At 47.2% G+C, this 121,896-nt stretch overlaps 3 protein-coding genes across 5 annotated transcripts; 1 reads left to right on the top strand and 2 right to left on the bottom strand.

The window, feature by feature from the left end:
• Positions 1–4,619: 4,619 nt before the first annotated feature.
• Positions 4,620–88,527, bottom strand: FYCO1 (FYVE and coiled-coil domain autophagy adaptor 1). Of its 2 annotated transcripts, none has more exons than XM_014852424.3 (18): positions 88,390–88,527; positions 77,598–77,720; positions 74,150–74,256; positions 72,217–72,342; positions 67,989–68,095; positions 66,347–66,490; positions 63,510–63,600; positions 59,656–62,082; positions 58,180–58,272; positions 57,331–57,449; positions 54,901–55,068; positions 52,044–52,193; positions 51,150–51,361; positions 48,232–48,376; positions 21,026–21,121; positions 17,518–17,728; positions 10,555–10,664; positions 4,620–8,530 (listed from the first exon to the last, which is right to left on the bottom strand). In XM_014852424.3, exons 2-18 carry the CDS (start codon positions 77,650–77,652, stop codon positions 8,455–8,457), a joined length of 4,437 nt encoding a protein of 1,478 aa, XP_014707910.1. In that variant the 5' UTR covers positions 77,653–77,720; positions 88,390–88,527; the 3' UTR covers positions 4,620–8,454. The 2 variants fall into 2 exon arrangements, with proteins under 2 accessions (XP_014707910.1, XP_014707911.1); XM_014852425.3 differs by lacking the exon at positions 88,390–88,527 and adding an exon at positions 78,243–78,382.
• Positions 27,751–33,076, top strand: CXCR6 (C-X-C motif chemokine receptor 6). Its single transcript, XM_014852427.3, has 2 exons — positions 27,751–27,879; positions 31,174–33,076. Exon 2 carries the CDS (start codon positions 31,194–31,196, stop codon positions 32,214–32,216), a length of 1,023 nt encoding a protein of 340 aa, XP_014707913.1. The 5' UTR covers positions 27,751–27,879; positions 31,174–31,193; the 3' UTR covers positions 32,217–33,076.
• A 10,997-nt stretch (positions 88,528–99,524) lies between the features above and the next one.
• On the bottom strand, positions 99,525–109,934 carry XCR1 (X-C motif chemokine receptor 1). 2 transcript variants are annotated; one of them, XM_014852423.3, is made up of 2 exons: positions 109,743–109,934; positions 99,525–104,542 (listed from the first exon to the last, which is right to left on the bottom strand). In XM_014852423.3, the coding sequence occupies exon 2, from the start codon at positions 104,523–104,525 to the stop codon at positions 103,524–103,526; it is 1,002 nt and encodes a 333-aa protein (XP_014707909.3). In that variant the 5' UTR covers positions 104,526–104,542; positions 109,743–109,934; the 3' UTR covers positions 99,525–103,523. The 2 variants fall into 2 exon arrangements, with proteins under 2 accessions (XP_014707909.3, XP_070348873.1); XM_070492772.1 differs by lacking the exon at positions 109,743–109,934 and adding an exon at positions 109,286–109,394.
• Positions 109,935–121,896: the final 11,962 nt, after the last annotated feature.

Here is a 121,896-nt window from a genome sequence, read left to right as displayed (position 1 = left end):
CCTCAGCCATGCAAGAGAGGACAGCCAAGATCAGCAGATACATCAGTGAGCCCAGCGTGAGTGAGTCCAGAAGAGGCCCCTAGTCAGCCTGCAGGTCTGTGAGCTACATAAATGCTTACTGGTTTAAGCCACTGGTTTTGAGGCTGTTTGTTACACAGTGTTATTAAGACAATAAATAACCGATACAGCCTTTTGTGTGGAGGATGATACACAGTAAGGGTTTGAAGGTCAAGGGCTGCCATAGAAAATCCTAGTTTATGCAAGAGGTTTTTTTTTTTTAAATCATAGGATAGTCTACGTTCCAGTGAAACGAGACTGCGTTAGAGAAGACCACTCCCACAGCCGCCTCCGCTTGGTGCAGGAGGAGTGACAGGTTCTATAAATGGTTCGGACTTACCAACTTCCCTGGGTCTTGGTTTCCTCATCTGTAAAAGCTGCCTGACTTATGGCAAGAGGCTATTAAATTACATATGCTACTATTTTTATTAGTAAACCAGTGCTACAATGAACTGATATTTCTCTTCTTTTCCATAAAGACTTGCCAGAACCCAAAGTTCCTTTTTTTTTTTGCCTCATGCACCCCTTTGACAATCTGATAAAGTCTACAGTCCCCTTCTCAGAATATTTTAAAATGAATAAAATAAAATATATAGGATTACAAAGGAAACAAATTATATTGAAATACAATTCTCTAAATATTAAAACAAATTTGTGAACTAGTAATATATAAGCCTCTTTATTAATGCATTAAATAAAATCTACAAGCAGATCTAATGACAACCTTCATATTGAAGTGGAGATGAACATAAAAGATATTTTGAGAGTCTGCAACAACTGTCATGTAATATGAAAATATCTGTCATTTCCATTGGTGACAAAGTCAGAGGTCTTGCTAATATATACTAGTGTGGCATGTTGTTTAGTTTCGTAATTGAAGGAAGATCTAAATTTTAGTTAGACATTAGGGGAGAGATGACATTTTTTCCCCCATCCAAGTGCACAGACCTTCTGAATTCTGTGTATGAACCAGCTTAGAGATCCATGTTTAACCTGACCTCCCCCAATCCATATCTGTAGGTACCAAACTGATATTTCTTCCTCTAATTCTTAAATTTTGGACATGTGTGGAACTACTTTGGATTTGGGGAATGGGATGTTTTTCCATTTACAAATGGTCTCCCAGTTAGCAACATATCCCTTGAATACAAATACAAGCCATAAAATGCGGTTGTAAAAAGATTTTACCTGTAGAATAGTTTCATACCAGGGGATTCATTTAGAAGCATCTTCCTCTCCAAGAATGAAATTTCCATCACTGCTTCCCAGTGCTTGGGCCAGTGGGTTGAGGGAGAAGTCCTGGTTCCAAGATCTCAGGGTCGCTGGTAGAGTTAAAGTAGGAGACAGATCCTTTAGCTCATTTTACCCCTTTCCTCAAGTTCTAACCAAAATGGTGACACAGCAGTGATCATCAAGGACCTTCTCAGCGTGGTCCATGGCTCACCTCCACTGGAACCACTTGGCAGACTTGTAAATGAACCAGACCTGATGAACCAGAGTTGATATGGGTAGTGTCCATGACTCTGCATTGTAATAGGCCACCAGGTGACCAAAATAAGGGGACTTTCTTCTGAGAAACTCTTTGCTACTTGCTTTGTATTTATGGACACTTGATAAATGAATAGTTTGACTCTAGAGCAAAATTGAGCCCTCAGTGAGTCTTGGGCTTTTCCTGATAGCTTGATATCTGAACCCTTGATAAATGAGGAGACTAGGCCTGACCCGGGATGAATCCTGGCTCCCTTTCCTTCTTCCAGAGTCATTTCCAGGGCATGAACATGCAGTCTACTTTCTGAGCACACTCAACAGTTCTGTGGGGTCCTTGCTGGTGGAGAAGAGCTGTCTTGACAAAGACCTTGGATTCCACACGTGGATCTTGTCTCCTGTGCAAAAGGTCTCTCGGGAGGACTGCTGCTGCCGCCACTCCCCAGGGCCTGTTTGTGAAAGCATGTGAGGCCTTGAAGCCAGCTTCAGAGACAGAGGAACAAAGTGGAATATCTTTTCCATGTCTGCAGTCACTGCCTTCGACGCCTGTTCGGTACACGGTCCAGGTCTCACTTCTACTACAATGTCGCCTCTACCGGATGTGGTGGTAGGCTTTGGCCCCACCAACACTGCCATTTCCCCACTGCGCCCTTTTCCAATGAGAAAGGAGGCTTCTGCTAATCTAGCCTCCAGTCCAGCCCTCCTCGAAGCCGCCAGGAAGGCCCTCCCTGCGTCCCTCCTTCCTCACCCCTTCTTGGCTCTCCTATCCTTTTAGCCACTCCCCTCACCGGCCTTCCTTTCTCAGACCAGGGAGAAGACACTGACCTGCCCCACTGACCTGGCCGATGGATGTTTAGGCCTCCCAGGAACAGCTTCCTTCTCTCCTTGTGGCTCAGTCAGAGGCCTTCTTGGGAGTGGAAAGCTGGCGAGGCCCCCCTGAAATCACCTCCTCTTTGAAGATTCTATGGAGCTACGGGCCCAGCGCCAAACCTGGTCTAGCAACGAGGCTCTCCTTTTGTTAAGGACACTCACACATCTCAGGTTTGGCGAGGCCTGTCTCACTTTGTTCATTTTTTAGCTAAGAAGACAATTCAGTCCAGGCTTCAGATGGGGCTACCAGCTCTGAGATAACCTCAGTACCTATGTGCCAGAAGGTGTGAGGAAACCACAACAGTCTCCGTCCTCCCGTAGAGCTCAGAGGATGGGGGAGGGATGAGGAGACACACATCAAAGACCAGAGGTTGGCGATCACACTTTTGTTCGGCTTCAGCATCTTTCTTCAGAAACAAACGGGTGTGGGAAAAGTAAAAGGCTGACCTTTCTTTCAACCCTAACCCACTTTGAACAGCTTTCATAATAGCTATGCTCTCCCCCTGGGTTTTGATGGCTTCAGCTTTAACTGTTCCCTCCAAAAAAGTCCGTTTTCTCATCTCGGGCAAGAAGTTTCACCATCTATTTGCTTTTCAGATGTGTGTGGGTGGCTGGTTCCTCTTGCCAGATTTTTCCCACGCATCTTCAAACCGAAAGGGCTGACCCTGCTGAGAGTGTCCTTCTGAGTCATCTGGGGAATCTCTACATCCTTTAGCACCCCTGGGCTGACATGGCCAGACGGGCGTGGCGCCTCTCAGTGACACAGAGCCTGCAGACGCTGTGTTGGGCCAGGATTCTTGGGAGTTGAGTGTGGGGCTTGGAAAACCTTGAGCAGACTCTGGTCCCCTTGGGTTACTCAGTGGTTTAGCGGGTGGGGTGGGGTGCAGTGGGGATTCTGACATGGAGGTCCCCAGACCCTAACTCCAGGTGCAGCATTCACCTCTACATGTGTCTCTGTCGGTTCTCTTTCCAGCCCCCAGCCCACGTGGCCACCAAGCCTCTGGAGGGACTCTTCTATTAACAAAGAAATCCTTCTGCTGTGCTGTTGGGCACTTAGATAAAGCGATCTTCCGTTACTTAACCTGGTCACTGGACAGTATGAGGCTTAATTTGAGGGAGTCATTAACACAAGAGGGAGTGCAGGGGGCTAGGATCGAGTTACCAGCTCCCCTCTATCTTCCCTAAACCTCCTTCCATAGGCTTGCCCTTTGCCCTTCTCTGCCATGGGAGTTTCAGGAGCTTCTGTCCCTGACCAAGCCGGCCAGTGGGATTGTTCATGGCCTACAGCTGACCAAGGCATCGGGCCTGACCAGTGCCCTCGCTGACTCAGTAACTGTTGAGTACTCTCCTATCTGGGCGTGGTGCTTGATGCTGTGGGGGTGAGGGAAAGGAAGGAGATGAAGATGAATGCAACATGGTCCCTGCCCTTGAGGGAATAATACTGTTCCAGGAAGTATAAATTATTCCTGAGTAACTGATTAAAGAGGAGCCACAGGGGAATCTCCGGGCAGGGGGAGGGTTGGAGCAGGAAGGTGGGTGGAGGGGAGGCGGGCTGGGAGGTTTTCTGTGAGGCAGGGGGCACTCCAGGGAAGGAGCCCTGTCATCTCCAGATGTAGGGTGTGGGTTGAGTGCGGATGGACTGCCCAGCCTGAGCTCAGTCTGTCCACTCAAGGAGGGACTAGGACATGCCCCTGGGGCCCGTGTCCAGGCTCTTTGCTGACCCAGCACGAGCAGCGTAAGCTGCAGTGGGACTGTGGACTCCTCCCTCTGCCAGCTGCCTTGGCCTGGCAGTCTTGCCCAGCTTTGTACCACAGATCCACTAATTGTGGTTTTAGGCCATCCATGACCTCTTCCCCCACCCCATTACTCCGGTGGAGTTTGCTCTTTGCTCAAAGTGCTCCGTGAGTACTGTGGGAGGGCTGGGGACATTTGAGCTGAGGGCAGCAGCTCATCCGGTGTAAGGTGGTGGTTTGGAACGACACATTGGCTCAGGCAGGTCTGAGCACTGGCCTCGGAGCAGACTAAGAAGTATCCAGACATCAGGCCGTGCGGCAACCTCTCAGAACATCTGCTGGCTCGAGCCCTCTTGAAAAGCCACAGTACCAGATGATGCTGGATCTCCCAGTAGGGCAGCTCAACTCCAACTCTGGTCTGAGTACCTTTATCACTTGTCTCATGTCTCAGTGGGATGAAAGATGACGCTACTCTCAGTGTCGTAGTGTTCACTTTATTTAAATCTTGAGGTTAAAACATTTCCAAATGGCGCAGCGGACGTTATAAAGAAATACGTTTTGGGATACAAGTTTCTCACCCCCACTGTGCAGTGGGGTGTTGGCATTTGATGTGGTTCCAGGTAATTCTTTGGCAGATAGGAATGAAATGGGTTCCCAGACCCACTCTCCCCCAAGGACGAGAGAACTGAGGCTTTGTCAGTTAAAGTGCAGCTCGCTGGAAGCCGCTGGCCGAGGCTGGGTGCCACCAGAGGCAGGAGCGTCCCCGCTAACACTAGTCTACGGTTCTCAAAGGAAGTCTTTTCACCAGAGACGCCTCCCCAAATTTAAAGATATACTTTATTATTTTAAAAAAGTGCTTAAGAGGGAAAAGGCATTATTTAGTCTTTCCTGTTTCCTTGAAGAATCACAAAATGAGAAAAACCTACCCCAGGTTCCACTACAAAGTGCCTGTTGGGTGAGTGTTCTGTAAACATGAATGGCTGACTCAGCAGGCCCTGTGCAGGGCGACCCTCGGTTCTAAGCATCGCAAACGGCTTCTCTGCCTTATCCTCAGCCCCTTTGAGCCAAGGACGGGATTCTCCCAGGGAGAGTTACCAAGGTGGGCTTTTAAATGCGGAACGCGTATAAAATTCTATCAGTGGACGACTAACCAGTATCATAAAACACAGACTCTGAGATATCATCCCCAAACGGAGATTTCCTTTCATATGAGTCTGGAATGGCTTTACCAGCTTAGGTGGGTGACAACTGAAAAATTTCAAAAAAACCATCCCCTTTAGAGTTATATTATGTGGTTTTTCATTTCTACTTTCCAAACTCTGTCGGGTTTTTCAGTTCCAGCTTCCTGCTTGAGAATTTCTTTCCCTGCTCTGGGTCCAGTTGACCCCAAGTCCAGTGGGCTCCAGCCAGGAGCGCTCTGCGGAGCACACTCATGCCCAGCGCCCTTCCTTCCTGTGGGTGAGTGTGCCTCACAGAGGCCATCTTCTCGGTGAGGCTGACTGGTGGCTTCCGAGGGAGAAGTACACAAGGCAGTCAGGAGCAATACTAAACAGTAAGTGTTATTCAGAGAGCTGGGCCACCATGGGGCTGCTGGGTGTTTTCGTTTTTGTTTTTTTTTTTTAAATAGTGATCTGAGATCCCAAAGATGTTTCCTTCTTGTTGACTCCTAGTGCAATGTCTAGCAGACAGTGGCTGGGGCTACCACCTTCAAGACCTGTTCTTCATTGTCATTTGCATTTTTTTAAAGTATCCCAACCCCCAAACCTCAGCAAAGTTGGGGACCTGTTTAAAATAAGAATACAGCTATTTATACAAGCCAAACTTAAATAGGCAGAGATGTTCTCTAGCTGCATAGCGCACAGCAAACTCGAGCTCACACAGCAAAGTAACAAAGGACGAGAGTCCATCCAGCACAAAAAATAAAACTGCTACGGAGTCAGAATGTGACCGCCGGGGGACTGGGCATCCTCTGAACACAGCAAAGGCCTTTCTGCACAACTGCAGTCAACGTTCGAGGGGGTGCACACCACAAGAGGCCCCGGCTCTCCTGGAGGAGTGGCTCGGGGTTGCCTTACAAGAGCCAAGTGGTTTTCAAGCCGCAGATGGTCCCCTGCAGGGCTGAGTGACAGAGGTACAGAACACGTCTCAGATGGAATGTCCCAGGCCTTTCACAGGAAGCACATTACCCACTAAACGTTGGTTCTAGCTGCAGAGGACAGCGCAGCAGAGTCCCCACAGTCTCCCTGGAAACCCAAGCTTCAAAACGAGATTCCAGACCCCCCTGGGTTCTCCTTTAATTGTTAGTTTCTTTCATGTGGTGTACCAGCCACTTCTGATTATTCTTTCCAAGGGGGTGGGTGGATTCCAAGGCAGGATAATTTGCTCTGGAACGATCTTTAGGCTGTGTGGCACCCCTGTGAGAATAAGCACGAGGCTAGGAAGAGCCTCTGGGGGCCTGGCCATTTTGTTTTGGTCCTGAGCATGGTCAGGGCCTCGGCCAGCAGGAGACGCTAAAGAGCCTGGGGGCTGCCTGCCGGAGGAGGCTGCTCCAAGGAAAGAGAGCAAGAGGCCGGGCTTTTCTCTGGGCTGACTTCTCTGGAAGGATCTGTTCACCATTCCCCATGCCCTGCTTAAACTGAAAGGAAGTGCCCGAGTCTCCTGTTTAAATGATAGGTCTGAGTCCAATGCAGAAGTCATCTCCTCTTAACCCAGCCCCACAAGAATCCTCTGCTGGTGCATGGTGGGTGTGGGGTCTGTGCTGAACTTGGCTTGGGGGTCCCTGACCTATTTTCAAGCTCTCAAAACCAGTCAGACCAGGCTTGTGGATGACAGAATGAAGCCTCAAGGTGGTATGACGACTAGGTCACCAGGCTAGCTGGAGGACCGGCTGGACCTAGCACTCAGATCCTCAGACACTCTGCCCAGCGCTCTCCCTCAGCCCTGGCCAAAGTGGGCCACTTCGTGAGATGCTCTGCTCACCTGTGGAAGTACCTGGGCCCTGATGGCAGGTGGCTGGCCTCTGTGAACAAGGCACAAGGAGGCCATCAAAGGTGGGCTCTCTGTAGTGGGAGAAGAAAAGTGCCACAGAGAACAGGAAGATTATTTCCTTCTTGTCCAGGAAAAGGAAACAGGATTCATCTGCCCAAGGGGAGATGGCTCCTGGGTGTCAGGTACAGGCTGAGGAGCAGGAAGTGGGCAAATGCAGTGCTGGGGAATCTCGCAGGTGGAAGTGGGGACCAAGCAGCGAACAAAGAGCAGACCCATGACTTATCCCTGTGTACACTTGAGTTACCGAAGACTTGTTAAGAGTGTCCTAATGTTTGAAAGTGGTTCTTACCCTGATTATGATCATTGGTAAACACATCTGCAGGTGAGGCAGAAGCTCTTAGGTATGTAAACCAAGACAGGTGTCAGCCGAGGAGTGAGACCGAAAGGCCACGGTGCAGCCTGCTTGTTGGTCACGGCATCAGGTCAGCCAGCACGTGGGCTCGGCCGGCCGTGCACAGGTGGCCACTGCAGGCCCTCAGTACGCTGGGCTCTGCTTCCTGGATTAGGCTCAGTTCTGATTCTCAGGGTGATGTGAGCTGTTGAGAGGCCTGGGAGAAAGGCTTTGCTTGAGACTTGCCCAGAGGGAAGGGCTGGGAGGAAAGGGCAGTTAGAGGCCCCTCCGAAGTTGCTGATTTCTGGAGCAGCCCCAAACCTCCTGGGGCAGGAAGGGACAGGAGCACAACAGGAAGAGGCTGGCTGGGATGTTGGGACGGCCCCTGGTGACCTGACTCTCACGATGGCCCTGTGGCCTCCTTTTCCTGGGAGGACCTGGGGGTCTCACAGGGTCTGGCCAGGGTACCCTGCCTCATGGTCACCCAGGATGCCTGGCCCTGGGCTGGGCGGCATGGGGCATCTCTCTCCAGGGGCAGCAGTCGGGACCCCTCTGGCCTGGGAAACTCTCCCCAGGAGGCCTGTGACCAATGGTGCCCCCAGGAGAGGCCGAGGGTCTCCTGAGTGTTTAAACCTTTGGCAGAGTGTCCCTTTGGGTGTGAGGACAGTCGGGTCCCTAACCAAGGGAAACGTTGCTTGAGCCCTTAAGAGCCACGGGGGCTAGGAGTGCTGGTGCACAGTGCTGGGTAGTGCTGGGTACACGGTGCTCGGACAATGCCGCTCTGAGGAGCAGCCCGAGGGCCTGTCTCTCAGAATTACATAGTTGATCCGCTTCAGAGCGGCTGCTTTTTTTAGTGCTTTATGTGACAGGTGAGGAAGAGTAGTGTTTCCTGTGGATAAAGTGAAACTATTAAAATCCAGGTGCTTGAGGCTACGGGAAGTCACTTCCATCGTAGATCACAGGCCGGTCAACCGTCAAATGATAAAATACTTTCTTGGAGACAAACCTGAGGAAACAGAAATAAAAAAGGAGGGTGTTACCCTGAGAGCTGAAAGCCCGAGGGGCAGCAGTGGCTGTTGGGGCCTCTGCGGTGGCTGTGAGGACCTGCTCGGATGTGGGCGTCGGCAGGCATGGGGAGCCTTCTGGGGAGAGCTCTGCTCGGAGGCCTGGCCCCCTCACAGAGTGCGGGGACTCTTCCAGGCCTCCTAACCCCCATTTCCTGTCTGTCCAGCAGAGTTCTCTCCCTGAAAAGGGTCAGGCCATCTTGGACATCACCATGGACTTTCGTGGGGCTTGGGTGCAGAAATGCCCATTTGGCCCCATGCTGTGAACTAGCCCTCCTCACCTTGCTGCTTTGAAGTGGCCCGGGAGTCTCGGGGGTCTGGGTGGTCTGGATTGCACGGGGGGAGTGAATGGAGCCGGCATTGAGAGGACATACACAGTGGAGGGGAGTACGGATTCCACTCTGACTAGGCATCTAAATCCGTTTTGCCATCCATGTTTTGAAAATCTTGAGTAGGCCCCTGAGATGACCTCAGTGGGCTAAGGCCAGGGTCTGTCACTGCACCTGGCTACGTCTACTGACAACTGGGGGCTGGCTCAGGACTGCGTCTGCCCTCAATATGCCTCTCCTCAGCCTCTCCACAACCTGCAGGGGGGCTCAGCGAGGTAGTGGCCGTGCTTGCTGCCACCACAGAGGAAACAGACGCTGCACTAAGGACCACAGAGAGAAAGCAGAGCCTGTGCCGACTGACCCCCACCTGCTCTCCTAACCACTGCCCCCTCCTGCTGCCCCGGAGAGGCCAGGGCTCACGTCCCCCTGGAAGGGCTCTGAAGGCAGCTCTCTGGACATGCTGGGCCTGTGCCCACGAGTCCTGTTCACTCACGGTGTGTTCACATTCACGGGGCTGTGTGGGGGGGCAGGAGAGGGGAAGGTGGGAAGCCCATCCTCCTAACCTCTCCTTTGGTGGACACCCCTGACCACAAGCCCTGGGAGGTCAAGGCCTGGAGGTGGTGAGGGGGTGGCACAGCTTTCTCCTAGAGAGTCCTATTGAGTGATTCTTCTAAAAGCCCTGTGGGCTGGGAAGGATACTCATGTTGGAGAGTGTGGCCACTAGCTCAGGGCCCCACTCAGAGAGGATGTGGCTGGGTGCTCATAAAAGAGGCAGCCCCCATGAAGGGCTTATGCTGAAGCCAGAGGACATAAACGGGACAGTGACCAGCAACCTTAACCACCTCTGTCTCACGTCTCCACGACGGAGGGCCCCTGGCTCACGGGAGATGCTCAGTCAACGTTGGTCCTCTCTCCTACTTCCTTCCTTGGCCACCCCTCCAGCCTCATCTCCCTACATTCCCATCCTCCCACCCCTCAAGCCTGACAGTCCTGGATCTGTATCTGGTGCTCTGATACAGTGCTTCCCACAGAGGGCACTCGCTGCTCCTGCTCCCATGAAAAGAAGGCCCCGAGGCTTCGCCTCACAGTTCTAGTCCTGTTTCTCTCAAGATCTAGCCTTCGATCCTTCATTTCCCTCCCATCTGTCCACCCACGCATTCATCCATCCATCCAAGCCTCCCACTATATTTACAGGGCCCTTCTTCGGGACGGGCAGTGGGAATCTGGATATCACAGAGGCAGGAGAGCATACCGGTTAAGAGGCCAGAGCCTGGAGCTGGGCCATCTGGGTTCAAATCTGGCTCCACCACCAGCTGTGTGACTTGGGAGTGTCACTCTTTTACCCCTCTGGTCCTCAGTCCCTCAGCAGTAACATGAGGAGAAAGACAGTCCCTGCTGCATGGGGACGCTGTGGGGCTTAAGTGAGTCAATAAGAGTGGAGGGCTGAGAACACTCCTAACATGGTGTGGTAAGATTGTAAGTATTAGCCTGTGTGTTGTAAAATCTATAATAGACACTGGAACACTATAGTATAGGGGTCTAAAAGCAAAGAGCTATTAATAATAAATTACTGATAATTAAATAATTTCTTTTACAGGTGGATTCATCTGGATGCTGATGAATGAGGTGGCCCCTACCTGGAAAAGGTGTTGTCGAAGATGAGCATGTAGACGCCTGGTGTGCGGACCTTGAGCTGGCCCTGGATGTTCTCCTTGTGGGAATTGCATCGGGTTGTAGGAATGAGGACCTGGGAGGAAAAGCAGATAAGAATAAGTGTCATGGAAGCTGAGACGGCCCCCTGGATCCTCTGGGCAGGCCCTTCATTTCTGGGGAGGAAACTGAGGCCCAGGGAGGCCGAGCGCCCTGTCAGAGGTCACAGCCGGGCAGGTTTGGGGCTGGGATCAGTGCCTGGGAGCGTGGGGTGTCTTCCACCTGCCCTGGTTTGTTGATAACTTGTGGTAGTGGGGAGGATAAGTATGAGTTTCACCCAGAATCATGAACTGGTCAGCACCCCAAAAGAGTGGTCCCCCAGCCTCTTCTGACCATGGCCAGTGCCAGAATGCTCCACCACCTGGAAGGGCAGTCCCTTCTGGCTTCAGGAAGCTGGGGCTTCTTCTAGGTGAAGTCCCCCTATCCAGCTGTTTCCTGTTGGCCCTAGTGCTGCCCTCGGGGGTCTCACAGGACAGGCCAAGCCCTCCTTCCACATCTTTCAAGCGCTCTGTGAAGCTCCTGGATCCGCTCTCCTCCAGGCTGAACACCCCTGGCTCCACCTGTGGCTTCTCACTTGGTCCCACCGCAGGCTCCCTCTCCTGGCTGAGCCCCAGCGGGTTCACATGCCCCAGAGACCTTTCATCTGTCCAAGTCTGAGCCTCAGCCTTCTGTTCACTCTCTGCCTTCCCTGAGAATGAGCACTTGGTCCCAGGACATGTTCTAAGGGCCTCTGTGTCACAGGACACATCTAAGCAGATAGTGTGTGCTGGACAGGGCCAGGGCTGGGGGTCTTTGGATGGCCAACCTCTTCTCCATGAGGGCAAAGTCTTCAACCTGCCGAGCAGCTAAGACACATTTTAAAACTGAAGATAAGATAGGAAATAAGGAAACAGGAAGTAAGACAGAGCCAACCAAAATTAAAAAAAATTTTTTTAGAAGGGACAAGCACCTAGAGGGTCTAGTCTCATAAAGCATTGCTAAGCCTTCCCTTAGGACGGACTACACGTAATGGTTACACAGATCAGAGGCTTTAGACCATGGTGACATCTTTGCAACTCTGAGTTCCTAATGGGTGAGCTGCCCCACAAGTGACCATTTTTATTCTGTACAAAATTAAATGTTGCTCTTTTTTCAGAAATACAATTTGTTAAATTCAGTCTTTATTTTTTCCTATTAGACTTTCTTCACTCTGTACAAAATGACTGAATCTAAAATAGCTATAAAGATGTCATTACTTTTTCAACTCAAACTTGAATATAGCTGTATGTTTCCTGAAACCCTACATGTTGGCCACAAAGTTCCCAAAGTGAAGTAAGTTCCCACAAAAGGCTCTGCCTTCAAGGGCCTTATGGTTTAATGGAGGCAACAGACAAGAAAACACCCAATTACAATGGGTGAGAGTGCCACAGGGGGAGAACCAGGGAGAGACCATCCCAGCCCCTGGGGGAGAGGGAGGAGGGGCAGAATGTCGGAAGACTTCCTGGAAGAGGGGACGCCGAGCTTGGACAATTTAGCTAGTGAGAGCGGGGTCTGGTTGTTCCAGGCAGTGGGGACAACATATTCAAAGGCATGGGAGAATGGCTAAGATTTACTCTCTAGACAAACAATCAAAAACAGACAAAATACACAAAACAACAGTTTTCAAGACACTGGACATCAGGCAACAAAGGACAGTGATCTCTGAGAGAATAAGGTGAGCCCAGCTTACCACTTTGAGAGGAAAAGGAACAACAACCAGATGGGACAAATAAAAGACAAATAGTAAGATGACAGATTCAAACCTAACCTAATCAATAATCACATTAAATGTAAATAGTCTAAACATCCCAATTAAAAGGTAGAGATTATCAGGTTGGATAAAAGCAAGACTCAAGCCCATCATGTCTACAAGAAATGCAATTTAAATATAAGGATACAAATAGGTTAAAAGTAGAAAGATATAAAAAGATATACCATGGCAGCACTGTCAAAAGAAAGCGGGATCGACTATATTAATATCAAAGTAGATTTTATATCAAAGAACATGGCCAGGTATAATGTCATAATGCTAAACATGTCAATTCATCAAGAGGACGTAACAATCCTAAACATTTATGCTCCTAGGGACAGAGCTTCAAAATACATGAAACCAAAACTGGTAGAACTATAAGGAGAAATAGCTAAGTTTACAATTATAGTTGGTTATTTCAGTATCCCTTGATAATGGATGGAATAAGTAGACAGGAACTCAATAAGGAAATAGAAGACTTGAACAACACTATCAACTAACTTGGTCGAACTGATATTTACAGAACACTCCACCCAACAACAGCAGAACTCACGTTCTTTTCGAGTGTACTTGGAACATTCACCAGGGTAGGTCATACTCTAGGCTTAAAAAAAATAACTTACACTTAAAAGGATTCAAGTTATACAAAGCGTGTTTTCTGACAATGGAATTAAATTAGAAATAAATAGCAGATCTCTGGAAAATCTTAAAATATTTGGAAACTAAATAACACACTTCCTAATAACACATGGGTCAAAGAGAATCAAAAGGGAGATCCCAAAGGCGTGGGAGAGAGCAAGTGCAGTGTTTCTGACACCACAGGACATTTGCTCTGGCTGGAAGCTGGTAGTGGTAAGGGAGTAGGTTGAGCCCAGGACAAGCCTGGAGGGGACAAAGATGCACGAGGACCTACTATGTGTGGGCTCTGTGGCAGCAACTTCTGCACATGTTATCTCACTAAGTTCCATCAATGTTCTATAATATTCTAATTCTGAATATTAGAGTGGCTGAATCGGGTCCATTTTTGTGGTCCACAACCTAAAGATTCTGAGCCTGGCCTAAGACACTCCAGCAGGCACAAGCAGGAAAGGGGTGCTGGAGAGGAAGTCTTGCTGTTTATACAGGGACACCTGTGTGCCCCGCACCTCAGACCTTCACTTTACTGTCTTGACTACAAAGCAAAATCAAGAGCTCACTAAGGCAGGTCCTCTGAAGAGGATATGTTTAAAATAAGACTCTTCATTTCTTTAAAACATTCTGTTCTATAGACTTTTTGTTCATTCCAGCCACTGTTTTTCTACCATGGTCAAAGTCTGTACAATTCTCTCATTATTTTAAATAAATCACAACATCCAGGGGAGATTAACAAAGGCTCTGGTGTCAAAGCTCGTGCAGCCGAGGTGATGGGGAGATGACTGGGCTCTCCGGTACAAACCTGAGAGAGACAGGTCTCTGCTGTGTGAGCTCTGCGGCGTCTCCCATCAGCCTCCCGTGCTCGGGCGGCCAGGCCCTGATTTATGTGATGGGTCTGCAAACAGTCCAAGCTAGTTTTACTGATCTCTTGGTGGACTCCAGTGGCCTGGACCCTGGTACAAAAATGGGTTCTAGGGGCTGGCCCTGTGGCCGAGTAGTTAAGTTCGCACGCTCTGCTGCAGGCGGCCCAATGTTTCGTTGGTTCGAATCCTGGGCGCGGACATGGCACTGCTCATCAAACCATGCTGAAGCGGCGTCCCACATGCCACAACTAGAAGGACCCACAACGAAGAATATACAACTATGTACTGGGGGGCTTTGGGGAGAAAAAGGAAAAAAATAAAATCTTAAAAAAAAAAAAGCGTTCTATGCTAAATGGAAAAAGCCAGTCACCAAAGGCCACATACTGTATGATTCCACTCCCATGAAATGTCCAGAACAGGCAAATCCATAAAGACAGAAGTGGGTTGGTGGTTGCTGGGGTAGAGGTTGCGGAATGACTGCTAGTGGGTAGAGGGTTTGTTTTTGGGATGATGAAAATGATCTGAAACTAGATTGTGGTAATGGTTGTGCAACTCTGTGAATATACTAAAAACCAGTGAATTGTACACTTTAAATGGGTGAATTATATGGTATGTGAATTATATCTCGATAAAGCCATTTAAAAAATAAAAAGTCAAGGATCCTTGCTCCTGGTCCTGGTTCCTCCCATGACTCTCCCTGTGGCCCCCGGCAGGATGTCAAGCTTCTCTGGCTAAAGCTGGGTCCTCTGCCCAGAGAGAGGGCAGGGCCTGGGTCTTGTTCTCTGCTTTGTCCCCAGCCTTCAGGCCAGCAGTCTGCACGTGGGTAGCCTCAAGTCCTTGATTTACTGTTTCTTTCATCAAGTGCCTTCCCAAATTCACAACCTCGCATTTCAGCGTCAAGGCATGACCCTGACGGAGGAAGTCACTTTGGAGAGAGGGTGGCCTAGGTGCCACTAGAGATGGGGCTGGCCTTCTGCTCTGCTGTTCCCTCTGCCTGGATGCTTCTCCTCTAACCCATGCTCCCTGCTCCTCCCAACTGCTTCTCCTGGTTTGGCCCGGGGGTGTCCTTCCCTGATTGCTACCCTGGAGGCTGGGTTAGGTGCCATTCCTAGGTGCCCCACAGTGCCTGCCCACCCCCATCATGACACATACCACCTGCAATCACAGTCTAATTACTAGGGTCTCTCTCTGATTACACAGCAAGCTCCTCAAGGGCAGCTCCCATGTTGTACCTTCTCTCTCTATCCCCACTGGGCCTTACAGAGCCCAGTATATAGCAGAAACTCAATAAAGGGTTGTGAACTGATGGCAATTAGGCAACACAGTTCCTGTGTCCATACTTCCATAGCACAGAACCTAAGAGCTGCCACTTGCACTGTGTCCTGATGTTTCCTATAAGGCCCACGCTGCTCAGGGTCTCACATGGGGAGTCCATGGGATAGAGGCTGAGGATGTGTGCCTGGACACAGGTTCCCCAGGCTGACATCTGCCCGGGGGACCTCAGGCAGAAATAACAGCTGCCCTCCACAGCTGGCTGGCGACAGAGGGCCTGTGAAGGCAGAGGAACACCTGAGCACCCTTCTCACTCACCCTATAGATGGGCTCCTTCTGCCCCCTGGTGTCCACTGTGGGAAAGACAATGGTAGTCACAAACTCCAGAGGACCACGGTGGAAGCCAGAGATGAGGAAGGCTCCCCAGAGTCCCTGAGCTCCTGATTCCTGGCGGGAACCACGCAGGTCTCCCAGGGCCATGAGGGTTTGGTAGGTGAGTGACTGAGCAAGGGGAGAGGTGGGGACACCAGATTTAGTCACCTCCCTCCCTGCCGCAAACACCCACCAGAGTGGGTCTTCTACTGTGGGCAGGCGCAGTGCTAAGTGCCTGGTGAGCCTTGGGAATATGAAGGTGAACAGCAAGGGTGCTGGTGCTAAGTTCGTGGCAGTGCAGCTGTTTGTCAGAGCAGAGTCGACAAGCACACTGGTTAAGCTGCTGCTCAACTAACTGCCAGGCAAGACACTCTGCATCTCAGTTTCCTCATCTGCAAACCGGGACTCAGCCAGCCCCAAAGAGTGAGACGACCCCTCCCTGTGCTCAGTGGGCAGGGCTGAGCCTGAAGCCACTCTCAGACCCAAGCCCCTGGACCCCCCAGGTGGCGCTTTGGAATCTCAGGAAGGAAGGCTCTGAAGCTCTGTACGTGGCGTGGCTGCAAGCCCCCGAAAGGAAAGAGGGGCAGAGCAGTTTTTAAATAATAACCAACACGAGACTCTAACAAACAAGGCCAACTCAGGGGGGCTAGGATGAGATCTTGGGAGTGAGCTTGAAGAGGACAGAAATGACAGTCTCTACAGTGAGCAGGTACAGCAGGGCGGGAATGGCAGGAGTGCACACGTTCCTCCATGTGGATGTGGGAACAGGAGCAGCAAACTGCTGTGTGTCCATGGCGACACAGGGCCTCGAGCCTGGCTCCCCTTCCGCTCTGTGCCTTCCCCACCGCTCACCGTGAGCCCCGGAGCATGCCGCTGGACCCCACGCAAGAGGGACTAATGGATGTTACTGCAAAGACTTCACACAAGTCTTGTTTCACACGACTTCAAATTTCTCTTCTCTATCTTGCTTCTTGCCATTCTTAGAAAATGGAGATTTTTGCAACTATATTAACACCCTAGGATCCACTTTAAGCTCCAGTCCTGCATGCCTGACTGTCCTCGCCATTCCTTCCATGCCCTGTGGAGATCCAGGCATGGAATTCAGACCCTCTCCCTCTTGCTTGCCCCATACTGAATCAGCCACCCACGAGTCCTGTTCACTTTCTTGGGCTCTGGCTTCCATCCCATCCTTTCTACTCTGACTTCCATCCCGTTGAACTAGACCAGTGGCTCTTGACCCTGGCTGCTCACTGGAATCCCCTAGGGTTGCCTGGGTCCCACCCTAGAGACTCTGATTTAGTGGCCTGGGGTGTGGCTCCCCAGGGGTTTGAAAAAGCTCCCCAGGCATTTCTAATGTGCAGTCAACGTTGAGAACTATGGTCCAGGCCATCACCAATGTTCCATACTTAGATGTCTTAGGAGTTTATGAACTGGTTTCTGCCACCAAGATTTCAAGCCCAACCACCCAAGTGACACAATGGCTGTGTGTCTCTATTGACATTTTTGAGGCGAGATGCTGAACACCCTCAGCTAATAAGTAGAGGCAGAGACCTGGGTCACCGCCTCCCATGAGGACCCATCCATGAGGACCCTGCACAGCTGTTAAAACCGATCCTGATCCTTAAACTGAGTCACACATCTGTACTCCTCTAAGCGTCCCTCACCCATCTATCCCCAGGTCAGACTGAAGCTGTCTGCCACAGGAGTGACCTTCAGACACTTGAAGACAGCGCTCCTGAACCTCCAGGTCTTTCCTTCCCCAAGCTGGACAAGCCCAGGCGCTTTGCCTGCTCTGCATGACACAACCTGGAGGGCTTTCCCATCCTGGCTTCTCTCCATGTCCCTCTCACAGCCGGGGCCCAGAACGTTCCAGGGAAGGCCCGCCAAGCAGAAGGCAGGGCTGCCACGGCTGTGCTCTAGGAAAGCTCTGCCCAAGAACCCTGATGTGTGAGCAGGGGGCCTGCGGCAGGGAGCAGCCTTACCTTACACTGATCCAGGGGTGTGTCCTCCACCTCCCGGAAGACCACGCTGAAGGAGATACTCTTGGGGTCAGAGGAGAAGACCCAGCTGATGGTGAGGCCTGCCTCAGTCACGGTGATGGGGATGAGGCTGTAGGTGCCGGACCTCACAAACAGCTCCCTGTTGCCCTCCCCGAAGCTGGCGATCTCTTCCACTGTGAGGGGTAATTTTATCCTAAAATGCATAAGTGAGAGGAACCTGATCAAATGGGAAAAGTGTCTGAGTCCACTGGCCACGTCGCCTGGGGCTCAGAGGTGGCCAGAGACCCTGGAGGCTCTTGGGAGGACAAACCCTGGGTAACCTTGACCAACGTGCTTAATGATGGGAGAAAACTTGACGTGCAGCTCATGCCAGCAATGCTTTCTGAGCACTTACTATGTACTTGGCATAGTTCCAAGCACTGGGACACAGAGGCCAAAAAGACAGAGGACAAATCTCACCTGCGTGGAGCTGGTATGGTAGCCGCAGGCCCACCAGAGCTGAGAGGGCGGCCTGAGCTGGCCCAGCCTCCCCACGCACAAGCAGCGAAAGCGGAGGCCTCAGTGGTCTGAGCCCTCCTGGGGCCGGCCTGCAGCTCGGGCATCCCCTCTCCCTCCCTGTTCTTTCCGGCTCCCTGCCTCTCCTTTGCCTAACCAGCACCAGCAGAGCGCACGTTGGAAACCTCCTGCCCTTTTGGTTCCTCTTCTCAGTGGAAACCTGGGCCCGCTGCAAGACTCCTGGAGGGCGCCCTGGTCTTCTCTTAAATGCAAACACCCCAGCCTCTACAATGCCGGGGCGGCAGGACAGCCTTGGGGAGACAGGCTTCCTGTGGCTGCGCCCTTGGGTGAGCAGGAGGCTCTTCCTAAGTTGAAAGGGTTTAAGGACAGTGGGTCCTCTGTGGGACCAAGCGTGACATGGAGCCTGTGAGGCGTGGAGCCAGAGGGACTGGGTTCTGGGACCTGCCTCGCCTCTCACCTGCCACAGGGCTAGCCCTCCCTTAGGCCCATTTCCTCATCTGCAGGGGAGGACACCCAGGCCCGCCTCCCGACTGCTGTGAGGACCACGTGGGAGGATGGACCGCTTGTGCGCAGGGAAGTCTCCAGACGCTGCCCGTCTTGACGGAGGCCCTCTCGCACGTGCAGCCCCACAGGCAGCACGTTAGCTGGGGCCCGAGGACGTGGCCTCCAGTGCAGAGCTGCGACTAGCCGTGCAGTGGCCTGGGGCGAATCTCGTCTCCTCAACTGTGAAAAGGGAAAGTGGCGGCCACTAGGCGCCAGGCCCTCTGCTCACCAACTTCGTGTGGTATCATGGTGGCTACGTGAGGACACAGGATGCTCCCCTTTTACACACGAGGGAGCTAAGATTCAAAAAGATTAAGAAACTTGGTCCAGGTCCACACAGGCCTGATTCAAAGCCACTACCTTTCTACTATACCAGACTGCCTTTAATGGAGAAAATATATTACTCTCCCTTTTAACACAGGGGTGGAAACTAAAACTCTGAGAGGTTAGGTAACTTGCCCAAGACTGCACAGCAAGTAGGTGGTGGAGCCGAGAGTTCTGTCTGCCTCCAAAGCTGTGGAGATGGATGGACATACTCCCCAAAGCTTTGCTAAGGAGACTACTCAATGATTAAAAACCAAAATGCTCTAAAGAACAGCTCTCAGTCATTCACCTTCATGAAAATTTAATTCTATGTCACATTTTTCCAGGTGTTGATTTAAGCTTTATTTCTAATTATAGTACAAAAGTTGTTCAATATTTATAATTTGCAAGAATCTAAGAGTAGGTAGAAGGGTCCATGTTAGAAAAGAAGGCTTTCCTGTAACATGGGAATCTTACTGCGTTACTACGTATGCAGTCACTTACTCTGACAGAATGCCCCACTGATGCTGGGTCACTTTATAACTTTATTTCCAGAATTCCCTGCTTGCACCCAGTTATTGGATCATGACTTTAGTCTTTTTTACCTTCCTAGAACTCATCTGTTCAGCGAGAGGACAATACTCAGTTTCCCCAAAGGAGACGCTAAAAAGAAATCAAGGGTTTGCTATCTCTGCTCAAATATAATCTTAAATAAAAGAAGTCTATTGTCTATAGGACTCCCATCATAAACGTAAATTCTACTGGTCTCCCTGCTTCTGCCCTTGTCCCTCCATAGTCATTCTCCACATGGCAACCAGAGTGATCCCGTTTCAGATGCAGATTAGATCAAATCACTCTACTTTTCCAAACCTCATTTTTGGGCTCCTATTTCCCTCAGATTAAAAAACAAAGTCTTCACAATGGCCAGCAAGGCCTGATGTGATGTGGACCTTAGTTCCCTCTCTGATGCGGTCTCCCTTGCTCTCTGTTTCAGCCACACTGGCCCTTTCCCTGTTCCTTGAACATGCCAGGCACCATGCTGCCCCAGGATCTTTGTACTGACTGTTGCCTCTGCCTGAAGGCTGTTCTCTCATATAGCTGCATGGTAACTCCTTCAAGTCTTACCTTCTAAGTTTCACTCTATTTAAAATTGCAAATCCTCCTCCCTATCTGACTTGTTTCTTTTTCATAGTAAGCACCACCTTGTAACATACTATATAATTTATTTATTTACTTATGTTTATTGCCTGTCAACCCCTGCTGGAACATAAACTGAACATGAGGGCAGGGATCTTTGTTTTGTTCACTGATGTACTCTAAGGATCTAGAACAGTACCTGGCACATAATAGGTGATAAATAAATATCTATGCATGAGTGATTGAATTTATGCAATGACTGCTATGCAATTACGCAGCCATTGGACACAACACTGGAGAAAAAGAGAGAGATAGGAAAATATTCATGCGATATTAAGTTTAAAAAGAATGTGAAACATGATGTAGAATATGTGTTTATGCTGAACAATTATATATATATGTCTAAAAAAGACTGGAAGGCTATATACCAAAGTGGTTTGATTATCTCTATTTTCCTAATTTTCTACAATGAAAATATATTGTTCTTACAATAGGAAAACAAAACAAAGTTATTTTCAAACAAGAAGAACCCAGGGCACAGGGACGAGGGAGGGCTGACTATAAAGGGGCGTGGGGACATTTTTGGGGTGACGGGACTGTTCTATATCTTCACTGTGGTCGCATAGGGGCACATGCGACCCCTCTTCTGGACCTAGGCTTCCCCTTTGGCAGAACTGGGGAGTGGAGCTGGCTGGGCTTTGAGGTGTCTGCAACCGTATAAGCCACGGCTGAGCTGGGCGTGGGGCCCGGCAGGATGACCGGTGACTACACTGCGCATTTATCAAAATCCCAGCACTGTGCACTATAGCAGGGGACTTTCATGGCACATAAATTATACCTAACAAAAAAGCACACTGAAAGCTACCCTTGGTGCCCAGTTAGAGCCTCGGGGCGCACTCCAGCTCTGGCCCAGGAAAGACCGGGACTCCTGCTCTGCGGCTCCTCCCCAAATCCGACACCCGGGGAAGTCCCGCCCGGCCCCGTCACTTACATCAGCTCTCCGGACTTCAGCAAGCAGATTTCAGCATCCTGCCCCAAGGACATGTCTTCAGTGTCCTCAGGGGTGAGCGAGTTTGACGTGGCGTCCCTGAAACATCGCAAATGAGAACACAGCCAGTTAGCTATCAGCACACAGGGTCCCACATCCAGAGGCCTGTGGTCTTAAGAGTCAAGCAGCCAACCTCAGAACTTGCAGAATCCTTCAATCACGGAAGCTGGGATAGAGGCCCGGGCAGGCTGTGGGTGGAGGGCCACAGGGGCTTTGCCAAGGATGCAGGACGGGGAGAAGACAACAGGGCTGCAGCGATTTCCTGACGTCTTCCTGGCGAGTGTGGGGAGGGGGTGATCTTAACACAAGTGGACACCCTCCTACCCCACGCCAGCAGCTACTGCCACATGCCAAGTTCGCAGCCACAGGTCCTGCCTCCTCAGTGCCGGTCTGTGATAGGATGAGCCTGCTCTGGCCCATTGCTGGGGAGCAAGAACAGGCAGCCAAAGCTGATGGGGCAGGAAGTGGTGGGGGCCAAGAGGGAGGCCATGGGACAGAGCCACGTACGAAGCAGGCAGACCAGAGCTACATCTCCTTTTTCCCTCACAACCTGTATCAGCTGTGCAGAGAACCAGCAGCGGGAGCCACCTGGCAGTACAGCCACACTGTGCTTCCTAAAGCGTGCTCCGTGGAACACCAGTGCCAGCTGAGGGGAGGACCACACACCCTCCCTCTCTTTCTCAGAGAGTCACAGTATACTTAAACAGTAAACTAAAGGCTCTGACAAGTCCTGCAGTAAAGACATGTATTAACTTTTAACTCTAGCGTTCCTTTATCTGACCTTGGAATATTTTAACCTACTGAACTGCGGATCCTTGAAATGTTTTGGTTGATTACAGCCTCCACTGCACCCACCTTCACTGATGGGGACACAGAGGCTCAAGCAGTTCCTGAGAGGCAGGGCCAGAATCAGACACCTTGACTCCAACTCAGTGCTCCTCCTGCTGGCCCCATGCCCAGCTTGGCTGGTGGCCTATACAATCTTAGGGACCTCGATGCCCAACCAGCTCTGTCCCCAATTCTGCCAAAGAGGAAACCTCGGTCCAGAAAAGAAAAACACTTCTCCCGTAGGAAGGCGTCGGTGAGGGGCTCCCGCCCAGCTCTGCCTCTGCCTCAAATGCTGCACCCCTTCTCAACAGCCCTCGAGGGCTCTCCCCCCTGTCTCTGGGGTGAGGCCAACAGGCCCCAAACTGCCCCCCCAGTTCTGGCTCCCTCCACACACCCCCCACCTGCACCCCTGGGCTCTCACTAGCCTGGCCCCGGGCATATTCGCTCACCCTGCCCTTGCATGAACTCTGTCCTGCCCTACCCCCACCTTGCCTACTGTTGTGGGTGTCCTGAGATGTCACCCAGGCCCATGCTGGGTCAGGCACCGCGAAGGACGCACGCAGTGGGCCTGCGCCCTGCCCCACAGTGCTCTCCATCTGAGATGGGAATACACAGCTGGGCCCGGCTGGAAGGAGGAGGTCTCAGCATACACAGCAACACACGTGAGGGCAGCAGCCGGCAGCAAGCACCCAGACCACGTGCGAGACAACCCTCCTCCACCCAGAGTGCAGCCAGGACTCGTTCTGGGAAACTGGTGTGCTTGGCTGAGTGCGGTCTGGGCTGTGGCCCGGTGTGTCGCCCATGGCCGTGCAGGGAGAAGGCTCTGCAGCTTTCCCGCGAACTAAGAGACCCTGAATCCCAGAGCTCAGGACCTAACATAATCTCTCTGATATCAGAAATACAAAAGAGAGCACAGCGGCCAAGCCCTAAAGCTCCTGGAGCTTCTGCCTGGAGGTGACCCCCATCACCTCTGCTGGGAAGTGGTTTTCACCACACTGCCCCTCACATTTCACAGCCACTTCAGTCCCATGGCCAAGCACACTATGGTGGGGCAGGGATGCTCATCCTTCCACAAATGCACAGATGGATGACCGCCCACGGGAGGTAGAGGGCGGCAGACACAGCCTCCCACAGTCTCCGTCCTGCCTCGGGGGCCCGAGGCTCCTGCCCTGGGCAGGTCCACCTGGGGCACCCGGTGCCCTCCACGTGGATGCAGGAAGGAGTGGCTCAGAGTCGGCAAAATTCAGGGAGTCTCGCCTAAGCTTGTCCTGGCTGTCACTTTACTGTGGGGGCAGGAAGATCCCTGCCACACACGGTGCACCCGCAGCCACAGCACTGCACCGAGTCTGACAGAACCAATGGGCGGCTTCGTCCCAGGGGCTTCTATCAGGTGGCATCTGTGGCCCACCTCACCTTCCATGCTCCCCCATTCCATCCACACTCCTCCCCTCACCCGTCTGTCACAGCCCTGGTCACACTGGGCCTTACTTCTCTGCTTTCGGGTCTTATCTCCCACTAGAGCAAGAGTCCCTTGAAAGCAGGGGCTGAGCAGAGCTTTCCCTGCCACACAGGACGGCGCGCAGCAGGTCAGCCCCTGCCATCTGCAAGGACCAGAGACTGAAGGCTACTTGGTAGGAAGTGGACCTAACCTACTTATTAGGGTGTAAACCCAGGATAAACGGGCAGAGGGAATGCTGACAAAGTCCAGAAAGAACCAGGGATAGATTCTCGAAAGAGGAAGACCCTGAGTCACGCACGGTGCGGCTGATGCTGGGTTAGCAGACCCACGCCCAAGGACGGACTGCAGCCACCTTCAGCTCTCACAGGATTTTCTCGGGCACAAAAGCCGACTGTTTACTGCAATCCACAGAGGCTCTCCGTGCTGGAGGACATGCACCGCACAGGGAGAGGCCCCTGGCTCCTGGGAGATCCCTAGGCTCGAGGGCTGGCTCCACCCAGACAGCCTGGACGCCACGCCTGCTCACCACCAGGCCCTGCAGCCACTCTCTGCCATTCAGGCCCCATTGCCTGGCCTCGTCAGGCTATGGCTGGAGGGCTGAGCCCACTGGGCATGGGAATTTGCCCTCAGAGTGCTGCTGCAGGCAGTGGTGGTGGGTGCTGGCACGGGAAGCCCCCAGGTACCTGGCTAGGGCCGCCTGTGCACAGTCCGTGTCAGCCCGTGACAGGTTGGGAAACCTGTCTTCCCAAACATCCTGTCCTTTGGGGGCTGTGCGCCCCGAGCCCCGAACAGTGGGGCCCTCTCTAGCTGGGCTCCTGAGGGCAGGAGAGGTGATATGGCTCTTGAGGGGACTCATCACTCCAAGGTGGTTCCAGTCTTGGCTTTCTGACCGACTATGCGACCCTGGGCAGCCCTTTCTTCCTCTGAGACCCAAGTTTTCTCTTCTCTAAATGGGAGAGAGATGGAACCAGAGGGACTCCAGGTTCTGCTGGCTTGAAGAAGCCGTAAGTTTCAAAGGCCTCAGAGAAGGCACTTTACAGATCCCACCGGCTGGGAAAGAGGTGGGCTCATTCTGGTGGGCAGCTCCCTGCCCTCCACCTTCTCCACTTTCCCAGGGAAGGTGCAGCAAAAACGTGTCCTGAAATGTCTGCTGTCACCAAGGGCAAGCCTTGTCACTTGTTGCTCCTTTTCCTTCCTGGCACCCCCCACCTCTGACCTCCCTGCCCAACACCTCCTTGTTGCTCTTCCAATCCCCGGCTTCCAGTTGCCCCACTCCTCACCCTGGGACAAACAGGATCACACAATGTCAGTGCGAGAAGCAGCCCAAGAGACCAGCTAGCCCACCCTGCCCCCTTGACAGCCGGGGAGGCAGGGGTCCAGGGGAAAGGAGATGGGCCCAAGGCCACTTAGGCCTGGCTCATTTCATTTGCTTTCATCCTTGTCCAAAGTGCAAACACCATAAAGGAGAAAGACAAATAGCATATGATGAAACAAAGCCTGAAAACCATAGTTGGTTCTCTCAATTTTCCTGCATTTAGGATGGAAGGTATACTAATCTATGATTCCTTCTCTTTCTCCCTCTCCCTCCGCCTCCTGTGACCCCCTCGGTGACAGACAGCCCTGATCACCTGCAAGTAGCTGATTCCTAGGGTGGGTCCCCCAGGCCCATGCCAGTCCTGGAGGAGGCCCTGTAGGAAGGAGCTGAGCAAGGTGGGGGGGGGCGGGGCACAGGTAGGTGATGCCGGCTCAAAGGTAGTGATCGGGGCATAGAGTTTTCTCTTCAGTGGCTTTTCAAACTGTGGGTCATGGCCCATTTAGGGGGTTGTGAATCAATTTAGTAAGCGAGGACCAACATTAAAAGAAACAGAATGGAAAACACCAACGTTATATTGCATGTTGTGAAGGTGCTAGTTCACGAGGCTCTTGTTCTGACTTTACATCTACACACGCGCACACCTGGGGAGTGATGTAAAACGGATTTCTTACTGTGGAATGCAGCAGAAAATGTTCAAGCAACTCTGCCAGAGGATTTTAAAAAGTTTGAGAATGTCAGGGTAACAAAATCAAGGCCATGAGGGGGCACCCTATCTCCTACCAGAGCCACTTCCTTTTGTTGCCAGTGAGGTGTTTTTCTCAGAAAAGATGTGAGACAAACTCACTGCCCACAAGTGACCTTTCTCCTCTCCTTGCTCTGGCTGTGAGAGCCTACTGCTAGCTACGGTGACCTCCCATGGCTGACGGCCTGTCACCCTTTCCTGCTCAGTTTCCATCCCTGAGCCTGTGGTCAATGGGTCAGTAGGTCAGCCGAGCAGAACCTGCCTGGAGGCCCGCACATTCTGTCAACTTGCTCCACCCTCTGGGGGTGGTCACCTTGGCATCCTGGGCACCTGCCCTGCACACAGCCTATGCTCAATCAAGTTGTAAAGTAAAGTGTAGTTGTAAAGTGGTTGAAATAAAATTCTGTCCCCCAATTATGAGTGGCCCCATTCCTCCAATTTAATTGCAAGTATTCCATTGGAGAACTTTGCACTAGAGAATGGTTATGACAAATGCTCTCATGCTCTCTCAGATACACATTTAAGCCTCTCCCTGCAAGCACGCACGTGCACGCGGTCATGGAGGGCACCAGGTTGAGGCCTGTTTCTCCCCACAGAGCACAAATGATCGCTAAGAGAGATGAGCAGAGCTGAGCAAGTGTGTTTGACAAGGCTCAGGCTGTTCGAACTCCGCCTTGTGAGCTGGTCCCAAACAACATGGTTGGCTTGTCCCTAGGAAAAGCTCATCTCTCAAAGCTTAAAGATTCCAAAATGTCAGGCTGGCTCACACTACAGGGATGTCTTGCCCCAAAAGGTCTCTTTCAGAAGAATGGGTGCTTGGGCCCATATACCCTTCAGTATTTGGGTCAGCCTGTTCATTTGTTCATTCGTCCACTGGTCCCTGTATCCATCCACCCACCCATATGCCCACTCACCCATCTAGAGGTACATATTCTATATAGCCTCATGGTTCCTCCCCTCAGGGAACACCTCATCCCTTTGTACCAGTTTGGTGGAAAGGATAGTTTGAACTAGTTCACTCAAAAAAGACTTGACAATCCACTAGAGGTCTTCAGATCTTTCACCAGGGCCCCTGGGATAGCTCCATACTCAGAAACAGTAGTACAGGGAGTACGGGCTTTGCAGTCAGACAGATCCTGGGTGAATCCTGGGGACACCTGTGTTCTCAGACAAGCGAGTTAATCTCTCTAACCTTCCGCTTCCTGCTGTGTAGGTGACTAGGGTTAGACGACTGTAGAAGGACAGCATCCGGCACAGGGCCCAGCTCATAGTAAAGCTGAGTGTCAGTCTCCAGAGCCTAGGGCTACCCCTGATCCCTGCTCCCAGTGCCTGACACTTGCCCTTAGGAAGAGCCACAGGAGAAGGCCCGCCCAGTAGGTGGGCCAGAGCACCAGCCTTGATGGGGAGCATGCTAAATGGGAGTGTAGAATCAGGGAGGGGGGCCTGGTGACTCAGCAAGAGGGTAGCTGCTTCTGGGAAAGCGGAAATGGAGTCCACACCATACTTTCCAGAGGAGAGGCACTGGGGAATGTCACCCAGGCAGACATTCCTCCAACCCCTGCCTTCCAGGTGTTATTTCCCAGAAGTGCCAGCATTTTTGGATCACGGGAACTAACAACTAGAACTGTACTGGGATCAAAGTGTTCAATATCTGGGGAGTTCCAGGAGTGGAGAGGGCAGCCTCAGGAAACCAGATGGTTCCAGCCAGGATAAGAAGGGCAGGGGAGAACTGCCTGCGAGGGGCCTGAGTGGTGGGGGTCTAGGAGGCAGGGCTGCATCAGGCCCTCTGGCAGACCCATAGCCTAGAAGCCATGGGTCCATTGGTCTGGCAATGACAGAGACCTGGGTCTGTATCCTGAAGCGCCAGTTATTAGCTGTGTGCACATGGGGCTGCTACTTCAGCTGTAGTCCTCCCTGTTCTCATCTATAAAATGGGGATGAGAGCTACTTTGCAGGCCTGCTGAGGATCAGTGGCTATCATGTATGTTGGAGCTGCATGCAGACACAGAACCCAGGCCACAGCACAGACTTTGCGTTGGTCCAGACCCGAACTGTTCCAAAGAGATGTATGACTAGCAAATGAAATAATTTGAAGGTACCACCATTTTCAGTGGACTGCCAGAGCCAAACCTACTTACTGCTCCCTTTCGGTTTACAAATAAAAACCCTCTCAGGTCCTGGCAGAAGAATACATCCCCAGCTGGGTTGCAGGGGGTGTACAGTATCAGAGTCACGGCTTCATATCTTTGACTACTAAATTACACGGGTGCAGCCTGGTCATGTGGATTCTGATCTGCAAGATAGGGGTAGGGTTGGGTCTCTTATAATCACCAATCAAGGGCTCTTAAAAAATATTCAGCGGAAACACGGACCACATCACAGAGAGGTAGAGGCAGACCGTGCTGCTGTGAGCAAGCTCATCTCTGGAACAAACCGACAGAGCATCTCTGCTGGTGAGTCATTTGTCTCTATAGCTAAAAGGCAGGGACTCACTCCCGGCTTTTGGGGTTCTCAGATTCCTGCCTGCAGCGGGGTACGGTGGCAAATGCCCAGGCTTTAGAGATCAACTGCTCTTGGCTCAAAGTCCATTGCTGCAGCAGGGTTATATTAGAGAACTGTGAAAACGACCTAACGCGGCTCTGGGCACCCAGCGAGTGGCTGTAGGCTAATGCTACTGGTAGTAATGGCAGAATCAGACCCTCCCGGGGAGATAAGGAGAGTCGATTCACTGTCTCTATTCCTTCACAGAATAATCTCTTTGCTTTTCTTTTACTTCTTTTGCATTTTATAAGACAGCCTGCTATCTCAGATCATTGTTTACTTTCTTCTCACAATATAAATCAATATACTACTGTAGAAACTTTGGAAAATACAGAAAAATATAAAGGAGGAAGGGAAATAAGTCACCAGTAATTCCACCAGTCAGAGGTGAACTGCTGATAAAATCTGGTCATTTTTCTGCGCTTTAAAAAACGTAGTCAGAATCATACAACGTATCATCAGATACATGGCAGAGGGATTCAGAGGAGTCACGGACCCTCAGAATTGCAGGCGTGTGTGTACACTGTTTCTGAGGAAAACGTCTGCGGCTTTTTTGAGATTCTCAAAGGGGTTTATGATCAAAGAAGGTTAAGAATCACGATCAATGTCACATCCTTTTTGTTACCTATTCATTGTAATAGTAACAGCCAATACTAATTTTGCATATTTACTTTGTGTTTATACTGTTCTGAGCAATTTAAACATGTTACATTTTCCAAAATTGTTAAAAGCACTTCCTAAACATTTCAGTTACATTCTATGTCTGAATTATTTATTTATTTATTATCAGACATTTGCACTATTTTCAAAGTTGTACATATTACTTTTTTAAAAAAAAATTTCAGAAATCAACATAGGACTTTGGTCATAGAAGATAAAGAAATGAATGGTTTTAACATTTCTAGAGGGGAAAGTAATTTTTAATATTCTATCTGCACAGAGCTGTGCAGTCCCAATCTATTAACATAATATCGAAATTTACCAATTATTACAAGTGAATTTGCTTGGGCCCTTCAGGGAAACATTAATGCCAGTGTAAGGATCCAGCAAGTCATAACAGGAGGATTTTTCAAAAAGGCAAGAGTAAGTCAAGCAATTATGGAGATTTGATATTACTCTTAAGGAAAGCAAAGCCACCTGTGTCATACTCCAAATGACGAAAACAATGTTTTTGTCCCTGTGTGAAGCAATAACACATATGTAAACATCATCCTATGACCTACTTAACCTAGAAGCCCAGAGAGCTGGTGGGGCACGATGCCCACCTGCTGGCCTATTGCCCTTACAGATCTAACATGCTGTGGTCTAGGAGCAGGGACTTCTTACTGAGTAGTCTCACCCCAGAGGCAAGGTCCTCCCCCGGAGATAAAGGGCACTTTGCCCCCAGGAAGCCCGAGGTGGTAGCGCCAGGGCTGATATGGTTTCCAGTCAGGAGCTAATGTCAGGAAAAGAAAAGTCTCTGAGTAGATTAGAAAGGAGAGATGATCTCTCTTTTTATATGCCCTTGTCTGGCAGTTGACATTTCGACTTTGCTAAACCAAACGCTTGTTCTTCTTAAAACATCTCCTTAAGGTGTTAGTGAGATATGTATGGCACTGGGTCACTGGAAATAAGCCACAGGATGCTGAATATCTGCAAGTCAGTGGCCTGGCACCCCAAGGCTAATGTTGCCTCAGCTGCCTCTGCTCCCACGCCATGGGTTACATTACTCTTGTGTCCTGTCTGTGGTCCTCGGGTCACAGGGGAGAGAAAAGGGTCAGAGGGAAAGGATGGACTTGAAGGGCTGGGAGCCCCAGACAAGAAAGGCAGCTATTTGATCTTTGCTTCAAGCTTTCCTACCAGGCTGGCCACTGTCTCGCTGCAGGAGCCCACCTACCTGGTGTCCCATTTCAACTAGGTCTTCCATTTGTTAAAGGAGACCCCTCAGCCCTAAACTGCTAGTCATAAAAGCTAAAGCAATGTTCCCTTCTGGGGAAATCTAACCCACTTTTGAAGAGATTCCTGAAGATCAAGCAATCTTCAGGAAACGAGCTCTGATGGTGGAATATCCTAACTGTGACAGATGATAACGGGGAAAGTTGGGGTTGCAGTTTGAGGAGACGCCCTATTCCCTGAGTCATGAGCTGGCTCAGCTAAAGTGCTGGGCAGCCGTGGGCTTTCTATGCCTTGTTTTCCCATCAGTCGTCTTTTTAAATCTATTTCATGGCAGGCATAGCCAGGGCAATAGCCAGCCCTGGTGGTCTAGTGGTTAAGATTTGGTGTTCTGACTGCACGGCCTGGGTTCATTTCCCAGTCAGGGAACCACACCACCCATCTGTAGTCATCACACTGTGGTGGCTGCATGATGCTAAAAGCTATGTCACTGGTATTTCAAATACCAGCAGGGTCACCCATGGCGGACAGGTTTCAGTGGAGCTTCCAGACTAAGACAGACTAGGAAGAAGGACCTGGCCACCCACTTCCGAAAAAAATTGGCCATGAACAGCAGTGGAGCGCTGTCTGATATAGTGCCGGAAGATAAGAGGATGGTATAAAAAGACCGGGCAGAGTTCCACTCTGCTGTACACAGGGTCGCTCTATGACTCAGAACAACTCAACAGCATCAATGACAACAACAATGAGGGCAAGAGTAGGCAGGATAGACTGTCCGCCCAGGCAGAAAAGTCTTGGTGATCCCCCAAACACCTCTAGGTCTCCAGGAGTCTCTCTGGTGGTGGATGACTCCCCTAGAAGGGGGAGAGTGGCCTTAGCTTTCACAGTTAGCAGTTTAGGGGTCTAACTTAACAGAAAATGGGGCACCGGATAGGTGGGCAACTGCAGTGAGGCATGGGCAGATGAAGACAGGCCCCCCCGTTACAGAGCAGTGCTGCTTTTCCAAATGGGCACCGTGTCCATTTCACCAATGGTGACCTCTGCTTTCAAGACCAGTTAGCACATGATTTTACAGGACGTGTGTGCAGTCAGTTGCGTGTTGTCTCCCAGATGGGTGAGATCCTGAGAATTTTAGGGCTAACGAAGCATCTCTTGTCCGGTCTGAGCAATTTCCCCTCAGAGTTGGCTATCTCCATTATATTGGACTGCTCTGTTACTGAGCAGAATAGTGGGTGGGTTACACTATTTGCCCCCTAAATGTGGGCAATGGGACACTGGGAAAGACAGGAGGTGTCACCCTCAGCCCCAAATATAATTCCTGTTTTGACTCACAGGTGTTCATCAGCACAGAACCATGGATGACTATGAGTACGTAGTTCCTGGGTTCTTGAACACTTCCAATGACAGCAGCCAGGAGCATGAACGCTTCCTGCAGTTCAAGAAGTTCTTTCTGCCCTGCATGTACCTGGTGGTGTTCATCTGTGGCCTGATGGGGAACTCCCTGGTGCTGGTCATATACATCTTCTACCAGAAGCTGAAGAGCCTGACGGACGTGTTCCTGATGAACCTGCCCTTGGCTGACCTGGTGTTTGTCTGCACGCTCCCCTTCTGGGCCTATGCAAGCTTCCATGAGTGGGTCTTTGGCAATATCATGTGCAAAACCCTGCTGGGCATTTACACTTTGAACTTCTACACCTCCATGCTCATCCTCACCTGCATCACTGTGGACCGCTTCATTGCAGTGGGTCAGGCCACCAAGGCCTACAACCAGCAGGCCAAGCGGAGGACCTGGGGCAAGGTCATCTGCTTGTCCATCTGGGTGACCTCCCTGCTGGTTTCCCTGCCGCAGATAATCTATGGCAATGTCCTTTATTATGACAAGCTCATCTGTGGTTATCAGAACGAGGAGATTTCCACTGTGATTCTTGCCACCCAGATGACACTGGGGTTCTTTCTGCCGCTGCTTGCCATGATTGTCTGCTACTCAGTCATAATCAAGACCTTGCTTCATGCCCGAGGCTTCCAGAAGCACAAGTCTCTAAAGATTATCTTTCTGCTGGTAGCTGTGTTCCTGCTGACCCAGACGCCCTTCACCCTTGTGAAGCTCATCCTCAGCACAAGCTGGGAGTACCAGGCCATGATCAGCTTTCAGTATGCCATCATAGTGACTGAGGTCATTGCCTTCCTGCGGGCCTGCCTCAATCCTGTGCTCTATGCCTTTGTTGGCCTGAAGTTTCGAAAGAACTTCTGGAAACTTGTGAAAGACATTGGCTGCCTCCCTTACCTGGGGGTCTCAAGCCAATGGAAGTCTGAGAACACTTCTAAGAGTTGTTCTGCCTCCCACAACATGGAGGCCACCAGCATGTTCCAGCTGTAAGCCTTGCTGGAGCTCGGAGAAGCTGCTTGGGAAGTTACAGGAGCAAAGCTGTGTCCTGCTGAGTGATGAGAAAGGCTCTGTCTATAGCTTGTGCATTCTCACTGAGAAGTAACCAAATGCTGCCGCTGGTGTGGAAAAGTTCCTTCTCAGGCATGAATATATTCTGTTCGCTTGTTGAACAAACAGGCTAAAGCTCAAAGGGAGTCTAAAAACTGTAAGGGCTTCCCTTCCTCTATCCCTAAGAATGCTGACACCAACGAGGTGACGTGTGACTTTCAAGACCTCAGGTTCTCCTTCGCTAGGACTGGGACTCAACATTGAAGAGGGGAGCGTGCCCACAAAGCTGTTGACGGCAGGTGACACTCTGGGCTCCCAAGTTCAGAAGATTCTTCTGGCTACTGGGAAGCAGGGGAGATGAGAGCAGCCATGAACACAAGTGCTGGCCCATATGGCTCAGACTTCAATCGCTAGGCCCCTAACAGACATGACATCATGCTCTGCCTCACCTTGGGGTTTGACTTTTATAGAGATCGATGCTTACGTTCTCTTTAATTAATCCTGAAAGGACCAGCAGCAGGGAATATGAATGGGCCAAAATAAATTAGAGTCGGCTCAGAATTCCAGTGGTCCGCAGAATCAGAAAACTGTACAGAGCAGAGAATAAGACGATCGTGAATCTAAGCAGCGTTTCTGAAATGGATTCTTTGGTGGGTTTGCTCATTTTAAAACCGAATTATCCAATGCCTAAAACACACACACACACATATATATCATATGTAAATATAGATATAACACAAACACACCAAACAGCATATTATTTTCATGACTAAGAAATAAAACTTTTTTAAAGTCTCCAAACTAGTTTCATCCTTAGGCACGTTCTACTTTAATGTGGTATGCCTGGAATATTCCAAACGTGATTACCTGTGGGCTCAGAACACAGGAAATAATATAAAGTTTCAAGGCACTGCTCTCTCAAGGAGATGGAATATACCAATGATAACAACCCAGCTCCCTCACTGTGGCTTCCAACCTGTGAGGTGCATTTGTTTAACTCTGTAATGTGGTCACCGGCCGAGGCCGAGTTTTAAATGTCAGACACTTGTGCATGTTTATTAGATCCTAGCAATCTGTTCAATAGGCTTAAAGTTGCCTTTTTGGCTCATGCTTCACAAAGTCACTCACCAAGATATGGAGAACCAGCTGACAACAGCTGAAGAGAGTGCATGGGGATGCGGGCCGGAACTGGCTCAACAGTGTGGTTTTGAGGTTTGGATAGATCAGAGTCGAATACCAGCTCCGTCCCACACTAGTTAGTAAGACTAGTTGGTAATCTCTTAACCACTTTCATTTTGGTGAACCACAGACCATAACAGTACCCATCTCTCGGGGCTGGTGTGAGCAGGACTTGAGATAATGCAAACAAAACACTTAGCACAGTTTCCACTTGTGGGCAGAAAGGCTCCCAAAATGGGAGTAGTTATTATTTTTCACAAGAACTAGCAACACAAAATGGAAGCCACCTCTCATTCTCCGTGAGTTGGCGAGGTGTGGGAGAGTTTGCCTTGGGCTTTGCAGAGGTGCGTGGCATGTCACATGCACCCTGGTCCAGCTGAGCACAGGCCGGGCCTTGCAGGGCCCACATAATCCTCCCTAATGTTTCATAAACGTGCCTAGATGCATCCATGAGAGTTGCTTTACTGTAGTCAGGCCACATGGATCACTGAGTGCTTCCTCAAACAACAAAGGCTGCCCTTTGCATGGTGACAAGGCTGACTCTTGTATTCTTTAAATTGGCTTCAAAGGGAGACTTTCTGTCCTCTTCCTTTGTGCATTTATCTTAATGTTGAGCATTTCTGATGGAGGGGCCACCGGCCTGGCTTCCACAAGAGTGTCCCAGAACAAGAGGCAGAAGCCCTAACTGGGAAGGAAGAAGTGAGGAATTGGGGAGTTTGGGCCCTGTAGCATCACCACCTGTTCCCTGGAAGGAAACCAGTGTGGTGTGATGGGAAAGCAGGCCTCTGGGGTCACTCAGACACTGGCTCAGTGACAGCTCCATCTCGACGCGTCCTTGGGCAAGCTACTCAGCCTCCCCAAGCCTGTGTCACCATCTGCACCATTGGCTAAGGACAGCCCTTCCTCCAGTGCCCGTGAGGCATGGACAGTGCACTCCAAGGGCCAAGTGGGGGGCTGCCTGGCCACGGCGCAGAAGGGCAGCTGCTGCGGCCCCTGGCTTCTCTCTGACCAGGCGCCCGCCTGGCCGAGTCAAACAAGATCAGGCCAGTCAGGCCGTGCCCCATCCCAGGCCTATTTTATATGCCCTCTCTCCAGGCTCCCTGCACAAAGGTTTGCCCTGGCCCTTCCGCAGCTTTGGAAAAGCTGCCTGCCTGTCCCCAGGAAGAGCACAGCAGCTGAATCTTCCTTCACCTTCTCTGCCCCTCACTCACTCATTGGTCTGATACTCTCTGGGCCCCTACCTGCTACACTGGGTGTAGATATCATTTTTCCAGCCCCTCTCCTGGCTACACACCATTACTGGCAGCAGACATGGGCACAGCCCACACAGGTCACAGAGGGTTTTTGTGTCTAGCCTTCATTCCATCCATACAACAGCCCTGTGAAATACAAGTCCCCCACCTCGGACCTGCCCTCCTCCTCCCCTGGCTCTTCCCTCTGCTCACACATACCAGCGCATGGCGTAAAGGCCTGGAGTGCAGGGGGGATCAGGGAAGCGGGCAGGCTGGGGGTGGATACTGGTTGAGTCTAGCTTGCCTTGGATGTGGCCTTAGGGTCTGAAGGGAAAGAACATGCTCCTCCCCCACCATGTTCCCAACACTTGGGGGTGGGTGGTTAGAGGCCACGGATGGCTGCACTGTCTGGGGAGTGGTGGACACAGGGTGACCCGATCCCAGGGGCCACCTGGGAGCCAGAAGCCCAGGCGATCTCAGTGAGGAAACAGTACTGCAGGAGAGAACTGAAGATGCCCCTAGTGGAGGGGTGAAGGCAGAGCAAAGAGCACGGGGCCCAGGGGTGGTCAGGGCACTCGCTTGAACCTTCTCCTCCAAGGGGCTCTCAAGGCAGCACCCTCTTCCACATGCCCAGTCCTTCGTGGTTCATTGTAACTCCCGACACCGTTTTTGCAGGAAGCCTGGCACCACCATGCCCATTTTTCAGATGAGGAATAGCTTAGAGAGACCAGTACCTGCCAAAACTTACACAGCAGACCTAGGGCTGGGACCTCAGTGAACAGCATCTTTCTCTACCCCCGAATGTTGGCTAGGAGACGTTTCATGCGGCTGACGAGCCCAGGGTACCTGCCAGCTCTGTATTCATCTGAAGGCGGAGATGCTGGGTTAATCTAAGCACAAAGGTGGCTTTCTAACCTTAACCATTATTACATATCCTGTTCTCATTTTGTTTCTGAGATACCAGGCATCAAATTTCCTGGTTGGTGACAAACGCACCACAGCTACCCTAAGCTGACCACAAAGCACCAGTTCTAAAGCAATTACTGGCAAATATGCTCTGTGGGTCAGGGACAGTCTCTGTGGGTGAGTTTAAGTTTAGTAAGACCTAGTCATCTGGAGTGATTTTCCTTGGAGAAGACAACTGAGCTGCCAGGTGCAAGGTACTGGTGCACATAGTGTAGACATGCCCGGCTCAGCCCTGACATCACACCTCAGGTAAAACATACAAAAACAACGCACCTCCAAGGCAGGCTTCCCAGGTGCCCGGCACCGGACTCAGCACTTCATATACATCCTTCTCATCTAATCCTCCTAACAACCCTGGGGCTAGGTGCTGTCCCTGTCTCTTCTGCACAGGGGAGGGAACTGCATTCAGGGGGCTGCACTGCCAAAGCCATGCAACCTGGAGGGGGCAGACCAGGATCTGACCAGGTGTGTCTGATTCTGGAGCTCAAGCTCTTCATCACCACGTGGTCTGTTTGTCTGGTACTGAGAAGGGGAGGCCAGGCCTCAAGGAGGCCATGACTGAGTGGAAGCTGAGCAGCGGCCAAGGGACCCAAGGCCCAGCCCTGCTACTGGTTGACAAGAGTTTTCTTTCCTTCTCTGCCTGCCACCTTGGTCCTGAGAATAGCTGGACACCTGGTCAGTGGAGACGGCTGAGGGTGGGCCTGGATGACGTGGGGAGAGGGTAGGTACAGGCAGGTCAGAACGGTTCTGAAGAATATCTGTCTCACCCGAGGTGAGGGGCTGTGCTCCTGCTTCACGCCACCACTCCAGCTCTAAGCCATGCATGGGGGCTGCTGGGAGGTTGCTTGGGGAGTCCGCAGCATCCTGCCGGGCTCCCTGAGAGCCTGGATTTTGGGACCTCTTCCTGTTCCATCACTGCCAGGAGGGCCCAGGCAGACAATGTTGTTAGCCCTAAAAACACGCATGTGTGGGGAGGAGCGGACACGGGGCCAGACAAAGGTGGACATGTTTTTGATGTGCATATGGGGAAAGGGGCCCTGGAGAAGAGAGCTGAACTCTTCAAAATGAACCTCAAGCCTGTGGGTTGGAGGGAGGAGTTGTGGGCTCAAAGCCTAGTTCAGACACTTACAGCCACATGACCTTGAGCAAGTTATCAGGCCTCCTGAGGCTACAGCGCCTTTATCTGTAAAATGGGGATCATAATCCCTACTCCTTGAAGGCTTGGGCAGGGTCTAAGTGAGGTCACGTGTAAAGGTAGCTGGCACAGAGAAGGTGTCCACAGAGTTGCTTTCAACAACTCTCCTTGCGAGCATCTACTTTGTACTTACAGTGTTTAATCCCTCCTGGACCACTTCTTATTTTGGACTTGCTGATTTCTTTCTCGAAGTTTCCTGTCAGGGATCTTTACACAAATCCAGAGCTCTATACCTCCCACATTTTCTCAGATTCCTGGTGTTTCTGATTGGGTCTTAAACTTAGGAAGAAAAATAACATAAGAAAAAGCCACCTGAGATGCTGGGGTCTACCTCTAGCTAACACACAAAGAAGGTGTGTGACGAGGCAGGCCCTCAGCTGACTTGGAGGCTTGGCTCTTGACCCGAACAGATGAAGTGCAGGGACTGCAGGTTCCCGCCCCTTAGTCCCGGATCCGCCTTGGAGGCCATGGGCTGGCACTCTGGCAGTTTCCTTTCCCTGGAACACTTCCTGATTTCCCATGACTGAAAACATGTATATTTGTCAGTGGTCTGAATACCTTGTTTTTGTTCCTGCTGGGAAAGGGGAAGAGGAGGGGTGAGGGAAAGAGGGAGCTGCAGGGGCTCACCTTCTCGTGCAGGTTACAGCCCTGAGGCTCCAGTCCTGCTCAGCCTACCGCCCACCCACCTGGCTGGGCGTTGAGGCACGGGCAGTAAAGGGTTGTCAGGTGACGATGGCAGTGTGGCTTCATGCTAAGGGAATGGAACATGCCATGGGGACCACTGAGCCACAGGGGTCAGGGAGAAACACTGCAGGCTTATGCAGTCAGGGAAGGCTTCAGAGGTGGGGGTTCAGGATGAAAAAGAAAAGGCCCAAAGTCACAGAAGTGACAGTGAGCAGGGGATTTCTCGGGTTGGGTGATCAGGTGGGCCTTACCCATGAGGCTACAACATGGTAAGTTGAGTCACTCTCTAGTAAGAGAACAGAACAGGATGGAGAGATACACTTCAGCTGAAAATGTCCTGTGCTGAGGGTCTCAGGAGGATAGAGTACACCTCTTCCCGTAGGTAGAAATCCTGATGCTGATGACTGATCTGACAGATCAACGCTAGCCCTCCTCTGAATTCCGGGCAGGATGAGAGGAGATCTTAATGAATCAGCAAGAGCATCACAAACTCCCTAACTGAACAGAAAGTGGGTCAAGAAACATCTGGACCTGGGTGCCATGTCAATTCTTTCCTGAACTTATGAACAGCTAGAGCTCTGCTGTAGAAACTACATTTATGCCAGACACCAGGGGCTGGGGAACACCAAGCAAGGCTGCCCTGGAGGGCACAAAGTCTGGACATTCTAGGATGGTGGCACTGTGTGCAGTCATCTCACGTACGGTCATGGGCTGCATAATGATGGAGTCGTGCTGAGAAATGCCTCGTTAGGCGATGTCGTTGTCATGAGAACATCATAGCGTGCACTTACACAAACCCAGGTGGTGTGGCCTACTACACACCCAGGCTACACGGTACTAAGCTTATGGCACCACTGTCGTATATGTGGTCCATTGTTGACCGAAATGTCATCATGTGGTGCACGACTGTATTTAAAAATTGGCCTAATTGGCCCTTGCAAAACTCTCCTCACAAACCTTTTTGAAAAACAGCCACCCTGGGAAAATGAGAGCGCCAACGGAGAATAAGTACTAAAGGATGCCCCTGGGCCTGATGCTGTTGATTCGCAGCATCAGGAAGGTTCAGTGGGCCAGGTCACTGATTAAGGGACTGGCGATGGGGTGTGGCACAGGCTGGGGGAGGGGAAAGTCCCTTGGGTTCCACAGAGCGCAGGTGACAGACTTCCCTATAATTTTATTGCTTTTAGGACTTTAGGGCTCTAGGAGGGCTTATCTGGAGCTAAAGTGACTTTAGAGAGAGCACACCTACCCGAGACAACTGAAACTAAATCCAAGCTTCCTTTCTCATGGCATCCTTACAAGCCTGGCTAGTGGCTTAGTTTCTAAGGAGAAGCGTGTTGCTCGGGAGTGGCTAAGGGCAGCACAGCAGGGGCTGTTCCTATGGGCTGAACTGTGGCCCCTCAAATTCATGTGTTGATGTCCTGACCCCCAGGACCTCAGAATATGCCTGTATTTGGAGATAAGGCCTTTAAAGAAGTAATTTAGTTAAAATGAGGCCATCAGGGTGGGCCCTAATCCAATCTGACTGTCCTTATAAGAAGGGATCAGGACACAGAGAGACAGCAGGACTGCACATGCGTAGAGGGACAACAAGCCGACCATGTGAAGAGAGCAGTGTCTGCAAGCCAAAGAGTGAGGCCTCAGAGGAAACCCAATCTGCTGACGCTTTGACCTTGGACTTCCAGCCTCCAGAACTGTGAGGAAATAAATTTCCGTTGTTTAAGCCACCCAGTCTGTGGCATTCTGTTACAGCAGCCTGAGCTGAGTAACACAGTTGCCCAAGCCCAGAAAGGCCTTAATGGAGATGCTGACATGAGGGACCAGCGACTCTCCCCGGAACTCTCTGACAAGGCTCAACACCGACCACGCCCCAAGCCTGGAGCTCCTCAAGGGCCATCCTGTCTCAAGCACTATTCTGAGGCAACTTCCCTTAAGCAATGGCAGCCAATCCTGTTTCCAAACTTTCCTGGTCCTTTGATAAGAAAGCACAAGGGCCAGGCACTTAACATGCAATCAGGAAATGGAGGTGACAAGAGATTTCCGCATATTGAAGTATATGGGGTAATTATTTGAGTTCAAAACTGATTCAGCTTGAACTAAAGGCCTGACTTATGGCCTGTCAAACATACATTGTACATCTGCTTTAACCATTAAAGTAAAGAATGCACTCTTAGGATAAGAATGCACACTTGCCCTCCTAGGCCCTATTGGTAACACCTGGTTTAGCCCCCTTTCCCAGCATCAGAGTCATCTTGACCTGCTGATTTGCAACTAAATACCTCTTTGAAATTTTGATGAAAATGTATGCTGGGTGTGTTTAATGTATGTTCTTTGTCCTAAAAAGATCTAAGACTGAACTGAAACCCATGCCTCTCTGGAATGCCTTCTAAGGCCTTCCTGGGTTATGATCCTCACTCTGGCTCAAGTAAACTCATCTTATTTCTCTTGTTTATATAATGGTCATTGGTTATTTTGTGTTGACATTTCTTGGCGTAGTTGGCAGGATTTCAGAGAAACCCACTGGAGACCACCTGGAATCTACACTGAACCGGCGCTCAGTACCACAGGGGCCCTCTGAGCCCCCTTGGATCACTGCATTCTTCAGGTGACCCCAGTGAGTTCTGCTGAAATCCGGACCTCCTTATTTTACGTTGACGGTCCAAGAGTTGATATGAGCTGTTTAAGGTCTTAACACTAGAGGCTTTGAAAGGACTGGTACATTTCCTAGGTGGAAAGAAACCCAGGGGGGATTTCCTAGGCCAGGGGAGATTAGGGAAACTTGGAGTGAACTGGGTTGGTTGTCCTTTAATTTGGCTTTGAAAATTAGACTGAACTGTGTTTATAAAGTCTGAATAAACTGCCTGATAGAGAAATGAGAGACTGAACGTGTTCAGTTCTGAAGAAAAGGGACACTGCTCCTCCCAACTGAACGGCGTTCTCAGGTGACGGAGAAGCTTAGAGTGTTTGAGGGTTGAATCCCCACAACGTGCAGTGGTCCCATAGGGAACTCCACCATCATTCACATTAATTAATGACAGGCTTGTCTAGGGATGTGCACACAGGGATTGGTCATCCGTGCTCTGAGCCCCCACGGTGGTTGTAGACTGCTGGCAGGAGAAAGCGAGGCACGTAAGAGGTTATTTACGACCTTCCTTTAGGGAGTAACACCCACAAGCAGAACCCTTCTGACCCACAACACTGTCCTTAGAGTTGTTCAGACTTCATTACAAACAAAAACAATAACAGCAAAAAATAAAACTAAAAGAAAATGGGAAACCGTGTGTCTATAGCCGGCCAGCTCCCAGACGGACCACCCCTCACTGCAACTCCAGCTGGTTTCACGTATAATGCACATGGAGACAATGCTTGCAAGCATTTGAAAAAATGCGAAAGATTAAGGATGACTTCAGTCTTAAATGGCCAAAGTGGGGAACGTTTGATCTGTCGAAACTACTGTATTTGCGCACACAAGTTGAAAAAGCCGGCTATAAAACTAAAACAAAGGGGTGGGAAGCTTATTATGCTTGGCATTTAGAGGCTTCAAAGCATAGTAATGACAAAATAGCTCTTTACTGGAGACTAACCGCAAATTGGCAGAGACTGTGTCTGAATTAAAGAGAAGAGGTCAGAAACCATCCCGCCCCCCCCTTATCTCTTCCATCTCCTCTGCCGCTGCTTTCGGCACCTCAGAGCTCATGTCCTTCTTCTCCCTCAGCACCCTTACATCCTTTCCTTTCTCAACTTCCGGATCCAGACCTATCCACTCTACCTCCTCCTCCTCCTCCACCCCTAGGAAAAACACGGGGTAACTCCCAGGGAGCAGATACTGAGAGTCCTAAAATTCTAGTGGCTCCCTTTAAGGAGAAACCAGTTACTGGGAGAGGCAAGCCTGTTCTTGTGTATACTTTTTGGACTAGAACTGAACTTAAGAATTTAACGAAGGACTTCCCAGACCCTTCGCAAGATCCTTTAGGGTTTTCTCGAGAATTTGATTTGATTGTTAGAACATATGCACCAGGATAGTCAGATTTATATCAGGTGGTGCACTTGCTGGTGTCTGAGAGCAAAGCAAAGGAATGCATCAAAGAGGCAAACTGGAGAGATCCCCTGGAGGATTTCCATAAACATGAGCCTCGTGACCTTGAGGAGTGTAGCGGTATTGCTCAAAACTTACATAAAGCCATTCCCATAATTTTTCCCAGGAAAATAGATTGGGCTAAAGTCCACCAATGCAAGCATAAATCCGAAGAATCTATCTTTGATTATTTTGAAAGGCCTGAGAAAACTTTCAAACAGCACTCTGGGATGGCTCCTGAAAGTTTTCAGGATAACCAAAATGATTCAATTTTAAATTCAATTTTCTTAGAAGGATTAGATGAGGAATTAGCCAAGTTAGTTAAGAGACATGAACTGGATTGGGCTTTAATGCACACCAGTGCTCTTGTCACTGTTATGGATAAACTGTCTAAGACCCTGTAGACAAAAGAAAGGGCCACTAAGATTATGAGTGTACATACGACAGCTTAGTGGCCCAATAAAAGCCATCCTTCTAAAATCTAACCAGAGATGAAATGACTGTATCTGCTACTATTGCACAAAGTCTGGTCATTTCGAACAAGACTGCCATAAACTCAAGAGGGATTTAGGGCGTGACAACAGCAAACAGGAACAGGGATGCTCCCAGACTTACGAGCGCATTTCCCCTCCTCCTCACCAATACCTTAGGAGAAACTGAGATAACTATGGGAGGGGAAACTTCAAAGGCCCTTGTGGATACCGGGGCTACCTTATCTGTCCTCACCCCTACCCTCATTCATTGCCCTCTTCCTCAGAGTAAACAGACAGTTCAAATGGTAGGGATTTCGAATTTTCCAATGCAAGTTTTTAAACCAGAACTGATAATTTTTCAATTAGAAACCATCACAGGAAAACATGTGTTTCTCCTGGCTAAATGCACTCCAATTCATGTGATTGGATGAGATCTTCTAGAAACATACAATGCCCATATTGCCTTTTCACAAAAGGGGAAAATGTTTCTAGATTTAGAAAGTCAGGATGCTGACCAGAATGTAGTTACTGAAAGGTTGATGATTGTAAAATCAATGACTCAAGCAGAAGAGAAAACTGATGACCTGTTACTAGAAGTGCCTAAAGAATTATGGTCATCTGCCTCTTCTGATATTGGGAAAATTAAATCGACCACTCCTATTAAGGTGACTGTCAGCTCTAAGCCCGTACCTAATATTCGGCAATATCCACTGTGTTAAACCAGAGGCATTGAATGGGATAAGGCCTATCATTCAGGAGTTTTTTGAAAACGAGCTTAGAATTCCTTGTACTAGCCCCTGCAATACACCTATCTTGCCAGTGAAAAAGCCTAATGGAAAAGGCTGGAGAGCTGTTCAAGATGTGAGAGCCATAAATAACATTGTGATTCCCTGACACCCTGTGGTTCCGAATCCACACACTCTGCCTCAGCCGTTCCAACTAACAGCCGCTACTTTTCAGTCATTGATCTATGCAGTGCCTTCTTTAGCATTTCCACAGAAAGGAATAGTCAATATCTTTTTGCCTTCATGTGGGAAGAGCGCCAGTATACCAGGACAGTTATGCCACAGGGCTAGACTGAAAGCCCCACTTACTCTTCCCAGATACTCAAAGCTGATTTAGCTAATATAGAGTTCCCTAATGAGTCCACTTTAATTCAACACGTGGACGATTTGCTCTTATATTCAGAAACTAAGTTGGACTCTCAGAAGGACACAATTTATCTGTTGCAACAGTTAGCATCTAAAAGGCACAAAGTATCCAAGGACAAACTACAATTTTGCCTGCCTATTGGAAAATATCTAGGGCTCTTAATATCTAAAGATGGACTGTTGATTGACTCTGAAAGGATTAAAGGAATCTTGGCTTTTTCTCTCCCTAAAATGAAGAAACAGTTAAGGACTAACTGGATATTGCAGGAACTCGGTACCTACCTTTCCACTTATTGCCCAGCCTTTATATACATTACTAAAGTCTGACCAGCCTGATTTAATTGAACGGATGCCAGAAGGAGAAAAGGCAGTAACTACCTTACAGTCTATTTTGGCTGGAGCACCCGCCTTAGGGCATCCTAATTACAGCTTGTCATTTTTCCTCTTCATACATGAAGATAAAGGAACTGCCCTAGGTATCTTAACTCAAAAACACGGAGATCAACACTGATCTATCAGGTATTATAGTCAGCCACTGGACTCAGTGGCAAAAGGGCTCCCGTCTTATTCGAGGGCCATTTCAGCAGCAGCTCTCTTATGCAAGATCACTGAAGAAAGAGTGATGGGGTCTCCTTTAACTATCTATGTTCCTCACTCAGTCAAATCTCTCCCAAATTCTCCTGTGAAGTTCCCTTGCTCTCTGTTCCTCATATCACCTTAGCCCAATGTAATAATCTTAATTAACCCTGCGACTTTACTTCCAGCATCACAGGAGGAGGATGCCCACGACTGCATTTTATTAACTGATTACTTACTCCTAGGAAGGATTTGCAAGAAACTCCCATTGATAATGCTGATCTAATTTGGTTTACAGATGGGTCTTACTTAAGGAATGAACAAGGATGGCATCAGGCTGGATATGCAGTAACATCCTCAGTGGACATAAGTGAGAGTTCTTATTTACCAGAAATAAAATCAGCACAACAACCTGAGTTAATTGCTTTAACTTGAGCTTGTCAATTCGCCAGAGACCAGGTAGCAAATATCTACACTGACAGCCGTTATGCTTTTGGAGTAGCACATGACTTTGGAATACTGTGGAAACAACGAGGGTTTTTAACCTCTTGAGGTCAGCCTATAAAGAATGGGAAGCAGAGTGCAGAATTATTAAATTCTATACAACTACTGAGACAACCAGTGATTATTAAAATACCAGGGCATTCCAAATCTAATACTTTAGAAGCTAAAGGAAACTGGCTTGTTGACGCCACTGCTAACAAGCAGCCTTGAAGTCTCGCCCCACCCAGGCTCAAGAATACCTGCTGCTTCCTATTAAGCCTGCTAGCCCAGTCAAAGATTTCCTTCTACAGGCTCAGGAAATCGCCACAGAAGAAGAGAAGCAGATATGGCAGTCAAAAGGGGGAATTTTTGACACCCCCTCCACAGATGTGGTTCGGGCCCAATAGGAAACCCATAGTACCTATTGGAGCACAATTGCCACTGCTCCAGCATATGCATCAATTGACCCACTGGGCACCTGAAAAGATGATTTTATGAGGAAAACAATACTTCTGGAAACTTTCTCCCACGGGGGCCCATAAAGCCTAGACTCGTGTTATACACCCAAAGTACAATCCAGGAAAACCACTTCATGGGTCACAAGGCCACTTCCCCCTCCCTAAGGGACCTTTTGAGGTATGGCAACTGGACTTTGTCCAAATGCCACCATCTCAAGGGTATAAATACGTCTTGGTAATGAGCCGTATGTTCTCACAGTGGATTGAGGCTTTCCTTGCAGAAGAGCAATGGCTTTAACAGTAGGTAAATTGCTATTAGAAAGAATAATTCCTGTTTGGGGAATTCTTACCAAGTTACACAGTGACCGGGGAACTCATTTCACTGGAAAAATAACTAAATCTATTTGTAATATTTGGCCAATAATGTAGCATTTCCACTGTGCTTACCATCCCCAATCCTCAGGATTGGTGGAAAGAACTAACAGCACAATCAAAACTCAACTGGCAAAGCTTTCAGAAGCATTTAATCTCTCGTGACCAAACGCTCTTCTGCTAGTGCCCCTCAGTCTCAGCTCTACACCCTTTGGTAAACATCGGCTGTCTCCTTTCGAGATAATAACTGGACGGCCAATGCAATGAGACAAAGGAACGTATGAACCAACTTTACTTAAAGGAGACATTTTACATTATTGTCAAGGCCTCATCGAGGCACTCAAGAAAAATGTGAGGTTGGTAGCTGATTCTTTTCACAGTGAGTTCCCGGGAGATGAAGACCTTAAGGATCATGGATTACAACCTGGAGATTTTGTTTGTTGGAAAAGACACCAGATAAAGGACTCTTTGCAGCCCCGTTGGAAAAGACCATATCAGGTGCTTTTAACCAACCCATGTGCTGCAAAATTAAAAGGCGTAGACTCACGGATTCACATTTCTCATTTAAAAAAGGCCTCTCCACCTCAATGGGCTTCAACTCCAGTCTCTGATACCCGACTTCGACTGACCAACATGAGTATCTCCAACCAGGATGAGAAGAAGACGACATCTGTTGTAGACAGCTGTCTCAAGACGGCGGACTAGGCCTGTATTCCTAACCCTACATTCCCTCATTTAAACCCTTGTAATGTTTAAACTTTATGTAATTGCTAAATAATCAATTTCTAGATTGCCTTACCTTTTCCTATGGCAATAATTTACGCCCCTGACTTTACAAGATAGATTAGAACTTAATTGCAACACCAATTATTAATTAAAAAAAATGCCATTTAGGATTTTCCTAATACTATGCTTGTTTCTCCAACCCACATCTGAATGGGCCTCTGATGGCAATGTTTTTCTGCAATGGGCACATTCCTTTGCTACACACAAAAATCAGTCCAATTGTTGGACATGTGGCCAACTTCCACTTTCTAGCAGCTCAGGGTTGCCTTGGTGGGTCTCCCCCTTTCAAGGCATAGATTGGAAGCTCTAAAGCAATTTATTACGATGGAAAGATCTAGCTCCAATGTTTGCAGTTCGTCTAATATTATTAATTATGATCCTGAAACACGGCCAATAGCCCATATTATTAATGATACAGGGCATGGCTATTCTTTTTCTGTTACTCAAACCATCCCATTATCCTGACAAATTGCAGATGAACAAAAGAAACCAGACATTACAGTAAGAACTATGAAAGGTTTCACATAAATTTGAGATGGATATGTTTGGCTCACTCCTAGTCATGGATCTTTAAAGATACCAGCACCTTTATGTTGGGAGCAGAGAAATCATTCCAAACAAAATTTACCAAATTACACTTGAAAGACGGGCTGGATACCCACCGAGTCATGTCAGAATATGACTGTTCTTAAAGAAAGTGATTGGTTTGGAACAGACTGGTCTTAAAGACCAGGCATTTATTGGGTGGCTCCTAATGGAACTCAGTGGTTATGTGGAACAAACCTCTGGCCTTGGCTACTGCCTGGATGGTTAGGGCACTGCACTCTGGGCTTCCCCTGGATACAGGGAAGGATTCGCCCTGAGCTAACATCTGTTGCCAATCTCCCTCTTCTCAAGGCTAGATGGGCTCGTTCAGTGTCCTACTGGTATGACCACCTAGCAGCTATATTTGTTCCCTCTTTGGGGCTATAAGATGTCATATGACACATAGAGGCTCTGACTAAATTTACTCAATAAGCTCTTAACAATAGTCAAGCAGGGATAGCTCTATTAAATACTGAAATGACTTTAATGAGAAAGGTCGTCCTTCAAAACAGAATGGCCTTAGATATTGTTACAGCATCCCAAGATGGCACATATGCAATCATTCAAATTGAGTGCTGTGTTTTATATCTGATGAATCTTCCAATGTGTCATCTCTGTTAAAGCACATGAAAAAACAGGTAAATGCCTTGAATGATCCTATACCCAGTTTAGATTTGTTTGCTTGGCTCCCTTTCAGTACCAGTTCCCTTTTACAATCTGGATTGCAATTCATATTTCTGTTACTTCTTGGAATTCTTGTACTCATGATAATATTCAAACTAATGTTGTTTTCTTTACTCGTTTTTGTAAGACTGGCATGCAAACCAGAGTAATGTTTGCTTGGCCACTTGAGATGGTTGATCGATCTTACGGCCCTGGGCGAATCTCCTTTTCCTATTAAGGCTACATCTAAGAATTCATTTTTGAGCTAATCATTTCAAATATTGGATTACCTGTTCTATAACTGGTATAAACAGTGTAACTGTAGGAAGTCATGTAAAAGCACACATGCAATCTCTGTGTGATAATCTAAAAATAATCAACATTACATAACCTATGAAAGAGTTCCCTTGTTAATATATACCTCCATGCTCATCCACTATAGCTATCTCCCCCCAACGTGGACGACTGGGCAAATCAACAAAATAAAAGCCTAGCACCAAGGAATATGATGGACCGAGGGCAGGCAACAACCACTCTGGCATTGAGGGACATATTTTGATCAGCAATGCTTTCTCTTAAAAGATTATTGATCAAAAGGGGAAAATGACAAGAGATTTTCACATATTGAGGTATATAGGGTAACTATTCAAGTTCAAAACTGATTGGCTTGAACTAGAAAGCCTGACTTACGGCCTATCAAACATACATTGTACATGTGCATATCCACTAAAGTAAGGAATGCACTCTCTTAAGATAAAGAACGCATACTTCTCCTCCTACACCCTATTGGTAATGCCCTATTGGCAATGCCTGGATTAGCCCCTTTCCTGGCATCATGGTCATGTTGACCTGTTAATCTGCAGCTGAATACCTGTTTGAAAATGCATCCTGGATGTGTTTAATGTATCTTCTTTGTTCTAAAAAGACATAAGACTGTGCTGAAACCCATGCTTCTCTAGAACGCCTTCTAAGGCCTTCCCAGGTTCTAATCCTCACTCTGGCTCACAATAAACTCACCCCAATTTTGATTTACAGGTTGGTTATGGATTATTTGTGCCAACAGAAGTGATGTCTACTCACTGTTCGGCGACATTTCGGTCGAGAGAATCCGTTTCAGTGGGTGTTTCAGGCAAGGAGGAGCTGGACTCCTGTATCTGACACAACTCCTCATCTGTGATGATGTCAAACACGGCGTCATCTGGTGGCCTGCCGTCTGTGTTTGCACCTGGACCACAGAAGCAGATCAGGAGAGAAGAGAAACAGTTATGCACAGGATGGGGAGGGAGCCTCAGGGAAGTGAGAGAGTGTAGATATGCAGGACAAGCCACCAGGGCACACTTTAAGCACTCACTCAATTGACAGCCATTCTGTTCAGATGTGAGAGAAATGGCTGTTGGGACATTTGAGAAAAGCAAAGGAGGGGACTACAGATGAAACTGAATCCACAATTTAAGAGATTTCTCTTAAGCTCCTTAGGGGATTAGAAAGGTTTCAGCTTTTACATATTCTGAGGCCACTTATTTAGAAAGAAAAAAACCTATCAAAACCTTATCAGGAAAGAACCTAACAAAAAAGTAAACATACTCTGTGCTGCTAAATCCTTGCTCCATCAGACACAGACATTACTTATTCATGCTTCCTTAAAAGCAGGAATCTGCCTGGCCTGCATTTTCCCCCCAAGCCACTGGGGGGTGGGAAAGAACTTCCTTCTGCTCAAGGAGTTGCAGGAACCATTGTGCTTCTGACCAGGGGACTCTTTTCCAACTCTGCGGGCCACTCAGTAGGAAGGATGCTGCATGGATGCTCCTGTGGCAGTCACCCACACACAAGCCTCTCCTGTATATGTCATGGAAAATGTAATGGCAGGTCTGAGGTGAAAGAAAGAAAGAAGGAAAGACAGAAAGAAAGACAAGGAGACACGAAATGTCAGAAATCAAAGCAAGTGACCTCAGCACTCTGGCAGGATGGTGTCACTCTCTGTTGTCACTAGAACACCTGCCAGTGACTGGGGGCATGGGAAAGATTCCTGGGCTATTTAGCAAGAGGAATAGGTCATATGAGCTACAAGTTCCCAGCTAGCCCTGCCACATGGCTACTGAGACAGGCCATGCTTTAGAAGAACATTCTTCCTCTTGTCTGAAGGCTGTATAATGGAGGTTTTGAGGCACAGGCTGAAAAAGGGGACCAGGAATTGGTTTCCCTTCATAGACCCAGCCATACTCCTGAACCTGCCTTCTGAGGCTGGCAGAGGGAAGAGGGAAGGAAAAGGAGGGAAAGAAAAATGAGCAACAGGGATCCAAAATGACGTCCACTGAAAGAAATCAAAGAAGACGTAAATAAATGCAGAGCTATATCAGGTTCAAGGATTGGAAGACTCAATTTTGTTAAGATGTCAATTCTTCCCAAACTGATCTAGAGATTCAATGCAATCCCAATCAAAACTTCACTAGGATTTTTTGTAGAAATTGACAAACTGATCCTAAAATTTATATGGAAAAGTAGAAGACTTAGAATAGCCAACACTTTGATAAAGAACAAAATTAGAGGACCCATTCTACCTGATTTTAAAGGTCATTACAAAACTATGATAATCACAACAGCATGGTATTGGTGAAAGAAAGGGCACACAGATAAATGAAACAGAATGGAAAGTCCAGATATGGACCCACATATATAAGGGCAATTGATTTTTGACAAAGGTACAAAGGCAATTCTATGGGAAAAGAATAGACTTTTCAACCAATGGTGTTGGAACAGCTGGACAACCATAAGCAAAAATGAATCTCTATGTATAGCCTGCACCATATACAAAAATTAATTCAAAATGGATTACAGACCTAAATATGCAACCTAAAACTACAAAAATTCTAGGAGAAAATCGGAGAAGATTTTTGAGTCCTTGGGTTAAGCAAAGATAGATACGACACCAAAAGAAAAGAAAAAAATTGATCCCACAACGAAAAAAAATTGATAGACTGGACTTCATCAAAATGAAAAACTTCTGCTCTTTGAAAAACATTTCTGCTCTTTGAAAGAAAATGAAAAGACAGGCTATAGACTGGAAGAAAAAATACTTGTAAAACACATATCTGATAAATAACTTGTATCTGGAACACATAAAGGACTCAAAATTCAGTAACTAAAAAAAAAAAAAATTAAAAAATGGGCAAAATATTTGAGGAAGATTTACTAACACTGTGCATGGTACACTCCCCCATCCCTGAGCTGTTCTTTGTACTCAATGTAAATAATGGGGCCTGCCAACCTCTTCGATGATCCAGTTAAACAAAAGGAGATCTAACAGTATTTCTGAAGGTTGGCTGGCCTGGATCCAGGCAGAGGCCAAGGAGGAGTCCGTAGGGACGAGGTGTAGGAAGCAGTGATGCTTGAGCAAAGATGAGACTCACTTCTGCCCCTGCCTCTCAGCTCTGCCTCCCTGGTACTCTACATCCACAGTCCAGTCCCTGCGAGGGCAGCCTGAGCTGCTCTGCTAGGCTGCACTTGGAGCAGAAGCAGCAGAAACCAAATCCCGCTTCCTTTTACTGAGCTGAGTGAAAGGACATGAAGGGGAACACATCCTCTTGGCCTGAGGGAGAGTGTGAGCCACAGAGAGAGAGGGAAGGATGTGGTCGTTTCCAGACAACTCCTGGCCTGTGGTTACTCTGGGAGAGGGTTAGATATCGGGGTTGAGGCTCAGGAGACAGCATTTTCCAAGGTGTGGGAGACATTCCACTGGTAGTATGTGAGTTAAGAGGTACAAAGACCTCCTGTTAAATAACACTGAATCATAGCAGGAGAAACTTATTCCCTTTTCAATTCTCTTTCAATCCTAATTACATCAAAATGAAAGTCTCAAATTGGTGATACCACATTTTTAGCATCTCTTTAATGGCTAGATTTGGAAAGCTTTGAGTTAAGCTTATTACAGCTAACACAATGGGGTAGCGGTTGAGGGGGTGGCACCTAGAGAACACCAAGGGCAGCAGCAGGAGCCTGACCTTGGCTTCCGGTGGCCTGGGGCCCAGCATGGGCTGGTGACGGTGTGGGGCTGAGCTCTCCCTGGCTGGTGCCCGAGCTGGCGCTGTCAGGGGAGCCAGGGCCCTCGCTGAGCTTCCGGAAGCAGGCTCGGCAGCAGCGCTCCTTCTTGCCGCTGTGCTTCGTGAGGACATAGTTGTTGCAGCAGTAGTAACAGAAGATGCGGCCACAAATCCTGGGGACGAAACAGGCACGGCTAGGAGGATGACGTACTGCGGGCCCTGTGGGATCTGCTCAGGCTGGAACGGGCTCTGTGCTGGGCTCTGGACGCCACATGGCTCTCCTCAGACCTGACTTTGCCCCCACTTTAGTGTGGTTTAAGGCCCATTTGATAAGATGCCAATAATTGGACACGACGATGCAGGTGTGCATTCCACGCCTCAGGGGCTGAGGCTCTGAGAGACCACAGACTCCCCGGGCCTGTGCTGATGATTCTGCATCTCCCCCGGCCCCAGCCCGAGATTCATTTTTGCCTGCCCTTTGCTGGGCCCCAGGAGAGTCTTTGCTCTGTGTTCCTCCCTGAAGCCTTGGCCCCAGCCCTGCTGTTTCCCTCCGGTCCTGGAGGCTGTGGGAGGGCCGGGGGCTGCTGGTCTCTGGGTACTCCACATCCCTGTGGGTCTGCTGGACTCTGCCCACACCCCTGTATTAAACTCTTACCTTTCAGGGATCCCTGAGTGTCCTGCTAGGACCCTGCCTAAAACCCTCCTTGCCTGGGCCTCTTACAACCAAAAGGCAACATGCTCTTCCTAGGCAACCAGCCACCGTGCCAATGCCCACATGGATTCCTCGCTCAGAGACGACTGCCCTGGTTCTGGACCCTGCTGGGGTTCTGGCGCCGGCCTGCGAGCAGCCCTGACCTGCAGTGGTGCCGCCGCACCATCCAGCTGAACTCCCGCTTGCAGTCGAGGCAGTGGTTCGCCTCCGTGTCCCCGAGACACCTCTCCTCAGCACTGAGCTTCTGCTGGAATTCCAGGGCATCTGACTTCTGCCAGAGGGCGTCCTTGTCCCTGGGACAAAGTCACATTGGTAAAAGAGAAAAAAGAAGCTGTGAAAACAATAGAATTATCCCTGATTCATTTCAAAAGATTGATTCCAAATTTCCCAAGACACAGAAGGAGATTTGCTTTACCCCGGAAATACCGCCACTCTCACTGTGCTCTGTCACCCTGCCTCAGTCCCAGACTCAGCAGGACCCTCAAACATGCAGACCCTTAACTGACATCAAACTTGCGAAGGCGCACAGGAGGCCCACTATGTACATGGAAGGCTCTGGCAACTGCAAAGAGCTTGCCAGCATCGACAAGTGTCACACATTGCTCAGGCGTCTAAACGAGGAGCGTATGGCCACTGAGAGTTTAAGCTATAACGTGCTGCCATGATTACACGACAGTCTGTATGCTGTGAGCCCAAGGACCACAAATGTACTACCCACCCAAATCTTAAAGGCGCTCAGGGCCCTTTACGGTTTTATGGTTTGTTCAAGTAACAACTAATCATAATCACTGGAGAAGATTAAAGATTTCCCAGTCTGAAAATCTGATGGGATGTTAATCTCCCCCACTCCTCAGAGAGACAGTACAGCTACTCCAAGAAGCAAGACTAAAAGAGGTGGGAGCCTCTTCAGGAAGGTCCAGCAGTGTCCGAATATGCCTGATGCAGCAGGAAGATGTGTATAGAGACTTTCGTATTGCTGCTAATGGTCATTTCTAGGGCTTATGGCTTCTGACATGAGAAAATTTAGTTCTTTCCAGGATGAACCCCAGCCACTATCCTGAGGGTTATGTGGCCCCAGAAGCACCTCATCCACTGATGGCTAACACCAGAGACACTTAAGTTCTGAGAGAAACTGCCTCCATCACCAGCCAGGGACTCCAAATCAACCACAGACGATTCCCCTTAAATACAAAAGCCAGAACATGGAATTGATTGGCTTTTCAAGGATGTTTGAAATTGTCAGGAAGCAGGAAGATTCGTTCTCTGGACCAGCATTGTTTTCCCAGCTGGTCCAGCTTGTCCCGTCTGACCCCAGGAGGCCAGGCACCCACACCGTGGGAAGTGGGAATGCTGTCAGGATCTGGGCCTTCCCAGCACATACCTTGGGAGATGTCTGAGCTCAGAGGTCACAAATGCCCTGAGTTCCAAGTGTGCAAACTGATGACAAGTAGCCAGAGTTTTTAAACTTCCAAATTAGTTACAATTGAAAATCACCATTTTGCAACCCCAAATGAATCAGTAGATTTAGGCATTGCTTATCCATGACTGCCAACATTGCAAAGAAATGGCTAATCAGATCTTACATGGCTCTTGAAGGGAAGACCGAAAACTCTAAACCAATTCTATGAAGTGTTCTTGCCAAAATTTTGAACCTGAGTCTGAATAAGCCTCTAGTAGAGCAGTGGTCCTCAACTCTGGCTCACTGATGTCTGGACTCCACTTCCAGAAATTCCAGTTCAGTTGGTTTGCATGGAGTCTGGACATGGGTATCATTTTAATAGCTCCCTTAGTGATTCTAATGTGCAGCTAGGGTTCAGAACCACTGCTCTAGTTCTAAATATCAATTTATAGGAAATACAAAGGTTGGAAGAACATATTAAATGAAACCATGGTGAGGGAATCAGCAAAATCCAGGCCATGGCAAACTGCCAGGTGAATGACCTGGCTTCTTCAAAAGTAAATTGCAAAGAAAAAAGGAAAGTTAGGGAGGTGGTGGGGGAGCCCATAGACTAAAGGCGATCTAAGAAACATATCAGCGTGCAATGTATGGATCTAATTTAGGTCCTGATTAGGAAAAATTATAAGGGAATTGGAAAAATTTGAAACTGACTAGATCCTTAATGATATTAGGAATTACGGTTAATTTTTAAGTATGGTATTGATACCTTGGTTGTTTAAAAGGGAGAGTCCTTGTCTTGGAGGGGTATATACTGAAACATTTGAGGATGAAATGATCTGACATCTGGGATTTGCTTCAAAATAATCTGGGGAGGTGGGGGAAATGGGTGGGACTCTGGATGAAACAAGATCGGCCACAAGTTGAAGAATGTTGGTGCCGGGTGACAGGTACACAACGGTGTGTTATGCTATCCTATTTTCCTATGTTTGAAAATTTCCAGAAGAAAAAGTAAAAAAATTTTTTTGAATGACTTGCCAACATTTAAAACTCAGGACAATTTCACATAAAAATCCGGGTTTCCCCTTTCTTTAAGAAATAAGGTGGTCTGACAACTGTATCGGCAACAATCGGCAGGAGCGGAGTGTGCTCTGTCCTCCGGTTCCTGAGTCCCCTCCCGGCCCAGGTCTCACATTTCCGTTAGCTGCCTGCTCGCTGCAGGCCCTGGATTTTGGGACCCTGCTGCTAGGGGAAGAGGGATGGAGGAGAAGGAGAAATGCGCTCACAAAAGAGGGGCAAGTGACTGGGGAAACTCCCACAGATACTGAACATCATTTACTGCCACTCTGGGGCTAAGCACACAGAGATTTTGAAAATAATTACACAGCAATATGAAAACACAAACCTAGACGAGCACTAGTGGGAACACCGAAATCCACACTCGCAAGGCTGCCAAAGCCTGAGCAGACCCTGTATGCATGGGCCCTTAACAACAGAACGCATGCAGACAGGGGCCCATTTCCCTTGAGGGGTTCTTTCAGGAAGAGCTGCATTTCTTTCAAGAAAAATCGAGCTGTTTGTCACCTGTTTGTCCCAACACTCACCTGAGCAGTTCTATCAGCCGTTCCTCCAAGTACTTCTTGGTTCTAGTCAGGTCATCCAGGTCAGCAAGCATCTTCTGGTCATTCTTCTCTCGGTCTGTCACCTCCTGGCAGAGTCTGTTGTAATATTCTTGGATTTCTGTCGTGGCTTTTTCAAGTTCCTTCTGGGTTCTGGTGGAGGAGTGGTAAGTTTTCCTGATTATCTACTACTTCCAGCTTCCCTGTGCCTCTGGGCTAACCCAGGCCTCTAATCAGGGGTCCTGCTGCCCTCCCAGCCTTTCCCCGTTCCCAGTGCCCCTCGGCACTCCCCACTTACAGGTGGGGCACTCCCCTAGCCTTCAAGACTCCCCTCATACACCCAAATTCCACACACCACCACCTCCCCACACCAAATACAAGGGCATTCCAGGAGAGCAGGTTGACCTCAGGTCTCCAGGAACACCCCAAGGTGAGTCGAATCTGCACACTTGGTTCTTGGGCACGGACTGAAGCCATGAGAGGAGCCCAATGGGTAAGGCTAATGGGCTGGTGATGGAGGGTGGGGGTTCCAAGAAGGAAAAGGAGTCAGGACAGAAAGAACAGAGGCGTAGCTTCCTGCAGGTGACCACACAGAGGAGTCTGTCTCCCAGGTGTCTTTGGGACACTACACATGGGCTTGGCGCGGGGCACACAGCAGGCACTCAATCTGCATTGCCCAGTGCTCTGCCTGACAGCCCCGAGGCCTAAGGAGTCCTGCTCCGAGCACTGTGCAGTCTCTCAGTCCATGATGGAGGGCTGGCCAAGGCACGATCTTCCTAGCCTTACCCACTCCACTTTCAGCTCAGCTATCCCCCAGGGCAGTAGGTTTCCAAGGACACTCTATAAACCCCAAGGCCCAGCAAGATATTCATAAGAGCTCCGCTGAACAGAGGGCTTTGCGGAGACTAATTTGTATCTAAACCAGCCCTTCCATGTCCAGTATAAAGTTGTCAGGAGGTTGTTCACTAGACACTGTCTACCAAAATGTTCTCATGGGTAGACACACACACACACACACACACACTCTGAATAAAATAAAAGCCAATCCTGGGTAGATGGATTATGCAACTTTGAGCAGCTAAAACAAGTGCTCTGAGATCTTAGAAATAACCACTGTTACAGCATTTTTTAAATACAACCAACTTAGGAGGCTCTCTGTGTTTAAACTGTCATGTGAATGTACCTGGCTAAGGGCAGCCAGAGCCCTAGAGGATTCAAACTTTGGAAGGTCAAATGAGAAGAAATGTAACCCGGGTTGTTGAACATTCAGCATGTTCTGGATCTCCCACTGAGCCTGGGCCCAGGCTAGATGGTGGGTAGGACGGGGAGATAAGGGATGGGCAGAAAAGTTAAGCCCTCAGGATATGCTGGTGGGCCTGTCTTTGCTGAAGGCACACATGCAATTTGGTCCCGGGCCCTCCTTCTTCTAGGTCTGCTTTAATAGGGCCCCAGCAGGACAAGCTTGGCCTCATCACCAGATGGTGGGCTCATGCTCACTACCCAAGGTGGCCCACAAGCCTGAAGACGAGGAGGCCTGGGGAGGCCTTGGAGCTGGCCACAAGGAGGGCCATACTTAAAGGTTAAGAAAATCATGATGAAAGGGTGACAGCACAATGCACTCTCCAGACACAGCACCAGAGTCTGCAAGAGGACAAGCCAATCCTGGTCCCTGGCACACTCACTCACTCTCGGGGTGAGCTTGGGAGAACCCACACCTAACCCTGTAGTTTCTCACTTCACAGATGAAATAAGGAAAAGCTCAAGTCAAAACTCCACAGTGGGGAAAACATGCACACATACACTCAGCTGTACCCTAAAACAAAGCGAAAAACTGTCTGTCTATATACTTTTTAGGGCAGTTATTGAGAAAACAGATCGTGGAGCCAAACAGTGTGGGTTCTAATCCTACTACCAACACTTACATACTGTCTGATCCTGGGAAAGTGACAACTCTTCTGAGCCTCATTTTCCTCATCTATAAAATGAGGATAAATACTAACACCATCCTCGTAGGACTGCTGAGAGCATTAAATGGGCAAATAGATGCAAAGTATTTAAAACAGTGCCTGCCCCATTTTAGGCATTATTTAAATGTTTGCTGTTATTATTACATTATATCCCAACTTTTAATTTCATGTTAGTTTTTCCAAAACATGAAGTTACTGAACTTCCTGTCCAAGCTAAGAAAATGGAATTAAGAGTAAGGTTCTGCCACTTTCAACAGGGTTGTGACAGGCACTCTGCCAGGTTCTCTGTGGTCTGCTTCTGGTACAAGCGCTTGCTGAGTCTGTGGCTTTTCCTACAAAAGGACTTCTTGAACCTGATATGAGTGGCTGACTTTCTAAATGACTGTACCAAACACCCACTTCCCTGACGCCTCCACCACTGGCCGTGGGGGTGGACTGTGTAACTAACCTGTGCAAACTTTCACGCAGGGCAGCCCCCTCCTCATCCTTCTTCTGCATGGCGGCCTGGCACTCTGAAAGGTGACTGCTGGCACAGCTCAGCTTCTCTCCCATATCTGCCTGGACGGTCTGGCACACGACATCAGGTAGAAGACACTCAGCTTGCAAACACCCATGCAGGATGCCATAAAGTCACTGGGGTGCTCTCTAGCAGTCACCCCATCTGGCGGGGTCACTTCTAACTGGAGGGGCTTTTGCTCGTTTGTTTTTAAGTTCAAGAGGCCGAGAACCTTTGTCCTATATTTGTGGAGCGTGACAACCTCCCTTGTGTAATTATGTCCCTCAAGCATCACTTGCAACTGGTTGTGGGGGCTGCGGGGCGGCAGGTATCAGACTCTCTAGGGGGGTGAGCGGGTGGCAGGGAGCAGGGCGCGTTTAGAGAAGTCATTGCCCTGAAGGCTGTGGTGTCAGCACCACCCTGCTCCCGCTCCGTTCAGACTCACTGACGTAGAGCACGTCTGCAGGGACGGCTAAGGACGACTTCCTTCCCTTCCGTAAGACACAAGAGCTGTGTGAAGAACACATCTGGGAGTTCCAGCCAGGTGTCCAGAAAGCGGACAGGGGCCGTGACACAGACTCAGGGAGTCTACAAAGGTGACTGATGACGGCTTCCGCTCGGGAACTGGACATCCTGGAGGGAGCCCTCTTCAATGGTCCAGTGAAAACCAAACCAGATCCCTCTCCCTGCCAGGCCCACGCACTGGGCATGGGAATGACGAGGCAGAGGCCAGCACACTAGAGTGATCGGCCAGCTGCTCGTCAGGGCTCACGAAGCGCACTTGCCCAGGCCGCAGCCTACCTTCAGCTTCCCCACAGCCTCCTCGGCAGCCTGCAGCTGCTGGCCTCGTTCTTCAAGCTGACCCCTGAGGCTCCTACACTCTTCAGTGGCAGCCTGGAGAGGACGAGAAAGGGGTCGCAAAATTGGGGTCCTGGTTCTGAGACTCCCTCAGCCCGATTCACCCAAATAGGTAAAAACAAGCTACCTCTTTCTTTTTTTCCACAAATTCAGTAAGCTTTGGGCTTTATTGGTAAAACCCTTTCAAGCTTATGAAGAGACTTAGGTTGGTCCCCAAACTTAGAATTTAATTTCTGCAAGGGAAAATGTGACCTCTGAGCCACATGGAGCTGCACAGGGTGGGAGGCACATCTGTGGAAACGCAGCAGTTGTCTAAGACTGGCAGGTGGGGAGACGCTGAGTGTACAGACCTCCATGCAAACAGACAAGTGACTGGCACTGGAAACCAAAGGTCTGTGGCCACCCACCTGTGTGCTCGCTCTGAACCCTCTTTCTTTGTGCAGCCTCAAGGGCACATGGTCACCACTGCTCTCAAAAGCTTGTCTATTCCTGGGGCTTTGTGAAAACTGAGTCAGTTCCCTACAGCTGCCGCTGCTATCACGATAGCACCTGAAGGGACAGAGAACCCAGAGCAGGACTTGAGGCTGTCAGGAACAGCTAGTGTTCCACAGTAGGGTCTAGAGGCTAGGGCAGGAGTCTCCAACTCACATGCCCATGGGAGCTGGGCAGGTCCATAAACGGGTGTAAGGACAATACCAGAGGATGTGTGCCTCCTTCTAAGTGGGCAGCCACCACCCAGAGCCTGCTGACTCCTGCCATGTGCGAATGAGGGCACAGGATTTAGGACCTTCCAAGATTTCAAAAGAAGCCCCCAAACTGAATTTGTAAACATGCTGCTCTTTAAATGTTGGCTATTAATTAAAAAAAAAAATTCTCAGAGCCAGCCTTGATGGCCTAGTGGTTAAAGTTCAGTGTGATCTGCTTTGGCGGTCCAGGTTTGGTTCCCGGTGGCAGAACCATACCACTCATCTGTCAGTAGTCATGCGTGGCGGTGGCTCACATAGAAGAACTAGAAGGACTTACAACTAGAATACACAACTATGTACTGGGGCTTTGAGGAGGGAAAAAAAAGAAAAAACAAAGAGAAGAAGACTGGCAACAGATGTTAGCTCAGGGCGAATCTTTCCCTGCAAAAAAAAAAAAAAGAAATTCTCTGTGGGCGAAACTGGTCTGCAATGGCCTTGAGTTTAGACTGTTGGGCTAAGGCATCATTCCTCGACGTTGTGCCCTAATACATTTCTGCAGGAAGAAGGATGCTGTGAGCTACAACAGCAGGACGGGGCCATGTTTGCCTGGGCCCCCAGTACATTCTTGGGTCCTCATGTGCCACATGGCTGAAGGTGCATCCTATCTTCTTATGGACCCAACAGGCCCTGATGCAGGAGACACGTGCAGCCAGATGGTCAAGGCTAGGATTACCTTAAGTCTGCTCTGGTAGTCCATGATCTCGGTGCTCAGCTGGAACTTGAGGGTGTCGAGGTCCTGGTGTGCACTCTCCTGAAGGCTCTGGGCCCGCTGCTCGGCCTGGGATAGCTGGGCCTGCAGGCCAGGCAGTGAGCTGGCTGCCTCCTCAGCCACCTTCAGCTTCTCCTGCAAGCTCTCCTTCTCTTGCTGCAGCCCTGCCACTTGGTGTTCCAGGCCCTCTCGCTCCCTTGAGGCCGCCTCTTTGGCATCCTGGAGCTCCTGGATAGTGCAGGCCAGTGCCTCCTCCACCTGCTTTTTCTCTGCAGTCAGTGCGCAGACCTGGATGCCGAGCTCGGCTGTGTCTGTGTTAGCCCGGTGCAGCTGCTCCTGCAGCTCAGCATGTTCCAGCTGGGCTTCCTGGGAACTGCATTTCACCTGGGACAGCTCCTCCCGCAGGGCCTTGAGCTCGTCCTCCCTCTGTTGGGCCTCATCAGCCCTCTCCTCCTGCAGCGCCTCTTCGCGCTCTGAGCACTGCAGTAGCTCCTGGACGTGGGCCCGGTTGAGGGCTTCATTCTGCTCCTTCAGTTGCTGCACGAGGGCTTTGTGCTCCCTCAAAGCTGCCTCAGCCAAGCTCAGCTGGCTCTGTACCTTCTCCCGGTCATCCAGGGCTGCCTGGAGCTTGGCCCGGAAGTCCAGCACACTAGCTTGCAGTCGCTGAGCCTCCCCCTGATGGACTTCCAGTTGTACCTGAGATAGGGCCAGCTGGGCTGCTAGCTCATGGGGTGCATTGTCTTGAGGTGGGCCGAGTCCCTGTTGGCCTTTTTCTGCTGTAAGGGTGTTGATCAGCTGGGTCTGCTGGAGGCACTGGCTCTCAAGGGCCCTGAGCTCCCCTTCCCGGGCCTCTGCTAGCCGCCTGCACTGCTCCACCTCCTCCTGCAGTTGCTGGCACTTGGCCTCCTTGCTCTGCAGGGCAGCCTCCTTCTCTGCCACTTGGGCCCTCATGGTCTCCTTGGCCTTCCTCACAGCCAGGAGGCTTGCCTCCATCTGGTCACCTAAGTGCCGGATGCTGGCCTGCTCTGACTCCAGGGAGGCCAGTGAGCCCTGGATGGCTGCCTCCCGCTGCTGCAGAGCTTGGTAATCAGCCTGCAGAGCCTGCAGCTTGTCCTCTAGGAGCTGGTTGCGCCCAACCACATTCTGCAGCTCCTTCTCCAGCTCCCTGTTGGCCTGCTGGAGCTTCTCCTGCTGGCTGTCCCCTGGCATCTTGGTATCGTCCATCTGTCCCTCCTGCAGGCCCCTCTGCTCCTCCTCTGGCTTCTCAGAGGCCTGCTGCAGGGTAGAGTTGAGGGGGGCCAGAGCCTCACTCTTCCCACCCGCCACGGGCAGATCTGTGCCAAGCTGTCCAGCAAGCTGCTCCAGCGTCCCCACCTTCTGGCTGAGGTGGTCTTTGTCCTGGATGAGCTGTTTCTTCTGCTCCTCCAGGTCACTCACATGCTGGCTCATGTGTGCCAGCTGGGTCTCCAGGAGTTGCAGCTGCCGTGTCAGGGACCTGGCCTCCTGTACCAACAGCTCCTTCTCCTCCCGGCGCTGCTGCGCCTCCTGCCTCACCTCTGCCAGCTCTTCCTCCAGGGAGCTCAAGTGGGCCAGCGCCTCCTGTAGCTGTCGCCGGAGCTGGGCTGCCTCCTGACCCTTCCCAGAGAGCTCTTCCCGGAGTGGGGCCATCTCCTTTACCAGCCGCTCCAGGCTGGCCCGGGCCTCCTCCTTCAGCTGCAGCTCCTTGGCCAGCTGCTCCAGCTGGGCACTCTGCTGCCTATTGAGCTCCTGGACCTTGGTGCTTTCCCCTTCCAGGGCTCGAAGCTTCTCCCCCAACTCCTGGATCTCCAGGGCCGAGTCACTGGGGATGAGCTCTTGCTGTCCCTTTGTGTCCAGTGCAGTATCTGCCTTCTGCTCAGCTGTGCCCAGCTGGTCGGGGACATTAGCTAAATGCTGACTCTTCCTGCCCAATGAGTCCCGTGTGGCCTCGAGCTCCTGTGCCAGGGGCTGCAGCATGGACTCGAGCCGCCGCAGGGCTGAGTGGTAATCCTCTTCCTTCTCTGCTGCACCCAGCTCCAGGGCATGTAGGCACTTCTGCAGTTCCTCCACAGTGTTCTGTGTGGCCTGGGTGACCTCCCACTGCTTCTGGAGCTCCGCCATCATGCAAGTGAGGCGGACATTGTCCTCAGCTGCAGCACGACTTCTCTCCTTCTCCAGCTGTAGCTGCTCTCCCTGCAAATTGACAGCTGCCCTCAGCTCCTGGTTCTCTCTATCCAGCTGCTGCATTTGCTCCTGCAGCTGCTTCTCCCGCACCTCCAACTGGTCCAGCTCCAGCCGCATCTCGTCAAAGCCCTCCAGTGCCTCATTGTTTAAGGTGCTGTTCAGGTCAAAGGTGGAGGCCATCTCCTGATTCTGGGGAGGAAAAACAAAAAACAAGTGCCTTTGGGATGAAGCTACATGGCTACTCAGAAAAGCTTTAGAGTTTAATGAGCACAGAAGTAAAAAGACAGCAATTACATGACCTAAGGTTAGTCTATAGAGCTATTCTAAGGACTAGAACTGCTTTGCTCAAAGCATCTGCCAAAGGAGGTCAGCAGCACATCCTAAAGACATAACACCACACGTGTGAACTCCACTGAGACTTGGAACTCACATTTCCCATCCAGACTCCTGTAGCTTTAGTTATATAATGGGTGTTGGCTCTTAGATAAATTAAGTTATATTTAAACTACTGTTCACCCATTGTACCATACAGACAACTCCTACTGTGATTAAACCACAAAATAAGGTAAAAGGTTAGTCTGTTTTCTGCCTTAATGCTTCTTATATTATTTTTATTGTTTTGCTAATTAATTTTAGTGTTCTTTCCCACAAAACTATATACACCTATGACACAGTCACACTTCCAACAAAGTTAACAAAATGAACCCAACCCACTAACACTTACCGAGCACTTGCCTATGTCAAGCCCTTGAGCACTGTTCATGTGCTCCCTCATTCAATCCCACAACTGCCTCATGAGCTGGAATGATTTTTATGATCCCCACTTTATGGATGAGAGAGCTGAAGCTTGAGGGGGTAAGTGATCTTCTCAGGGTCTCAAAGCTGGTAGGTGACAGTCAGGATTTGACTCTGCTGCTGCTTCTTTTTTCTTTTGTTTTTTTGCTGAAGAAGATTCACTGAGCTAACATCTGTGCCATCTTCCTCTATTTTGTATGTAGGTTGCCACCACAGCATGACAGTGGTGTAGGTCCACATCCGGGAAGCAAATCTATGAACCCAGGCTGCTGAACCAGAGAGCATGAACTTAACTACTATGTTTGGGGCTGGCCCCTGGACTCTGCCGCTTTTAACCACAGTGCTAAACTGCTTCTTTTAAAATATTTTAAAAGCTTTTTTTAAAATTTAACTTTTAGGGGGTGGCCCATTGGCAAAGTGGTCAAGTTTGTGTGCTCTGCTTTGGCGGCCGGGGCTTTGCAGGTTGAGATCCCAGGCACAGACCTAGCACTGCTCGTCAAGCCACTCTGTGGTGGCATCCCACATGAAATAGAGGAAGATTGCCACAAATGTTAGTTCAGCATCAATCTTCCTCAAGCAAAAAGAGGAAGATCGGAAATAGACGTTAGCTCAGAGCCACAAAAAATTTAATTTTTAAAAGGCCTAAATTCTATTGGTTATAAAAACCTGGACTCTAGGCAATAGTGGATATAACTGAGGAATTGTATGGCTCTGGCTGGAACAAAAGGTGTCTGAGAACATGAGATGATGTTTTTGCGAGAGGCAGAAACACACCCTGGTTGACACCACAGCAAGGAAATCCCCAGCCTTTCCGGCATTACCTGCAGGTAGCTGCTCACCAAACTGCTCACGCTGGAGCTCCGGCTGGGGGGTTTCCACATGTAAGCAGAAGAGCCAGTGCCCAGTGTCCTCCTGTGGGGCCACAGAACAGACACACCTGCATCAGAGCAGGAAATACACACACACACAGGGAGGCCTTGGTTGTCACTAGGCAACCAGGTGGTGGCAAAGGGCAGTGCCCTGTCAGATAGAGCACGGAAGGCAAATCCAGCCCTTCCACCAGAGAGCACCTTTACGTTGGTCTGCAGCAGATGGACCCCACTGCTAAAGTTTAAACATGATGGCTTTCCCCTCACCGCCAAAAAAGAACTAAGTGAACAGAATATTTCCCAATTTTTGGTTTAAATGTCCTTGGTGCCTGCTATAGTCTGTCTGCTAGTGAGGAACAAGCAACAGTCGATCTGGTAAATGAAGGTCACGTTGTGCTTAGGGGCTCCCGGTGACCGGTTTACATTACAAATGAGCAACATGGCTGGAAGAGCTGCTTCTAGTTCCCGTAACCGCATTAGACAGCGAAGGCCAGGACATTTCCCTCACTGCAGAAAGCTCTACCTGACAGCACTAGCCGAGAAGCACAAAGACTTGTGTGATGACTCTCTTTCAGTAGGAACACTGCAAACTAAACATATTTTTATTTAACCAGAATCTTCTCCTTAATCTACAATTATTGCATTTTAAAACTTGCTGGTCTCCACCACCCAGCAATTCCACCACCCAGCAATTCCAAAACACGGCCCTGTGGGCTGTGGTTTGCCGGCTCCTACTCTACATCTATAGAACTCCACATGCAGATAAAAATCTCAAAAACAATGTGGAATGAAAAAAGCAAGTTGCAAAAGGATAGCTAGGTCATGATTCAACATATGCAAATTAAAAAATATACAAAGTACAATTATATATGTAAAATATTTATAATCACACCATCTAGTAAAACATAAAAATATTTGGGAATAACTACACCAACTACAGGGCTGTGATTACTTCTAGAAAGGGAGAGAAGGGGAGAGGATGGTAGTGGGGTGGGGCTTTATTTGGATCTGTAATATTTTGTTTCTTAAAAAAAAGCTATCAGACAATAACAAAAAACCCCCCCAAAAGAACCAGCTTGAAAGCCAAATATGGGACATAATTACAGTGACAGAAGTGAATTGAACCCATTGAATAAAATAAAAATCCATGAGTCAACATCTGCTTTAACTGAATAAATAAATAGCAAAGAAGGAAAAGATCTTTCTTACAATAGAATGCCAAGTACTAATGTAGAAGGAATAACAGAGACAAAAAATCACTCTGGTAATCACGACAATGATTGATTCAGTGAGAATTATCAATGGATGCTAAAACTAACAGGGAAGAGATGGAAAAGAAACAGGATAATAACCTAACCTCAAAGTATCTTCCCATAAGATACATATTGATTACACAGCGAGACATAGTAACTGTAGGAGAAACCTAGCAAACCCCACCTTAACCAAACGATCATGGTTAACCTAACTAGCAATGAAACAGATCAGCATCATGTGTTTCTGAATATAATGTGCCGAGAAGGACACAACATCCGGGGTATTCCTGCCAAAAATGCTTAACCTGAATCTAATAATGAGGAAACACTAGACAAACTCAAATCAAGGAACATTTCACAAAATAACTGGCCTGTACTTTAAAAAAAAGTCTACACTATGAAAGACAAAGACTGAGAAATGGTTCCAAATTAAAGAGGACTAGTGAGACACGACAATTAACTGCAACATGGGATCGTAGATTGGGTCACAGATTATAAAAGACATTATTGGGATAATTCTTGAAATTTGAATAAGGTCTGTAAATTAGATAGCAATATTGTATCAATGTTAATTTCCTGACTAATAATTATACTGAGGTTATATAAGAGGATGTCTGTGATTTGAGGAAATATACAATGAAGTACTTAGGAGTAAATGGGAATCAAGTCTGTAACCATCTGCCAAATGACTTAGGAAATAGACCAACATGTAAATGTAAAAAGAAAGAATGATAAAACAGTTGTAGTAAAATACTGAAAACTGGGAAATCAAGGTGAAAGACAGATGAGTACTCTGTACTAGTTTTGAAACTTTTCTGTAATACTGAAACGATTTCAAAATTAAAGTTTTAAAAAAGGACATAAGTAAATATGGCAAAACGTGAGCTATTAAATCCTACTAGTTGGCACATGGCTATCATTATATTCAGTACTTTTCTCTACATAGAAAATATTTCCTAATAAAAATCATGACAATTGAAATTAGAAAAATCTTATTAACAAAAAGCAAAACAAAATGAAGAACGCTGGACTTGATTTAACTCGAGTCTGGTGTTCTGGGCCTACTGCCCAGCAGCTGTGTGACTTTGGGCAAATCCCTCCACTCTCTGAGCCTGTCTCCTCAGCATTGCCCTCCTGGAGTGGCTGTGAGGATTCACTTGGATGGCGTGTGAGTGTCACATTGGTGTAAGAAATGAAAATACAGCGACCTTTCCAGCAACCCTCATGTGGACAAGCTGTAGCTTTCCTCTCTTATTGCCTGGAAGGCCTCCATGATCACTCTGTAAGAACACAAACGGCAAAAAGCCCACTTGCCCCACCCTCCACCCCTGACTCCCACGCCAAGCCCCTTAGCACATTTAAAAAAACTTCAGTTTTACAGAGGCATTGCCATGTAAAATTAGCAACTGTAAGAGAGGCAAAGCTTTATGTAATTTATTGAGCAAGCAAAATTGCTTTCAGTAGACTGGTGGCAATCTTCAAAACATCAAACACCTCTTATCCCTGATTTTTAAACCAAACACTTCTTTAAAATACCTGGCAAACGTCGGCCAGGCAGCATCCAAGTCGTAGCCCCTTGAGGCCAGGTCAAACTGAACGTCAGTCAGCTCATAGAGTTGACCCACGATGTCAGAGCTCAGCTTTGGCTTCAGAAAGGGGCTTCTTGCATAGTACCAGTCACTGCAGGGAAACATAAAAAGGTATCAATCATAAGAGTAATAATAAAGATAAGGAAAGTAAATTTAGTCAATCCTCCCCGTAAGGCTCTGCCTTATCAAATTCTAACTCAGATTACTACATTAATTAAATTCAGACACACGCACACATACACACACACACACACACTCCAATTTGATTTTCACTGTAGGAGCACATAACTCTCAAATACGCTTCAAGGAAAATACTGAAATGAATTATATATTTATTCATTTATATCACATCTTTTCCCAAAAAGGATATGATAAAACTTAAGTCTCAATTACTTGCCAAGAAGGGGAAGTTGCAGAGGAAAGAACACTTCCTTTTTGAAAGATCACTTCATCTTCTACTCTTTCTGGAGAATTCAGTACATGACATCGGACTCACTGCTAATTTCTGTCCAGGCACCAATTTAAAAGCTAAGGAACAAAATATCTGCACTTGGAAGTGGTGGTTGTTTCACTTCATGTGAAGCAATAAGAATTAAAAGAGACAACCCCGATGAGTTTAAAGCGCTACTTGGCTGAAGTCAGTGAACTGTAATATACTAGAAGTCAAGCTATTTATGATGATTTTCACCAAACATGTGGAACAAAATCACCTTCAGGTCAAATGTGCAAAGGTTCTCAACTTACATCAACACATGAAGCCTGTCACACGCATGAGAAATACATCTTTATGCAAATCAACCTTACAGGTGACAAAACAAAACATTTTTTCCCCAAAAGTTTTTTCTTAATTCAGAAGTGATTTCTTTGATTAACTGGAAACACTCTCTAGGGAGAGAGGAGGCAGAACTGGAAAAGGGGTGCTGGGCAACCCAAAGAGGTTTAGCTGATGGTACCTGACCTGCAGCTCCAAATCTGACACCCTCTCCCCCTTGGCACGCTCAATCCCGCCTCCTCTGGCACAAAGGCTGACCACAGGGAACCAGGGCACTGCAGTGGCTCCCAGTCTGGTCACCCACCACCATTTCCACAGAGCCCAGACACGCTCAGCAGGTGTCGACCTAGGGTCTCAGGTGAGGCCCTAGGCTCAGCAGTGTTAAAAACACCACAGGTGATTCTGCTGAGAGGCCAAGGCTGCAATCCACTGGTCCAGGATGGCCATGGGGTGTGTCCATTCATTAGTGCCAGCATCAAGAAGTTGCCATCCACCAGGGAAAACCATGTGACATTAGGAATTAAGAGACCTGGACCCAAGCTCCTGCTTTATGACTCGGCATCAGTGGGGCCTGGAAAAAAGCATTTATCCTTTCTGAGCCTCATTTTCCTCACCTGTAAACACTCAGTGCTACCCACCCCACACGCGTCAGGGACTGTGGTAGGCAGGGCAGAAGAGGATGACAGACGTAGAAGGGCTTTGCTTGTGCCAAAGTGTGACAGAAACAGGAACTGCTGCTGCAGCTGTCATTGTCACTGAGGGGCCTTCGTTCATGTGTGAATGGTAGGGGTAAATCCCCGAGTTGCCCTGTATTTACCTGGTCACTCTGGTGTTCATGAAGCACTGCTGTAAGGTGTCTGCCAACCTCTGGTGTACCAATGAGTAGCGAATAAACGCTCTCCCCTTTCCCAGAGATGTTCGGAGCTGGAAAAGGTAGATTACACAGAAAAGAAGAGCTGTTAGCCTAACTCCATATACAGACCTGCCCTCATGGGTGAGGATGGCTGGCAAAAAGCAGAAACGGACCAAAAACGTCACCCACTTCCACCTTATTCATTGGCTTCAATCATGTCCCTCAAAGGATGCAAAACATTTGAGACCATCACCCCGAGGGTGAGGCCTGACGTGGGTGGACTTCTTGCAGGCCTCCAGCGGAGGATAAGCAGAGACTCCAGCAAACATTCAAGGAAGATACTTTCCTGAGAGGCTTTCAAACACCTGTAGATCCTACAGCACTGTCAGTCTCCCTCCTCCGCTCCATCAGAATCTCTGCGTTTGCAGTCAGAGATGAAACTGTTTGATTTAATTTGGAATATTTACAATAAAATAGGGAGGTAAATGAAGGGCTTCTCACACCAGGGATGAGTCTGACCGGGAGATGCTCTCAGTATGGCTAATGTTGAGGTGCCGGAAGAAGAGGTGCAGAGGAGAGGCCTAAAGGGCTCAGCTGGAGCCCTTGCGGAAGGGAGTCGAGAGGAGGTCAAAGGGAAGAGGTGTGTGAGAGGGACTTCGGAGAAGTTGTGACGGGCGTATAATTGCCTCCTCTGTGTCCTCAGGAAACCATCACTATAAGCCATGTTATCTGTCACGGCCTTCCTGGTTGGACTTCTTTCCAGCTCTACAACTCACTGCATTGAGTCAGAAGGTGCCCAGGAGGTGAGAGCAGGGGTGTCTCTAGGTGGCCCAGCCACACTGGGGTAACAAAAATGGGCGTGGTTCTGTTTCAGGAAGCCTGAGGTGCATTGGGGGGGGGGGGTCTAGGTGCAGGCCTATCTTCAAAACCTCTCCCACAGTGCCAAAATATGGTTTCTAAAGATGTTTCCGGAAGCTTGTTGTGATGAAGGGGCGTAGGCTGGTCAGAGACTCTGCCACAAGGCTGCCAAAGCAGGCAGACAGCTGCCAAGATGAAGGGAATAAAGAGGACTGCCACAGAAGACACTTGAGACCAGCTTACAAATCAGGATTCATACTCCTGATGTCACTTCCCCAGAAGCTCAAGATAAGCAGGCAGGAATTCAAAACCTCTCGACCCACCACACACAGGTGTTCTGTCAGGCGCTGGCTCCGGCTCCGAGCGGGATAAGCAAAGACCCACTCCCTCCTCACCCCTTCAAAGGTCAGAAATGTTCAACTTGGTGGTTGGGGCGAAGGGGCAAGTGGGTTGACCAAAGGATGGTCCTCACACTCCATCCTATTAAGAAACCAATTATGGCACTGGGCTGAGACAGGCCATCCTCAAGCCTTGGCCTCAAGCACGGCCACGGTGACAACAGTGTAAACATCCTGGTACACAGCACCTTATAGCTAGAGCTACACATCTTCCTACTGCTGACTCAAGGAAATGAGGCCACAGTATGAAGGTGTTTTAAAAAATAAAAAGGCGTGAAACCTCCTGAACGACAGAGACTGTAAGACATTCCTCCACGTGAGTTTTGTGAGTTTAGGGTATAGTCAGAATGCCTGGAAATGAAGGTAGGCAGCAGCCTGACTTACTGGCTTTGTAAAAACCAGCACGGCACGTCTATAGATGCTAGATCATGATAGATACCCAGCAGAGAATCTTGATGACGTCGAGATACTTTTTCCACTGATGAGTGAGGTGAGAACAAAGCGTTCAGTGGCGGTAACTGGGAAACTCAGGCAGCCGAGGACAGCTGAGCAAGGCATCGTGAAGTGAAGCGTGTCAGTCATACAAACACACCCACATACAGGGCCCGTGGACTCTACTAAGAACCTCACATAACAGCCCTTGTCTGTAAGCTCCCAATACAGGGGCTTGTCCTTATTAGCAAAATGGCCATTCTAACAGCATTTAGAACATTAAAACTTGTTTTAATGGCAAACGTTTGAGGTTACATTTTTAATAAGGGCTATTAACTGAATTGATTATATGTATAAAGGGAGCTATTTACTTTTTAAAATATTTTTAAACACCCTCCAGGGAAGGGAACAACAGTTCCTTTGCACTGCAAATGAAAATGCTGCACAGCTTTTTGATTTTTCATTTTTTGAGATCACGGGTCTGCTTTCATTACCTAATTTCTTAACTTTTTTAGCATCTAATCAGAACTCACATGCACTACACTGAGAAGTGATACAACAGCAGCAAAGAACAGGAAGTCTGCAAGGTACACGAGAGCTGATTCTGCTCTAAACCAAGCCACTGTGCCAGCAGCCTGACGCCAAGCTGCACCCTGGTTCTGATCCTGTCCATCGCGGTGAAACACATGCAGTCCAGGGGAAGCCCATTCTGAACCTCCAGGCGTGGCTGATTAGAGCCTTCAACTGTGTTAGTCCAAATGGCTGCCCCTCACCCCACATGGCCTGAGGGGCCCAGCAATGCTTCCTATCCATTAACTTTCACCTTCTGGCTTGTCAGCCTGGATGTCACTTGATCATTAAAGTTAACCCAAGTATCCAGCAGCCCACTGGCCTAGTGACATTCTGAGCCATTCTACCCAATAATGCTCCAGAGAGCAGAGTCTTCAACAGAGATGAGACAATCAGACCCTGCGGGACGTGGAGCCCATGCCAGTCACCAACAGCGTTTGTGCAAGCAAGGAATGCTTCTTGCTTCTGGAAGTCAGTTTCCCTGGCCTCGGATTGTCTCAGGGTCTGTGCATTATGAGAAAAGGAGAGGAAACTAGCCAAGAAGTAAACTTAAGCATTTTGTAACCCTGGGGAATGAGGATTAAACTAAATTTAATTGCAGACGTCAGCAGTCCAAAGTCATAAAGTCAAAGGCTTTAGTTACTCTGAGCGGAAGACAGGAGAGTGACACTGAGAACTCCTTCCAGATTTATGCAGAGGAGGGTGACAAGGAGAACCCTCTCTGGATTTATGATGCACTAAAACAGTGCTCTACATCATGGACCTAAGGGTCCCCCCCCTCACAAGACCCGTCACACTACATGGACATTAAAGAAATTTGCAGAGCAAACTCTTCAGAGCCAGGATCTTTCCTCATTTTCTCAGATGTCAGAGAGCGCAGCTGGTGGAAAATGCTCGGCCCTCAATGTCATTCTCTATAAGAAGAAACCCATCCGGCTCTAGCTGGCACAGTCCGGAAAGAGATCCTCCCAGAGCACCTGACTCTATGGCCTCTGTGGGAGGCCAGCCAAGGAGCATGTCTGCTGGCTTTAAAGTGCCTTTAAACTTACTGACGAGATACTGAAAAGAAAGATAAAATGATGAAACCCTTTAGGCCTCCTATCCCAAATCTAGGGGTTTACTTGCTCCCTAATGTGCAAAATTCTTCACTCCTGTATGGACTAGGCTGATAAGAGAGAGGGAGGAGATTCATCAGGGTGGAGGAGAGGGAGAGGGGGAGGAAAGGAGGAAGGAGGGGGGAAAGGGGAGGGAGGGAGGGAGAGGGGAGGGGAGGGAGGGAGAGGGGAGGGGAGGGAGGGAGAGGGGAGGGGAGGGAGGGAGGGGGAGGGGAGGGGAGGGAGGGGGAGGGAGGGAGGGAGAGGGGAGGGGAGGGAGGGAGAGAGAAAAAGACAGACAGACAGATGGTGTGTGTGTGTTTGTTGTTATTCTGGTATTCTGCTCTTGAGGGGTTCAGAACTGTGTATGGGAAGTTGCTTAGCACACCAGCATTTTAAGAAATGTCTCTTGAAATCCCAATCACTCTCTTCATTTCAAATCCAAGTTTCTTGGGCAAACTGTAAGGAAAGCAGCCTAGCAAACTCTAAGATTTTTACCAAAGAAACTGACCTTTTAAAAAAGGCAGAGGCATCCTGTGCACTACACCTCCGAGGGGCACCGTGAGCAGACCACAGTGTGAACAGCCCACCCTGTGGGTGACGTGTGGGTGGTGGTCTAATGCACAGAGTCAGGACTGAGCCATCCCTCGGCTCGGTGAACGCTCACTCAGGTGGCTTCCCTGAGCCAACAGTGGGCACTGAGTATAGTCAATCTGGATTTCTTTACTTCTTTACCACCCCTAAACTGCCACTTCCTCACCTGGCTGTCCGTGGCAAGGGTCTCTGCAAGAGCTGCTTAAGACAGGCGGGAGGAAGATGTGAGGTCCTTGCTCTGCTTACCTCCGAAATAGACTTGACGAATCGGATCCCGTCATTGGCTCCTTTCACCTTGGCTAGGCAGGCACAGAAGTAATCCCAGTAGTCCTTCTTGTTGCCCAGGAGGGTGGCCTTCTCTTTCTGATCGAACTGTGGGGGGAGAGGGACAGAGAGAGGAGGTCCAAACCACTACTGCTCATCCCATCATTTAAATGCTAAATAATAATGATAGCTTCTTAGTTGCCTGGCACTGGGCAAGGCCCTTTGTTGACATTATTTTTATTCATTGGCAATTGAAGGTGTTTTAATCCTCAATTTACAGATGAGGAAATGGAGGCTAGTGGAGGTTAAGTAACTGGCTCAAGGTCACACAACTAGTGAGATTCAGGAGTAACAGCCCCCCAATAGATTATCCCTTGAAGAATACTCTGTGCATAGAGTTGGGTGGAAGACCACCAAAGTTGCTACTAACATGATAAAGAAATATAAGTGAAAAGCCTTCAGGGCAACAAGAAGAGGGTTAACTATGTCTCAGCTTAGGGAAATGAGTTAGTGACATTTTATCCCAGTTACTCAACTTTCAATACTGTTTTAATATACGCATAATACATTTAAAAAATGTCAGCTATAAGTCATTTCAAATCCAAAACCAAAATGGGCTAATTGAAAAAAAAAAAAGGTCCATAAATATTTTCACAATGTAAAACAGAGCACCAGTTGAAAAGGCATGTGAAAGGCGAGTCCCTCAACACGCTGGGGGCATCTCCTCCAGCAGGCTCTCATCCTACCTGCTTTACTGGGATCTGAGGTTGCAGACTTACAGTGTTCAAAATGATATAGGTATGTCTTTCTATAACATAATATTTTATGGCATTTTTTTCTGATTATAGAAGTGAGATATGCATATGTTGTTAGGAAATCAGGATAAAACAAAAACAAAATTATAATGCCTAATACTACCACCCTAAAATAACTTCTATTAACATTTTGGTCCTATTGTAGTAACTTCTATTAACGTTTTGCCTATTGTAGTTGCCTGTACTTTTCCACATCTGCAGTGTTCTCTAGATCTAGCTTTTTTCAAAAACATTTTTAATTTATTTTTGAGGAAGATTAGCCCTGAGCTAACATCTGCTGCCAATACTCCTCTTTTTTGCTGAGGAAGATAGGCCCTGAGCTAACATCTCTGCCCATCTTCCTCTACTTTATATGTGGGACACCTGCCACAGCATGGCTTGATAAACAGTGTGTAGTTCCGCGCCCAGGATTCGAACAAGTGAACCCCAGGCCACCGAAGCAGAGCACGCGAACTTAACCACTGCACCACAGGCTGGTCCCAGATCTGTGCTTCTTGAACCAAGCAGACATAAGCATTACACTGTGAGTGTGTTAAAAGAAAACTTCCTGAGTTGACCTCAGAGATCCTGATTCAGCAGGTCAGGTGGGAAGCAAGAATATGTTTCTCACCTGCTCCCAGATGATGTTGATACTGCTGGTCTATGGACCACACTTTGAGCAGAAAGCTCTAAAACGGGAGCCTCTGGATAATCATCAGAGGTCTACACGCTCCTGGAAAATGTGTGATCGGGTGTGTACACATATGCACGTCTGCTTGGGGAGAGATCCCACAGCTTTCACCAGACTGGCAAAGGGTATGTGACTGCCCCACAGTTAAGATCCCTGCTATACAGTGACCTTGTGACCTGCCCTAAGGTGACTAACTCTCCAAAGAATGTTCTCGATTGCCAAAACTATCCTAAGAGGCAACGTTCTGATTCCCCAGAGGATTGCACTTGGAGGCTTCGGCTCTCGCAGGGCACTGCTCCGACTTCAGTCTAACCAGGAGGGCTTCATGGCTCCACCGAGGTTTCTGAACCACATCCTGCATGCTGACAAGTCACCCAAGAGGGAAACGAGACAACAGAGCAGAAATCAACACAGTACAGGAGTCACTTACTTGAAGGAGATACTCAAGTTTATAAGAAAACTTATGCAAGCTGGTGCTGTCATCTGTGATGGGTTCCCCTGCTTCCTTAAATTCTTGGCTTAGTTCTGTCACAGCATCTTTAAGACAACAAATAAGAACATGTAACCAGATGGAGACTGACATCAGGGAGAGAAGCAGAATAACCCCGAAAAGTATGAGGAGTAAGTGGTCAATGATGGCAAAGCCTCGGACATGTGAAGCGGTATGTGACATCCACGGGATGTAATTCCAGGTCAGAAGGCGTTAAGATGTCTTGAGAGCCCAAGGTACTTTACAATATCTCGCTAACTGAGCACAGTTCTTGGTCATCCCTGTAGGCCCCTGACATAGGCCTCATAATTTTCATGCAGTGTTTTGCCAACAAATGTTTGCTGTGTAGATGAATCATTCAGAACTCCCCTAATACTGACTTCCAGAAAGGTTTACTCTTTATTCTGGCAATGTTTCTTGTTGTTGTTTATTATAACCCTACCGTTCAGTATAGGTAAGGCCAGGCTGCAGGAAGACCCAGAATGTGCAAATAATAGTGATGATAATCCCAAGAATGACAACACAATATCTGCTTCTAACTGAGGGCCTAGGAGGGTCCAGGGCTTTGCCTGCCACCCTCATTTAATACGGCCCTGCAAGGCAAGCATTGCCTTATTTCAACAAATTGAAGATGTAATTGATTTTAAGATGATCCCAATTTCAGAGCTGTTCAAATGTGGAAAAAAATAAGTACCCCTTAGAACTGACGAAGGCTGGTATTACCATCCCCATTTTACAGACGAGGAACTCAGGAAAAGGTCAGAGTACTTGGCCAAAGATCATGGGGGGCAAACAGCAGAGCTGGAATGAGAACCTGTTTCCTCAAGGGCTTTCCGACTCCAGAGCCCACCTCTTAACTTCTAAGATAATGCATTTCCTGTGCAGAAAAGGAGAAAAACCACCTCTGACTCCCTCACAGCCCCTGCTGTGGGACAGAGGGACTGTCAGAAGCTGGGTAAAATGTCCCCAGCTGAGACGGTGGGGATGTGCTGGACAAAACTATCTCCTTCTCTGACGATTCTTAAAACGGAAGAGCCACCGGCCCTGCTGTCAAGTACCACAGTTAGAAAGCGGACCCGCCAAGGACTGAGGCTGAGCCCGGGCGGGCTAACATTTAATCAACACCGACCCCAGGCAAAGGTCAGCCAACGGCGAAGACAGATTCTTGGGACTGCTTCTTACAAGTGAGTGTTGTTGAGCTGCACCCTACTAGTGTCTACTGTGGCTGCACCGAGGGCCAGGGACCAGGACACATAGCCTCCCTCCTCCACCCCAGGCTGGGTAAACACTCACAACCTGGTCTGGAAACTCCTGAAAGTCTGAAAGGAGGAGCCTTTGGACATGAAATATGAAATTTTCAGCTCTGATCTCTGATACTCAAAATGTATTAGTTATGAAAAATCTTAGCCTCACATGAATTATATATTTGCTTCTGCCATCAATCATGAGAAGTGGGTGTCATCATCAAACCTACGTCACACACAAAGAGAGCAACTGCACCTTGGAAGGGTGGAGGGACTTGGCCAACATCTTCTGGTTAAAAGGCAGAGCCAGGAGCTTAGGCAAAGCCTGCCTGACTCCAAAGCCCTCATACCTACTGTCACCAGGAGGATAAGGGGCTGCCCTGCAGAGGGGTGAAGGCTGCGCACCGCACAGGACGCCTCAGTTAAGGTGTTATGGTGGATGCTGTAGATCTGTCACAGGCTTACTGAGACAGGAGCCAACAGATGAAAAGAAAGGGTCTTGAGAAAGTGGCGCCTGTTAAGAGTTCCCATCAAAGTGCTCTGTGGGCTGGGTATAGGACACTGATTCGGCCTTGGGATGTCGGGGATGACCAGATGCAGCCAGTACATGGGGTGGAAAAAGGCAACTGAACAATTGCTAATGCCAGTCCCCTCCCTGGATCAGGAGCTCTACCTGAGGGTCCTCACTTCCTCTCTCTTCCCTCCCAGTAAGGACATCTGGGTCTCCGAGTTGTCCTTGAGAACCATAGACTAGACATTAGAGAAGACTGCCTACTTTGTGTAGAAACCTGATGGCCAGTGGCAAACTCAGATCTGTAGGGACTGTCATTTTACTTTCTCTGCCTCTGTGTGTGTGTATAGATTTAAAAAAAAAACCCATCTAACATTTTAGCTGGAAGCAGGCTGGTGTGGTTAAGAGCACAGACTCTGGCACCAGGTGTATGTACAAACCCAGGCTTTGCCTTACTGGCTGGGTGACCTTAGGCAAGTCACTTCACTTTTCTGAGCCTGTTTCCGCATCCGCAAAATGGGAATAATAATGGTTCCTACCTCAAAGGACCAAATGTGATGACACAATGAGTTATCATCCATAAGTCATGTAGGACAGTGCCTGGCACATGTGAGATGCCAAGTAATTGTTAGCCATTAGAGGCCCAAAGTACTATATAAACAGGAGATAAGCCTGAGAATGATTTTTATCTCACTGACTTTTGTCCTTCAGAATAAGGATGGTACTTTGGCTGCCACCAGCTTGATGGCCCTGGGCAGGAGAGACTGCAGTTGGTCACCACTCTGTGTGAGCTGTCAGGAACCTGGGCCTTCAGCCTTTCAGGAGAAGGTCACTGTGGTCTCTGCGACGTGGAGGAAGAGGTCAGCTTCAGACTGTGTTGCAGCAAATGTGCTAGAGCCCCAAAGAGGTTCACAAGACTGGCCCTGGACATCTTCGGGGGATGGAAAACTTGCCAAAATTCTGACCCCGGGACACCACCAGAAAGGCTGAACTCGGGCCCTGGACTCTGCAGCCAGGAGTGAGAGAGCAGTCTGTTCTCCTGAGTCTTCTCCTCTTCACACGCACCCTCCCCGCCTTGCCCTTCTCAGAGAGACGAGGCTCACAAGTCTTCTCTCTCAGTGGGCAACACTGAGCTCAGGAAGTCTGGACGACAGTAGGCCCAGAACTGGAGCGTGTTACAGGCAAAAGGCCATCCGCCCACCAGGCCCAGGTGGGACAGCAAAACAAGACAGACGGGAATCCCGTCTTCCTGCTCAGAGGGAGGGAGAACACTCCTCCCCAATTAAGCCAACTTCATCAGACCCCAGAGGCTCATGATTCAGCCAAAGACTTAATGGCTTAGCTTGAAAACACATATACACACAGCCGGATACCAGACCCAGACCCAGAAAGAGCTATTTGATTTCGTTTACAAAGAGGCTTTCCAGTTCCCTGAGGGGAGGCCCAGGCAAGCTCTCCCAGCTTTGCACAGAGTGGACATCTGAGCCCCAAATATTTCAGGATGATGTGTCCTGAGGGCTCTAATTACCCGCTGTGAACACAGATGAAAGGGCTGGATTTCAACTGGCCACAGCAAAAGCACAGCCACTGCTCCCTCTAAACCAAACTCAGCGCGCCCGCAGCCCAACAGTACCCTGCAGATCCCGGATGATCCTCTGGAGCTGGCTCTCCGCGCTGCTGGAAGCCATGGCGGCGGGCCTGGCTGTGCGCCTCCTGCCTGGGTCGGGTCAGCAGAGGTCAGACTCCATGGCGGCGCCTGCAGGGGGAAGGAGGAAGCAGTCACACACACGATGTAAGGACAGGAGTAGGGGAACGCTGCTCTGGGCACATAGTCACTCCATCTAGGCGTCTTCCCTCAAAGGGAAGGGCTTGACCTTTCTGTGTGGGCCTTGCTCTGTGGGCACTCTCTGCTTCTGACATACTTACACTCAGGCACAATGACCTGGTTTGGGGCTTAAAAACAAATAAGATCAACCAAACAGTTTGGCCTCTTCTTTCTGAGCTCCCCTCCTATTCTGCCCTCTTAGACAGGACTCCCTCACTTTCCATCTTTAAAAAGGCCTTCCAGGGGCTCCCCTCACCTCACCCCCATACCAAAGGCCAGAACTAGTCCAACCCCAATTAGATGGCCTGCCCAGCCTAAGGTGCCAGCTACCACCAGATCCCTGTCACCCCCAGGCCAGGCCCCAGGTCCTCCCCAGGCTTGCTTTCTCTGAGGAATGGCCAGAAACCTCTGGCCAGGCAGCCATGGGGGGGGCGACAGGCTGAGGACACATACCCTGAGGGCTCCTGGACCAAGGAAAGCCCAGCTTGCCTCGCAGGGGAAGCGGCTCCCTCATGGGGAGGTCTGCAGGCTCCAGCAGCCCAGAGTCGGGCTCAGCCCGGGTACGCAGATACTGCCTGGCTTGCCGTCAGTGGCCAGTCAAGGGACACGTCTCTATTTTAAGCTTGGTTACAGTCTTCTTGTGGCTGGTGAGTCCCGAGTTACCAGCCCCATTTGGGTGCTTGTTGAAATGATTTAAGGGCACAGTACTGGCGGAAGATCAACAAAGATGAGGAGATCTGAGTAGCATTGGAAAAAAGTCTGGACACGCACTTGGACACTCCTGCGTCCTTCTTTCAAAACCTCTAATTCTTCCCTTAAAAGTCTAACACAAAGTGGTAATGCTTGCTGGCAAAGGCAGATAGCAAGACTAGAGGTGGCCATAGTAGCAGCCAGCACTAAATGAGGGCCTACTGTGTGCTGGGCCCTGTTAGGTGCTTTACACATGTGATCATTTTAATTCTCACCATCACCCTAGTGGGGCAGATAACATACAAAGGAGAAACTGGCGACCAGAGAAGTCGTGTAACTTGTCTAAGGTCAGTAAGGAGAAGAACTGGGGTTTGAACCCTGGTCAGTCTGATTTCAAATCCTGTGGATTTACAGTTGGGCCACCATCACTACAGCAGACAACCAACCACCTCCCCTGGCTTCTAGGAAGCCCCCCGGACTCCAGTGTCTCCCAAATAACACGCTGCCACCCTGAGTGTTTCTAACACACGCTGGCCCTCACTCCCCCACCGCCATCTTCCCCTTACTGGTCCAGGAGTCAAGACAAGACCTAGGATAGAAATGGTCCCCAACCTCAAGCTCCTCCACGTATTTACATGTGCATTCCAGAGGAGGAGGGCCTGTCACACGGTGGACATGCCCAGGCCTACTTTTAACTTAACAAGTCAGTGCAGCTTGACTCAGTGAAAACAAGGCCGAAAGACGGCTTCTCCAGCCTAGGAGGAACAACACAGGCACACACCTATATCACACTCCCAGCAATTCAAGACAGGGAGCCCCAGAGAGCAGAGTCAGGGGATCCAGAGAGAACCATCCAAAGCTGCCCGACAAGTCCTGGCACCGCACCCATCATGCACACCAAACTGAGGGTGGGCCTGATTTACAAGAGGCCAGCCTGGCATCCCTGGACATCTCTCCAGGTCACCTGCTGAACACAGAGCCTGAGCAGGGACCAGCAAGGGCCCTAGAGAGAGCAGAGCCCAGGCTCAGCCAGACTTCTGCAGAGGCTCTGCTGCCCGTGCAGACACTTCACCCCTCCCTGCGAGGTGAAGACCAAGGATCATCACTGTCAATGCACAGCTGCCCCGGCACCACACCATACTCCGTCAAGGGCCTCCTAAGTGCAAGCTGGGGATACAGAGACACACAAGACAGAGTCCAGCCCTGGAGGAGCTCGGCTGTGCGCCAAGGAGACAGACAGATATCCAGCGATCCGGATACGGCAGAAGAGGTGATGCAGAGATATGGATAAAAAGTTACGAGTCGGCGGGGAAAAGGAATGAACCAAAGATACACCAACAAATGCTTTATGTGGAGTGAAAGCAGCCAGATGGAAAAGGCTACAGGCTACATACTTTACGATTCCATGTGCGTGATACTCTTTCAAAGGCAAAACGCTGGGGTGAAATCAGAACAGTGGTTTGCAGGGGCTGGGGGCGAGGGAGGGTTTGACTACAAGCGAGTATGCAGAAATTCCGGGGGGCAATTCTGTTCTGTGTCTTAATTATGGTGGTGGTTACATGCCTGTATAGATCTGAAAAACACACGTGCTAAAACTCACATACGGTACATTATACCTTACCGAAAAGAGCAGCATTGTGACGAATTTAGAAAGATGCACTGGGACCTGCGGAAAGGAAAACTAATTCTGCTTGGGGAAGGGAGAGTGTGGGAGACACTCTATGATGGCAACTGAGTTGGGCGAGGCCTGAAAAATGAAGAGGAAGTCATTCCAAGGAGGAAAGGTTGCCGGGGTGGAGGGTCTGGCAAACACAAAGGCTGTTTGTCTATCCACATCCCTCTTATGTGACTACGGTCAACAGAGAGCCTTGTAGCTTCTGGGAGAAATAATCTAGGAGGAAGATGACTGATACCCTATGAGTCCTCAAACGAAGCCCACTGGGTCCGTGTGTATACTTCAAACTGGGGTGAGAAGTGCAGGTGGAGAGGGCGGGGCCTGGGAAAGAAGCGGTGACAACAACAGATTCCGAGTTAACTCGTCCAGGCTCTGGCCACGACAACGCATGGACTACACCTCCAGCTGGATTTCCTAGAATCCACCCTCTCTGGAGCCTGGCAGGAGGGAAACAATGTCTGCATACCAAATGGCATCTTGGCAGATGAGCCTGGGCAGACTGAAATGCGCTCCTTCAAGTGTCCCTGTGTCAGCCCAAGCCCAGGAGGCCTTCTCTGCCTGACCCTGGGAGAGCGCTCCGCTGATGTCAAGTTTCCAGGTCACGCACGGGGTGAGCCATGCCCCGCTGCTGGTTACACAAGCTGATTTTCCAAAGAGCCTGTGTCATCATGAAGGTAATGAGCCCTAAGAAAGTAGCTGCTGGGCCTGCAGGTCACAGTGGCTCCCCCACCATGGCTGCGGGACGCCACCTCACAGGGTTTCAGGGAGTAAGTCAGAGCTTCCTTGGAAGAGCGTGGTCACCATAGGGATGCTGTTTTCATGGACTTGGAAAGGACTCAGCATTTTGCCCTCCCTCTTCCTCAGCCTGAGGTCATTATTAACCAACGAAAAACACAGAATGGAGCGCTCTCTCTCTCCACACCAATGGTCAACTTCCTTGTGTCTCCAGATAACCTTGCCCTTTGGTTGAAGGATGAGCTATTTTTTACTCACAACACTCCTGACACCAAATGTTTGGCCTTTTTTCCACACCAATAACCAGTTCTGACACCAACTGGTTGCCTTACAATTCAATTCAGTTTATTTTTTAAATTTTTATTTATTTATTTATTTTGCTAGGAAAGATTCGCCCTGAGCTAATATCTGTTGCCAATCTCCCTCTCTGTTTTTTTTTTCCCTTTTCCCTGCCCAAAGTCCCAGTACATGGTTGTATATTCTAGTTATGAGTCCTTTGAGTTTTTCTATGTGAGCCACCACCACAGCATGGCTACTGACAGATGAGTGGTGTGGTTCCAGGCCTGGAAGCAAACTGGGGCCACTGAAGCGGAGCGCACCACACTTTAACCACTAGGCCATCAGGGCTGGCTCTCAATTCAGTTTTGACACTAAGTATCTGGAGTCAGGGCAGACCCCACAGCTCAGTCCACAAGACAGCCCTGGCTTCAGAGGCTAGTGGCAAGTCCCTGGTTGCTACCTATACTTTTGATGAACCAGCTATGAATTGGAGCTTGCCAGATCCCTTCCTCAGCCGTTCCTACAACAGCCCACAAAACTTGGGGAAATACTTTACTAGTACCAGTTTATTTTAAAGGATATAATTCAAGAACAACCAGATGGAAGGGATGCCTAGAGTCTGTGGAGGTGGGGAAGTGTGTGGGAGCTTCCATGCCCTCAGACTTCCCACACTTTAGCACCTCAGTGTGTTCACCAACCCAGAAGTTCTCAGAACTCCATCTTCAGGGGTTTTTATGGAGGTTTCATTACATAGGCATTAAATCACTGGCCACAGGAGAGTAACTCCATCTTCAGCCCCTATTCTCTCCTCAGAGGTCTCGGGGTGTGGGGCCGAAAGTTCCAACCCCCTAATCACATAGTTGGTTCCTCTGGCAACCAGCCCCGATCCCAAAGCTATGTAGGGAACCACTAGGAGTCCTCTTATTAGCATAAACTCAGGCATGGTTGAAAGGGGTTGCTATGAATAACCAAAGATACACCTATCCCTCAGGAAATTCCAAGGGTTTTAGAAGCTCTGTGCCAGGAACCAGGGACAAAGACCAAATATATATTTCTCATTATGTCACAGGGATTGCAGACTTCTGGCATGAACCAGCCAGATCCTGACCTCTACAACCCGTTAGCAAACTGCTCTCCTAACTCAGGAGACACTCAGAGAGAGATTCTGTCTATACCACCATGGTTGCTTCAGCACAGGGGCAAGGACTCCAGCACTCCCATACCTCACAAGGCTGCCAAAGTCCCCTCCATGAACCCAGGGTCCTTGTTGGATGCCATGTAAAACCTCCATCACTATCTCTGGCAAGCTCTTTCAAATACCAGAGAAACTCATTTTATAAATCTTTGGGAACACTGGACTCTCTTGCCAACAACTCAAAATTCTGTTTAAGCTTATCCAGAATATCTGAAAACATCCAGCCTTCTGATAAAGAGGAAAAGGGGCTTAATGCAGTTAAAAAAATTCTTATTTATTATCTGGGACTCTTGCCTGAGCTCCCAGTCATGGCCTAGGTGTTACTTTAGAGGTAAAGGACCTTTCCTGACCTCCAAATTCCTCCTACACCTGCCCAGATACCCTAAATGCCTTAAACAATAGAGACAGCAGTTTAGTTCCAAATTAAGATACGAAGACACCAACTGACTCAAGTAAACTTAATTACACCATGGTGCAAATGACTAATGTTCACATGTTGCCCAGAAACTGGCTCTGGCAGGAGGAATACAGCGTCTGAGTAGCCACATGAAGAAAGAAGGATCAGATGGGGAGGAGGAAGTTTGGGATGTGGAAGACAACCTTGCCCTGCCCTCAGAATTTTTCATACTTGCTCCCAACACAAGCTAAGAACTGACCCAGAGAGGGCACCATAAAGTTGGGCTCCTCCCCCATGCCCCAACAAGGTGGAACATACCAGTCGTAAACTCCACCCTAACCAAGGGTGGTTCAGATCAGTCAAAAGCACAAAGCCTTTCTGGAAGAGTCCATTGCCTTGGCCTGTTCCAGCACACCCAATAGCATCTGTCTAGGGACCACCTATGGAATGGGGGGCGCTTGGCTGGTACCTGCAGCTGTGAAGGCCCGGAGGTCCTGCTGGCTCAGGCTGGAATGGTCGGTGGGCAGGCAGACTGCCCTCACCAGAGCTTCAGGAGGGTGCCTAGGAGAGTGCTCAGGAGTTTGTCACAGGCCACCTCATAGGCAGACATTTCAGCACACGTGAGCAAAGCCTCATTAGGGACCCAACCCCTTAGATCTACGATTAAAATGTTGACCAACGGCATGCCTGGGTCATCTTTTCCCAAACACTCCTTCGTGCTTAAAATCTTCTTTCTTTTAAGGGAATGGGGACTTGAGACTTTGCCATCACTTCTTGAATCTTCTCTGGGCTCCCTCCCTCCGTCCCACCAACAGTTACAGATTTCTTGGTCACTCCACTGGAACACACACAAAGCTGGCCCCAATTCCAACCCACTGCCCCAGGAGAGCAGCGTCAAGAGGGACCTGTGGATGTGAGGTGCTGCGTCTGGGCCTGGGGAAGCTGACTGTCCTTTTTAGGAAGGTGGGCAGTTACTCCTGAGAGGAGCCACACATCCGGACTTGGGGCTGCAGTTCCGAGGTTCTGCCATTGGAAAGCCCAGAGAAAACATCCAAGAGGTGACGAAAGCGCTTCTGAAAATCTGGGCACTCTCTGGAACAGCTGCACAAACAATTGAGAACTCAACTGGTGCATCTACTCCTGCCCCAAACAACATAAACTCCACGCGGGTGGGGAAAATTGCAGAGCTCCAAAATAATCAGTCTAGTCAATGATGCACTACGAACTGGATCGCTGATAGAATATGCTGCAGCCATTAAACATGGCCATGAGGAAGACAACATGTAACTAGCACGTGTTAACAAACTGCCTGCCAGGCAAGAGCACCACTATTAGGAGGCAGGCCTGATTCAGGAGCTGAGGCTACAGCTGTGAACTAGGCCTGTGGGGGCCCTGGCCTTCAAGGAACTCACCCTCCAGGGGGGAGAAATAGACAGCATCACTCTAACAAGCTTATAAACAAGAGAGATCACTTGAGGACCGAGAAGCACTTGAATGAAAACAGGTGAACACACGAGGCACCAAACTGCGCTCTGTTCATGATTCTAAGCCCCCACCACAGACAGGCTCTCCTTTCTTCCACTTGTGTGGCTGATCACCAGTGCAGTAATTTCTTGTTTAATCTGTCTTTCCCACTTCTCTTTGCTGTTCATTATTTCCCCAGGAGCTGGCGTAGTATTGGCACAGAGAGGGCCCTTAATACATTACTCGTTGAATGAATGAATGAGACAAACCAAGCACATAGAGTCTTGCTCCACAAACCAAGCTAAACTTTAGGCATAGAAATGTACCAACGTGTAAATAATAATTATCCTTCAATAGTGGGAAACATGGGCAAATTTTCAAAAAAGTCTATTTCTTTGATTTTTCAATTTTCCTTTATTGAGCATAAATTACTGTTATGCTGACTCAAATAATGTATTTAAGATCAAGTTGTAATTGAGGACATTATATCATCATCACTGCAGAAATATCATGGAGTTACTATTCGGAGAGTAAGTGGAATAATCCATCATAGATTGGATGGATTAAGGGTGTCTACAGAAGAAAGTGTGCACCACAGCTCCAACCCCCAGGCAGCCTTACCCAGAAGCGTACTCTGCTCCATTCAGGGCAACCTAACCTCTGCCGCTACCACCATCTCCCCACTCACCCAACCTCCCCCAGGCCCTTTCCTCTCTCCATTCCTGGAAGTTTGGATCTGGAACCATCAAACAGGAAAACCGCAAGGGTGGGGAGGCACTGATGGATCTGAGTTCTGCTGTCCTCCCTGGGCTTAAGAGCAGCAACCTGGGTTCAGATGGGGCAGAGGGTGGGGCTATGCTGCAGACAGAAGCGGCAAACGAGACCCAGGATGGCTATGAGCTGGAGTTGGGGCAATGGGTAAGATAACTGTCTTCTCTTTTATCAATTGTAGCTGAGCCCTGCCAATTTGGACTCTACTCAGATTCTGGAATCAGAGTAGTCATGTGAAATTTCCAATGCCTATCAGGCAACAAATAACGCGATAAAGATCATGCCATGATTGAGTGAGACCTATGGCATGTTTGGCTCACCAAAATATTTTCAGGCAATTTTAGCAAATCTATCTGTCCTGGGGAAGTTATTTGACCTCCACCTACCTTGTCTGGTTTATTTTTTAGGTGCAATGTGGGGAGGTTACCCTTTATCTCAACAGCTAACTGTGTCTGAGGCTTCTATGTGCCCCCATGCTGCTCTTGACCAAGGCTGCAGATGCCCTGGAAAAAGCACTGGGGCTACAGGTTCAGCTTGAGGAAATGCCTTCGACCTCCATGCTAAACCACCTCTTCTGGCTCAGTCGTCCATCCCAGACCTCTTACAGGGATCCTCTCTCGGCCCAGCCCTCTGCACACTAACGGCTTGCTTAGACTGCTTTTTCACTTCAGGTTTTTCTTCTGGATTCCAAGGGTTCCCCTAACTAGGTTTTCTGCCCCAGGCACAGGGTGCAGTACCCCAGGTTCCTGAGGTGGTTGGCCAGAGCCACCCTTGGGCCCCGGAACCAGCCACAGGGCCACAGTACTACAACCAGACCTCAGATTCTCCTTACATCTGTCCTTGGAAGCACAGTGATATACATAGCCTCATCCCTGAAAACAGGATCTGCCCAACTAGAAATAGGTGCTTGGTGTTTTTCACATGCCACAGAGACCTGTGTGAACGGGAAGGACCATCGGTGCTCACTAAACCATCAGGCTGACTGGCTCCAGTGTGAGGAAGAGGGGAAAAACGCCTCCTGCCCAACTGAGCAGGGCTCTGCCATCTCACCTTCTAAAAGCCACGGAGCACAGGTGCTCTGAGGCTGAAGGTCTTATTGTGGGGACAGCACAGTGACACATGCAAAAACAGCAAGCACAGAGACCCATGGAAACATTTCAGTACCCACCCTACCGATTTATTTAGTTGTTCAAACAGAGGCTCTTATGCCAATCAACAGCTTAAAAAAAAAAAAAAAAAAACTGGCATTGAGATCACAAATAGGAAATACTGTTTATCTTTTGAGCAGGACAATGACATTCCAGCCAGTAGGTGAGCAGATGTTGCCAAGGCCAAACTCGGCTCATCTCTGCTCACAGGCGGCCTCCGGTGGGTTACAGGCCACCATTAATGAACCTTACCTGCTCTGTTGCCTGGGGCTGCTCCAACGAATGTGGCTCCAAACTCTGTGTTCCTATCAGTGATTTTCACCATGAGACCACAGCTAGACAACACACTTCCTCTGCCTCAGGTTTAAAGATATTCTAGTCTTGAGTCACCAAAATTGTCCTTGGAATTATCAGAAAACACAGGTTACACACCAGCCAAGCCTCTCTCCTAAAGGGAAGAGGGGGGCTGCCTATTCTATTGAGTGCCTATTCTGTGTCCTTGCAGGCAGCAGCTCATGGCCTCGGTAACCAACATGGGTCAAAGCTACCAGCTGCTCTGATCTTGTTCTGTTCTGGGTGGTTCCTCTCATCACAAACATCTGTGGGGTCATCCAGCCATGAAAGGACCAGGCTAAAAGCATGGCTCCTGAATCCATGCGGGTGCCCCAAACCAGCCGCAAGGAGCAAAGACCATCTAAGAAGCAGTCAGAAGATCGACTCCAATGTGATTCCAAAAATAATTGAAGTAAAACATTAGTTGCAGAATCTAACAGGTGGGGATATGTTCACTATACAATTCTTTCAATGATTCTGCATATTTAACTATTTTCCTAACAAAATGTTGAAAACAGTTTAAAAACTAAATGAAGCACTACCCAAAGATGAACACTTTTAATAGAAGCAGAAAATCTGTTTCCTAAATCAAAAGCTTTTTCAGATCCTTTTAATCAAAGACAGCTACGCCCCACCACTGAGACAATTCACTCTGATTTCCAGGGTGAAGATAACAACGGCTCACAACTGGTACAGGGTGTTCAATAATTTATGGACAGTGGTTGTCACAGAATGGAGGGTCAAGTGGAGCCCACTCAACATGGGCCCACTTCAGAAGGTGGGAGCCACTGAAAGCAGAAGCTCTCAGAAAGCAGAAAACCTCAGTGTGACAGCTCTTCCCTGGCTGCAACAGCCCACAGCCCCACGAGGCAGCTGGTAGGGGAGTTAAGCTTGCTACAGAGGACACCACAGGGCTCTCAGCAGCAGGAGGGCAGCGAGCAGATTAAGGCCTGATCCTCTGCCCTCAAAGAGCCCCTGACCCATTTCTCTGCCGGCAAAGGAAACTGCTGTGGTAAGACAAGCGGAGGGGCAGAGGGCTTGTGGCCAAAACAGACAGTTTCAAAAAGTACTCTATTTTTTTCTGGAGGGGGCAGCCAATGGGAACTGTGAAGACAGATAAGAGGCATCAGAGAACAGGTGGATTAACAGGGAGACATGTGGTTAATGTGTCAACCACACGTGCTTTTCTTACATAAAAAATAAAATTCGGCCCTCTCCTTGTATCCCCTAGCCTAGGTTCCGAACAGCGTGGACTCTAGCCCAAGTCCAGTGCGGCCACACTAGAGATAATCCACAAATCCACAGGTGTTTCAGGAAAGATCACCTGGAGGCTATCTCAAGACCCTGAACCTGGGCACAAGGGGCACTAGGTACAGAGAATGGCCGTGACCTGAGAACGGCCCGGGAAGAAAAACCGTCCCCTTATGGGAGGGGAGGAAAGAGAGAGGCATCAGTGGACTCTCGCCAAGTGAAGGTCTGGGCTGTCCCGGCCCAGCTGAGCCAGGAATTACGCTTCGTAAGGTCAGCGGCCTCTCGGACAATTCAAGCAGAAACTCAGGGACTTGTCCTCCTGAGCCCAAATAGTCCCAGACTTGTTCTGAGAGCCCGACATGATGGGCTCCTTTGCGGCCCCTCGGCCGTCGGGGGTCTTGGAACTGGTGTTTGGGGGTCTGTCTTTCTAACTGATCGCCAGAGGCAGCCTGGGTTCCAAGGTCAGCTTCACCGGCCCGACGCGCTTCCCGGGCCCACTGGGCAAGGGCCAGGAGCTCGGGCGGGGTCTTTGGGAGACCCGGGATGGGCGGGGACTGAAACGGCAACAGGTGACGAGCCGCGCCCGGAGGGAAGTTCTCTGCTCCGGGGCCACAGCGACAGAGACACCCCCAAAGCCTGGCCGGCTCCCCAGCGGCACTTACGCGCTTGTGGATCCACGTCTGGGCTGAACCGAAACTTTCTGGGGCCAAGCGGAAGAGTAGTGGAGTGCGGCGTGGGCGGCCATGACACGCAGCCCCACCGCAGGCAGACGCGGACTACAACTCCCGGCACGCTCCACGAGGCCGAGGCCTACAACTCCCATCAGACCCCACAGGCAGATGGGCACCGACAAAGACACCCGGCAAGTTAGCGTGTCCCGCAGAGCTGAGGTTTACAACTGCGCCCGGTTATGCCCGGGAGCCGGCCCTAGGTTAACCCTTGCCGTCCAGGCGGGCATGGGTCAACAGATCATCGCTCTGCGATCTCGAGAGCGGCACTGTCCATGTGTGGTTTTTGAGAACTTGAAATGTGTCTAGTTTGAGTTGATTGTGCGTGTGCTGTAACGGAAAAATACACCTGAATTCCAAAGACTTGGTATGAAAAAAGAATGTAAAATAGCTCATTAATATTTTTACGATGATTATATATTGAAATAATATTTTTGATATATTGGACTACATAAGAAACATTATATATCTCTGGGCCTAATGTCCCATCTGTTGATCCCCGTCACGTTTTAACAGAGGGACCTACTTAAAATCAGTGCTCAAAACTAAAAACCCACTTTCAGCTCAATTTCTAAGTTGTATTTTCTGTTTATCAGTTGCAAAGCACTCTGAGGCTGGACTCAATAGAACAAAATGTATTCATTAATAATGTCTACCATGGCACAAGAAAAGCAAGAGTACAGGAAGTATTGCAGCCTGTGACTATGCTCCATTCCTTACCTCTGGCGGCAGCATCCTTTACACTCTGCCCTTGTTCCCACAATTTAAGCCAGAAACACCTTTCTACCTCACAGGACTTAGCTAGTGGTGTCCAGTCAGGAGCCATGACCCCAACATTACAAATGGAGAACGAGGGTAGTTGTCTGGGTAAAATAACACAAGAAAGGAAATAGATTTCTAGTTAAGTTTAGACTATGGCATCTCATTAGCTATCTGTTATGGTTTAGGTGTAGATAAGACAGTGAACCAGATGGATGGAATAGTCAGTTTGCAGGGTTGGGAAGAAGTGGTTTCCATCTTCCTGTTAAAAACTATGAAAGGAAAAGGGAAGAGGGGGAAGGAGACGGCAATGGGAAATCATTGCTCCAACCACACTCTCAACAGTTTTATGGAATATTAAGGATGGCAGAGATTTTAATCTGGTCCAACACGCTTGTCTGAAACTGGGGCCCAAAAGGAATTTGGAGAGAAGAGGAAGGCAAACCTAACGCTGATTGAGGACCTATGATATGCCAGACCCTAACCAAAAAAACCATACAATATTATATTTAAAACTCACAGCAACTCTGAGATGTAGGTAGGGTTAATTATCCCTACTTTATAGTTGAGCAGAATGAGGCTCAGAGAAGTTAAGTAATTGTCCAAGTTCACATGGCTGGTACACGGTAGAGGGAGAGTAGGACCGGGGACTCTTGAGGAGTCCTCTGTCCACCCAAGACACGGTCACAGGGAAGGAAGTTTAAAAATCACTACTATTTAGCAGTTTAACCTGGATTTTCTTTGTAGACAAAGCTGAGTATGTCAAACTATACTAGTCCAAACCAACAAACTCAGCATATTCTTGTGTTCTGATGTGAATACACATTAGGTAAAGAGATCAGATTTTAAATCACCAAAATCCTGCTTCTCTTTCTCCTTACAATCTTCATAAGCAGCAGGAGAGGAGTATGTTCCTCACAGGAACCTGACCATGCCCACAGCCCCACTGAGGCTCTCAGTGAAATTGTCCCCATTCTTCTGGGGTTTTGTATGTGCCAGGCACCAAGTTAAGTGTGTCCCACACATGGTTTAATTTTATCCTCATATCAGCCTCATGACACATAATCATCCTCATTAAGCAGATGAGAAAACTGAGATTTAGGGAGGTTAAGTCCGTCACCCAGGATCAAGAGCTAATAATGGTAGAGACAGATTTTTCAGCCCAGTTCTATCTGATTACAGAATTTAAGCCCTTATACGCTGTATTGGCAGCTCCTCATGTGAGGCAGCCATGTTCTCTACCCAGGAACCCACCATCTTGGTCTCTAACTCAGCAGGCCAGGAGTGGATGCCATACATGCCAGTGGTCTGATGTGGCAGCTCAGCTCAAGAGAGGCAGCCTCTTCTTGATCATCACTAGTCAAATCAGTCTTATCTTCTGGAAAACTTGAGTGTAAGACCCACAGAAGGAGTCAAAGTTGATTGCAGAATCAGCAGCGTCAGATTCATTGAGTTCTCCTTCCCTAAAGAACACTGCATTTCAGTAATCGCCCGTGGATGATGCAGAAGAACCTGGACTTCAGTGCTTGGTTTGAATTTTGACATGTAAATTTCCAGATTTTTTTCTCCATTACTGTGCTATTGACTTTTCTCCTCAACACACTCCCCCAACTGAAAACGTCTGAGTACTTAAAATAAGCACTTGATGATATGGATTTGGACTTTTCCAGTTTTGAATTATAATCACAGAAAATAGTATTTCCCACGGAATAAGGTAACCAAACTTCCTGATTCACCCAGGAGAGCCCTGTTATCCCAGCATGAATATAAAGAGCACCCCCTTTCACTATCCGTGGTGTCCCAATTTGGTGATAACTTATGTAGCCACCCCCTTCATAAGACAGTTTCCTGGGATGCTCAAGGGTGTTTCATGAAACACATAGGGCTCTGTGGTCGAATACATTTTGAAAATACAGGGTAAAACACAGACAAAGTCCTATACTACAGGACTTCTGGGAGCCTCTTAATATTTAAAACTGAGCGCCTGGCAGAAGCCTAGGAAGGAATTGCAGCTGGAGATCTGTCATTTCACAGTTGTGAGCAGATCATCAATCTTGTAAGGGATAGGTACTCCAATTCACCTTTGGGCAAAATGTTTCCTTTTTTGGGAAAAACCGTGTAAACATGCCTTTTAGTGTCCCTCTCACCCCACCCCCTACCCGCATTTTAGACTTACAGACTAACAGAGTTGTTTGGTAATGCAAAAGTTGTACTTGGTCAAATCACAGCTATTCATTCATTCATTCAATGAATAGTTATTGAGCTATTACTACACGCCAGGTTCTAGCTCAGGGGTCAACAAAATTTTTCTATAAAAGGCCAACAGTAATTATTTTAGACATTATGAGCTATACAGTCTCAGTTACAACAGCTCAACTCTGCCATTATGGTGCAAAAGCAGCCATAGCCAATACAAAATAAATGGGCATAGCTGTGTTCCAATAAAACTTTATTTGCAAAAACAAGCAGTAGTCCAGATGTAACCTGCTGGGAGGTAGTTTCCTGATCACTGGTCTAGATGGCTGGACTTCAGCAATGTAGAAAATAGACAGAAATCTCTGCTCTCATGGAACTTACATTCTAGAGGAGGGAGACAGATAGTAAACATGATAGTTAAATAATTTAAATAAGTTAGAAGGTGACACATACTAGGGAGAAAAAATAAAGCAGAGAAAAGGAATTGCAAGCTGAGGCTGGGGTAGTGGTTGGGTGGTATGTGGGAAAGGAAAGTCTCTTGGAGAAGGTGACATTTTTACAAACTTGGAGGAGGTGAGTATGGCAGTTTTAAAACATGTCCCAAAAGTCTTGACACTCCTCTAATCCAGAGGTGGTATCTGTGCTCCTCCCCCTGAATCTGGGCCCATCCTAGTGAATAGATTGTAACCTGCCCAATGCAGCAAAAGTGAGACTATGTAACTTCTGAGGCTAAATTGGAATGGCCGCACAGTCTCCACCTGGTTCTCTTGGGGTTGTCCTCTGGAGGAAGCCAGATGTCACATAAGAAGTCTGACTCTCTGAGAACTCCTTGCTGGAGAGGCCATGACTACGGCCCAGTGGCACTCCCAGCTAACAGCAGCATCAGCTTCCAGCTGTGTGATTGTGACATCTTGACATCCTGCCCAGTGAAGCCATCAGGTGATGGCAGCCTCAGCCAACATGTGACTGCAACATGGTGAGTGATCCTGCTGAGAACTGCTCAGAAGAGCACATCCTCTGTTCCTGACCCACAAAACCATGAGTGAAATAAAAGGGTTGTGCTAAGCTGCTATGTTTTGAGATAATTTATTAGACAAAAGTGGTATCTGGGGTATAATTTGGTACTGAAGGTGGAGTGGAAAGAATGAACCATGTCAGATTGTATTTTCCAAAGATGGTCACAATATTCCCATCTTGTGTTTTCTTTTACAATGTGACCATGCTTCTCCCTCATCAAGAGGTGGAGTCTAGTTTCCCTCCCTTTGAATCTGGGTAGCTTGTGACTGCTTCCACCAGCAAAGAAGGGTAGAAGTGACATCATGTGATTTCCAAGGCTGAGTCACAAAAAGTGATGTAGCTGGAGCTCTGAACTTTCATGAGGCAGCCATGCCATGAGGAAGGTCACATGTTGAGGTGGGCATGAGTGAGCCTTGTGGAAAACTGGAAGAAGAATTTTAGATAGAAAGAACTGCCAGTGCAAAGGCTCTGAGTCAAGATGTACCTGCTGTGTTTGAGGAACCACAGGAAGCCAGTACTGCAGGAGGAGAATAGACTGGAGGGGCAAGGGGAGAAGCAAGGAGACCATTATGAGACTATAGGTAGCCCAGGCTGGTAGCAGGAGAGATGAGGGTGAGAAGTGGTTGGATTCTAAGGTGGAGTGGAGAAGATTTGCTCATGAATTCGTCATAAACTCTGAGAGAAATAAAGGAATCAAAGATGACTCCAAGCTCTTTGGCCCTAGCCAATGGAAGAATGGAGTTGGCAAAAATGGAGAAGATGGTAGGAAAAGCAGACGTGGGTTGTATGTATAGGGTCAGATCAGGAGTTAGGTTTTAGACATGTTAGATTTCAGATGCAAATTAGACATCCAAAAGGAAGTGTCCAGCAGGCAGGTGTTTTATGAGCCTGGGCTCAGAGGAGAGGTTTGAACCGCTGCAGATGTAAGCGTGGGAGTCACCAACATAGGTGGTTTAAAGCAGTGACTTTCGCAGTTTGATCTCAGGCTCCTTTTATGCTCTCAAAAATTACTGAGGACCCCAAAGAGCTTTGGTTTCTATGGGCTATATCTACTTTTAAATAACTAAGTATATTAGAAATTAAGACTGAGATACATTTTAAATGCATATTTATTAATTGATGTAAAAACAATACAAATTTAAAAATTTAGTGTTGCCAATCTTCCTTTTTTTTTTTTTCCTCCCCAAAGCCCCGGTACATAGTTGTATATTCTAGTTGTAAGTCATTCTAGTTCTTCTATGTGGGATGCTGCCACAGCATGGCCTGACAAGTGGTGTGTAGGTCCATGCCCAGCATCTGAACCGACGAACCCTGGGCCTCCGAAGCAGAACATGCCAACTTAACCACTCGACCACAGAGCTGGCCCTTTGTGATCTTTTTAATATCTGCCTTAATAGAAGACAGCTGAATTTTCATATCTCTTCTGCATTTAGTCTACTGTTATATATTGCTTTGGTTGAAGGAGGTGAAGGAAAATCAGCCTCACAGAGACATGTAGGAAAAGGGACTTCCTCAGAGACCCCTTGAAGGGGTCTTGGGGGCCCCCAAGGATCCTCAGACCACACTTTGGAAATTGCTGATTTAAATTCATAAAACTGGATGAAATCCCTAAGGGAGAAGAGAAGAGACCCAAGGACTCAGCCCCGGGCATAGAGATTTCAAGAGACCAGGGAGATGGAGACAAACCAGCAAAGGAGACTGAGGTAGGAGGAAAACCAAGAGGTGGTGACCTGGAAGCCAAGCGGAGAAGGGTTTGGGCGTGTGTATGCTGGTAGACCCTGAATGGAGTGAGTATTCCCACTGCCAATTGTGCTGGGATAGAAAATCAGGCCATATTGGAGGCAGGCCTTAGAGGGAGGAACATCTTTAATGTTTAGAGGAGTTGTTGGGGTGGGAGAGGTTAGCTGGGCCCTGCCACAGGTGGGCAAGCAGGAGCTGGGCAGGGAGGTGATTTATAAGCATCCCTGACAAGGAATCTAGGCCTCAGAGCTTTGAGCTTAAATGCTACCAGACACCTTCTATCTGTAGTCCTTCCCTTCGATTAACCCCAAGTGCTTTAGCAAATTGTGAGATTTAAGAGGAAGGGCAAGTTTGAGCTTAGGATGGAGCAGCATTGAGAAGGCTGATTCCCCACTCCTTCATCCTTGTTCCAGTCCCTCCAAGCCAGACTGATGGACAAGCCAGTGGCCTGAGGGAGGTGGCACAACCTGGGGCTGCAGGTGGAGACCGAAGAAGATTCATTGCAGTGTCTTGGCACAGGGACAACAGCAGGGTGCCTTCACAAGGAAGACCAGGGAGAAGAACTCAGCAGCCCTGGTCCTGAGCTCACATTGACAGCTCTTCTGTGAGGGGCTGAGTCATGTGGAGCTTGGCATCCCCACTCTCTGGTAACCCATCACTGTATGACCTTGTGAAGTAGCCTCAGGCCAGGGTGGCCAGGGCAGCACTGGGAGTTCCTAAGATGGAGACAGGGCAGCAGCATTTCCCCAGCTGATGTCCCCTGTGAACTGCTGGTTAAGGGATTGGTATTCCAGGAAACACATGCTGATTCATGCAGATATAAAACCAGAGGAGATGGAAGGGACCTCTGAGGATTTGTTGGTTCACTGGTTCTCATCTGGGGGCATTGGAATCACCTGGGTACTTGAAAATACAGAGCCTTGGGCCCCATCCAGACCTACTGAATTAGAATCTCTGATGATGGTGAGGGTCTGGCATGCATATTATTATTACTATTTTTTTTTTGAGGAAGATTAGCCCTGAGCTAACATCTGCTGCCAATCCTCCTCTTTTTGCTGAGAAAGACTGGCCCTGAGCTAACATCCGTGCCCACCTTCCTCTACTTTATATGTGGGACGCCTACCACAGCATGGCTTGCCAAGCGGTGCCATGTCCGCACCTGGGATCTGAACCGGCGAACCCCGGGCGCTGAAGCAGAACGTGTGCACTTAACTGCTGTGCCACCGGGCCGGCCCCTGGCATGCATATTTTTAACTATCTTCCTAGGTGATTCTGTCAGGCATCCCTGGTTAAAAACCTATGATCTAATTTGTTGTATTACAGATGAAGAAACTAAGGCCTAGAAATGTTGATAGGCTTATATAGGGAGGCACAATGCAGTGACCTGAAGGCTTATATTTCACACCTCACTGTGTGACTTAGGGTAATTTGCTTAACCCCTTCATGCTTCATCTTTTTCATCTCTAAAAGGGGGTGATAGCAATTTCAAATGATTTTTGTGAATATTAAATGAGCTAAGACGAGACAAGCATTCTAATACGGTACCTGATGTAAAGTTAGTGCTGAATAATTGCTGGCTACATCGTCATCATCACTGTCACCATTATCACTATTGCCCACCCTTATCACCATTATCATCACTGCCATCATCAGCACCATCATCATTATCATTGCCACCATCACCACCACCACAACCACCATTATCGTCATCACTATCACTATCATCACCATCATCACCACCACCACCACCACTACTATCATCATCGTCATAATCATCATCATTGCTATTTGCAGAAGCATACCCAACCAGTTAGTGGCACAGTTAGAACTAGAATCTTAGTCTTCAGACTTCTAATTCAGTGCCCTTTCCACTAAAGCTCGCAAATTCTCAAGGCGAACCTAAGAGGGATTTAAGTACATCATTGCCCAATATTGCTTGTGCAACAAGTTCTCAATAACACTGTTGTAGAGAATAATTGAGCCTGACATTTTCCAAGAGCATCACTGTCTCATTGAGTAGTTCTCTTGCCCTGAGCAGAGGGCAGAAGTACTGAAAGGAGCAGTTTGGGATGGGGTCTGATCATACTGTCAAAGCCTTCTTCCTAAAGTGTTTTTGGATGGGCACCTCTGGCCTTTTATACTGCTGGCTTAGGCTTAACAAGGCTGGGCAGTAGCGAAACCTCAGCAATCTCTTCCCCACAGGCAGTGGCCATTTGTTGATTTGGTGGCTGGACTTCTTCCCTAGCTTGGGGTAATTTCCCACCACATGAGTCTTGCTGGGAGGCAGAACCCACTTCTACAGGAGCCAAGGAAGCCCAAGCTTGCTTTCCCAGCTCCTGAGCCTGTTTTCCCAGCTCTGATGGGGCGAGAGGGTGAGCGTGTGGCCTTGGCTCAGTCCATGCACCAGGTGTGCAGGCTCTGTCCAGTGTGGGTGGGAGAAGGCTTTCTGAAGCTGCTGGGACCTCTGGCTTCTGGAGTGGTTGTGCTGGAGACAGCCTCCCTTTGTCCTACCTGTTTCTCCTGCCTTTCCATCAGTTTTGTGAGCTGCCTAGCATCTTTTCTCTTTCTTTAAGTATAAACTGTTCTGTATTTTATTTCTCCCATTTTTATGTATAATTATACACATTTCTTTCTTTTTTCTTTTTGCTGAATCATTTGTGATGTAGTTATAGACATCATAACCCTGTACCCTGACATATCTCTGATACAATCACAATGCAATCATGCCCAGTATCTTTTCCATAGATTCCTATCCTGCCAGGACAATGAGAAGAGATTTCTGTTGACTATAGCTAAGAGCTCTGATGGATACATCCCTTGTTTGGGGAAGCGACATACTACGGTGGAAAGAGTAGATATTTGGGGACAAGACAGACTTGAATTGAAAATCCCTGATCTGGCTCTAACGGACCCCATGAGCTTGAGCAAGTCATTTCTCTCTCCAAGCCTCCCTTCTCTCATCAGAGTAATAGAGACAATGCTTACCTTGCAAAGTTGTTGTGAAAATGTGGCATAATATGTGCTAGGCACATAGCGTAGCACCTGACACATGGTGGGTACTCAATAAATATTTATTGAATGAATGATGAATGAATAAATACACTAGATCAGTGGTTCTCAAATTTGGCACTATATTAGAACCACCTGGGGAGATTTTAAAAATCTTGATGCCAGATCTCACTCCCAGATCAATTGCACCAGAATCTCGGGGAGAAAGATGAGGGAGAAGGGGGACCCAGGCATCACTATTTTTTCAAGCTGTTCGTGTGATCTAGCATGCTGCCTGGATTGAGAACAACGCCCTGGATGTTGGAGTGTGACCTCTCTGACCTGTTGTTCTCCTTGGTCTAAGAGGGAAAACAGAAACCTGAGATGTGGAAATGTATGGGCCCAGCACAGAGTAGTTCTCAGTAAAAGTCAGTTTCCAGCCTCCTGTGCGTGTCTTCAGTTAGGTGCAATCTTCTGTGTGGGTGAAGTAGACACGGAAACCTCACAGGATGATAAGAGATGCACTGGAATTCCCCATATACTCACTGAAATTTGCCCTCTGTGTTAGTCTGCTCAAAGAGTCATAACAAAGCCCCACAGACTAGGTGGCTTAAACAACAGAAACTTACTGTCTCACAGTTTGCAAGACCAGATGTCTGAGGTCAAGGTGTCAGCAGGGTTAATTCCTTCTGAGGCTGTGAGGGGGATTCTGTTCCATGCCTTTCTCCTAGCTTCTGGTGGTTGCTGCTATCTTTGGTGTTCTTGGGCTTGCGGTAGTATAACTCCAATCTTCATATGGCATTCTTCCTTTGTTCGTGTCTGTGTCCAACTTTTCCCTTTTTATAAAGACCCTAGTCATATTGGGTAGGGGCCTCCCCTATGGCAGTATGACCTCATCTTTACTAATTACATATGCAATGACCCTATTTCAAGATAAGGTCACATTCAGAGGTACTGGAAATGCAACTCATGAAATTATAGACTCATAGACTTCATTTTTTAATACGGGAAGGGATCTTAGAGATCACTGAGTTCAAACCTCTCCAGTTAAGTTGAAAAAAGAAACTCCAAATGAGGGGAAGTGGCTTGCTAAGGACCCAACCAGATAAGCGCATGTAATTTCCTATCAAGGCCAACATTTGTGGGTTTCCTCTAGTTTTGAAATAAACAGAAGATGCTTTGAAAAATTAGCAATGTTCAATGTTGTTGCTGTTTTTAAAACACATTTTCCTTATTATTGGAAAAGATCAGGCAGATTATTGAACCAATTGTAACCGAAGCTGGGGGAGTAAATAAATGTGGGTACTTCCAAGTGCCCTGGAATATTTTCAAAGACGTGTTTAAAGTGTGCATTCCTAGTTGTATGGACAATCAAGCCAGATCATTTTGTCTCAGTCAATAAGGTTCATCTAGGTCATCTGGAGTAATCCTACGGAAACGTTTCCCCAAATGGGAATGGCTAGAGGCTGGCCAACTTGAGAGTGGGGCTCATTCATCTTTGCCATCTCACTCCCCTCAACACGGGCTCCACTCTGCCTTCGCACAGATCAGGCCCACTTCAAATGAGGCTGGGGCCCTCCTGGAGGGGTACACCTCCCTCTCCCACCCCCACTGTCTCTAATCCCTCCAACCATTCAATTCCCCATGCCCTCTGTTGTCTATTTCTTCTAACCATGAGTGATGCTCAAGGCTGATTTTCTGAGAATGGTCAAAGTCAAGCAACTGGGCTACCTTTGTTCTCCTTTGGTCCCTCTGGCCACACTTCCTTTTGTGGAGGAATTTGTGGAGGGGCCCGGCAAGGGGATTGCAACAACCCCACACCTAAGATCTGGCCTGGCTCCACAATGGAGAGGGGAGCTCTGTACTTAGAGGAACTTGGTAAGGCATTAGTATAATTCCTCTTCCCCTTGCCAAACTTCCCCCCGAACCTGAAGTATCTCCCACCAAGGTTTCAGGATACCTGGAATTTCCAGGAGGAAGTAGTATCATTCCTTCTGATTGAGGGGCTGATCTCTGGAAGGTCCTGTTCAGATACAAATGTGTCATGAAACAGAAAAAAGCCGTGGAGTTAGAGATAGAAGGCTTAGGTGCCAGGCCGGTGGAGAGAGAGGGATAGAAAACTGAGCCACAAAGCACTCAAGATAGACTGGGTCTTGGATAATTTTGCCTAAGGCCTAAATGAAGCCAATTTCTCACCATCCCAGCCCACACAGACTTATTCCACACTGTATTCTCCAATCACCCTTTCGTATCCCTCCCTTCACCCCAAATCCTAACCCAGATCCCACTTAAGCAGAGAAAACTTTTAGGAATCTTGTAGTGTGATCTTGGGTAGAAATAAGTGGAATGTAACCAGCCAGAGGTAAGTCAATAATGCTAATCTTTTATTTGTGCATATGATACAATGATGCTTTCTGTTTTTATGAGATGATTGCAATAGTAATTCATATTTGTCTGGGGCTGAATCATCGACAAAGCGAGTACTTTTACGCACATGACCTCATCCGCATCTCCATCGTGTCGGCAGAGTGTGTCTTTGTGTTGTTGGCATTTATACAGTTTTACAGATGAGGACACCGAGGCCCTGAGTGGCCCGAGTTCACAATGGACAAGTAAAAGAGCTTGGATCTGGGGTTTGCATCAAGGGTTCAAATTCCAAGAGCTTTCTCAGACGGTTTACTTTGGGGATCTGTTCTATTGGTCTTTTCATATTCATGGGCCTTACTGTCTCGTCAAGGGCAAGCTTCACAAATGAAAGCTGTCAGGAGTTCAACAAAGCTTAACTCCAAACAAACCAGACGATGTCCGGGCTGTGGGGCCTTAGAGAAGATTTCACGCGACCTCTATTGGGTGAGTGCCTGGTGTTGAATGGAAGATGTAATGTAAGCAAGTGTAGGAAAAGGAAATGGAAATAGAAAAAAGCCAAAAAGATAATCTCCTATCCACTTAACCAACCACAAACATCGCTGGGCACAGAGGGAGGTTCTAGACACATGACACTGGGCTTGCGCCCTTGAGAAACTTCCATTTTGGCTGGGGACATCTGAGATCTAGGGCTGCCCTCGGCTTGGAAGCACGTTCCTATTCTGAGATCAGCAAGTTTCCTCTCTTCCTGATTTTGTCCCAGAGAGTGTGGAGGTGGGAATTTTGTGAAGAGGATCTTGCCTGAGAACGACTGTGGAGTGGTTACGTTCTGTGAGTGGTAAGAGGTCTGTGCCCAGGGCACCTGTTTTCAACTGGAGGGGGAGGGATAGACCCACAAAGGTCCAGTTGAGGTTGAATAGTGGTTTCAGCAGGTGGAGGGAGGTGAAAGCAGAAAGTTGTGGCCAATGAAGTGTATGATCAGAGAATGTGGAGTGTGGACACCTGTGTGAGCTCTCTGGCTGCTCCTTTCAGCAGTCTCACCCACAGCTCCCTTTCTGATAGGATGCCCCTCTATCTTTCCATTCATACCCTTCTTTCTCTGTGCCTCTTCCCTTGGATTCCCAAGGAGCTAGATGAGGAGAAGACTCTTAAAGATGACCCTGGGATGCCAAAGCATCACTAGAAATGTAAAGAGACAGACATGATTGTATTTAATGAAGTGCTTCCAGGGATATGGCTGCATGTGTTGAAAAAAATACTTAGATAAGCATCTTGGGATGTGAAGGAATGAGATGAGATGAGGTGACAGTGGAGCGAGCCTCTCAAAGGGCATGCTCTGTAGTGATAGAAGGCCCCTAAACCTGCCTTCTAAGAAGAGTGGGCTCAAAACTCATGGTACTTTAGTTTGGCCAAGCGGGTTTGTGAGCTGCCCTTCTGATCCCTGGGCTTAGCTTGCCCTCTGAATAAAAGTTGAACAAAATTTTTATAATATCAGTTTGAAGGAGTTCCAAATGATTAGCCTGACTGGAATGCCATAGGCTTAGCTCCAACCTCACAACTATCTCATTGTCTCCTTCCTTTCACTATTTCTTACCATTATGGTGAGTGATGGTCCCACCTGTTGGTGAGAAAGTCCATGAAAGCTTTATCCCTTCACTGATGCATCACCCAGCCCTCTCCAGCAGGTGCTACTGGCCTAATTCTTAAACTAGACGCTCATTCTTCCTCAGCCAGGTCAAACTCCTCCAAGGCTGGCCACCCAATGGCAAATAGATCATTGAAATTGCAGCTGGAACTAAAGGGGGAAATGCATTACAAGCTCTCTCAGCTCCAGCTGAGGGGGGTATTAGTAGATGCTTTATTCCATAAGCATATATTGAGTACCTACTGTGTACAAAGCCCACTCAAGGGACTGTGGAAGACTCTGGAATTCCCATTTTCAAGGAGTTGCAGTCAAATGTTCCTAACTGGAGTGCACATCAGAATTGCGTGGGAAGCTTTTCCAAAGGCCCCACTCCAGAGCTGAATCAGGTTCACAGATTGGGCCCAGGTCTGTGCGGTATGGCAAAGTTTAGAGTATGGCTTGTATCTATGCCCTTGGATGTGAAGCTATGGAATAGTGTAAGAGGCAGGCATGTGTACCACTAACTAAAAAGCAAGGTCAAGTCTAACCATTGCGACAGAGAGGGATAAGCAATGTGCTCTGAGAGTGTCGACAAGGGAAGAAAGATTACTATCTGTAAAGAAGCAGCCTGGGGCAAGGACGATAGAATATGTCCCACAGCGTGGCTCCCTGGATAGCTTAAATCAGAAGAATGACAACAGGTGCCATTCTTTGCTCCCACTCAGTCCACAGAGATAGAACACCAGGGCCCATGCTGGGCAGGGTGCAGGACTGGCCTCAGGCAGTTTGCAGTTTGACAGGGCAGGGAGATAAGACATGCACGTGTATAACTAGGACACAGGGCAGAGAGTGACAAATATTATTTTAGAGGCAATAAGCTGAATGCCACAGCAACCCAGAAAGTGCTCTTCTGCTTTACAGATTGGGAAGGGCTTCCTGAAGGAGCTGGCCTTTCAGCTAGGGCTTGTGGGTCAGGGAGTAGAAGGACAAGTGTTCCAGGCCCAGGTGACAACACGACAAAGGCAGAGGAGACTGGGGAGACGGGTGTCAGGAAAAATGCCAATGGTCTTTTTTGGTTGGATCCCAAGCTGCTTGGAGGTGGGGGCTTTGGGTGGGATAAGAATGGAAGTGATTTGGCACCAAATTGTAGGACCCTTGAAAGACTTGCTAAGATGCTTGGGCTTCATTTGTATGTAATGCAGAGCCACTAAGTGTTTTGAATTAACCTTGTGTCAACGCAGGGGACAGCTTGGTGGGGAAAGAGATGAGCAGCAGGAAGATGCCGAGGAAGTGAGGCCATTTGGGGATGAAGCATGCACACGCAATGGCGAGAGCAACTCTGAGAGACACTGGGAAGGCAGAATCAATAGGACTTGGCCATGAGAGTGGAGGGAAAGGAAATGCAGGGCTCAAAAATGACTCAGGTTTGGAGGGTGGGTGACAGGGGGGAAGCTGGTGCCATCAGCCAAACAGGGGAGAACATTGTAGGCGGAAAGTGATGACTCCAAAGTGTCAGCTCAATGTCCACCTGAGAGGATGAGGTGTCGGAGGAATCTTCGCCCCGGATGCCTTTGCCGAGGTGGGTGTTTGCTTATCTGTGCCTTCAGAGCTGGACTATTGGCACCTGGAAGGTAGCAACTGTATCTTGTTCATCTTTATTTCCTCCAGATAAATGCTTCATGTAGAAGGTGGTACTTTTGCATTCATTCCTTCAATAAAAGACTTATGGACTAAATATGCAAGAGCCAGTTCATGTGCTAGAATCTGGAACTATGATAAAGAACACTTCTCTAGTCCACTTGTGAGTGTTTAGGACCCAGATTTCATTCTGACTATGCTTATTTGAGGATGTGGTTACTTTTATCCTGCAGAGGGTCTCATCTAGCAGTCACTGAGGAACACAGAGCCAACTCCCTCCAAAAATCAGTGTGGACAACCCTACAGTCAGGAAAGGGAGAGACCATCTTTCCAGCAGCGTGCATCTGCGCAATTATCACACACATTGAGTTTCAGCCTCTCTTAAAGTCTTGAAGGATGCTCTTTTCTGGGAATCCTTTCATGTTGTAGAACCTTCTGAACTAAGCAATGATACGAAATCCATGTCTGAATTAATGAATCAATGAAGGAATGAATGATGAACTCAGTATCCCAGAAACGTTTTCTGGACGGCAATATAAAATTTCTAGGTGGGGAGCCTCTTTTCCACAGAAGAGGGTAGGACTTGCCAGTGTAATGTAGTTCTTTCATCCCCATCTGTGTAGCTGTAGCATCCCCAAAGTTGTGCCATCTGTGATGCTCCTTCCTGCCCTACTCTTCCTTGCTCCCACACCAGCTCCTCTGGACAATCCTCCACCTCCACCTCCTACCACCAAACTCCCTTTCAGTAGAAGGAGGCGCCCTCATAGGTGAAGGCACCTGGTGAGTGAGGTAAGGGGGGAAGGTTGGGAGCCTGTTGTCGGCAAAGCCAGAAGTGCCGGAGCAGACTTTTGAGGTGCCTGCGGAACTTGACCCCGACAAAGACATAGAGCACTGGGTTGAAGCAGCAGTGGGAGAAGGCAACATTGCGGCAGATGAGCAAGGCATAATCCAATTGCTGGCTGACCTCGCAGCTCTGGATGACTTCAAGTTTCAATAGTGTCTGCAGAAACAGGATCAGGTTGTAGGGAGCCCAGCTGAGGAAGTATGCCGCCACAATGGTGAAGATGAGCCTGACTGTCCGGTGGTGCCGTTTGGACCGTGAGCGGAACAGGGTCCTAAGAATCTCCACATTGCAGAATAGGATAGTCCCCACAGAGAGCAGGAAGAAGACATTGTGCTGGTAGACCGAAGCTAGAAACCATGTGCGTCCTGAATAATCACAACCCGAAGGAAACACCTTGTGGAAGATGGCATCGGGGATGGAGGACAGGATGCTGGCCACCCACACGGCTGTGGTCACCAGCACGCGGCATCGGAGGGTGTGGACACGCAGGGATGAGAGAGGGCTCACTACAGACAGGTAGCGGTGGATGGTCATGATGGTCAGGAAGAAAATGCTGCTGTAGAGGCTGATGGAGAAGACCATGTTGAGGAGCTTGCAGAGGAAGTCTCCCAGCACCCAGCCCCAGTGGTATCCCAGGATCCACACGGGCAGCAAGCAGGAGAACACCAGGTCTGAGAGGCACAGGTTGAGGATGAAGACGTTGGTGAGGGACTCCAGGCTCTCATACTTCACCAGGACCCACAACACCAGGCTGTTGCCCACCAAGCTGAGGAGAAACACCAGGAAGTACAAGATGGTGGTGCTGAAGGTGGCAAAGGTGAAGGTCTTGCTCTCACACAGAAAGCTCTCAGGATCGTAATCAAAAGGGGTGGTGGACTCTGGGAGGCCTGAGGGCTCCATCTAGACGTTGAGAGCATCTGAAACAGTAGAGATATGGAGTTGAAAGCCATGTGGGTAGGCTAGAGATCAGTAGGACTTATATTACCAAAAAGTGTGGTTCATGGACTAGCTACTAGTTGGTGAACTATTTGTAACAAGATCAGGAACTTTCACCAGAAAATGAAGTCACTCAGCATACTGCTTAGTTTGGTTAGTATTTTTTCTTAGCAAGACTTTCTGGATGAAGGAAGCAGTTCAGTAATTTACATCATGTCACAAGCCCCTTTTCTCCTGGAAGAATGGCATTTGAGTAGCACTAGGCTAGACCAGTCTCCCAGTAGGTGTAGGAAAAAGAGCAGTGGAACTGGATTCGAAGAACTGAGATCAAATTTGGGGCCCATTACTGTGTTCCTGGGCAAGCTATTTAACTTCTCTGAACTTCAGACCCTCATCTATAAAATAGTGCTAATGATCCCAGAGTCATTCCTTCATTTGTTCAACAAATATCTAGTGAGCATTTACTATGCCTGCCTGCCTCCTTCCCTCCGTCTCTCCCTCTGTCCCTTCCTCCCTGTCTTCCTCTGCTCCCTCCCTTCCTTCCTTCCATAGAGGGTAGAAATCCTGATGGCAGGATTGTTTCAGGAAATTCACTATCTCTTGAAAAGAGAGGACACAAATGGAGCAAACATCTCTCATATAAACTCAAGTATGAAATAATCTCAAGACTACAATGAACATTGAGACTCTGGGAGACCAAATCCTCACTAACACAGAGGATTAACTCTCAGAGCAGAAGGCTTTATCATTTGGGAGTTTGGTTTACAGACTATCTTATAGATGCCAGCAAGTGGAAACAATCTAAGTGTCCAACAGGAGGGGAGTAGCCAAGCAAACAACATTGAGTCAAATTGACTCAATCCTCTTGTTAGTGAGGTTTTAGAAACAGTGAGACTAGAAGGCCAAGGAGAGAAAAGGGAGAGAAAGCTGGAATTTTTATTGAGAGAGGTAAATTAAACTGCTGGGCCCAGAGTTCTCATCACGTCCTATGTGCCAGGCACTGTGCTAACACATTATACTCCCCTGCTCCTTTAATCCCACAACTATCTGTAAGGCATGACCACCTCCATTTTACAGAAGAGGAAACTGAAGCTTAGCCTGTTAAGACAACCTTCTCAATGTTATAAAGCCAGTAAACAGGAAGGAGAGCCAAGACTGGAACCCAGGATCAATGGCCTTGTATTTTTGTGGAAGAAATTGGAGAAATAACCTGAGTTTCCCATTTACTTAGCTTTGGATAGGAGGAATAATAGTGGGTCTCAAAATGTATCCCATTTTAGATAGTTAAGTCAATTTGTGTCTCCAAACACCAAAGTGAAGATAGTTGAAAATGTTACATATAGTTTGTTTTCTTTTGCATTCTTCTGATTCCTAGAGAGGAAGATATATTGTTCTGTATGTTTACTGTCTACTTTTATTTCTCATTTTAAAAGTGTTTATGGATTTTGTTTGTTTATCTACTTGAAATAATAATGGTATTCTTATGGACTTTTTTTCTTCTCCCCAAAGCCCCTCAGTACATAGTTGTATATTCTAGTTGTGAGCGCCTCTGGCTGTGCTATGTAGGATGCTCCCTAAACATGGCCTGACGAGTGGTGCCGTGTCTGCACCCAGGATCTGAACTGGCGAAACCCTGGGCCATTGAAGCAGAGCACGCGGACTTAACCACTTGGCCATGGGGCCAGCCCACCTTAGGGATTTTTAAAAGCATGTTACTTAGTCTTGTCAACCCATTGTGCCTTTTAACCTTTTAATTGTGTCTATGGTCTTTTAATTTTTTTTGACATTTAGAACTTGTGTATTTATGTTTTAAAGAGGAGCTTATCTGACTCAATACAACAGCCCTTAGTGATCACTGTCATATGCTGGGCACTATGACAGACGCTGGATTCTAGGGTATAAACATGAGTAAGAAATAGTCTTTATCTACAAGAAGCTTATAGTTTACAATGAAATCAGAAATCACACAAATACCTGGGATTTCCTGTAGTGTGACAAGTTGGAAGTAGAGTTATTTTGGGACAGGGGACTTGTAAGCACCCTTCATATCATACAGGTGACCCCAAGTCTACTGCACAACTCCTGTTTTCCCCTGACCCGGGACCAATACAGGCCAACTCATCTTCTTAACATCAGCATCCCAGCTTCATGGCTGGAAATTTCTCAAAATCAAATGGCTGCTCCTGAGAAAAAAGATCTCTTCTCCTGTTTTTATTTTAATTTACTAAAAACAAGTAACTCTCAGTGTTTTAACATCTCTCATGAATATAGAATAAAGCAAGAGAGAGATGGGCTGCCTTCCTTGGATGATGATCTGTGTTGCCTGCATCACCATGGTAGAATAATCACACATCTCAACTCTCAGTGGAATTCACACGCTTTCCCTCAACTCAGAATAAAAGAAGTCCTCTGGCTGGTCTGGAGTGACAGGCAATCAGTGGCCAATCTAGTTAACTTCTACTTCTCCCACATTTCCAGATTTTCCTGAGGTGTGGTCCTGAATAATGCAGTTTGAATGGGTTGGTAGAAGAACTTTTCAGTTCGTGTTCTGCCAGGTTATCCAGTATTGATTTATTTATTGTATAGAAGATAAATAACTGGGTTCCACTTTCCCTAATGGCTGAGTAAGCTCAGAGGCAACCAACCCTTCTACAGATAAGAACTATCAACCCTGGAACAAAACCAAAAATCTTCCTGAGGGCACTGTTGAGCTACCAAAAGACAGTGACTACTGGAAGGAATTAGGCATTTGAAAGAAAAGAACAGCTGCATGGCACTGGGTGAAATTCCCATTTTGATGGCTTTGGCTTAAGGCACGACCTGCTTATGAGTGGCAGCTAAAACTCTAGTAGAAAACTCACAATTTCTTGGTCTTGAAAAACCAGAGGGCTGAATTTAGGACAGCTACAGCCACTGGAGTGTGAGTGGAAAATCACAGATAGGAAAGTGCTACAGACCCAAATATTGTACATAAACTCTGCCCAAATGTTTGACTGACCTCTGAACCATGAATGCACCAGTGAAAGCTAAAAGAGCTGAACTGAGATTTGAGCTGCCGCCCAGCTCAGGGGAGACAGAGTTTAGAGTTTGAGCCAGCCAAGTTAATTGTCTGCTAAAACAAACAAACAATATATAGCTAATCCATACTTTTCAGAAGAATGAAACAGAATCCAGTCTCCACAACACAATATTTACAATATTCAGGATACCATACAAAATTTCTCAGCATATGAAGAAATAGGAAAACATGGCCCACACTCAAAAGAAAAGGCAATTGAGAAACTGACTCTGAGATGAACTAGATGTTAGAATTTGCAAATAAAGGTGAAAATGCAACTATTATAACAATGCTCAAGGGAATGAAGGGATATATTCATAATGAACGAAAAGATAAGAAATCTCAGCACAGAAAGACAAATTATATAAAAGACCCGAAAGAAATTAGAAATCAATAACAATAAGATACAAGAAAAGCCTCAATAATTTGGAAGTAAAACGGCATGCTTCTAAAGAATCTGTGAATCAAAGAAGAAATCACAATGCAAATGGTAAAATATTTTGGACTGAATAATGATGAAATTAGCGCATATCAAAATTCATGGGATGCAACTAAATCAGTGTTTAGAGAGAAATTTATAGCTTTAATAGCTCATATTAGAAAGAAGAAAGGTCTAAAATCAATGATCTTAAATCAGTGACTCAGAAACTAGAAACAGAGGAGCAAATTAAACTCAAAGTAAGTAGAAGGAGGGAAATAATAAAGATAAAAGAAGAAAAAAAGAAATAGAAAATAAGAGAGAAAATGTACAAAACCCAAACTAGTCCTTTGAGAAAATTTTTTTAAAGGTAATAAAACACTAGCCAGATTGGTTGAGAACAAAGAGAGAACACAAATTGTCCATGGCAGGTATGAAAGAATGGTTATTGCTACAGATCTTATGGACTCTAAAAGAATAAGAAAGAAATATTATGATCAATTTTCTATTAATAAATTCAATAAGTTAAATGAAATGGACAAATTTCTTTAAAAATTCAGCCTACCAAGACTGACATGAAATGATATGGCAAATCTGAATAGGTCTACCTCTATTATGGAAATTTAGTTAAGTATAAAAAATATCCTACAAGAGAAAACTCCAGAACTAGATGATTTTTCTAGTGCATTCTGTCAAACATTTAATGAAGAAATAACACCAATCTTATACAAACTATCTGAAACAGGATGAAACACTCTCTCAGATGTTTAATAGGCCAGCATAACCCTGATGCCAAAATCAGACAAAAACATTACAATAAAAGAAAACTACAGACTAATATCCCTCGTGAATGTAGACACAAAAATCCTTAACCAAATATTAGCAAATCAAATCCGCAATATATTTAGAAAGCATATACATCATGCCCAGTGGTGTTTATCTCCAAAATATGAAATTGGTTTAATATTTGAAAATCAATCAATTTAAGTCATCCTATTGAGACAAAAGCTGTATGATCCTTTTTGATAAATGCAGAAAAGCATTTGACAAAACTCAACACCCGTTCATGACATAAACTCTCAGCAAACTAGAAATAAAAGGGATATAGGGATCTACAAAAACCATTCCACTTTTCTGTTGGTTGTTCATTCACTGACTCAGAATTTCAGAGGTGTTCCTGGTCTGGGCTTAGAAGGCCTTGGGGATACAAAGGAGAAGGATGACAAATCCCAGACTGCTCTGACTTACCCTCTAGGAGTTCGGTTCTCCTTTGCCTGTCATGCTCTCCCTCCCGGTCTCTGGGGCCCGCCTCGACTCTAAGAGAGTAAATTTGGCTTTCTGGTCCTCAATGTAATTTGGAATGAGAAATGCAGCTCTAAATTATCCAACCACCAATAACAACAATGCCTTACATAATTGCCTGTAACCAAATAAACCCCTCCACTTTCTTTAGCACAAGGAAAAGAAAAGCATTATATATGACAGTTTTACTCAAAGCACCATCCACGGACCAGCTTTTTAGCAATGTAGATTTTTGAAATTCCCAGACCTATGGAATCAGAAGGTCTCCAGGTGGGCTCAGGAATCTGCATATTTACTTGCTCTCCAGGTGGTTCTGATAGACACCTGGAGTTTAAGAACTCCTGGTATAGGCTATTAGAATTAGAGGAAAACATACGTTTGAAATGTTTTCAAAGGAACTCACCTATATCTTCTCCTCTTTACGTGTGTCTTGAGCAGAAATGGTGCTTCTCTGTTTCATATTTTGCTCAGAGAAGCTGAAACCCCTGCCCTGCCCAGAAGGTTAGTGGAAGATGAGGGAAGACTCTTGTGTGGAATCTCAAAGAAAGGCAGGGAGTCTTTACTAATCCCTCCTCTTCCCACCACCCGGCTTTCTGGCTTGATCCGCCCCTAACCCCCTGCTCCCACCCAAGACCTCACGTTAGAATCTGGTGACATCACCGGTCACAAGAGAAGAGCTGGTTATCCAGCCTCTCTCCTCATCTGAGGCCCTGGGGTCCACCAAGGATAGATAGTAATTTTAGAGTTGGAAGAAATCTTAAAGGATAGTGCATTTTTTTAAAGTTGTATTTTTATTTTATCAAAGTTGTATTTAATTAATGTACTAGTTGTGTATGATTGTTATTATTTTAAACTGAGATACAATTCATGTAACTTAAAATTTATTATTTATTTTAAATTGTAGAATTCCTTAGTTTTCAGCACATTCACAATATTGTACAACCATCATTACTATCCAATTCCAGAACCTTTCCATCACCCCCAAAAGAAATCCCGTACTTGTTAGTAGTCAGCCTCACTCCCTACTTCCCTCCGTCTCCTGGCAACCACTAATCTACTTTCTGTCTCTATGGTTTTGCCCATTCTGGACATTTCACATAAGTGGAATCATACGATATGTGACCTTTTGTGACTGGCTTCTTTCACTTAGTATAATGTTTTGAAAGTTCATCCATGTTGTAGTGTGTATTGTTACTTCATTCCTTTTTATGGTTGAATAATATTCCATTGCATGGATAAACCACATTTCGTCTATCTATTCCTCAATTGAAGGACATTTAGGTTGTTTATACTTTTTGGTTATTATGAATAATGCTGCTCTGAACATTCAGGTAAAAGTTTTTGTGCGGACATATATTTTCAGTTCTCTTGGGTATACACCCAGGAGTGGAATCACTGGGTTGTGTGGTAATTCTATGTTTAACTTTTTGAGGAACTGCCAAACTGTTTTCCACAGAGCTGCACCATTTTACTTTCCCACCAGTAATGTATGAGACTTCCAGTTTCTCCACATCTTTACCAACAGTTGTTAGTAGTTAGCTGTTAGCTTTTTAAAAAAATTTTTATTTTAAATTTTAAATTAAATTTAAAAAAATTATTAAAAAATTATAAACCATTTGTTAAAAAAACGGTAACTCATTATGATTTTGATTTACACTTCCTTAGTTAGTAACAATGTTGAGTATCTTTTCACGTGCTTATTGGTCATTCGGGTATTTCTTTGGAGAAGTATCTATTCAGAACCTTTGCCTTTTTAAAATTTGGGTTCTTTGGCTTTTTACTATTAAATTGTAAGAGTGATCTATGTATTCTGGATACTAGACACTTATCAGGTATGTGATTTGCAAATAGCTTCTCCCACTCTGTGCATTCCTTTTGAATTTCTTCATAGTGTCCTTTTACACATAAAAGTTCTTAATTTTGATGAAGACTCATCTATAATTCTTTTTTCTTTTGTTTCTTGTGATTTTGGTGTCATATTTAAGAAACCATTGCCTAACCCAAGGTCACAAAGGTTTCTATCTATGTTTCCTTCCAAGAGTTTTTTAGTTTCAGCTCTGAACTCTCAATTATATTCCACTCTTCTCCCCATCTGTTCTTAGGCTAGCCACTACACTGTTTTGACCTCTGTACAACCGGTTGTAGTAAGCTTTGAAACCAGGAAGCATGATTTTCCAACTTTGTAAATGTAGATAAAGGGAATACTATTGACAGCGATTTTTGACAAGGTGCCAAGACCTCTAGGTAGGGAAAGAATGACCTTTTCAGCAAATGGTGCATGGTCAGCGAGATATCTACACACAAAAGACTGAATTTGGACTCCTACATCATGTGCGATTGGCTAAAATTGGCTAAAAATGGATTAAAGTCCCAACTGTAAGAGTTAAAACTATAAAACTTTTGAGTGTCAAAGGACACTATGAAGAAATGAAAAAAGAATTTTGATAGTATTTGCATTGAACCCATAGGTCAATTTGGGGAGTATTGCCATCTCAACAATATTGAGTTTTCCAATCCCTGAACACTATATGTTTCTGTTTACTTAGATTTTCTTCAGTTTTTTTCCATAGCGTTTTGTGGTTTTCAGTATACAGATCTCATGCTTTCTTGCTTAAACTTATTTCTAAGTATTTTAATTTTATGCTATTATAAATGGACTTTTCTTAATTTCATTTTCAGATTATTCATTGTTAGTGTATAAAGATACAAGTGACTTTGTATTCTGCATCTTTGCTGAACTCTTTTATTAGCTTTAATAGTTTCTTTGGCCAATTTAGATTTTTCTCTATGTAAAATAATGTCATCTGCATATAGAGATAGTTTTCCTTCTTCCTTTCTAATCTTGGTGCCTTTTTTTATTGCCAAATTGCCCTGACTAACACCTTCAATACAATATTGAATAGGAGTTGTGAGAATGGACATCCTTGTCTTGTTCCTGATCATAGGGGGAAAGCTTCCAGCTTTCACCATTAAGTGTGATACTGCTGTGGGTTTTTACTATGCGCCTTTCATCAGATGGAAGAAGATTCCTTCTATTCCTAGTTTGTTGAATGTCTTTTATTTTCAATAATGAAAAGATACTGGATTTTGTCAAATACTTTTTCTGTATCTATTGAGTTCCATTGTATGGATGTACCACAGATTTTTTTATCCTTTCACCTATTGAAAGACATATTTGTTGCTTACATAGTTTGGAAATTATGAAAAATACTTTATACACTGCCAAAGATCAGTTGACTGCATTAGTGTGGATCTATTTATGCGTTCTCTGTGCTGTTCTGTCAATCAATTTTTCTATTCATTCATCAATACCACACTGTCCTGATTACTGTTGCTTTATAGTAAGCCTTAAATTTGGGTAGTGTCAGGTTTGTATCCTGACTTTGTTCTTCTTGCTCAGTATTGTCCTGACTGATCAAGGCCTTTCGCCTTTCCACATAAACTTTTGAATCAAAATGTCGATATCCACAAAGTAACTTGCTGAGATTTTGATTTGGTTTGCGTTGAATCTATAGATCAGGCTAGGAAGAACTGATATCAGTATTGAGTTTTCCTGTCCATGAACATGGACTATCTCTCCATTTATTTAGTTCTCCTTTGATTTCTTTCTTCAGAGTTTTGTAGTTTTCCTTGTATAGATCTGGTGCATATTTTGTTAGATTAATACTTAAGTATTTAAATTTTGGAGTGATAATATAAATGATATTATGTTTTTAATTTCAAATTTCACTTGCTCATTGCTGGTATATAGGAAAGCTATTGACTTTTGTATACTAATCTCGTATCCTGCAGCCTTGTGTATTGGTTATCAGTTCCAAGAGACTTTTTTCTCAATTCTGTCAGATTTTCTACATAGACAACCATGTCATCTGTGACAAAGACAGTTTATTTCTTTCTTCCCAATATGTATACATTTTATTTCCTTTTCTCATCTTATTTTATTAGCTAGAACTTTTAGTACAACATTCAAAATCAGTGATGCGCAGCGGGTAAGTTCGCATGTTCTGCTTCTTGCTGGCCTGGAGTTCACTGGTTTGGATCGCAGGTGCGGACATGGCACCACTTGGCAAAAGCTGTGGTAGGCATCCCACTTATAAGAGGAAGATGGGCATGGATGTTAGCTCAGGGCCAGGCTTCCTCAGCAAAAAAGAGGAGAACTGGCAGTAGTTAGCTCAGGGCTAATCTTCATCAAAAAAAAAAAAAAGAAAGAAAGTCAGTGATGAGAGGGTGCATCCTTGCCTTGTTTCTGGTCTTAGCAGGAAAGAGTCTAGTTGTCTAGTTTATCACCATTATGATGTTAGCTATAAGCTTTTTGTAGATATTATCAACTTGAGGAAGTTTCCTTCTATTCTTAGTTTACTGAGAATTTTTTTTTTGTCATGAATAAGTATTGGATTTTCTCAAATGCTTTTTCTGTATCTATTGAGATGATAATTTGATTTTTCTTTTTTAGCCCGTTGATGTGACAGATTACATTAATTGATTTTGGATGTTGAGCCAGGCTTGCATGCCTGGGATAAGTTCCTCTTGCTGGTTGTCTATAACTTTTTGTACCTATTGTTGGATTCGATTTGCTAATATTTTTTTGAGGATTTTTGCATCTATGTTCATGAGAGACTTCGGTCTGTAGTTTTCTTTCCCTTAACGTCTTTGCCCGGTTTTGGTATTAGGGTATTGCTGGCCTCACAGAATGAGTTAGGAAGTATTTCCTCTGCTTCTACCTTCTGAAAGAGATTGTAAAGAGTTGGTATCATTTCTTCCTTAAATGTTTGGTGGAATTCACCAGCGACCCCATCTGGGTCTGGTGCTTTCTGTTTTGGAAGGTTATTACTTATTGATTCAATTTCTTTAATAGATATAGGCCTATTCACATGGTCTGTTTCTTCTTATGTGAGTTTTGACAGATTGTGGGTTTGAAGGAATTGGTCCGTTTCATTTGGGTTATCAAATTTCTGGGCATAGAGTTGTTCATAATATTCCTTTATTATCCTCTTAATGTCAATGGGGTCTGTAGTGACATCTCTTCTTTCATTTCTGGTATTAGTAATTTTTGTTTTCTCTTTTTTCTTGGTTAGCTTAGTTAGAGTCTTATTGACTTTATTGATTTTTTTTTTTCAAAGAACCAGCTTTGATTTTGTTGACTTTCTCTACAAAAAATGGGATCATATCATGCACACTGATTTATCCTTTTTCCGCTAAAAAAAATGGCATGAACATTTTTTCAAGCCTATCTTCTTCTTTTTAACAGCTGAAAAGTATTCCACTGCATTGTGGTGTCATACTTATTTCTCTGTTGATGTACATCCAGTTTGCTTCCAATCTTTAAAATTACCACAGTGCTGCAAGGAGCATGAGTGTACATATACCTTTAACGTACTGGTGTTGATATTTCTGTAGGATAGATTTCTAGAAGTGGTGGATTTCTGAATTATAGGGTATGTGAATTTTACATTTTGGTAGATATTGCTAGATTGCCCTGTAAAACGATTGTATTTATTTATATTTCCACAATAATGTACAAGAGTGCCTATTATTATACACCTGGTCAAAATTGGATATTATTAACTTTACAAATTTGCGTTCTTCTGAAAGGAGAAGTAGAAGTAGAAGATAGTAGTATCATGTTGTTTTGATTCAAATTTTATGTTATTTTGAGTCAAGCATTTTCCCCACAGATTTATCAGCCAATTGCCTCTGTGTGTGTGTGTGTGTGTGTAACTGCTGTTTGCCGAGGTAGGTAATTGTTGAGAGGACTCATATAGCAAGTGTTTAACAAATGTTTATTTTCTAAATATGAAGACACAATTTGAAACTAAGGTTTTCACATTTCCTCATGTTTGGTTTCAGTGTGACAAAAATTCATACTCTTGCCGTAAACAGAAAGTTCTAAAACTCTGGTCAGGCTGGACAAAGGTGGGACTGAGTTCCAACCTCATGCAGACTCAAGATGTAGAAGTGGAAGTCCACTCTTGAGCATAGTGCAATGTGCACAGGTGCCTGGTGGGATTCAGGCCAGAGACCAGCTCCAGAGGTCTTTGGCATAAGTATCAGAGTGGAGCCCTTGGCAGGAAAAACAGAAACTGCTGACTCTGGATCTCCAGGGTCTCATGATCTAATTGGATCAAGTCTAGCAAGATGGATTGTTCTATTTGAGCCTCAGTCCCACACACATGAGACCAGACATAGGCATATTCACATCAAAGGTCTTGCAGCTTCAGGAGACATTGGAGACAGCATCCTGGCCTCACTGGGCCGTATATTCACAGGGAACAACTGTAGTCATAGAATGATGAGGGGCAGGCTCGGGTAACCATGCAGGCCAAGGATACCAAGAAAGGATTAGAAGGGAAGAACAACACAACCTTGTTGATGACAACACATGAGACCACCTCAGGAACCTCATTATTAACTGAAGTAGGCTTTGGGAGATGGGGGTGGGGAAGACAAGTGCTGAGGTCTTGTCACGGGGGTGTATGTGCAAGGGCCATTATGACCTGGACTTTGAGGTCAGTGTGATTTTCTTTGAAACATTAGGCTGGAGAGCTTGGGGTCTTTCTAGTTCTGCCAGAGTCTGGAGCAGAGTTAGATCTACAGGAGGAAATTAGGCTTAGCTTCAAGAGTTACAGAAAGATGTGACTCCGTGAGGTCACTGCATATCACTGCACAATAGGGCCTCAAAGTTATTTTTAAAATTTAGCGTTATTATTGCTATTGAATAGGGACTATAGTCACAGGAGTCATTGTGAATCATTGATCAAAATCAAAGATACATATTGAGAAAACAGGCATACACAACTCCATATTGATCATAGGTAAGAAAGAAAGTAAGTAATTAAATAGGTGAGAGAGGAGGGCTCAGCTTCCAGGAGAATACTGGAGGCCAGCAGGTAAGGTGGAGGGAGAGCTGGAGCTGGAAAATCACTGTGCAACCATCACAGAGAAGGTGGGTTCAGGCAGGATGCTAAACCTAGAGGTGGCAAATTTTGATGAGAAGCAGGATACTTGCATGGTCTTAAAGTGTCTCCACACAGACTACTTACTAGTTACAAAGGAAAAAATAGTAATTACAGTGCAGAGAAACTGGACAAGATCTTAGCCACATAATGAAATTTAACATCTCCAATGAGGGGCGGGTAGACAGCATGTGCCTCCAGATGTGATGTCCGAGAAGGACACAACATTACTTATGTAATATTCCAGCCAGGGATGAATAACAATATAAAGATGCTAAATTGTCAGACAAACCCAAAAATGAGAAATGTTCTATTAAAAATGAAGGGGGAGCTCCATTCCTCACAAATGTCAATGTCAAAAAAGACTGAAAAAGGCTGAGGAACAGTCCCAGCTTAAAGGAGCTAAAGACACATGACAGCTGAATGCAACACATGGCCCTGGAGTGGAGGAAAAAAATGTTACAAAGAACAAGATTGGGTCAACTGACCAACCTGGAATACCGATAATTTCATTAGATACAAGTGTCATGTCAACACTGAATTTCCTGAAGTTGATCACAGCAGTGTGGTTGTGTAAGAGAATATTCCTATTGTTAGGAAGTACACACTGAAATATTTGGGGATGACGAGCCATGGGTTATGCAATTTATTTCAAGTAATTCAGAAAGAGAGAAAGGGAGAGCGAGCACGCACGATAACGCCAGCGAGGTCGAATGTTAACAATAGGCGAATCCGTGGGCACAGTGTAAGTGCTATTTGCGTTTTTATTATTCTTGCAATTTTTCTCTGTCTGAAATTAGTTTCAAATTAATAGTTAAAAAGCTTAAAAAACAAAAGGTATGCAGTGCAAAATCTTACTTCCAATCCTGTCCTCCCCCAAACTGCTTTTATTAATTCCTTATGTTTCCTTCCAAAGTTTCTTTTTACAAATAAAGCAAACATGGACATTTACGCTATAGACATTTTTGCATGAAGTCATGATCTCGAAGTTTTCAGCTTTCTCAAGAAGTTACTTCCATGGCCTTACCTTTTTTTTTTTTCCCTACAGAAGTCTCTATTATTAGCATAACATGCAGGAATTTACCCCTTTTGCCGAGTTGTTCATTCGTTCATCAGTGGAATCTTTAGCAGATAAGGCATCTATAACTTGGAGTGGGAGGAAGAGAGTTCCTCCTAAGTTGTATCCCTTGGAGCCTTCTGAAGGAGAATTTAGGCCAGAAGGAGTAACCCGTGCCTCAGAGGCCCCGCTGGAAACCCTGATTCCATAACTACAAAGTGATTGAGATACTTGGGGCCCTTGTCTGTCCACCAGGAGGGTCCACATAGAGAAACACAGATTTAGGGAGCCATCAGCCCTCTGCCAAGCATTGACTTGGCGAGACCTCATAGCAACACTGCGAAGAAGGTACTATCAATATTTGAATTTTACAGATGAGCCAGCATAGGTGCCCAGAGGATAAGTCACTCACTCACAGTCCGACAGCAAGAAAATCGTGGCTGAGTGGGAATCATCCAGCTTATTTGGCTGCTAGGTCTCAGGTTTCTGGGGGATAGTTTGGGTTAAGGAGAGCCACACTGCTTTCCAAGATTGGGCAGGGGGTTGGGGCTGGGGCTGTTAAGCAGTATCTGGGGACAGGCTAGGGTCGACTGTCCTCACTCGCCCTCCTACTGCTCTGAGAAATGCCTGGTGTAGGTGCAGTCCTCATTATATATATGTCAGGCTAGCACTTCAAGATTTCATTTCAACACTAATTTCTTTTCACACAAAATTTTTGACCCACACCACAAACAAAGGGCTATTTGGTGACAGCTTTAACACTTGAAGGGATGGTACAACCATTCTGGAAAAGAGTTTGGCAGTTTCTTAAAAAGTTAAACACACACCTATGTGATCCAGCCATTCCACTCCTTGGTATTTACTCAAGAGAAGCAAAAACATGTCTATGCAAAATTTTTTCATAAAAATGCCATGAGTGATCATAGCAGCTTTATTTGTAATAGTGCAAAACTTGAAGCAGCCCAGGTGTTCATCAGCAGGTAAGTGGATAAGTAAACTGTGGAATATCCATACAGCGGAATACTCTTGGCAATAAAAAAGAGCAGCTATTAATACATGCTACAGCATTGATGCATCTCCAAATAATGCTGAGTGAAAGAAGTGAGAAAGAGTACACACTGTGATTTCTTTTATATAAAGTTGTAAAAAATGCAAACTAATCTATAGTGATAGAAACAGATCCGTGTTTGCCTGGGACGAGGATGGAAGGAGGGTTTGAACAAAGGGGCAGGAGGGAACTTATGGGGGTGATAAAAAAGCTTGTTATCTTGATTTGGTGGTAGTTTTATGAGTTTACACGTATGTCAAAATGAACTGCACTTCAAATATGTGCAGTTTATTGGACTTTAATTATATCTCATGATGGTCAGCTTTATGTGTCAACCTGGCTAGGCTATACTGTGCATTTATTCAATCAAACAGTGATCTAGGCATTGTAGATGTGACTAACACCTACGATCCACTGATTTATGTGAAGGAGACTACCCTTGATTTCTGGATGGGCCTGATCCAATCAGATGGAAGGCCTGAGTGCAGAACTGAAGTTTCCTGGAGGAAGAAGAAACTCTGCCTGTGGACTGGAGAGTCAGCTCCTGCTCAAGTTTCCAACTTGCCCTGCCTGACGACCTGCCTTGCAGAGTTTGCACTTGTCTAGTCAATGTCTGTAGTTACACAGGACAATTTCTTGCAGTAAATCTCTATATCTATCTATCTACCTAGCTATCTCCTCTATCCTATTGGTTCTGTTTCTCTGGTGGAACCCTGACTTATACAGATTTTGGTAATGAAAGTGGTTCTAGAACTAAATATTAAGAATGAGTTTTCTGAATGGGTTTTGGGTTTTCTGGAATTGGTTCTCTAATATGATTAGATTCTACGCCTCCAATGATTCTATTTCCAGTGGTAAAGAGGGCATGATGTGATGTGGCAATAGAGATGTAAAATATTGCTAATGTACACTGTTAAACAAATACTTGTAAGATTCTGGGTGACCATGTATTTGACGCCTTAGGATGTTTTAGTCAAACGAAGGTGTACAATGACATTGCCTGGTTGCTCTCCACTGTCCTAGAGAAAGTGGACAAAGAAAAAGATGAGCTCAGGTCCTCAAATTGCTAAGTCGAACACTGCATAAATGACCTGAAAACTTCTCTCTGTCATTAAAGAAACTCCATCTCCTATAGCCACTTGGCTGGGATTTCTCAAAATCAAACCAATTCTCAACATGCAAGTGGCTGAACTATAATGCAAATCAAATCCACAGCCTTACAGGTGTCTTCTGTTAAAGTAAGGGCATCGATTGGGAAGGAATGGGAACCTGGAAATTGGAATGGGGACATGTGGGAAGATCCCAATGAAGCTGAGGATACTGAGGAAATACAACACTTAAATTCTGCTGAGTCTCCTTTGCCACTTGAAGCAGCCCTTCCACCTCTGTCTGACACACCAAGCCATCATCAAATAGAGGTGATATATGTGACACTGGGGCCAAGCAGGCCCTTAAGGCACAACTAAGTTACATGAGGAAGTGGGCCAAATGCCCATGACCCCTACTCTTGCTACACTGCCTTCTCTCTCCCAACCCATACACCGATGACCTCATGAGGAGTTCCCTACGACCAGCTAAATGAAGAAGAGAAAAAATCCTGTCTGGTTTATAGATGTTTCTGCATGATATGCAGGCACCACCCAAAAGCAGCCAGTCGCAGCACAGTGGCTTCTTTCTGGGACATCCCTGAAGGACAGTGGTGAAGGGAAGTCCTCCCAGTGGGCAGAACTTGGAGCATTGCACTTGGTTGTTCATTTTGCTTAGAAGAAGAAATGGGTACCCAAACTCTCAGTCGTGATATCCAAAGATAGCCTCTCGGTTCAGTCCCATAGATCTCAGTCTGTGCACATCAAATTTGCTACTTGACGTCAGAAAGAAAATCTTAGTTCTCTGATTCCCAGCTTCAGGGAGGAGGAGGTCAAGGACTCAAACTGTTACTTCTGTGTAATATGCAGCTTACACATTCTATTTCCCTCTTCTCGCAAAAAGAGGAAAGGACGCCTGGTCACTTTTCACTTCCACTTGACCGAGGCCTGAATACTCATGACCACGGTCCCCTCCGACAATTTTTTTTGGTATGTGAATGAGGTATGTGTAAGTCAGGGTTCTACCAGAGAAACAGAAACAGTAGGATGGAGATTATATATATATATCTATATTTAGAATATATATATTTTAGATATATTTATAAATATATGTTATATATAATATTGTAAATTGTAAATATATCAATATATACATTTACAGTATATATATATTTATAGTCATTCATAATAACATATATACACAGATTTACAATAACAAAGCAGTACTTGCACCTAACATGATACAATTATCTTTCGTATAACTGGAAATTCACAAACCCTTTCCCCAGGCAGGTTACAAAGGCCTTGGGTGATATTTATTCTTTTCCTTGATACCCTGTAACTTGAGCATATAATATAAAGTTAATTATTATTAATACATCTTAGGTGATAAGAAGTTGAGCGGGAAGAAAAAATTATTTGCTTAATACATATGTATAAAACATATTCATAACAAAATAAGGAAGAGATGCCCATAACAGTTATAGTCCTCATTTCTGCCTCTGCTCACATGGTCATAGCTGGTTTTTATAGCTACCTCCTTTCACTACTCATTCCATATTCCTGGTGCCCTCAGCAAGTACCTCAGCTGGTCATGGTTCTTTGCCTGATGGGTGACTCCAACCTTCATTCCTGAAACCTGGACCATTAACATTTCTGCCTGAATTGGGTTGTTGTGGTTTTCCATTGACTTTGATCACAGGACGTGGTAGTACTAAGAGGTACTCTAAGGGATCAGCTGTATTCCACACATATTCTTTCTCACTTCTATTGTGTAGTAGCTGATCAGTTTCCCTTTGGTATTCAGGATCAATCACTCCAGCAAGCATGGTAACTCCCTTCTTTGCCTGTTGATTCAGAGGCAAGAGAAGCCCAAGGTGGCTGGGTGGCAGTCTTAACTTCTAGTTCAGTGGAATCACTGTTGGGTCTCCTGGTGGGATCATTCCTCCCTTTGGAACCAAGACCTCTAGATCAGCAGAGAAAAGGTTATGGAAATAGGAAGTCAAAATTTTGCTAGTGAATCACTAGGGGTAATAGTGAGTGGTGCTGCTCTCATTTCTACCCTTTGGTTCCTGGACCAGTGAATCCTGGCATGCGAGAAATAGAATCTGATGTTGGATGCTGATTTACAGCATATACAGCTTCCTGGAGGACATTTCCCCAGTCCTACGAGGTATTGCCACCTAGCTGGCACTGTAACCTAGTTTTTAAAAGGCCTTTCCACCATTTTATCAAGCCAGCTGCTTTAGGCTGGTAAGGAACACAGTAAAGACTGGTGAGTTCCATATGCACAGGCCAATTGCTGCACTTCTTTTGCTGTGAAGTGAGTTTCTTAATCAGAAGCAATGTTATATGGAATACCATGACAGTGGATAAAGCAATCTGTAAGTTCATGGGTGATAGTTTTTGCAGAG

Source organism: Equus asinus, chromosome 21 (assembly GCF_041296235.1).
Source record: "Equus asinus isolate D_3611 breed Donkey chromosome 21, EquAss-T2T_v2, whole genome shotgun sequence".
NCBI lineage: Eukaryota > Metazoa > Chordata > Mammalia > Perissodactyla > Equidae > Equus > Equus asinus.
Note: the sequence above shows the minus strand (reverse complement) of the source record. Positions and strands in the feature narration are given on the sequence as shown.

What these genes read in the sequence shown, in the direction of transcription:
- CXCR6 (XM_014852427.3), top strand. Translation starts at nt 31,194, where the DNA reads ATGGATGACTATGAGTACGTAGTTCCTGGGTTCTTGAACACTTCCAAT.
- FYCO1 (XM_014852424.3), bottom strand. Translation starts at nt 77,652, where the DNA reads ATGGCTTCCAGCAGCGCGGAGAGCCAGCTCCAGAGGATCATCCGGGAT. An exon ending in GCCTGGCCGACGTTTGCCAG is followed by an intron (nt 63,601 to 66,346) that starts GTATTTTAAAGA and finishes GTGGCCCCACAG; the next exon opens with GAGGACACTGGGCACTGGCT. An exon ending in GACCGAAATGTCGCCGAACA is followed by an intron (nt 21,122 to 48,231) that starts GTGAGTAGACAT and finishes GCGATGTTTCAG; the next exon opens with GGACGCCACGTCAAACTCGC.
- XCR1 (XM_014852423.3), bottom strand. Translation starts at nt 104,525, where the DNA reads ATGGAGCCCTCAGGCCTCCCAGAGTCCACCACCCCTTTTGATTACGAT.